This window comes from Centrocercus urophasianus, unplaced genomic scaffold (genome assembly GCF_019232065.1).
Source record: "Centrocercus urophasianus isolate 14NV4802_14NV808 unplaced genomic scaffold, USGS_Curo_1.0 seq_16, whole genome shotgun sequence".
Lineage (NCBI taxonomy): Eukaryota > Metazoa > Chordata > Aves > Galliformes > Phasianidae > Centrocercus > Centrocercus urophasianus.
The window spans coordinates 1,594,755-1,738,933 of NW_024884711.1; the positions used below are offsets into that span (position 1 = coordinate 1,594,755).

Sequence of the window (144,179 nt, forward strand, 5' to 3'; positions counted from 1 at the left end):
AGGTGTCTAAAATGATCATGCAAATCAATACTGTGCTTCCAGCTAGCGGTGTTGGTTTTGTGCCACTTTGTGTCATCATTTGCTCTTAATGAGGAGGTGAAGATTTCAGTGGGAGTTTTGTCATTGGCTCTGGTCAGTTAAACCGGTCAGGATTTCATCTATGGGCAGTAAATCTGGACAAATAATAGTGCCTGTTGTTCATTCAGAACACGAGTTGCAGAGCAGAGCAGATGACTTGTTTCCACAAACGTCCCACCTTCGGAATATTTTCTCACCGTGCGTTTCTTCATACTGAACCGATGCCCTTGGAAGTCAGTGGGGAGCATTTGCTGCAATCAGGACAGACACTAGAGGGAGCAGTGATAATGTTTTAACGCTGAAGGAGGTGAACAGATCGCATTAGTAGCATCCAGGTGAGCCTAGGGCACTGGGAAAGGGGAGGGCTCCTGGGGATCCAGAGGCTCTTGCCGCTGCTCAGTGCCCCAGTGCCCACTCAGTCACCCTTCGGATATCCCACAGGAGTGCTCTCAGTGCTCTGGAGACACTCTGGATAGGGAATTCCGAAGAAAGGCTGTGTGGAAGAGCACTTTGAATGATAAAAGGAGCTTCAGCTGCTCTTCCGAATAGCTAAGCGATAGACTAGAATTACTTTCCTTGATGGAAAAAAAAAAACCCCAAAAACCTGCATATAAATCTATTGTCCTTCTGGTCTTCACAAGCGGAGTTTGAAAGCTGAACTTTAAAATTATGTTGGCAGTTGTGTGGATATATATACACATATATTTTTTCTCCAGTGTTGAAAGAATCTGTAGACTGAAGAAAGGACATAGGTGTTACAATGCCAGAGTTGTTGTATGTGTGCCCAGCCCTGGGGTAAAATAGTGTCCACTGTGCAGTGCCTAAGCTCAGGGTAAGGAATGACCAAACAGGATCTGTAAAAGTGAGGACATTGAATAGGAACCACTCAGTAGAGACAGTCAGCTGGGCTGAGCTGGTGGATGAGTAGCTGTCACTGTGTTTCTTCTCTTTACGCTTTGTCATAAGCCACAGAGGCAGCAACTTCGAGAAGAGTTATTTTTGCATGCCACATTTTATTTTACTCCTCCACTTCTTTCCTCTCCTTCTATCTTCTGGTAGTTGTATGAAGTGTGAATCTTATAGACCCACAGCTATAACATCACTTTGGGTATATTCTGCTGTGTTTTTCTTTATAATTCCAACCCTCTGGAATACAATTTTATTAGTATAATACTGAGCCTGAGTAATAGCAATAAATTATTTCACAGGACAGGCATTTATACATTTTTTGGCCGTTCTTCTAAGCTAGCAGACAGAGGAACTGTATAAGCAGTGATTTAGTAATGTGGAACAATCTCTTTAACCTGTTTAAATCATTACTGTAGCATCTTGTCTTCTGATACCCTTCAGAAGGAGACAGACACTTCAAAGAGGTGGTCATTCCATAAAACACAGAGGAATATTAGGAATAAACACATAGCTGATATTATAGAAAAAAAAAAAATAGGAATTTGTTTTAGTAGTTGGTGACACAGGAAATGATCAAATCTTCAAAAGCCTTTAGATCGAACTGAAATGAGCTGCTAAAAATTTGAGCAATTTCCTCAGAATTTTTCGTCGTTTCTCCTTTTTCATTAGCTATCCCATTCTTCCTTGTCTTTTCTTAATTTGATGCCTTGCTGTGAATCCTGTTTCGTAATCCATTCAAAAACCAAAAGCTTTGCTTCCCTTTTTCCCTCACTTTTGTCAGGGCTGAATATGGACCAGCCAGAGGTCTGCATAGCACTGCTAAATGGTGCAAAAGGCCAGGAGGGCAGGGACCTCTGGGGACTGCATGGCACAAACTCCTGCTGTGTGCAGTGCCTTAAGTTGTGCTTTTCAGGGCCCTGTTCGGTCTTGTTATTTCCAGTCAGAGAGATCCCATAGGACAAATTGTTCCAACCCTTTTTTTGTGTTGGTTTTTTTTTTTTTCTGCCTGTACCATTCCTTTCCTTACCTAGATGGACTTTTAAAGCCGTTTGCACCCACTGCTGTTTTTCTGTCACCTCGTATCTTTGTGGAGGGAGTTCCTACATCTCTGCTACAATTATGTTTTGGGAAAAACTCTTGGATCCCCTTGAGCCATCTCTTCTCTAGGCTGCAAAAATCCAGTTCCTTTGACCTTTCGTCATCTGTGGATTTCTCCAAACCTCCCATAAACATCATTAATTCCAAAAGCTTTGAAAAGAAGAAGGAATGGATGCCACTTTCCAGGTGCCTTTATAAATGTACAAATATATAAATGTCCTTATGTCAATAACTTATAAAGGGAAAGAACGTGATAGATGGGGCAGACAGAACTTAGCACAGTTATAGTTCGAAGACACGCAAAGAAGTCACTGACATGCCTTGATTATGTGCCCAGAACAGGTCCTGATGAGTGCAAACTGAATTTAAAAAAGGATCTCATCACTGAACATATGTTTTTGCAACTAATTCTACATTTTCACTTAGAAAGTGAGGTGTTCTAAAATTAAATGGCATTATTGTGTTAAAAGAAAAGTATCACTTTTGGCACAGCTCTTAAAGGGGAACAAAAGAAATCGAATCTGTAACTCCAAGCCCGCTTGTGTCAGTAATTGTTCCCTGATTGTAAACCCAGTCTGAGTTGAAGGGACTGTAATTTGCGTGTCAGACCTGTATTTTGTCAGAATTGCTGTATATTTGTTCTCAGAAGTGGAATCCTTTTTGGAGTGTAGCTGGTGTGTCTTTACTGCAGCCTGAGCATACATTGTCAATCTGAATAAATGGTACATGTACCAAAAGTATAGGGTGCTGTTAACGTATGGCAGCTCGAAATATCTACCATTTAAATTTCAGCTAGATTGGCTGTCTGCTGTCATATTTCGTTTTGTCTGGATGATATGTGCAGGCAGCAAGCAGATTGGTATGGCCAGATGGCATCTGACTCCCTAGTTTGTTATCAGAAGAAGACTGTAACTTTGTTGGATGAAAGAAACTGAAAAGAGAGTTATTCTGTATTTGGAGAACTAAAACAAGGCGAAATACAATACAGCTATGCCATAATTATTGAACTAATGATGCTATAAAATCTCTCCAAGGTCTGTCTGTCGAGTCTTTGGAGTGGGAGAAGAGGGAGTTACTGGCAGGTCAGAATTTTCATACAGAATGAAAAGCGCTAATAGGTAGCAATCATTCTGCAGCCATCTGTGCATAAGCTGTATTTTAAAAAATGTATTTATTTGCTCTGGAACTAGTCATGCACAGAAGCACTCCCTCTCATCTATTTTCAGAACAAAACCAAGAGATTATCAAATGCCTAACGCTGGTGCTTTGTGCCCATACTCATAATTCCTGTTGTAGTTGCTTTCTTCTTTCCCAGCAGATTTAGTTGCTGTCTTCCAGTTCTCCTTCTGGAGAAGTGTTTAAAAGGATTGCTTTAGAAGGCTTGCTGTTCTAACAGTATGATTTGTTAGTCACGGTCTCCTCGAAGTTCAGAACAAAAATAAATCTGAAGCTGGTATGGGATGAAAAACTCCTGCTGAGCATAAGGATTTTGGTGAATAACAAGTGCAGTCTGGGTTGCTGAATGTATTAGTGAATGTTCAAATAATCCAGCAACTTGCAGAATTTTCTTCATCCTCACAGGCACACATGTGACCATTCTTTTATCTTCCTGTAGGCTTCACAGAATCACAGGATGGCCAGGGTTGGAAGGGACCTCAAGGATCATGAATCTCCAACCCCCTGCCACATGCAGGGCCACTAATCTCCCAGTTTAATTCTAGACCAGGCTGCCCAGGGCCCCATCCAACCTGGCCTTGAACACCTCCAGGGATGGGGCATCCACAGCCACTCTGGTCTTCTCTCCAGTCCTTCCTGATTCTTCTTTCCACTGACTGGGCCCTTGAGAAGACTTTTCAAATTGTTCTTCCCTGTGTGGCACAGACATGGCATGGATGGATCTCTGCCTGGAAATGCATGCAATGGGTTTGTCTTTATCATGAACATGTCTCTTTCCTTGCACTGCACTTTCTTTCAAGGACTTCAGAGCCTTGCTTCTCATCTAGTACAAGCTAATACAATTGAAATAAATCTTTAAAGGCCACAGGTATTTCTCTATTATGTCATGAGACTGGAATTTTGGGTTTATAAAATACGACAGTATTCAACCAAATACCAGTTGTCGTATGTCAGCTGTCTTAATTTCAGAATAAAACATAGTTTTTTAAAGCGTAGGAAATATGTCATGGCAGTAGTGAAAGGCATAAACTGCCCTAAGTGTGGTACTGTTGCAGAAGCTGTGTATAATGCAGTCCTTCATCAGCAGAGTATGCATCTAAGGCTTGATAATATGAAAAAGAAAGTCTTTAAATGTTCACATTCAGACGGTAAAGCATGTGGGCTGCAGCATATGCCTCATATGTGGCCATCTATCTTACATACATGATAGATTTTTGTCTCTTTTTGCCTCCAACATCCCTTAAATAATGATAACAAAGTGCTAAAAATGAAATTTCCCAGAGAAGCACAAAAATGTGCAAAATTGTCATGTTACCATTGCCGTTCATGCTGGAAGAAGAAGCTCCAATGATAGTAGAATTTGAGCTTTTACAGTCATTGGGAGGGAATATTTTCAATTCTGAAAACCCTCTTTGGTTTGAGAATTATGCTCTCCATTAGTTCTTATGCAAGAAGAAAAGGAAAAAATCTCTCAGGCTCTGGGGCACCTGAGGCCATCCCTGCAAGTGGTTTAACTCCTGGAGGACTTTTGCACTGTTTTTTGGATGCCCTTCCTCTGCCTAACCAGGCTGAACTGATTTGGTGAAAGGCTGGATGAGTCAGTGGCCATACAATGATACAGATCAGCTCAAGCAATATTCAGTAACTTCATGAGCAGCTGCCAAGCCCAGGCTTAGGGCTCTGGATTTATGTAGCTTTTGCATAACATCTCTTGCCTGACTTTGTCTCTAAGAAGATAACTATAAGGATATGAAAAGGTAAGCTGAAGGAGCATGTTTCTCAAGCACTTATTCACGCTGTTTTTCATGCAGTTTCAGGTTGTTTCCTCTTCTTTTTGATGGAGGACAAGGGTGGTATAAGTGTGCGATAAGTGCGCTGTAAGTCCTGCACAGTACTGCAACTTGCAAATGAGACTGGTATCTTTCACGTCCTTAGCAATGCTGGAAAAGGTATTGTTTCACAATGAGAGAAAAAAAAAATTCTCTAATCTCTCAGCCCTAATGCAAAGTTCATGCTGAAGAGTGGATTTTCTACCAGAATGACTTTAATGATCATGCTTTTATATTCTCAATTTCTAATCTCAAGAGGTTAAGTAATTACAATGTCATTTCTAATTGAGAGTTTTTTCTTTACTCGTAAATTTAAAAGCAGTGAGATGAGGATCACGAGTACTACAGTCTCTCTTTATCAGCTGATCCTCTTACAATGAATAATAATATATGGCACAGGGGGGGGGATCACAGAATCACAGAATCACAGAATCACCCGGGTTGGAAGGGACCTCAAGGATCATGTAGTTCCAACCCCCCTGCCTAGCAGGGCCACCAAACACACACATTCAGATCAGGTTGCCCAGGACCCCGTCCAACCTGGCCTTGAACACGTCCAAGGACGGGGCATCCACAACCTCCCTGGGCAGCCCGTTCCAGGGCCTAACCACTCTCCTTGTAAAGAACTTCCCCCTAACATCCCTTGACCACCACCCTCTGTCTGCGGCCTTTCAACCAGTTTCTTACCCATCGGGTCGTCCACCCATCAAATCCACTTCCCTCCAATTTGGAGATGAGGATGTGGTGGGGGACCATGTCAAAGGCCTTGCTCAGGTCCAGGTAAATGACATCGGTCGCCTTCCCTTCGTCCACCAATGCCGTCACTCCATCATAGAAGGCCACAAGATTAGTTAGGCATGACCTTCCTTTGGTGAAGCCGTGCTGGCTGTCTCGGATCACATGCTCATTCTTTATGTGATCGAGCATGTTGTCCAGGAGGATCTGTTCCATGATCTTCCCAGGCACGGAGGTGAGACTCACCGGCCTGCAGTTCCCCGGGTCCTCCCTGCTCCCCTTCTTGTATATGGGAGTGACGTGACCCTTCCTCCAGTCATCCGGGACCTCACCTGACAGCCACGACTTCTCAAATATGATGGAGAGCGGCTCGGCAACCACCTCAGCCAGCTCCTTCAGGACCCTGGGATGCACGCCATCCGGCCCCATAGACTTGTATTCATTCAGTCTAAGGAGGCACTCTCGGACTTGCTCTGCCCTTACAGTGGGGAGGGATGTAGCTTTCTTCTTAATTTACTGGCAGTAGTTCAGTTTTCCTGCTGCTTAATAGAGCAACATTTACCAGAGTAAATGCCTTACAAATTGGCTGTATATATGACCAGGTCTATGTGTTTGTTGTTTGTTTGTTTTTTTTGTTCTAGAGAGAGTAACAGGCTGACGGAGCTTACTAAAAAAAATAGAAATAGCCATGCTCAAAGAAAGACAGCAGGTTTTTATGTTGACAAAGAGAACTGTAATACACGATGTTGCAGGCCACAGGATCTGTGATACCTCAACTGGAGTATTGTGTCCAGATGTGGAGAGCTCAGTACAAGGGAGACATGGACCTTTTGGAGCATTTCCAGAGAGCCATAAAAATGATCCAAGGGATGGAACACCTCTACTACAAGGACAGGCTGAGAGAACTGGGGCTTTTTAGCCTGGAGAAGAGAGGGCTCCGAGGTGACCTGATAGTGGCCTTTCAGTACCTAAAGGGGGGCTGTAAGAAGGAAGAGGGCAGACTCTTTAGCAGGGTCTGTTGCAACAGGATAAGAGGAAATGATTTCAAACTAAAAGAGGAGAAACTTAGGTTTGATATAAGGAAAAAGGTCTTTACAGTAAGGGTGATGGGATACTGGAACGGATTGCCCAGGGAGGTGGTGGATGCTCCATTCCTGGAGATATTCAAGGTCAGGATGGATGGGGCTCTGAGCAACCTGAGCTAGCTATAGGTGTTCCTGTTCATTGCAGGGAAGCTAGACTAGATAACCTTTGAGGGTCCTTTCCAACTCAAGTGATTCAATGATTCTATTTTGTGTATGCTCCACAAATTGATGTCTCCATGAAATTTCAAAAGCTAAACAAGAACACTTACCTTGCCTAACACGAAGTTTACGGATGTGCAACTTAAGTGGACTTGGTGGTTGCTCTTGACACACATGGCTATTAATTACAGGATAGTTAATATAATTGTTCTTTCTCAAGTGTTTCCTTGAGCTAATAATATAAACTTGTATAGAATTAGAGAGAAGCAAGTGGAAACAGACTGTTTGGCTTTCAGCATTGTACTTGAAAAGGGATTTGAGCCAGCATGTCTGCCTCAAGCTTGCTGCATGCGAATACTTGGAGTACCATTAAGACTGATAGCATAAGAAAGCACAGCTGAGTTTTGCTGCACAGCCACCCCCAGCTTCACACGTATAGTTTGTGATTGATAACTTGGCTGCAAAAACAAATTTGGTTATCCAGGAGTTTACTGTCTGTATTCATGTCTGGATCAGGTTATGCCAAATCCAAAGAGTTTGTGGTTTATTTTTTTGTTAGGACTGTGCTGTTGGAGGGGAGATAGCTCAATACTACAAGGTCATTAGTGAGTTCAGATTGGCAGGGTTTGAAAGTGAAAAACTTCTGAGTTTGTGCAGATTTAGATATTAAGTGAAGATAAACTCTGAAGACTGTCTGGAAGATGAAATGTCTTAACAGAGACTAAGCCACCTACAGTAAAACAGAAATGTTGCCATGTACTGATTAGGAGCATAAAAATCTTGTCTGTGTTTACTGAAGTCTTCTATTCTTGTCAACTTCCACTAATAGTGACTTGAATAAGAAAAAGCACTATTAAAAAAGGAAAAAAACAATATTGCCACATTTCCTGTTTTCTATTAAAGTCATTTGAAGAAGTGGGGAAGATGTTAGCAGTTAAGCAGATCATTACATGATTTATTTTAGTATGGACCTTCGGCAATTGAAGGTGGTGGTGTATCTCCTTTCATAGAAAGTGAAGAGTGCCACAGACTTATTCCCCTCTCTGCTCTGAGCTGACATTGAGGTTACCAGTATATGGTGGCAGTGATTATTCCTAGACACTGTAAATGCACTGTGATATTATTAAATTCTTAGGAAGATCTATTATGGACTTCTGAGTCTTTGCTGACTTGGAAGAAATAAGTGTCTATTTTGAAAAAGTGTTGGAGCAATGAAATATGTGTTCACACTCATCTCAGAGAACATTTCTATTATTGCTATCATTAAGTAACATAAATAGGCCATAATATACATTCTTATTAAACTATAATTCCTTAAAGTTCTTCTACGCTTGAGAAATACTTCAAATGCTTTTGAATCGTTCTTTTCCTTATTTATTTGTTTTATCATTACAACTGGACTGCAGCCTTTGGGGAATTGACTTCCCTATTGAAATGGTACATTGTGACTTCCCAAATATGGCAGTAATTGGGTAAATTGCAGTTTATCAGAAAATCATTTTCCTACCAGAATGTTGCAGAGGCTAGTTGTCCAATTCACTGACAGCTGGTTTGACAGGATTAAGGATTAGCATCTCAGCATGAAGAGTATTGATTTTTTTTTGTTTGTTACAGCAGTTGTGCACGTGATTTAACGCACAAAAATTCTTAAGAAAAGTGAAGACTTTGACTGCTTTTGCCCTCAATCTTTTTCACTATTTTTTTTTTCCATTGCTTTCAGCGGCGAAGCATTGTTTGATGCCTCTGCAGAAGAGACATGTAAATCAAGTGCTCTTCTTGTATCCTTGTAAATTGCTGTACTATATACTTTTTCTCCCGTTTCTCATTCATCAGATAAAAAGAGGTTTTAGAAGAGGATTTCTAAATGTTTGGAAATTTCAATCAATTTACTATCTTTCAGCTATTAAAAGTTTATGTACGAATTGCTGACCTTTCAGTAGCCTAACTGTAATGCACCAGCATTGTATGTACAGAAATCAATATAACAGAGGCTACTTCAATGCTGCGTAGATTTCTCCCTGACTTTCGAATTACTTCTTTGTTCTTCTTGAAATTTCCTTAGTCTTTAACCAAGCATTTTCTTGTGTTTCTTTTTTCTCTGATGTTTGTGAGTATCAGATAGATTGTAGCATGCCTTCACAACAGAAGCCTCATGCAGTTGATTTTTAACTGGGACTTAAGGTGATGACAATTTTGTAGCTAGATGTGCGTGCCTAACTGATGTTCCTTGGTGCAACACACTAAGTGAAATCTTGTCCACATCTTTTCCATATCTTTTTGTTTTGCACAACTTGGACGTTAGCAGAAACAATAATAATATCCAGGCAAGAAGGACACACACACTGAATTAATAGATAATATGATAATTTTAGGTAAGAAAATACTGCTTAAAAGAGCTAATAATACTTTTTACAGCAAGTTTCTGCTTGTTTCTGCCCACTTACATGGTAAATGTTGAGTCACAGCCTGAACCACTGATTGAGCACCTGTGAAAAGGACCGTAAGCCCTGGGAGCACAGGTGAAGGCAATTCAGCAGTGTGATCGAAGGGGTGGAGACTGGCTGCACTCTCTTAAACCTCATTTAAGGGCTGGCTGTTACTGGGAAAGGCTCTCTGGAGATTCCTCCTTTATGGAGCCTTTTTCTGCAAGCCTAGATCTTCAGGGATGGGTGAGCACTTTTTGTTTGAAACACTCTTCCATCCCCGCTGGTCCCCTTGCTGTTACACTCCTGTATCACCTTTCCTCTGCACTAATCTTTCTGATTGTAACACCCCTGTTCTTCTTCTCAGAGTTTTGTAAAATAATAATAATAATAATAATAATAATAATTCATTTTCGTGTTTTCCTCTCATCTGTGGTTTCCACTGACTTCTTATGCTTCTCTCTGTTAGTCCTGGAACATAGAAAAGAAACCTCTGTCGTATCTGTAATACCATGCCAAAAGACTTGCTCAGGCTAATGAGAGGTTTCTGTGATAGAGATGATAAGCCAGGTTGTTTTGTTGTGTTTTTGCAAATACCTTAACCCTTTTTGCATAGACCATGTGGGCAACTGCTTCCAGGCATCTCCTCAACAGCAGGAGCAGCAAGCCCAGCATTATCTAGCTCATCTAGGACTAGTATCCTTCAATCAGTTATTTGAGTGTTTTATATTATTATACGTGAAGTGAGTGGTCAGCACATATAAGTGTGTACTCTGAGTAGCAAAACTGTAGCAATGATTATTGCTTTCATAGGCTTGTGATTTTTGTAATCATGAAGTAGGAGAAACCCTAAAGTGTGGGAAGGCTTCCCCCACTGGAGAGGTGGGCACTGGGGAAAGGAGGAAAGATACTGTAGCTGTCAAACTATAGCTTTTCTTTCTATCCTATCCACTACTATTGTAGCTTTTATTTAATAAAAAACATAAATTTTGAAATAGGGAGGGAAAAAAAACCAATGATGTTGGTTGCATTTCTCACAACTGACAAGAAAATTTTGGCAGTTGACAGCATGCAGGCATTTTTAATTGATCTCTCAGCACCAGGTGCACAACCTCCAGTTGACAAGCGGAATGGTTGCCAAGATCGACAGCTGGAATATACCTGTGTTACAGTGCTCAAGTGCAGAAGCAGATGGAGATGTGTTTTTAGAAATGAGTGCCTCTGAGCCCACTCACTGTACGCTACTAGCCACCACAGACTTCATCTGGGTGGTATCTCCCTGTTTGCAAGTCTGGCTACTGCCATTTTCACTGTTTTCTTCTCTGTGGTGCTGTCTTGATTGTCTATTCCCTGTCAAATTTATTCAGGAGTTAAGCTCATCTTTCTTAAGGCTCAGGTTCTTGGCAGAATGGGACAGTTCTGAGAGGGACAGCTCATCTGTCTGTATTTTGCTATCATCTGACTTTTCTAGAAAGCCCAAAGGCATTTCTGTTCATCACTTGCAAAATCCTTGTTATAAAGCTTTTAATGCTCAGTGAATATTCTAACACTGCACGCGTTCACCAAGCATGTAGTTAGAACTGTTTTGTGTAAATGCTTCGTTTATAAAAAGAATTCTAGTGATCCTTGCAAATATTTAAAGGAAAAAAAAAAAGAAAAAAAAGCCACCCACAACCTGTTATGCACAGCAACATTATTGAAGTCCTTTCTGGAAATGCAGTGGAAAAGGCCTCCATAGGTTTTTATTATGGTATATAAATTTTATCATATAGTATTGTTTTATTATCAGATTCTAACTTAAGAAACTGTTAATAAAATGGAGTTTTGCATAATGTTAATTCTGGATGCTGCCAAGCCTTGAAAGCAATTATGTGGAGTGCTTTAGATTTTTTTCCATTCTACTGATCTCAAAACACATCCAAAACATTTTAGAGACTGCAGTCACGTTCTGTGCACTTTGCATCATTAATACCTCTCTTGTATTTGCTATGTTAAAGTGCCTGACGTGAGGAATGGTTGCATTATTTTGGGAGATGGATGGGGAAACTCTTTGACCTCCATGAAATAACTCTGAGATGCTACTGTTAAGCAGCACAAAGTGATGCTGTGTAGCAGTTCAACAAGTAGATCTGGAATGACGTTATTCAGCATTTCTGCAATTTGAACAGAATGTGCCAGTTTGCTTGAGCTTCTGTTTCATTTTGTATAGCTGTACCATTTTAATTGTCCTAATGGTCTAGTACAACATTCTGGATGTTCGTTGGATCTGTAGGTTTGAGAAAGCTTGAATTTAACTATTTATGATCAAATATAATCAAACTTCAATCAGTCTTTTGTATTAGCTTTTTACATTTTCCTCAGCTAGGAAACCATGGCAAATGCCTGCAGATGAAAGTGTTAATAAATAACTGTTACTCCATTATGCAGTTTAACTGGGATTTGGGTTTGATTTTCAGACTTTCAGGGTTTAATCCATTTTGAAGGGTAAATACTGCTGTCTATGCGTATCTATACATATTTGTGTCTATATAAGCATACATACAGATGTCTCAGTACCTTCTCTTGATATTAAGTCTTGTGTTTCTACTGTGATGGTGTGAAATACTTCTCTATTCCTTGTTAGCATGGGCCCAGCACCATTTTAGCTCCAGATGGCATGCTGTCCCACTGGACTGCTCCACAGAGAGGACTCCTCTAAGAGTAAACCCACAAGGCAATGTCTCCCTCTATCCCACAGATGGAGAAAGAGGAGACAAAAAGACATGGTGTGAGGAAGGATTGGCTTATGAGGGAGGCTGTGATACAGGTTTAGTTTTGAACTCAGGCCTGGTACCTTTTATTTTCCTTTTCAGAAGATGAGGTTGTATTCTTCTCTAGCTTCTGTTCTTTTATGTGCTTGTTTTAAGGGGATTTATAAATCCTTACAGAAGGATGTGCTTGTTTATTATCTGAGAAACACTCAACTACCTCCCTAGCATCTAGTTGAGCAGTATGACTCACAAGTCCCTGTCCAGGACTTTGCTGTTCCATGACTGCATTATATCTCACTGCCTAGAACTGGAACATTCAAACGCATGACTAATGGCCCTAGAATCTTCCGTGCTTTTTAATGTGGCTTCTGCAAGGCCTGTGGCAAATGGTCCATCTGGGATGAAAGGAAACAGGCAACCTGTTATCTCCAGCATCTCCTCAGACAGGGGCTGTGCAATCCTCTGGCAGTTCATTGCTGTGGTTCTGTGAGGCTGATGGGCACTGGGAACATGGGGAGATGAGTGGCATTGAGTCAGATCCTCTTCACGAAGCATATAGAAAGGATGCCAGCCCACCACAGGCTCCGTTCACATAATCCCCAGCTTTAATTGCTGCAGATGCAGACCTGAATGATGTGGCTTTTTTCCCCACTTTTAATTTCTTTCCAATTTTCAATTTCAATTGAACAATGAGCGCTCTAGGAGAAGGTCCAAGTTTCTCATGCCTTTGACACTGGCGCAGTAAGTTGGCTTAGGAATTGAGTCCTGTGAAGTGTTCTGAAGGAAGTTTCAGGCTGATGCACTGCCAAAGGAGGAACAGACTCACAGTATGTGGGCATAGTTTTTGTACAGCGTGAGTCAAAACGCTACTGTTCAGAAGTAAAGCAGTGATGTTATTACTAGGGACTGTGATAATCATACTTACCTGGTGGTTTGCATCTGAACATTTGAATTTGGATGAAATTTGTGGGGACCCTACCTTGTTGTTAACAGTGTCTTAAAATGTTCATTTTAAGTCCTTCCCTGAGCCTAGTTCATATAGCATCAGAGTTTGCACAAAGATATATGGGGTTGAAATAAGTGGTATATGTTGGTGGCACTGTGATTGTGCCTGACATCTTACTGGCACAAAGTAAGAGTGGCACAGTGATCCCTGCTGCTTATATGTTCCAAAGTCTGCAGTATGTCAGCCAGTTCTTAGTGTTTGTAAGTGTGTGGGAAGGGGCTTCAGAGTTTGAGCCACTGCTAGGGCTGTAGGAGGGCCGAAGAGGGAATTGGATGGTATTTACAGCAGTGGTTGGTCTCTAAGAGCATTCATTCTGCCAGTGGCCTGGAGCTTTCCCCAAATTCACCATGTCTCAAAGTGTATAATTAGCTTAAATAAAGTAGATCTGCAACAACTCTGAGCTCAGCTCCAGTGAGTGTCGGAGTCATTCTCTGTCATCCATATGAGGAATATATGTCCCTGATTCCTAATATGTGTATACACGAGTGTAGACATCTGTCAACTGTGTATTGATTATCTCACAGTATCACATCTGTCAGGCAGATTCAATTGAATGAACACCCTTCTAATTCCAGGATGACTTTCCATGCATGCAAAATGCATCAAAACTCGAGTAAAAGGGGACTTGGTAGTCAGAGAGATGAGCAGAATGAACTAAGGGGAAGGCTTTCAGTTAAATAGTGTTTTCACATTTGCTATTCTAGTGAGTGCAGTTCCATGTGTTTGGAAGTGCTTATAAATATCAGGTTGTACAATGTTGGGCAAGGAGAGGATGCTGGAGTGGGACAGTTGGAAACATTTCTCTGTTTATTATCTGTTATTTCCTTCTTTTTGGAGTTCTTTAAAGAAACGTAGTTTAATCTTAGAAGTTTCCTTTTAATCATTAAACATTCCATCTTTTTAATGACTGAAGTGCAAGGCGTGGTATTGCGTGCATGTGGGTGTTTTTGCACTGCATAGTTCAGTGTTCTGATAAACCACCATTAATTCACAAGGTCATGCTCAGTCTCCAAAAGCCTTTTCCAGATGGCATGAAAGAGGAAACAGCCTTTGCTACGTCACAGGGAAAGGCACTGTAGCAATGAGACCTCTTCCTCTTGACTCAACTTTGAAGATATGGCACTGAATGCTTTAGCAGCTTCGTGAGCCATAGTCATCTGAGAATCACTCAGAGACCACAATGTTATCACATGCATTCCATGTGATGGAATGTCTGTGGCATGCTTTTAGTGACCTCAGCCAGCTCCCTGCTGCTCCAGGTGGCCCCTGTGAAGGCCAGTACAGCCTGGTACTCCTCTAGCTTCCAGCAGGTAGACACTCTCATCTCATGCCTTCACTTCTTACCAAGTTAACTTCTGCTTGTACACTGAAAAGAAGGAAACACAGCCCTGAACGATGAGGTGAGAGCTTAAGGTTCAGCTCCTCAGTGGGTTTTTGCCTGCTTCGAACATCTGCCTCCATTCAGCGTTATTGCTTTGGACCTTGAATCCTGCCAGTAGAGCAATTCGTGGCAACAATCTCTGATAAGGAACAACCCAGACCTGCACAAATGGGGAGGCAGTCTCTATATTTGCAGCTTCTGCAAGGGAATTTGATTCTTCATTGTATTATGTCATTGGCTAATTTAACTCTGCTGAACTCCAACTGTTTGCACGGGTGCAAAAATAATGTAATGGGAAATAATGATCCTAAGTAGGCTTGTATTCATGCTGATTGACATACCTTCTTTGACTTGGTTTCTGTATGATGAGATAAAAGTGCCAGATTTCATTAATTTTTATATTTAATTCATTTACATGGGCAGTAGTAGATTTTCTTTGAACAGTAACTCAAATGTGGATGTTCTGAAGCTCTTCCGTAAAATTAGATTTATAATCTAAAACTGCCAGGTTATTCTGAGTTCAGGAAAAAAAAATTGTGACATCTTGTTGTAATAAGATATAATATCGTTCCTGGACTAGATAGCAGTTCAGAGTTTGGCACAGGAACTTAATTAAGCACTTTCCTGGTGGATCAGTCGTGGAAAAGTTGCAGATATTCAGCACAGGCATCTCTCTTAAAGAGGAACTTTTGTCTGGCATATTCTTACTAAGGAATATTCTTACTAAGGAACTTCCTCAGAGATGGGAACTGTGGAGCAGAGGGATTTCCTGACAGCATACAGTGCTATGGCTACAGTCTGACCAGAGTAAGTGTGAACGGATTTGGGGGACCCTATTTTAGACCGTTAGTATTCTGGTGTCAGGTGTAGTATTTCATTATGTTATTTCTAAAGTTCTAGCAGGTGGATTCATACTGCAACATTAAAATCATAATTACAGATTAATTAAAATTGCAATTTTATTTTTAAAGTTATAATTATGCTTACTGTCTAAAAATGGGATCGCAACTTAAAATCATCACCTGAACCACAAGGCTGAACTCCTTTCCTCAATTATACCATTTCCAAATATTCCCTCTTTCCAGAACTCTGGGAAGTTTTATGTCAGAAAAAAATTGCTTCATGACTCTTTAAAAATGATCCAGAGAGTTCAGCAGCGCTTCTGATTTTGTCTCACCAGAATCACAGTGGGCAGTTTTTATCCATACCCTTACCTCTGTCCAATTATCATGGCACAAAGATATTTTCATTAAAATGTCCCCATAACAAAAAGCTCAGATGCATCACACATTCACAAAGGAACAAAGCCATCAGGCAAGCCTTTTGGTGCCCAGCTGAGTTCTCCCTTGCTCTTCTCTGCCCTTTCTTGCCACAGGGCTCTTCCAAAAACCCATGGAGGCTTTTAAAAACAGTGCAATGCCCTCACGTGTTTCCATGTACACCAGGAGAAGTGACCCACCTTCAGCTGTGATTTTTAAGTATGCAATATGTTAGGTAATTTCAGAGCAAATCTTGCAATCAGTTTAAGTAGCTGTAATAATTTGAGCTATTGAAAGTGTTATGATGCTGCTTGCGTGTCTTGATGAGGTTCAAAGGCTTAAAATAGGAAACCCAAGTGTTTGTTTGTTTGTAGGAGAAAGCATGTGTTGTGCATACGCTGGTGCTTTTATGTTTACAGCTGCAGCCCTGAGTAAATTGCTGTTTCTTGAAGTCTCCCATTCATGGCTGTGGCGGTAGATTACACATTTCCTTTCTGAAGGGCTAATTAATGTCATCCAAATTTTGAACAGTTAATTTCTAGGTAGTCTCGAGGCAGCTGCAATGTCTCTAACCAAGGAAACACTTCTTACTTGCATAAATGGCCCGTACACTCATGTTTTACCAAGGTAACCTGGGAAACACAGATGTTCAAGATTCAGATGCTATTCTCTTGAATGGGGTTCATCTGCTACCTGCTTAAATCGAGGGGATTATGCTTAATTTGCCAAAATGTGATATTAAATTCAATGATGCAGTAGGTAAAAGCCAGTTATCTTCATATTTTTCTGGTAGAACTGCTCTCTGATGTTCTCACAGTCAGTGCAGAGGGAAAGGAGCCATGTTCTGATAGCATTCATGTGTTTTTCACTTGCATCTCCAAGGCCTTTGCAGGCTAAAGAAGCAGGCGCCTAATTAGAGATTTCAGTTGGACATCAGCCATTTTCTTCTGATTCTAAACCTGTGTTTTGGGAAGGAGATTATGCAGTCCATTTCCTTTGGCAGATGGTTTGCTTTGGTAAAACAGCTGCATCACTGCAGGACGAAGCAAAGATTAACAGAAATGTGCACTTACTTTGTATTTAGACTGAACATGAAAATTTAAAAGAAAATATCTATTTTTGTATGAATCCTATGGCCTTCCATTCTTTATTTACTTCAGCACCCTCCTTTCAACAATGGTGAAGCATCTGCTCCTTCTCTCTTATAGCAGGCCTCAGTATTTTTCTTCTGTCTTTCCATCAATATTGCCATGGCATAGACAGGAAACAAGAAAGTAGACCAAGCTGGTAAGGGTCTTTCTTTCCAGCAGTTAGCTTCTCTTCTGTTTTTCCCAGCCTTTCAGCTGAGAGAGATGCCTGGCTATTGCTTTCCTGTGCTGTCCTGACAAAAATGAGTTGCTGTGATTCCAAGGAAAAGCCTTCCTTGTGTTAGTTATGCATCCACTTTGAACTGTCATCAAGGTTCTTTCTTTTGACTTGAGAGAAAAGCAGTTTTGAAGGTGATCCAATGCATTCTGGAAGAGATAGAGAAAAGTTCACAGCAAATTTTTCTTTTGTTTCTGAAAGCCATGACTGTCTTAATCTAGAGAATGAAACATAATGAATGTCCTGCTCAGAGGCACTATCTTCTGAAGGTGGATGTATAAGCCTGTTTGGTTCCTTCAGCCCTTCAATGAATCCCAGGGAATGCAGCTTTTTGGGTGAGATTTGTCCTAGCTGAAACTGAAGGTGTTGATCTCATTAGTGGAAGAATAAACATTACATTAAGAACAATAAAGCAAGGGAATCTCTATGATTTTCAATTCAAGTTTCTCTTGCGCTTGCACCACAACTTTCATCAGTGCAGTTAAAATAGGGATTTATTTAAACTCATCAACAAGCATATCACAAAGTCCCTTCAGCACAGCACTCTTACCCTTGCTCTCTCCTCATGCAAAAGCAGCTTTTAGTGATCAAATATTACTACTGTATTTTTCAGTTGTATCAGTACCTGCACTCCCAAAGTAAAGCTATTAGAGTTGAGGAATCCGTTGGGCAGTATTTTGTTCTTTTTCAAAACCTTCTGCACCGTATATTAACAACAATTGTAGATGTAGATTTTAACACTGCTGTGTTAAAAAGCTAAAATGATATACAGAGTAAGAACTGAATTTCCTGACCGGTATTCACGCAAGTAGATAATTTGAAGCTGAGAAAATACTGCAAAACCATATGAAAGATGACAATAGGAAGTCTGATAGGCTGCTTCACACAACTGTAGAGATGACTTCATAGTGAAATGCAGAGATTTTGGCAGAGAATATACTAAAAAAATACAAAAAAAGAGTTAAGTCAATTCAGCAGTCTTCTATCGGATGATACAGGGCTGTGAGAGAGAAAAGCAGGCGTGCATTTAAAGTGAAACCTGGTGTATAGAATGCTTATTCAGCCCTCATCTCTCTGGCAACTGTGCGTTAGTCTGTTGTACATAAACTGTGTTGATGGAGGTTTGGGCTCAGGCTGCCTCAGAGGTGAGGGAGCCTAGAACTTCTTCCTGCAGTCTGCTGTATGAATCTCAACATTTGCTTTCAACTCTACCTTTTTCTCCTAGTAGAGGACGCTGTAGGGATTAGTAGTTATGTTGTAGTAATGAAGGATGTGGTTTAGTGGGTACTGGTGGTAGGTGGATGGTTGGACTTGGATGATCTTGGAGGTCTCTTCCAACCTTGGTAATTCTGTGATTAGCAAGAGATCAGGTGTGCCATTGCTTAGTGAGTAGTTGTGTAATTATTTTAAGATCTGCATTTGGTACCCTAGCACGTTACTGACTTCTTTGCAGCAGAAGAATGTCTCTTTATGTTGGTCTGCTCCTGACAAAATAGGGGCAGTTTATTCAGCCCTCTGAGAGGTGGGAATTTGGATACACTACAGGCTGTGAGTTATGTGCACTGGAATGTCTTCGGTGGATGTTTTTTAAAACCCAGAATAGAGGCAGAAGTAATGAAGTGAGCCGCAAGGTCTCTGAGCAGAAACATATGTTCATTTTATGTACTTGTTTTTCAGAATATGGAGAATTAATGCTTTGTTTTGCATTTCTTCTTGCACTGTGGTATATGCCTTACTGATCATAGGAAGTAGAGCATCCAGAATTCATTAGGTAGCCGGGGAAGGATATCTGAAATGCAGGTAAGAGGACTGGCATTGATATCAGCTTAGTTTAAAATGTATCTGTCTCACTACTAGAGTATTAATATGATTGGGAAATTCGAGGAACAAATCTGAACTTAGTTCTCAGCAAATCCACTTCTATAGGCTGAAATAGATGGTTTTTTTTTTTTTAAGAGTCCAGTCTAAAAGCCCTTTGGTAGTTAGTAGGGATATACAAATGTTGGAGATGCGCTGCTTCTAGGCAGAACTGACAGAGCTAGTCCTTCATCAGCCAGACTGTTCTGAACAGCTGTGCAGTGAGAAAGCAAGTTTTAACTGGGATATATGCATCTAACCACTTCATCAACGTATTTGTAACTTCTGAAATAAAAAAATTGTGGTAATTTGTCCGTGCTCTTCTTGCATTTCCAAGGCTTTGAAGCACGTGGAATTGTTTGGTGTTGAATACTTCGCTTATGAAAAAAAAATGTAGTATTTTCTTGATGTTGGGAACAGGGAGGAGTGGAGACAGGATTTTGCCAAGAACTCAGAAAGGCAATCTGATGTTTTTCCAAGACCAACTCTCTTAAAAATAAATAAATAATGCTAGTGCCTATAGGTTATTATGGCATAGCTGGAGATGCCTGTTGTCTCTGACAGAGCATGCTGTACTGCCTCTGTACAGCATCTGTAAAGTGACTCTTTGCCTCCTTCTTAAAGAGAGGTTAACCTCTTTTTCTATTCTAAGCAATGAGATTAGCATATTAGCATAATGCAATCTATTAACCTTCATTTTGAAGAATTTGTATTTAAGATCATTTAAAATAAACTAATGTAAGTACTGTGCTCTATTTACATGCTTCTGGATCAGCCTAGATGCATGGACCTCTAGATTTTAGTATAGTCTCAGAACAAGGTGTGCTGCCAATACAGCTCTTACAAACAACTTCACTGAAACCTTCTTGCATCAAGAAGTCTATTTGTTAAAAATAAATGCAATTCTGCCTTCTGAAAAAGATCTCGGTCATACTCTGTCAAGGTTGCGTGCTGGTGGAGTTGAGCATAAGAAAATTAGAAGTAAACCACCTTTCTCAAATGATCCTTCTGTAATGCAATCCAAAAACCTGAAGGTATGCATCTGTGCCATTAATAAGATACATGGGCACAACTAACGTGACTACCAGTGAAGACCAGGCAATCTGCCCTACTTCTGACACCAGCAGGCTTGAAGACTCTGGTCAAGGTTCGTGTGATATCCCAGCACATTGCAGGGCTGCATCAGATAGGGTAACAAGGCAGGGGCATCTCTACCTTCTTCTATGTTTGCAACATGCCCTGATGGCATTGAGCCAGGACAGGCTGTCATTAGGCAAGTTTTTGGTGATGCTCCATCCAACCTTCACAGCCCTAATTCAGAACCTATTATTTTTGGCATTTGATCACCAGAATGACTGGAGGGATCAACAAAGATAGCGTTTCGTTGTCACTTTAATTCAGAATAAAAACAGTGATTGACAGAAAATGTGGACAAATTGTGTTCATTGCAACCCATATTTTAAAAGTGTTTAGGTACTTAAAGATACAAGCAAGTACTTAAAAGATATTTTCAGAGTAGCAGTATGCTCAACTCCAATTATTTTTAATAAGACATATGTACCTTCTTATTTCAAAGAAGACTGATAGGAACATATGTGATGTTTTAAGCACGGAAGGACAAATCTGAGATGATGTCACTGCTGAAAATGAGACTTCATTATTTAAACATTACAAGACTGCTTTGACATTAAAATGATCTGTGGATTATATGAGTGGTGTTGACCTTTAGGAAGTCGTATAGCATTCATTTTGAGTAGTCAGTCTGGAAAAAAGGATTATTTTCTGGTTGATCAGAAGGATAATTACACGTTACAGAGATTGATTGGAGTTCTGTGCCTGTATGTGTGTGAGGGATAGGAAAGGAAATGCATGTTGTATTATTTGAAAGAAAACACCTGAATTTGTTTTGAGAACACAATGAAGAGTACCACTGGGTTAAATGCTATTGCCAGAGGAGCTGTGAACCTCAGGTTTGAAGACTCTCCCAGTGGCCTGAAGCTAACGCTGAGTGACATGACCCAGCGCTTGGGGCATGGAAGTGGGCACCAGAAGAGCCAAGGCTTTACCCTAGCACTTGGCAAAGACCACAGGTACCCTACTGCTCCTTGTTGGCACAGCATCTCCCCTGGAAGGTATTTGGAGATGTCCCACTGCAAGAGGCTAGAAGAAAAGTTGTCTTAGCGTGACCGGCCATAATGTGTGTGCCCAGCCTTGTAAGCTGTGTGTATATCATGACAAATGTGATTGTGTAGTTAACTACAGGGAATAGGCAGGTCATCCACCAGAGTGGTCAGAAAGTTCTGCGTGTACCCTGGACAGAGGATTGTGAGAAGTCTGCCTGTGCAAATGCATCCACACAGGTGCACTCATTCTTTTCTCTCCCCCAGGAGCTGCCTTACATATGGTATTTCTGCTACCGCAGGGAGTGAAACAAATGTTGGGCTGTAAATACAAATGTAAATGCTAGACAGAAAGCTGTGCTGTTAACGGTGCCAGTGAACTCAATAGCTACTCAAAAGCATAAGTAGTTTTACGAATGATAGATGACAAGCAGTTATGGAAGTGGGGAGAAAGGGTAGTTAAAAGCAAACTGTACTGTAAGTAGGTGAGTGTGAGCATATCTGAATATATTGCATATATATTGCATATATATTGCATATCTGCAATCTGAAACAAGCAAAGTTATCACAATTCAGCTAACTAATAACACAAATGGACACAGGGTGTTGATGAAGCTAATGAATGAAATCATAGTTATGATGATAATTATTTATCCAATGAATTATGTTGTTCTGATGTGACTGAAGCCATCTGCCAGGTTTTCAACCTCAAATCTTTTTTTCCCCAAAACAGAGAGAAGGAAAGGGACTGAAATATCACCATAGCTAATTGATTATTTGCTACAGATTGCCAAGGATGCAAGATGTGCTCTCAAAGGAATGGTAAAATCTGTAAAAACCAAGTTTGTGAGAAGCACTGGATGTGTCCATATAGAGTTTGAGGATTTTATTTTGGTACAAATACCTTTATTCATTTTTTTCTAAAGTCTATTTTCAGTCTGCTTGAAAGAATTTCTGAGGAAGCCAACGATAAGTATTAGCTGCACAGATTTAAAAAAAAGAATCAGAAGAAGTGTGAATCTTTTTAAATCAAATCATTGCAATACTTCATCTCAAAACAGCATTCTTCTGCACTGAGTGGGCACCTTGAAACAGTAACAGGCATCTCTCATTATTATTAAAAAGCTTATTTTTGTATGAAGGAAAGTGAGTAATATTAATATATTTTCATTTTTGGGGGGGCTTGGCCGGAACATGAAATTCAGGTCTTATGTGCTCTAAACATGTGTATGCAATAGCTGAATTAAACAAAGATGACAATGAAAGGGGGCAGTTTTGAAAAGAAAGGTAGCAAAGTAGATGCTCCTGATGGTTTAACTGATAACTTTTGTGGTTTGATTCCTTTCTGACATTTACTGTGGGCCCACCCTAGCAATTAGCTGTTCCTGGTTTGCTCTCTGTTATCTCACAGGGACTGTCAGTGTAGCCCTTTGATACGTTATAATGCAGAAAATCATTTTCTAGTCTTTTCAGCTTTCTTTTTGTTTTCATATAACTGGCTTTTACAAGGGTAAAACATTTCCATAACAACAGTCCAGTGCATATTTTTAATGCAGTGAAGTAGATCTTTCATTTCCAAAGCACTTTGGAACAAATCCTTGATGAAAGATTGTTTATCTCTCTGTATATGCACACACAAACCTACTACATGCACTATAAAACCACTATATGCAATAATTAATAGTTTTCCATATAGTTAAAAACAGAATCTCAACATTTGAAGGCTCAATAACATATTGGGAATGAAGTAACTTCAGGCAATATTGCCTTGAAGGCACTATGAATGCAGGTAGTACTGGAGGTCACTGCTCTGGTATGCACTCACTATTCCAAACCAGCACTAGGTGTGTTAGAATGCACAGTTTATAAGGCCAAGCATTTGCATGTTTACTGAAATGCATCCTTCCCAAAGATAGAAATCTCTTCTGCTTGGCAAATTGGAGCACAATGCTGTGTAGGTAAAAGATCTGTGATGTCTAAAATTAGATAGATGATCGTGGGCTCAACTCTATATGCTAAAGGCAGGGTCTGGCAGTGGCTTTTGATGTGTGGAGACTGATTTCTGTCTAATACTGCTGCTCTGACTATCCCTAGCATTCATCCAGAGATAATACAAACCCAGTATCGTTCTGCTGTGAGAGCAGGAGGTTAACTTCTGTGGCACTGGGGTGAATGATGTTTATGGCCCTCCTCAATGTTGAGATTTGATGTAGTCCTTATGGAATGGGGAGGGAGATTTTTGAATGTAGTCTGCCATGGTAGGCAGATATTTCTAGCAACTTCCTCTAGAAAATGATTGAGTTCCATCTGAAAATCTGTCTCTTGTGTTCTGCTGCAAAGTAGTTGCACCGTCCAAACATATTGATGGTTATAATTCTCTTTTTCCACGTTCTGCTTACTTATGACCATTTTGTATCTTTTTGCTCTTATTCCTGTTTCATTTTTCATTTAAAATTTCTTCTTTCTGGTGGGGAGTTATGCATGTCTTTCATCTAGTGAGATTACTGAAAGTAATCTTATTCCCTCACAGATGCGCCCTATAACCTTCAACTGCTTGAAATCAGGTGTGATTTTCTATATAAAGCACAACTGATAGGCCATGTAATAAATGAGAAGAACAAAAATATTGGGCAGCTCAGTACAAGAAAAGATATATGGTACCATTACTACTTAGCTGATTAGTTCTTCAGTTCCTGGCAAAAAGATTTTGAATTTGGCCAGACTTCTGAGTGGATTCCTCTTTTCCATTGTCTCTCTCCTCTCTCCTCACTCCCCCAGTAGCAGTGTGCATCAGGGACTAAAATTGCATTTTTGATATCATCAATTAATCACTGAAGGTGCGCATACATTAATGTTTTGCTTGGTTTAGAGTGCAGTTCTGAAGTGAATACCTGCATTTATTGTGATTCCTTTTGTACTGTGGAGTGGTCTCAGAGCTCATGAACCAGGCTGTTTTAAGAGGAAAATGAAGTTGGAAGATGTGCTCTAGTGCAGCACTTCAGCTGCAAATGGCAATCCAGACTGGGAGGCCAGAGTGTATTTAGTCTGAAAACAAAAACAAACACAGCATGGTCTGGAAACTAGGTCCTCAGCACAAAGTGTTTCATCCTGCAGGTCTGCCCCTGTGGGACACCTGGTTTGCTGTTGTGGACATGAAGTTTTCCTTTGCCCTTACAGTACCTTTGCATCCACTTGTCACATTTGCTCTTCTACAAAGTGTTTATCCTACATCTAGAAAAGCAGAAAGAGCTACCCAGGAAAGACCAGACTGTTCCTCCTGTGTATGAATGTGGTCTCACAGAGGGACCTTGCTGGTAGTCAAGATTAGGAATTAGCAATGCATTTACCTCCTTCAGACAGATTCACTTGAGTGGTATCCCTTGGTTACCTCCTGACTCATACCAATCTGCATATAAAAAAGATTATTGTATTAGGAAACTCTATGCGGAGATAGGTAGATTAGCATTTAAAGATTTGAGTTAATATGACAGATTTAGACCCTGTATTTCCACATATTGACTTTTATTTCCTTGGTTCCCAAAGATTTCTGCTTTTAAATCTTGCTTATTAACCCATAAATGCTCTCTTTTAGCATAAAGATTACCATGCAAACTGGTTATCTGCCTTTATTTAGGTACAGCTACCAGAGCCTGGAGTAGGAATGAATAAACTTTTTTATGATAACTCAACTTATTCAGAGTAAATTTTGGTTGTAATCCCTTTTGTTTGGAAAAAGTATAGAACAAGGCTCATCTGTGATATTCAGTACTAAACCTGGCAAGAAGAGTCACAGTCAGAGGTCAACAAAGATGGCTGTTCAAGCTGTTGCTTTAGATTCATGTACTTGAGGCGTTCTGACTTGAGAAGGAAGGGCTACATTCTGGAAGGATATTTGAAAGATAGATTATCTATTAGATTATCACTAGTAGCACTTGAATTAGACTAATGGAAGCTGTGGTCTGTGCCACTAGCACTGCATGTTTATCAGATTGCTTTTCCTGTTTGATCTGGTATCCTGTGCTGCAATGGGCATAAAGTTCTTTACTATGAGAGTGGTGAGGTGCTGGAACAGGCTGCCCAGATAGGTTGTGGATGCCCCATCCCTGGAGGTGTTCAAGACCAGATTGGATGGGGCCCTGGGCAGCCTGGGCTGGTATTAAATGAGCAGGTTGGTGGCCCTGCCTGTGGCGCGGCATGTGAGTGATGTCCTGGGGATCAGGCCCAGCCAGCACAGGTTCATGAAAGGCAGGTTGTGCTTGACCAACCTAATTTCCTTCTACGACTGGGTGACCTGTCTGGTAGATGAGGGACGGGCTGTTAATATAGTCTTCCTAGACTTCAGCAAAGCCTTTGACACGGTCTCTCACTGTGTTCTTCCAGGGAAACTGGCTGCCTGTGGCCTGGGCAGATCTACCCTTCTTTGGGTAAAGAACTGGCTATAGGGCTGTGCCCAGCAGGTCGTGGTGAATGGAGTCAGGTCTAGGTGGCGTCCTACTTCAATTGGTGTCCCCCAGGGGTCGGTACTGGGGCCCATCTTGTTTAATATCTTTCTTGATGCCCTAGATGAGGGGATTGAGTGCACCCTCAGTAAGTTTGCAGGTGACACCAAGTTGGGAGGTGGTGTTGATCTGCCTGAGGGTAGGGAGGCCCTTCAGAGGGATCTGGATAAGCTGGATCGCTGGGCTGAGGTGAATGGGATGAGGTTCAACAAGGCCAAGTGCCGGGTCCTGCACTTTGGACAGCTGGGGGAGCTGGGATTGTTCAGTCTGGAGAAGATGAGGCTCAGGGGAGACCTCACTGCACTCTACAACTGCCTGAAAGGGAGGTTGTGATGAGGAGGGGCTTGGCCTCTTCTCAGAGGCAGCGAACGGGACCCAAGGAAATGGCCACAAGTTGTACCAGAGGAGGTTTAGGTTGGACATCAGGAAGAACTTTTTCTCTCAGAGGGTGGTCAGGCACTGGAATGGCTGCCCAGGGAAGTGGTGGAGTTGCCGTCCCTGGCAGTGTTCAAGAGGAATCTGGATGAGAAGCTGCGAGATCTGGTTTAGTGCTTGTGGTGGCAATGGTGATGGAAGGACGGTTGGACTAGATGATCTTATAGGTTGTTTCCAACCTTGTGATTCTATGATTCTGTGACAGGCTCCCCAGAGGCTGTGGAGTCTCCTCCTTGAAGATCTTATAGGCTGTCTGGACACGGTCATGGGCAAGCAGCTCTGGATTGTCTTCCTTGGGGATCTCCAGAGGCACCTTCTAACCTCACCTGCTCTGTCATTTTGTGATTTTTTTTTTAATTTTTTTTTTTTTTGAGGCAGAATTTACATGTAGAGCTGAGATCTTGATTCATGATCAGGAGCTGGAGTTACTGTAGTAGTAATGGCAGTATTGTTTCTGGTGTTAATACAACAGTATGTACAAGCCTGAAGCAATAGCAAATTATATTTTGCTCAATCTAATGTCATTACTGAATGAAGCCCATCACTTCCAAAGAAAATGAGTCCCAAATGCAGTACGTTGTTAGCTGGCTGCTAACCCAATCCTTCTTTCTTTCCTTTTATTTAATTCATGGACTTAATTACGAGAAGAGAATAAGTGGTTATGGAGAATACGAGCAAGGAAGGTGTATTACCTCCATGTATCTCTTTTCATGTAACTCCTGCAAATGTAATTCATCTTTGTATGAAGAGAATACACGCTGGATAATCTTATAGCTGCCTGAAAAGTATCTTGGTTGTTGTTATTGCCCAGGGTAACTTCACAGGTAACTCTTAGATGTATTCAATTCTGTTATCAGATAGACTATGTTGTGTTTGGCATGTTGAATCTTAGCAGGCTTTACTTCAATGTTAAGGACACTGTATAGGATGAGATCTCATTTTCTTCCCATGTTCACAGTGGGGCTTACAGTAAATTTTTCAAGTGGTCTCCTCAAAGTGAAGCTTAAAAAATAGCAACTCTTAACACTGAGAGAGTTTAATCAGTAATCCCTGAGAAACTACTTCATTCCACGAATGAATTATATGAATCTTAGGACTGTGGTCAGTGATACCCTGTCTTGGGTGAATGACTTCACCTTCTGTAAATCCTAAAGTGTTTCTGAACATGGATGTGAATGGACCAAATGCCATGCAGACAGTATTTTAACTTGGCTGGTGTTTTGCTGCTTGACTTCATGTGCATCAGTGGTACTATGCATACTGAAGAAAAAGATGAGAGACTTATACTCTGACTTGACTTTGCAGCCTTGTTGGATGTGGATTTACTAGAGAAGTTACGTGCCTTCCCATGGGCTACCTTCAAGTTGTTGCATTTCCTTCTGGTTGGCATGCTCAGGTCTGCCAAAGCGCTTCTCGGTCACGCTGTCAAACACAACTGCACAGCAAGGGCAGTGCTGCTGGCATCAAGCTTTGAAAGTATCTCACCCAGTCAGCTACCAAGCATGCAAAGCATCAGCACTCAGTGCTAAGGGAAAGACAAAGTGAAAAGGAGATATTGTACATGTTGTAGAGTCCTCTCTTCACTCTCTCAGATTTCATGGAAGCTGGGCAGATTGCTCCAAAGTTATTTACCTTTTGTTTGATCCTTATCTGGCTGGGAATAGCTTCACAGGAGCTGCACAGCGTTGTTCAAGCTGATACCAGCATGCTTTTTCCCACTATGCAGTTCTGGTTTCAACTAACTTTCTTTCCTGTACGCTTTTTGGTGCAGGCATTATTAATTTGGAAACAAGTCCACGAGAAGTTTCTCTTGTATTCTGTTTAAAAACTCTTTTTCAGTTACTATTATCATGTCAGAGACAGTTTAAAGGACAGCTTATTTTCTTGCCTGCAGAATGCGCTGATAGATATTTCTTCCTTAGATGCTGCTAGGAATTCCCTGAGAAAAGCAGGAAGCAGGAGTTGGGTGGGAAGAAAGAACATGTCAAAAACAGCATCTGCAGCAGAGCCTGACTGTCTGTAGGGATTCAGCTGGTTCCAGACTGAGGTTAGGGACCTTGAGTGGGGAAAAGCCCGCTCTTTCACCCAGCTACAGTTGCTTTGATAAGTGGCTGATCTACTTATGACATATATTTTCTTTTGATTCTGTGATTCTTTCTAATTAGAAAAACTAATTATGACATCAGAACAATGGAGATCATTGGAAAAATTTAAATTTTTGAGAGGAAATCAGCTAACTGGTCTTTGATTCCTCTCAAGCCTTTTAATGCATTCATCTGTTTCACCACTTACCAAGTGTGATTACTTATAGCCTTGGTATTATGTTTTCTAGGAGCGCATCATCCTGCAGATTTTGTAGAAAGCTTTTCTTTGTGGAAAAACTCACATGCAGCATTCTGAGAGGAATACTTTGTTTCATCCATATTATATGCAAACAGACAACGTTCATGGAGCTGCCATTCTTGTTGACCCTACCTGTGTTTCAACAAGTGCTGTAACTACAGCTTGCTGGAAGCTGGAGGAGCACAGTGATTGAATATTGTTCTGTGCTTGCCACTCTCAGGAGTCTATGAGGCCAGGCAGAGCTGAAGGCCACTCTTATACATTATTAGCTGATAGAAGATTACGCATCCATACAAATTTTACTAAATTAGTGGTTCTACCATTCAGAGAGTAAATTTGCTTGCATCCTGTCATTAGGGTGATATTTTAAGACGACCCACTCTCATAGAACTTCTTGGAGAGCTTCTTGAACTGTGTAAAAGGGAGAAACTACAGCAGACTTGATCACACTAGGTTTGCTTTTCTATTCTGTTGGGTCACCATCTCAGTGAACAGCAACTACCCCATGCTTTGTGGTCACTTATAAAGCATTACCCTTCTGATTACATAGGACTTAGCATTTACAGAAGTTTCCATGCAGTCCTTGTCATTTATCAAATCCCAAACAAATTACTTCACAGAATGTTCCATTTAAAGACTTCACAGTATGTGATTTCTTAACTAAATTGAACTGTCTCTAAGTCTACTTCTTATGTAAGCACACCTGAAAATGTTAATTCTTTATAATTTGTCTGTCTTTCTAGTGATTAGTTTAACTCGGTTTTAACCAGCCAAGGAAAGGGCTACACAGGGCAACAGAGCTGAGAACTTCTGCTTCAGCTTATTCTGCAACAACATAAACCACAAAATCATATGACTTAATTCAAAGAAGATACTTATTCTATTACAGACTGCTTCCAGGTAGCTCAGGCTGAGAAGAGGAAACAGAAGTATTCGTTTTCCTCCAGGTTCCTTGAACTGACATCCAAATTTCATCTGTGGAAAGCTTTCCTTTCTCCCTTGTCATTGTACAGTGGCTTCTGAGATGTGAAAGAGTTGCTTTTATTTTTTTCAATAGTTCCAATATTTATTTCATCTGGTTGATATTTGGTTGGACCCAGAGCCTTGAATTTGACTTCAGTTTGTGTTTGCCTTTTCAGTGTTTTGCAAATAAACCCGTGCATTTGTTTTTAACATAGCTATTTTAAGAAAGTTTGTCATATGCTGCTTAGAGGAACACATGGCCCTGCTGTGTAAATCATCTTGCAAAAATGTCCTAGCAAATGCATTTATGGCAGCAATATTCATGGAGGAGCGCTGTGCCAAAGACCTGAAGCCATCTGAACTGTGGGCAGGAACAGAGACGTCCCCAGGAGAGGCCACCAAGGGCAGAAAGGGCTACTCATGCCCTTGGAGAGGCCTAGCACCAACTCTAATATTAGCAGCCCTCCCATAGCAATGAATAGTTTGGTATTTATGCGTGTATGTGGGTAACATACAGGAAGTAAACAAAGCTGAAAATTTATAGAGAAGTTGGGTACTATTAATACTTTCCCCAGATCTAATTAATGCATTGTAGGATGATAGCACATGATGATCTCTCCTTGGAGACTGCTCTTGGCAGGAATAGATGCATGTAGCCATAGCCTCTGTGTGTGAGACGGGACAGGATGAAATAATAGTGATGGGCTGCTTATGCGTGATGATATTTGTATTCCTTTGCCTCAATGTGTAAGCCCTTATTTTGAATTTGGCACATCAGTTGCATTAAAAATGTACTGTGCTGCTTCTCCCCATGCCTTGCTGTTCAAGCACTGACTCAGAACAATCCAAAAGTATGCTTAAAGAGCTTTGGCATGCGGAGATGGCATGAGGAAAGCCAGGGTGTGAATGGAATCAAACTTGGTGAGGAATGTGGAAAATAACAAGGGATTCTACATGTACATTGGTCAGAAGAGACAGACCATAAGGGCTGTACCCCCACTGATAAACAACAAGGCATGGAGAAGGCAAGGGTACTTAAAAATTTCTTTGCCTCAGTCTTCACTGGCAGTCAGGATTCCCATGTTTATTGCATCCTTGAATCTCTAGACAGGGGCTGGGGGAGCAAGATCCCCACCATTGTAAGAAAAGTGCAATTTTGAGACTACTTGATGAGGCTGAATGTATACAAGTCTGTGGGGATGGACAACATGCACCCTAGGGTCCTGAAGGAACTGGCTGATTAGTTACTGAGTCAGTACTTAAAGGCCTTTCAGTATTTAAGGTGAGATTTGAAACAGGAGGGCAACTGACTTTTTACAGTCTGGTGGTGATGGGACTAGGGAGAATGGTTTTAAACTAAAAGAGGGGAGATTTAAGTTAAGTATTGGGAAGAAACTTTTTACTCAAAGGGTGGTAAAGCACAGGAACAGGCTACACTGAGAATAGTTTATTTCTCATCTGGGGCCAGAACAAGAACAGGCTTATGCAATGAAACTACAGAGCCATATCATGATTCAGACTAAGAGTCACATTTTAGTTGAGTGGGGGATGTTAGCTGATTATTTCTTCTTCTGACTTTTTGTTTATTCCTTTTCACACTGGTTTGCAGCCAGGCATGGAAGAAGAATTGCTCAAACAGCAGAAAAGTCTGCGTTATGTTACCTCCAACAGATACACCACATTTCTGGCGAGTGAGTAAATGCATACAATATTTTTAGACCATTTTTTCTGCCTTAAGAAGCACAGATGTGTTTGAAGAAATATCCAAATTACTTGAGAAACAGCTGAATTCCAACTCTGAAACTCCTGGAATTTCACAGTGATGAAATGAAGCAAGAGGAGGAGGTGCCTGAGAAACAGGATGTTCTAGTTGATCTCAGCTGTCAGCGCTGTGGGCCAGTGGGAGTGGATTTGTACAGCAAAACAGTTGATCCTGAAGACCTTACATTCGTGATACGCTATTTCAGGAGGACGTTCAGTTTGTGCTCTCTGAGACTGCTCAGCTATATGAACCAGGTAAGGGGGTGTGACTGGGAGGTACACTTCAGAAGGACACTCTTGAACTAAAATGCTAACATAGAAGTGCCTGTAATCCTTCCAGTTCATCCTGGACCTGTAGTAAGTAGATTAGTGGGCTTCTCCATAAACCTGAAAGAAATAAGAAGTAAACATGAGATCTCTTTATCACAGCTCTGGCAAAGGTGACTTTTTCCCAAGCTAAATGTGCAGCCTTGGTTCAAGTAGTGTATTTTCTTGTAAGGGCATTAGTGACAGGATGAGGGGAAATGGCTTTAAACTGGAAGAGGATAGATCTAGACTAGATATTATGAAGAAATTCCTTACTGTGAGGGTGGTGAGGCACTGGAACAGGTTGTCCAGTGAGGTTGTGGATGCCTCCTCCCTGGAAGCATTCAAGACCAGACTGGATGGGGCTTTGAGCAAAGGTGTCCCTGCCTATAGCAGGGGGTTTGGAACTATATGAAAGATCCCTTCCACCCCAAACCTTTCTGTGATTCTATGATTTAACTGGTGATAAAAACCACTGCACATGCTGGGGTTTGTGAAAAGGCTGTTTTAATGCACTCTAGCAGCCCACACAGAAAAGTTGCTTGAAAGCAAACTTGCTTTTCTTTTTTTTTTTTTTTGGAGTATCATTATGGGCATATGAAAATAGAAGGAATATCTCAAGATATCCAGGAAGATCATCTGCATTGAACGCAATTTGCTTGAGGAAAAAAAAAACGGCTTATGTTTTCAGTAACGCTGTTTCTGCCATGAGGTTATTGAGAAGGTATGTGATACTGTGATCAAGAAGCAGATGGATCAGATTTAATTGGGTCTACCTGTAGGGCAGATGCAAAAGCTCAAATACTTACTAGCATTTCTTATTGAAGTTATTCAATAAAATCCATCTGTTTTTTGTTGTGCTTTTTCTCTTTTTTTGATATCTTTTTCAACTGAAGGTGAGCAAGTGTGAAGTATGGCCTCCTGAACACGTAAGAGATGAGCTTGCCGGAGTTTTGAACATGATTGCAGAAGTTGTTTCTTGTGTGTTGTAGCCTGAGTTAAGGAAGGAAGCTGAAGGCAACCTCTGGGAATTAAGAATGTGAAATTCTTTCCCTATTTGCAGTTCAGTGGGGTTTTGGAAATTTCATCAGTAAAGACAGAGATGTAGCTTGGGTCATTGAACAAGACATAGTAAAGGCTTATCAGGAGAACTGTGCAAACTTCCAGTCTTCTCTTGAAAGATGAACTCAGACTGGGACAGTCATAGAAGTATGATGGGAGTAACAGAGATCCTAATCTTGTAAGAGAGATTAAAAGAGCATGGTTTGGTTACTCAAATCAAGTACTAACTTCATGGAATTTTATGGCTGGAAATACTTGTGAAATCTCCCTTCTCATTCAGAACGATAGATCCACTTAAAAGTGGAATGACTGGAGTGACACATAAAGAAAAAAAAGTTAAACCATGAGGTTTAAAAATATTCCCTAGAAATTAGATTCCTAGCTATCAGAGCTGCGAGGTCCTGGACCAGCCTTCTAATGGCAGTGCGGGCAAAAAGCATGTCTAAGACAGAAGTGGATAAAATTTCATTAGGAGTAGTATGACTTTCAGCCTGAAAGAGGAGCGGACATGGATTAATAACACTTCAAGATGTCCCTTCAGTTTCTGTGCTATGACACTGAGCTGCTGGAACGCATTTAAAAAAAAAAAAAAAAAAAAATTGCAACTTGTGTAAAAGTGAATATTTTTATAAATAAATAACTTTGGATTATTCCTCAGGAGGATGTTGTAAAAATATCATCAACATAAAGCATAGAGGCAGTATTGTAATCTTTACTGATAGAAGTACATTTTCCAATATAGAGGCCAAATGATGATTATGTTTTTGCATGTGCTTTAGATTGGGATATATTTCATTCATCTTCACTTGCCTGGAATTTTGCTTGAAGTATATACATCTTGTAGCAATGTTATCTGTGCCTGCAAGCAGGAGGTCTAAATATTATAGCAGCGTGGATGAGGTAATGAAGGCGTGAAATTGGTGAGCAGGCAGATAAAAGATTAACAACCAGGATTTTGTAGCTAAGTACAAATCCAAGAAAATGCTAGCTGGAAATGTCCAAGTATAGCAATAGGAGATAGAAGGTTTGAGTTGGATACATGCTGCTCGTAATGACTGAGACTCAATTGTGTGCTTAAAGAAATTAAACATTCTAATGAAAGGGAAAGTACAGGATGTGCATTTATTGAAGACTTGATTAAATATTTGCAAACAAGACTATAATCTGATTTTTTTTTTTTTTTTTCTCTTGGATAGCTACAGCTGGCTCCAGCTAGATGCTCTTTGATCAACAGAACATGCTAGATGTTGTCCAGACAAGGGCTTTCACTGTTTCACAGTCATCCACAATGACTGGATATAGGAAACAAGGCAGTGTGGATGGTCTTGAGAGAAGACTGTGCCTAAAGCAGACCAAGAGTATGGGATCGGTTGTCAGTGGAAAAGGCAGATAATTAGTTTAATTGTGGCTAGTGTGTAGATAATTGTGGGTGGGTAGACAGCCTCTGTTACACAGCTTTTGTGGCTTGAAGGATTCCAGAGCATCAAGAGACGTTGTGGGAAAGATTTACACTAAAAAGGAGAATTTAATAATAAGGATTTGATTAAAAATTGGTAATCATTTGATAACACAAAGTCAGTTTATTAAGAGCGGATTACACTACAAGATGGCTTTTCCTGCTCCCTGTGATACCTGTGGGATCTCACATTAGCCTGCAGCAGAAGGGAATTAAGATGGATCACAGAGCATAAACATTCACTCTACTTTTGGAAAGATTTTGCTAAATTTTGTAGCATGGGTTAGCACACTGTGGCATGCCACGTTAACAGCTGTGTATTATATAGCAAACTGAGAGGATTCTTGCTTGCATGTTATTTAGAGGTAACCTGTGGTTGTGTCTTTACCAGGAAGTGTTCCTTCAGAAGAAGGAGAAATAGTCTACTGACTTAAGAGTGAGAAACGAACAGCTGGTTGAACTGTACTTACCCAATGTTCTTTCTGAGCAGCTGGAACCAGAAACTGGAATCAAAAAACACACTGTCCACACCTGCTACACTGGGGACTGAAATCAGTGCATCCGTACTGCTGCTGAGAATGCAGATAAAGAGAACAGCGCAGCCTAGCATGAGAAAGGTATTTGGGGTTCTTGCACCCATGGAAAAAGATGGGGCTTAGGATCCTGCATAGCTTCTACGTGCATCTTGGGTGTTCATCAGTGCTATAAAATATTTCTTGCATTCTCTTCCAGTCATATGTTCTCAGAATCTTCTATCAACTCTTAGTGTCTCAAGGGAAGAATAACTCAAAACACGTGCAGTGCAGGGAGGATTGTACAGTGCTGATCCATGTTGAGGAGATATTTCACAACATACCATGAAAGGAGTTCAGAAATACCAATTTGAAGAGGATAATAGCTGTTACCTCTGACACTAAAGGAAATACAGTCTAGCATGTTGCATTTTTCACAGATAAGACTTGAGTAATTTGAGAACAACATAAACCAATCCAGTAAACATGTTAATGAAAGCACCCCTCTGATTAAAATAGCTTAGTAGGGTGATCATGTGGAAATTTTAACACAGCTTATAAAAAGCAAATAAATGACACGACACTTCTATATTGGTTTCAGATGAGCACTGTGCTGGATCTCGAGATGGAAGTTTGAACTTGGTGGCAGTGTCCCAATAGGCCCAGTGCAGCTGTTGGACTTTGACAATATCAATATTTTATTGCAGCCATCTTCCATCTGAAGGATGTTTCCTGGGACAGGGACCCTAAGGGACTGTGTTGCCAGAAAGCTGCTGGAGGAGTTGGAGAGTGGAGGAAGCAGCTGGAAAATAATCCAGATGATGAAAAGGCTGGGCTGTGCCAAGAGCTGCTGAGGCAGAAGGAACACTACAACAGAGCTGCCAAGTGCATTAACCGGGTAAGGCTTCTGCAAGCTGCAAGGCGTGGATTGGTGAAAGGTGAATTCCTCATTGAAGAAAAAGCTCTCAGTGATGTGCACTGCCTTTTGGGATAGGAAAGGGGTGACCCTTCTGGATTTCCTAGAACTCAGACCACCACCACCAAGTCTGAACGCTACGTTGCGATGCTCATTAAGTTGAAAACTTGAACTTTCAGAAGCAGACCAGAAAAGAAGACAATCTTTCTCTTGCAAAATGACAATGCCCTGCACCTGTTTGAATACCATAGATCACACTGCCCATCTTGTCTGGACCATCCTAGCACATCCACCATGTAGTCTGGATTTGGCACCTTCTGATTTCTGTGTTTGGGCCACTGAAAGATGGGCTGCATGGGCAAAATTTTCCTAGCAACAATGCCACTATAGCAGCTGTGAAATTCTGTTACCTCCACCGGTACGGATTTTTAATGAACACAGCATTCAGGCTCCTGTTCATTGCTGGTGAAAATACACAGCTAATGGTGACAGCTATGTTGAAAAAATATAATTTTGTAGCTGATATTTTATTCTATCAAGTGGTGTTATTGTGCTCTTTGGATCTGTTCCAGTTTCTGTTTAAATAAATAGGAGGCGTTACTTTTGGAGCAACCTACTTGTATCTTATGCTTGAAAATATATCTTTCTTCTAAAAGCAACAGTAAAGATGAGTGCCTTATACAGCTATTTTAGGAATGACAGATGGAATGGGGGATATATGGAAAAAACATGGCCCGCCTTTTGCCATTTTGGGAAGGGAAAATTTTTTTCTCTCAGTCCTCCTCCTTGGCCATGCAAAGATAGCAGAAATCTTGTATACAGCACTGGAGTTCAAAGTATAATGGCCATGCATGGATCACTAGTGTCTCAAGACCATTGAGTAGCATTTCAGACCTCCCATGCTTTTCAAAAATTCTCACATTTCTGGGACTATGTAAGCAGGCATTTCTTCTTGTCTCTGATTAATTCATTAAATGATACTTGCAATGTATATTACAGCAACAGTTAATTTGGAAAGAGCTCTGCAGTCCAGGAAGGCATCTTTTCTTCTTCTTCCAACTTCGTTGTATATTATGGAGCATCATGACTTCTGAACAAAACTTGCACAAACTCTGGGTCATGTGAGCAAGAGTGGCTTGGTAAACCACAGCAGGAGTGAGAATGAAACTCTTGGAAGTCCTGACTTTGGGTATGTTGGGCTGATTAGGGAGCGAAACTGAACTGAGAGCAGTAGCTGTTGACTTCATAATGGGTATTAAATAAATGCTGGTCACAGACCAGTGTACATTTTTGTTATCTTTAGTCCATAGTGGGCTGGGAGGAGAAAGAAACGGAGAGGAGAAAGCAAGGTGGAAAAAAACAATATTCCTTTGTATAGAAATGATGAAACAGTTACGTTTGCATCTCAAGAACTTACTCCAAGATTGATGACTAGCTGGAGGAGAGCTGATGACTTATGGCAGTATTTGAATGTTGCACTGAATTTATGTTACTTGGCAACGGTAACATGCATTAACAGAGCAGCATGCCTCCTGGCTGGTCCAGCCTGTGTCCCTTCAATCAAGCATACCAATGTGCCAGATCTTATATCTGAGGCCTCTATTAAATTCCTTGTAAAATTTCAGTGCAGCTGCTTCTCACAAAGTTGAAGGCTATTTTAACCATATTTCTTTTCAGAAATACTCATCATAACTCAGGAAGGACCCTTGCTTTTCTCCTGCAGGGCCACAAAAGGCTTAGCACATCTGGTGTTATTATACCTCCCTGCAGGGTCCGAAGCACTGTGTTATGCACACCATGCCAGAATGGAAGTGAAGTGCTTTTGTTGCATCCCAGGAATTTCTCCTTTCCATCATAGGTGGGGGACAACTGTTTCTCAAAGTGTTAAAGGGACATACAACAGAAAAAATCACAAAAAAGAACAGTGCTAACTAGGAGTAGCTGATCTTCAACAACTTGTTCAAAAGGCTTTTCCCATTAACTTGCCTGTCTTTCTGTCAAGCCAATTTGCTTAGGTTGTATTTTCTTTAACTGTAAGAAATCTAAACAAATGAAGCAAGCAACCAAAGACCCAGCATTACCTTTGCAGTTGCACCGGGGACTGCTCAGAACAATGATAATCAAAGCGGCTCCAGGCTTCTCCTGGATGAAGATGAAGAGACATCTTCAGGTAAATCATAATCCCTCCACCCCTCACTCTCTGTGGTGTGATGAAGGAAGGATTTGTGTAATGATCATCCCTGACCAGGTGCTGGGGGGCTGGAGGGAAAAAGGGAGTTGCTGCAGAGCTTGGATGTAGCTCAGTCCTGGAGAACGCACCCATTTCATCATGTTCACATGCTTCTCTCTCTGAGCAGAGTATTAGAAACAGTCTGTGAGAGATGTTGGAAAGTTGTGCACTTCTGTTACTTTCCTGCTGGTGGGAATGTGCTGCTTGAAAGGACAAATGTGTTACATGTGCCACTGCAGATTGGTTCAGCGTGGCATTTGGAGCCAGGTTAAAACAAGTACCCTTGAAAAAAAGAGGCCATTAAACTCGGGAGCTTTACGTGGTGGCAATTTTAGAAGCTGATGGTGTCCGCATCAGAGGAAGTAAATGCCCCAAGAACTTCCACAACAGAAGGGTTACCCTGAAACAAACAGTGCTCGTCTGAAAACTTTTGAAAACTGTATTTTCTAAAATCTGTTTGATAGTGTTGTGAGCTGAAAGAGGAGAACAACTCTGTTGAAACGTAGAACAACTCTGTTGAAACATCCCTTGCTCTCATGCCATCACGAATTACCTACTGACTGATTAACTCTTATTTGTGAATTTTGAGGAAATAAAAAAAACAAAGTAGGGAGTAATAATGAAACAATTACTTTGATTTTGGTTGCAAAAAGAAAAAAACAAACCAGTAGTTTACTAAAGATTGTTTCAGTCATAATCAACCTCAGATAAACTTGCATGACAATACAGCACAACTAGAATGCTCTGCGTTCACCTTAAATATATCTTGAGAAGATTAATTTTGAGACAGCTGCAGTCTGAAACTCTGCAGTTACACAGAGTCGTAGTTCCCAGACCAAGGCAGTTCAGCTGAAGACTTCTGAATGTCATTCCCATTGCTCCTTCACTGAGAAACCCATGCCTCTCGTTAGAAACTGGACTGAGCAAATCACTTAAAGAGATCAGAAGTCTGGTGACTCTGAAAGGCTGATTTTAGAGATTCCTGAGTTTGGCTTTGTTTACCCCAAGATGAATTGGGTATGTCAGTTTAACTTAGAAATTGAACAGTTTTTGCTTTTACAGAGAATAAATGACTATTGGCTGCTTGAGGTTTTTGAAGACTTTTAGTAAATAAATGACAAGAGTTGCAAAGCTGTAGTTTGAAACAATGTGTTTTCTTCTCTTTTGTTTCTCCCTAACTGAACCAGCAGTACAGTGGGAAGAGAATGGAAAAGCAAATGCCTCCAAACCTGATGTGGCAACAAAAACATGGAAATAAGAAGCTTCTTGAATGTGTTCTTAACACAGCATGCCTGGTATAACAAGTGTTTGTTTGAAGAAACACCAAAAATACGTTTGGACAGAAGACAGGTAGGTGTTCGTTGTTTTTTTGTTGTTGTTGATGTTGCAGGAGAGCATTGCACTTACCTTAAAGTTTCCTTCCACTTCTAAGCTACTGAAGAATCATATTGAAAGGAACTGGTCAAGAAAATAACTAAAAATACGACACTGAAGAGCTAAGATGTAGATTAAGTTTTAAAATTATGACGAGGTAGGTTTTAAATTAGTGACAGAAATGCAATTTACTTTAAAAATAAAATGCCTTTCTGTCGGTCTGTTTTTTGCTCTGCTCTTTCACTTACTTTCTGACTTTTCAGAAAGGAAAGGAGGACAAAATAGGCAAATGGAAGGTAAATAACAGTGTATCTTTGAGAAAGGTATGTGTGGGAAGCTGTATTCTGTCTTGGAAGATCAGCTGAGAATGGTTGTCAGGAATGTGCAAAAATGCATTGCAAAATCAAAACAATTCAAGAAGTGCCATAGAAATACTCAAATATATATCTTTTGCTGGCAAGTGATACTTTGTATATGGGTGACTGCTTATTCTGATGGCAGCTTGCACAGACAGAGATCTGCACAGAACAGGATCGCTGTCTTTCATGGCAAATGAAAGGTCTCTGATGAAGAGCACTGCAGCTCTTGCAATCCGTGTAAGTTCAGGGAAAATTGAAATGCTACCTGAGCTGTCTTCCCCAGTCAGTAACCTGCACCTGCCAACTTGTATGACTCTCATGGAAAACCCTGGCCCCTAGCTAGTGTGAATATATGTCATAATATACAGTGATAATAATGAGGAACTGGCAAGAATGAGGTTAGAAATTAGAACTTTCTGATGTTTATGCCAAGATTTTGGTGTGGGAGATGCACACACAAAGGATATTGAATGCCAGTGCAGCAGTAGATGTATGTAAAGGTCTTTAAGGGTGATCACTCTTACCAGACAGAGTGAGGCAGTGGGTCATTCAATAAAAATGCCTTTTACATCTAAGTGCATGAAGAAGGGATTCTTTGTGCCATCAGAGAATGCAATATCTTATTAGTGTGCAGTGATATAAATCACTAGTAACACAACTGCTGTTCTCCTCAAAAATGACCTTGTCATTGTGCTGAAACTGACGAGAGGTTTTCTATAAATTCCAAAACAGCCTTTACATTTTGTTTGGTATTAGAAGAGAATTTTGTGTTTCTAGGTCTTCCAGAAAATGTTGATAATGAAAAGCATGCCAAAACAATCCCCAAACCTCATAGATGAAAAGAGTCAGAAGATAAGTGGGGAGTTTGCTTAAAAATAAAGGATCTAGCTGGTGCCATGGATTAAATTAGCTTTTTTTGAATTGGAGGAAAGGAAGTGGTTGTTAAAAGTTATTTGCTGGAGGATAAAAACATATGGAAAGATGGAGAATTTAAGAGTAGAATTTATGCCTTGGATGTGAAGCTGGAAGTTGGTTCCATTTAGACCTGACCCAGAAAGTGAATGGAAAAGCTCTAAATTAAATACATTTGAATTGAATGCCTGAAGTGAGGAGAGGAGGATTGGGAAATCACATCATCTCAGTTCAAGACAGAAATTTGATATGGAAGGATCAGTATCCTAGCATGTTGCTATCAACAATGCTGCTACTAAAAATGCAGCACTTCTGTAATTATCTCAAATATTTCTGTGCTGCTTCTGGGTGAAAAGTCTCAAGTATCTGCGTAGGCTGCGACACTTAAATAGGATGGAACCACATATAAAATGTATCTAAAGATGCAGCTGGAGAGAATTATGTGCTTCCAACTGGAAAATAAAATACAATTTATTGTGTTTTATTAGTCAGGATGCATCAGGTATGCTCCACTTGCAGGAAGGTCAACTGCTGAGCACAGTGTCACTTCATCTAGATGATTTCAGTGCTGTTAGGCCTGCCAAGAACAGCTCACTTTTACATATTGGTGTAAATAATGAGTGGTTAAAAGCTTCAGATGAAGGCTAGGCAAATCTCGTTGTCTTCTCTTTGCAGAATGTTGTTTTGTGCAGCTGTTCAAAGCATGTAAAAATAGCTATCATGTAGTCCTTGCTGTGTTTCACATTGCTTCTGTAATGGCCTGAACAAAGCTCCAACTGGTGGAAGGATAAGGGCTGATGCTCAAAGAGGTGGGTTTCTGTTCATTGCAGAAGGCCTTCTGCAATCCTGTACTGGCTTAGTTCCGAAGTTGCATACAATGTTCCAGGTATTGACAGCCAAAATCTTATGTGTTTCTATGAAGAATTAAACAAAGTTAAGAGAAATAATTTTAAGATCAGGCTAGGTCTTGCTGCAGCTGGAATAATATCTGTGTAAGTACCTTGCATAGAGTAAATGTGCAAAGGTGTCCAGTGTTTTTTGTCATTAGTTACTTGTTCACAGAAAACTGGAAACGTGCTGGAACTGCAGTGCATGAGGTCTTCATTCCTCATTAATTACAATTAATGTAATGAATTAATTAATTTAAGTAAATTAATTAATTACTTTTACTAAATTAAAAAATTACTTAATTAATTTAAGTAAACCAATGTTATTGACTTCAGTGGGTGTTGGAACGGTAGCCTAAAAGTCTTCTGAAATTAATTTAGGGTGAAGACATTAGAAAAGGGATCAGCAGACACCTTAGACACCTTATATATATATGCCCTTATCTGCTGTGAGATACATATTTTGAAACACTTTGAGGGCAGAAATTTGTTCATTTTAGGTTGTTTACAGAAAGCAGATTGGACTTTCCTTAACTGCAACCAGAATAGCTGGGTAATTATGAATGTTTTCAGGCATGCTTGCAAAGAACGCCATTTTTCTTCCCTTGTAAATTTCACTGGATTCAGTGAGTTCACATGTCTGTATTTTTCAACATCTAAGGGATCAGTAGGAGTACTGAGCAAGGAAAAGCTATCAGCAAAGGCTTAAATTCACTGAGGAGGATATAAAGCTTCAATGGAAAACTTTTATGGGGTCTTCAAAATGAAAAAGACCAGTGACTTACATCAAAGGATAGAAAACTGTTTTCACCTTCTGGGCATTTTTCATTCCTTTCATAAGGTTCTGCTTTATTTCTGAGCAGAGGAGAATATATGCTTGCATTCATTACATAACAGAGTTTGAAACTCACTTTATGACTCATTGCTTTGATGGCGACCTTTGTGGCCACTCGGATTCTCTTTATTTAAGGAGAGTATGAGTCAAATGCCTTTCATTCCAAAAACACTGCCATATTATAATAAACTGAAGCTGCAACTAATTTAGTGATTGAGGATGTTCTCTGTATCAAAGATTGCTTCTCACAGTCAGATACATTACTTTGCACTGTCAAACACCGATAACACTGGCTAGTTCTGCATATTGAGCGTGTATGTATATGAATATGAGAATGAAGCCAATGATCCTCTTTTACAAAAAATAAAATTCCACTGAGAGAGAGCAGGTGCGTTTGTGTTTGCATTTGTCTTAATAGATGGAATTACCTAGTGCTATTAGAATTCCATTCTAATGTAATCTGTGAAAACTGCTTCAACCTATGGCAGCCCCATGGGGTATTTTGTAGACTTGAGGGCATGTGGGCAGTTGTTTCTTACTGCTGAGGTGATAGAATCATAGAATCACAGAATGACGTAGGATGGAAGGGATCTTGAAGCCCATCTTGCTTCAGTGTCCTGCCACAGGCAGGGTTGTCAACCACTAGATCAGGCTTTCTCCTCCATTCCTCTTTTCTCAAATACTTTCTACTTAGATTTTACCCTACAAGCAGAAGAAACACATGTGAATGACATTTCGAGAGACCTGTCTCCTATTTCTTTGACAAGACAAATTTATTCCTAAACCTTTTCTGGTGGATGTTTTCTTTTTATTAACCAAATAAGAACCCCTGGAATGGGCTTCCATTACCTCTGCAGGCAGTTGATCTCAGAGCTTTCCTTTGCCTTGTAATTATAATTTTTTTTTTAGTTCCTAATGTGCATGTTAAAATCCTTGCTGCAGCATATGTCTGTTATGTCTTGCCCATCTTATGCTGATGGATTTGAAGACTGTTTCTATGTCTTTCTTCATTCAATTCCTCTCACGATTAAACAGTTTTTCTGTGTTTTTGCATGGACCGTATATCCTGAGCTTTTGATTATTTTTATTATAAAGGTTTTAAAATTTATTTTAAATCAGTTAAAAATTAATTATTTGAATAAAATAATCATGCTAAATACAGAAAATACCAATTCTTAATGGCTTAAAGAACAGTGCTTCTGCAAGGAAAGGGATAAATATGGAGATATCTTTATTGAATGTTTATACTGTCATTATTTAAGATAATAAGCACACACTTAAATTTGAAGGCTGCTCTGAAAATAATGCCTCCTATTTTATTTTGGCAGCCCAAAAGATCTTAGATGGGTGCTGGTGGTATTGCAGTAGAGTTTGAGCCTTGTTGCTAATATTCCATTACGTTTTGTTGCCATCTGACAGATGGCAGCAGAGTGGCAGTCTGACCAAATGGCACCTAACATGGAAGTGCATCTGAAACAAAGACGTGTCAGTGAATTTCTCCATGCATAAAAAAACTGCACCCACTGACAATCATCAACACTTGCAGAACATTTATGGAGACCAAGCAGTGGATATGAGCTCAGTGAGGTGGTAGGTGGTGCTTTCAGCAATGGTAGCAGCAAAAGTGGGTCACCTCCATTTGTGCAGATTTTTGAGTGCAGCATGCAGGCTTTTCCTCACTGTGGCCAAAATGCACGGCTGCTGGTGATGGCTGTGCTGAAAATCTTTTTGTAACTGAGAATTTGCTCTATCAAATGGTGCTATTGCATTCTTCTTATCTGTTGTGGTTTCCATGGAAATAAACAAGAGGCATTACTTTTGGAGTGACCTATGTACAAACTAAAGCATCCCACACATATGAAAATCATAGGAAGTCCTCAAAGATAGAGACCAAAGATGTGAATTTGATGTTTAATTCCTGACTTTCTTGAATTTCTGCCCCGGTGCTGCATGAGAATAATGGGTAAGGGAGGGAATTTTAGCTGTAGCAGAACCTGGAGCCTCCTAAAGCAGATTTTCATGAGACTGAGCACTTTAGTGAGAATTGAAAAATGAATGTTTACAGGAATGCTACTGATTCTATCTGGATTGAATGATAATAGGATTTATTCTGTCGGTGATATTCATTGTTATCAACTGAGATGTTCTTGAAAACATTGTCTATCATATAATCTTGGATGGAAATCTTCGTGTCTCATCCTCTTTTAGTTCTAACTGATTTGCTGAATCAGGAACACACCTAATTCTGAATAAAAGTTTAAATTTCACTGACTTCAGTAAGAAACAAGTATGTGCTTTGTATTATGCACTTTTTAAAGGCTTTTTTTGCTAATGTTTCTTTCAACTGGATTTTTTTCTTCAGTGTTTGGCAGTCCAGTGCTGTCTAATTTATTGCTTGTCATACAACACATCTTTCATAACTACCTTTCATGTTCCTTTGTTCAGATGTGTACTGGTGCTATAAATAATGCTGCTGTGTGAGTTTTAAAGAACAGTTGCCTGTAGCAAATACCACTGTGTGTTGTCAGTACATCTGTGAAGGTTAAAGATTAATAGTTAAATGAGGTGCTAACTAATGTTCACATTATGTGTAATATGTCTTCTATTCACTTGCATTATTTTTTCTTTTGCTAAGGAAAAAATGTTATTGAAGGAGTAACTGCATCAGCTATTCAGAAACACAGAAGAGGGTTTTTGCTTTAGAGCTGCAAAGGCTCCAGGCTTTTAAAGCTGTGGCTGTTTCCTGAACAGAGGCAACGCTCTTCTCTTGTTTTTTCTCTTGCCTATTGCAAAGTCCCTCTGGGTGGAGAGCTCAGGTGGTTATGTGGAATTGCTGTGATGCTCTCCTACAATTGCAGGAGGGACTGTGACTTTCAGGCTGCTGGCAGCTGAAAACAGCATCCTTGTAAACAGGGCTTTAGACAGCATTGCAATTGCTCTTCATTAGCTCGTGTTCTCTCATTCTTCCTGTTGACTTGCAGAATCTGTGCTGTAAGCACCTGACTCTTCCAGCACAGTGCATGTGGAGCCCACCTGCTGAATCAGTGCTCTCTGCTGCATTAGCTGCTGTCGTACTGGTGACGGAGGACAGAGATGCAAAAGCTAAGTCCTGGTGAATTCATAATTGTCCCAGTAAGGTTGCTTTTATCACTGTGATGGGTACAATATATAAATGACCAGATGATCCCGGTAAAACCCCTCATTTAGGAGGCACTGCAATTTATGGTATGGACAAATTATAGGCAGTAAAAAGGATCGTTAGTGACTGAGAGACAGAACTTGAGAAAACAGCTGCTAGTGAAGTAGAAAGCAGGATTCTTTTTTATCAAAAGACAAGGATTTATTTGAAGTACTGGATCTAATACACCTCAGGCTTGGTGTGTTTCTTGTGAATCCCAAGCAGTTTCTGCAGAAACACACCAGAGCTCACAGAGTCTCTGAATTTAGTAAGCCAAAGGCTCATGAATTTTTGGTCCTTGACAGACAGTTGCTCTCTTTGGGCTATTTATCAATTTGTGCAAAAGTTTGGAAAGGCGAATTGGAGGACTGGGGACTGCGGGAGTGAGGAGAAATAAGTCTCCATGAGCTAGGAGCCTTTCTTCTTAGCTTTCTCCACTTTAAGTTAGGATACTGAAATATGTCTGTGTAGCAGCTGGGAACACCTGAAGGTGCCACAATGTTCCTGGATATGAGACAGCAGAAAATTCAGTGATACAGATGAACCATGCAGCAGTGTGACTAATACCATATTGAGCTTTATGTGATTTGTTGTTGGTTTCATCCTTCCTGCAAGACTTTACTGAAACTATAAGGGCAGGACTAGTATGTTAGACACCTGTAATCACCTCAAGAGAACCTTCCTGCAGCCTCTGACCTCTGTGGGGGATTTCCTTCTCATTCCTGTGGATAACATACGGAGCTCTTGGCCCCAGAGGGCTTTGATAAAGCTTCACTGTTCTGTGAGAAATGCCAGCAAAGCCAGTCTTGCTATTTACACAGGATAGAAGGGGTTTACAAGCTGAGTATGCTTAGAGAAGAACCCAAATGCAATAGTGACAGATGTTTTTAAAGCTTTTATTTGAAGATGGCTTTTGAAGATGAATAACGTTAAATAATGTAGGAGATTCCTCGTGTGTGAGCATCAGTAAAAAGTTCTGTTGCATTTCACTGTAAAAGACAGTTACTGCTTTTTTTTGCTTAAGAATGACTGGCAGCCAGCCTAAACTTGAGACATCTAGCCATATTTTCTGTGGAATACTGAGCCTGTGGAGACTACAAGTGGATGTATTAAAGATGGCAGGGAATGATGTGGTCCAGTGACAAGGAGCAGGGTGTGAAAGGGCAGGGAGGTACCTGAGATACCCACCAGTAAAAAGAATACAGGGTAATGGCAGTGGAGGAGCTGTGTTGCACACCAAGGTCTGCATTTTCTCCTATGCTGAAGTGAAGTGCGAGGAGGGCAGCTTGGTTTTCCTAGGTGTGTGGGAAATACCCCAAGCCTTCTGAGTGATGTTAACAGGGTAAGTACTTAATAGAGAAAGGGAAGGAGAGAGATGATGACAGAAAAAATTCATTTTAGTTAAATCCTAACATCATGCTCAGCAGACTCCTCTTACGTTTTGGATGGGCCATACTAGCCCTGGCTCTCAAGGGCCCAAGTCCTTTGAAAAAGCCCAGAGCTCATTGCACCAGACCAATGTCATAGACACAGGATGGCATGTAGATGAAGACTGGAACAGTAGGGTTGAGGGGCAAGAAACGCTTTATGGGGTCCTTCACGTGGCAGTTCTCAAAAACTAACCAGGGATTTCTCCACGGGCCAAATCCCTCAGAATGTGAAATTTGAAAGGTTGCACAGTGGCCACAGGTTTGGATGGATGGATGGGTGCCGTTGCTGATTTTGAACATCAACATTGTTCATTATCACTTATTTTTCACTTGTTCCTGCACTGAAAGTGATGGAGAAGCAGTCTTCCACAAGGCTTCCACAAAACCATCAGTGATGCTCTGTGAAGAAAAAGGTGAATCTTGCATAGAGTGACATGGTTTAGGGGCATAGTAGTGATGAGCTGATGGTTGGACTAGATGATCTGTGGTATTTTCCTACCTTGACAATTGTATCATTCTGAGTCTCTGTGCCACTGGTGAACTTCTCTGTAAAAACAGCTAAGGAGTCAAGTCCAGGTAAGAAATTATTTACTGTGAGGGTGGTGAGACACTGGAACAGGCTGCCCAGTGAAGCAGTGAATGCCCCCACCCAGGCTGGATGGGGCTTTGAGCAGCCTGGTCTAGTGGGAGGTGTTCCTGCCTGTAGCAGGAGGTTTGGAACCAGGTGTTTTTTAAGGTCCTTTCCAATTTAAACCATTCTATGATTCTTCTTCTTTTCTGAGCAGCAGGTTCATGCTTTTTAATGATGCCACACAGCACAGACCTCAGCCTGAATGTAGGGAAACCAGTATGAACCAGTAAGAAGCCAGTGCTGTAAAGCCTTATGGCCACTTGGCTTCACAGATAGCATTCAACATCTCAGCAAAGTTTTAGCTAAAATAAAAGGTTAGATAAGTTAGAACTTCAGCACTAATTCTGTGGAATACTAGATTCTCTTCATTTTGGAAATCTTGAAATACTATAGATCTATCTATGTCTAATTCAATTTAAAAAAATGATTACCTGGCCTGAAGCAAGAAAGCTGAATTTTTGTTTTCATTTTGCTGTACTGGTTAGCTGATGCCTCCTCACCTCATTATTACGTATCAGAGCTCCAAAAACTGATGTAGAAGGCTATGTGCATACAGCGTGTCAGCTAGGCTGAGCTACAGATATGCTATGATGTGGAATCATAGAATCGTTGAGGATGGAAAAGACCTTCAAGATCACAAAGTCCAACCATCCACCTAATACTACAAACCCACCTCTAGACTGTGTCTCCTTGTACCACATCCACACATCCCTTAAACACCTCCAGGGATGGGGTCTTCCTTGGGCAGGCTGTTCTAATGCATGACCACCATGAAGAAAATTCTTCATGACATTCTTCATGAGATTTAGCCAGTCTAAATCCCCTCTGGTGCAACTTGGGGCTGTTGTGTTCTATCACTTGTCATCCACCTCACCACAGCCTCCTGTTGGATAACTACAGAGAGCTATGAGGTCTCCCCTGAGCCTGCTCTGCTCCAGACTGGACAGTCCCCATTCCCCCAGCCTCTCCTCATAGGTCTTGTTTTCCTGATCATTCATGTCAATTCAAACTATTCTTGCAGTGAGGGGCCGAAACTGTGCTCAAGGTGCAGCCTCACTGGAGCTGAGTACAGAGAGACAAAATCTTCCCTGTTTTTTTTGTTTTGTTTTTTTTTTGGTCATTCTATTTCCAATACAGTCCAGGTTGCTCTTGGTCACCTGGGCATACTGCTGGCTCACATTCAGCTAGTTGTTGACCAGCACCTCCAATCCCAATTTAATTCTGTACAGGCACCCCAAAGGCTTCGTTACAGCTTATTTGATGTAGTTGCTGACCTACAACCTAATATCATGAAAGTCTCAGATGAATTAATGTAACATATATAATTTTATTCAATTACAAAAATGGAATGAGAAATCGTACATGTATATTTTATGTATGTATAATTTACTGATCAGCCTTTGAACTCTTATCTGTTTGACAGCCTGGAACAGTGATTTTAAATTCACCTACGCCTAATTATTTGATCTGCTCCCTTGACTATCTTAACCTTCTTCAAACAGAAGACATTTATCTTCAGAGCATGTTAGGATTTGAACAGAACAAATTAGATGCTGACATGACATTTTTTGAAGCATAATTAAAATACATGACAAAGTCACACTTCCATACCTGTAAAAAATGATTTAATTGCATTGAGTGTTGAATCCAGGACAGTTAATCAATATTTACCTTACAAGACCATGACAGAGACTGTAAAACTTCTGGCATCGATCCTTTCTTCAGCACTGGGAAATACCTGTGCTAAAATGATGGGATCGGATTGCTTATAAAGTTCAAGCTGATGTTTCTTGCAGTTCAGTGGTGAGACATTCCCTGGAATGCAAACAACATGGTAGCTGCTTGGGTTGCTCATCTGCATAAAGATATCCTCCTTTTCTCTTCTGACCTGTGCTGTGCTGTGGGACAAAGATTGTGCCTTCCAGGGTGAGGGAGAGTAGTGCTTCTTCTGGTGCTCATCATCAAGCAGCAAGGTCTACAAGCTTTGACCAGCTTGCATCTGGGGCATGAAAATCCATACACAGTCCGGGTCTTTTACAGGAGAGCAGCTGTATGTGAAAGGTTGTGAAGTTACTTGTTTGAGCCTGTATTCTCAAATATAGTTTAGAGCCTACTCTCTCTTTGCCATTCATCGTCTCTTCCCCATATCCCGTACGGGATTTGCATTGATGTCACAGGTGTCCTTCTGGTTTTGGTAAATTAACTTAGCTTTCACATTTCTTGGGCTTCATAAGAATATGCAGCTCTGAAATTTAGTCTAACAGAACAGTGGTCCACCAAACGTGTTTATACTTAACACAAAATTATGTATAAAAATTGCCAGATACATTGTCAGAAAAATAGCCAACAAAAAAGTATATTTTAAGAATTGCTAGTGTTGAACTCCTCATATCAGGATATTAAAAGTTATCCTTGTGAAATAACTTTCACAGAAATGCTTGTCAGGGTTGAGTAAAATTAATTGGTTTGACAGCAAATCGTTCTGACAAAAAAGTTATTCATAAGAAATTTTGTCTCTTTAATGATTTTGCTCTCTTTACTGATCTATTTTTTTTTCACAACTGCCTTAAATTTCTGTTTTGTGGAGGGAGAGAAGAAAGGGGCCGGGCACAAACAGATTTCCTTTGAGATGCTCTGATGACACAGTGATGAAAGTCATTCCAGATTTTCAGACCCTAAGGTAGGCCAGATTAATTGCATTTTCATTTGAGTTCCTTAGATCAACAGTTGTAAGGCCTGCAAATATATTTTCTTTTCTTTCTTTCCTGTGAGTTAGTGTAATGTCTCATACAGACATTCTCTTGTAAGTTGGAGAGAGGTTGGCAAAAGGCATTGTGCCCGAAGTTCACATGGGATTGATAGTGTGGGCTGCTAGCTGTTAGGTAGCAGTAAGTATGGTAATGGAAAGGGCATCTTAGAAAACCTTGGATAAAGATCTTTGGAATGGAAGACTCAGAGTAAAGAGAAGGTTTTCCTTAGTATGTCTCTAATTTTAATAAAAGCGCTGATCTTTCATAATTGGGATCATTTACACAATTAAACAGCAGCAGCGTGTACTGCTGAAACTGCAGATTGACAGTGAGTCAGCACAGAAAGCCTTGCTTTTTCCTTCCATGAGTGTTGCTTCTCTCAGCAGCCTATCACTGTCTTTTCTTCCTTTTTTTTTTTCTCATTCCCTTGAATTTTATGTATTTCAGGATAAGCATCCTTTGCACCTGCTCTTGGTTAACTGAGTGAAATATGTTAGATGCTTTGACACCAAATTGTGTTCAGTGCAGCCACGGCATTTCTTCTCATTAGTGACGCCTATAAAGGATTTCTAATTAACCTGCAAGTAGTGACTTGGCTACAGAGAATGTGTAAACAGTACTTTGCTAACACAAATCCTACTGTGAGAATAGGAAGTTGGATGCCATTCTTGTAATAGCTCAGGGCTTTGGCTGATGAGGGAATGCATTATCCTCATACTTATATATCTATGTACAGATTAAATCTGAGCTCTAGAAAATGAACCCCACCTGTCTACAGTATCTGACTTTTGATGATCTTTCCAGTATCTTTACTTAAGTTTTTGCATTTTCTTATTGAGTTATTCAAGAAGGGAGTCATTAATTATCCTATGAGCTGTGCTTTAATCCAGGCATGAATAGTGTAGATGCATTTGAATGAAAGTTTCATTATTTTTTGGCAAGTGTTTCGGACCAAATATCACAGGTTTCTGTTGTCTTCAATTTGCTGACAGGACAATGCAGGAGCAGGGCACATAAATGAGTTATAGACTGTTAGGTACCGCTGTTCTTCCATAGTATATTGAATATAGGGGATCATGAATCCCACTGGTAGTTCCAGGTTAAATGAAATCACAGCCATGTCTTTAAGCACAGTATCACTTTTTCATCATTATTCTTATCAGATTCTGCAAATATTGTGAGCTGATAATAAGCAGTTCTGCATTAGTGATGTAGAAGTCCAAATTGTACCAGAGTTTTAAAGAACCTAGGGGCAAATTCCTAAACCTAGAAGGAACAATGGGAGGAAAAAAAAAAAAAAGAGAGAGAAACCTGCTGAAAATTATGCAGAAGTAGATGAAACTTTTTTAAATGTATTTTTCATGGTAGAGGTTGCCTTCACATTTCTGTTGACAAAAAAAAAAAAAAAAAAAAAAAAAAAAACAACAAAAAAAAACATAGAAGTTGAAAACTGGAAATCTTTGCCAGCATAAAAATGATTTTCTTCTTTTTCATGCTTCAGCTTTTGATTAAAATGGAGGTCTTTTATGAAAAGAATAACAAAACTTTTCGTGAGATGTTCATAGTACTGCAAAATACAGGGAGGGCTGTCAACAAAACGAGGCTTCCCAATCAATTCCACTTAAGGATGTGAAAAATGAAACAAAAGGACAGATCCCCAGTGAAGCTTAAGCAGTATTTCCTTAGCTTGTAACAACAGATTGTCAGAGTTTTCTAAAGGAGACCCAATGGTTCAGTTTTAGCTGACACTTTGAAAGCATGTTAAAATCCCTTAAGCAACTCCTATGCCAGATAAATTTCTGAAACGATTCCTTTTTTAAAGAAAATGAAATGAAAAATCATCATGCACATTTTATTTCTGTAGAGAAATAAATCAAAAGCTCAATGTATTGTTTTGCTCATCACCTTCCCAAAGAGGAGACACTTTAATTAATCCTTTCTTTGAGAAAGATATTAAATCCTCCTCTAATCCCCAAGCAGCAGTTCATATAAAGACTAGAATCGTTTTGCATCTTCATAACCACAGAAAACATCATATTCTCCTAAATCAAATTGCGTTACAAAGAATGATGAATGCTTTAAGTGCAGAGTTAGTTTGCTTTTCCTTCATTTAATCTCTCCCTAATTTGGTATGTATTTGGATGCATAGCAAAGAAAATTCTTTTTCAAAACTTCTTGTTGTTCCAAAGAGAGAAACCAAAGAACTCTTGAACAGTTTTAGCTCTTTTAGAAATGCTGAAAACATGGTTTTGGGCAACAGGAAGCAACACATCCCATGATGATCCCATGTTTGTTTCTGATGACAAACAAATCATGTTTTGTATGTGCCATTTTGCTCATTCCACTATTAAGCACTGAACGTTTTTTCATTCCATGTGGATACTTAGCATTTTACTCTATCTAGCTTTATTACAAGAACAATACAGCCTTATTCAGGGGTATGTTTGGACACAGACTTGCAATTTTTTATCTGACTATATAAACAGAAAATCAGCTCTGCTTATACATATAAGAATTCCATCGTGAACATATGAAGAAATCAATAGCTTACCCCCAGGCAGCACCGGAAAGCCAGATCAGCAGCTCACACACTTGTGCGCAATCTGTGAGCTGAGAAGTGTTGACCCCATTCATTTCCATGAGGACCTGGCACAGCCTGCCCATAACTCACTGCAGGTCGAGCAATGTGGTTAGATGAGTGATTGTGCCCATTCTGACATCTGTTGAACATTTGTGTTGTGATATACTTACAGTGGTGAATGAAGAGTCACTAGCATAAAATATACAAGACTGTGTGCATCTTTTTGAAATGCCAGTAAGGTTAATGAGTTATGGAAGTCTCTTTAAATGTAGGGACAAAGATAATGGGCTGAGTTGATTGACCCAGTCACAACTTGCTGAATGTCCGGTCACCAGGGAGTGTGAGTACTTACATCAAGTATTTCCAACATCTTCTGACAGTTGCTGAATTTTGTATATTTCTTTGGTTTGGCTTCTCTGAACATCCTTTCTGTCTTCAAAGTACTGTGGTGAGCTGTTCTGTTTTGCTCCTCTTTCTTCATTGGATCAGAACCAGGAGATTGGATTTGGGGAACAACTTCTTCTCAGAGTGGTGAGAAATTGAAATAATTTTCCTATGTAGTGGTAGAGTCACCATCCCTGGAGCTGTTCAAGAAAAGTGTAGGTATGGCACTGAGGGACATGTTTAGTGTAAATGACAGTGGTGGGCTGATGGTTGGACTAGATGATATAGTGGTCTTTTTGCAGCCTTTATGATTCTATGACAATCAAATGGCTTTATTTGTTCAGTGTGTTGTATATTGTGGCCAGTACCGTGCAGGTCTGCTGTGGGACAGATTCCATTTGTGATCAAATTTCGTTCTGTCTGCATGCTCCTTTTGGAGTGGAGAGCCATGGGTGAAGTACTTCTCAGGAGAGCCTTCAACTCTGAGATTTGGTGATCAAGGAACTTATGCAGCTCAAATTTTCCCCCACAAGCCTGTTAGTGCCAGCAATAAGTTTAGTTTAGTGCACCTTGGGCATTATTAAAGGGAAATAGAGCATAGCCCATTCCCTCTCCGAAGTGTGGTCTACTTTCTTACTCTCCATGTGTGTTCATGTGTGCAGACTTGAAGGCCATGAGAGAAATGCTTGCTATGACAAAGGATTTTTTCTCTAGCTCTACATAATTTCTTCAGCTGTTTTATAAGTGGAATTAAGCTTAGGAGCAGTTAGAATTCAGCTGACTGCTTCTATATTTAATAAATAATAACCCTGCCATGAAATCGTAATTGGCAATAAAACGTCCTGCAATGCTTCTAACAGCTTTCCACCTCCATTGTAAATCTGCACTTCCAGGCTGCTGCTCATCGCCAGAAGACAGAGTGTATTCATTACTTCAGACACAACTGCTACCACAGAAATGAGAACTGGAATGCAGGCATTTAAAATTCTTTTATCCTCCTCCTCCTGGGCACAAAGGTTCCCCAGTTTTTTGCCCTTCATTGAGGTTTTTGCCAGACTTTTTCCAAGCTTGCAGCATTGATAGATTAGTCTGATTTTCCTTGGTGTCCCATTCCTCTCTTTGTAGCCTCTATTTGAGCTGAGAATTATGTTGGTGATGTAGTCTGAAACTTTGTTCTAATGTTTCGGGTTTTTTTTGTTGCTTTTTGCCAAGTTTTAAACTTTCATTTTAAACTTCATCTAGAACTGTTTTTCTTTAAATCTGCTATCCAACAGAAATTCAGTGCAGATCTGCAGTTTGCTCTGAAATGAACAACTCAGATACAGTGATGGGTTTGCTTGCTCCTGCTTTGGAGTTTGAGCTTGGTTCTGATTTCACTGGTTCGGATTGGGCACTCAAGGACCGTGGTGGTGCAAGGGCTCAGTCCTCTTTAGCAGAGGGTTAGCTCCCTGTTTGCAGAGGCTCTGTCAAAAACAATAGTTAAGCACATAGCTGGATTCTTCAAGTTCTTTGTGTGAGTATGTTCCACCACCTGCATTCCACGGACAGAGCCCATAGCTATGGGGAAGGGATTGCTTAGTCAAAGGCAGGTGGGAACTTGCAGAGGAGCAAGGAGCATATCTTCTCTGAACTGCAAGCCTGTGGCTTAGCCATTAGATTATTCTCCATCCCCTGCAGAGGAAGAAAGAGGTTTATCAGCTCCAGGCAGCCTCTGCCTTCCAATGGGGGAGCAGCTCTTAAATCAGGGCAGGATTTAGTGACAGTTAGCCGCTCAGCTCCTAAAATGCAGGAGTGTTCCTCTGTTGTACAGTGAATGATAGGATGCTGACTGCCTCAATGTTCTATAGGAATGCACATTTATTGGGCTACTGTTTCAGACCAGGGAACTTGGCTGTTCTTGGTTAAAGCTACCTGTGGTTCTGTCCCTGAACAGCAATCTTAATGCACAGCAGAAGGAGAGAGTGGAGAATCAAGACCTTGCAAAATGCATGGTTATCTTGGTGGTTATGTTGAGGGGAAGAGAATGAAGAGATTTTAAATTCCATGGTGCTGACAGTTCTACTAACGTAGTCTGCAGATTTAATAGCATTTTTCTATGCACTTTCTTCATCCACTTGCTTCTTCTCAAAGACATTTCCTTAGGAATTGCTTATTCTTCTGCAAGAGTGTATTTGCAAATACAGATAAATGGCTAAGTATCTTTTTTCGTAAAATGGACCACCTTGAATTTAGATCACAAACAGCAATGGAGATGAGAAAAAAAGTCCTTTTAAAGCTCATTTATCTATAGAAAAGGAGTAAAGTGTTCATCATTGTGATTTCTGTGATTTCATCACTGTGATTTTTGTGCCCTTATTTCTTTACTGAGGGTGAAGTTCAGATTTTTGCAAAAGATTCCATCCAAAAGTGCAACTGGTAGAAAGAACCCACATGCTGACAGTCTGGAGATTTAATCCAAAGCTCAATAGTTGCTGACTGGTCAGAGATCAGGCTGGGCCCAGGCAGACAGAGATCTGGCATCTCATTCCATGAAGTCTTTGAATGTATCAAAATTGAGTCTGCACAGATTCTGAAGGAAAGTCAAACAAATTTTTCTGTATAAAAGAAAGTCTCTTCTACTTCAGCTGCCAGCCTCTAACTTCAGAATTCACAAGTTAAATCCTAAAAGATCATTTTCACTTCTTCATGTCTTAAAAGATATAGAAACTTGATGTTGTCTCTATCTGGAGTGGCTAAAAAAGGTGGCTGCAAATGCTGGGGAAGCTCCAGATAAACAGGCTGACCTTCCTCTTCCAACGACACTAGATACAGATTTGGGTAATATTTTGGCACTTTTCTCTTGATGCTGAATAAAAGCAGAAAAGTCAACTCCAAAGTAAATTCTCAGTAAAAAATTATACATACACACATACATAGAGAGCTTTAAGTAAATATGTGTTCAGATGTACCTGTTTCTTTTAAACAAGATAAAAAAATCAGAAGATTCATATCAGCCAAATCTGGGGAAATTATCAACATGGTGCACAGCAGTGAAGTGATTTTGTTTTCTGTCTCACAGCACAGCTGTGGGGTCAAGATGTGCTGCATGTTTCCCCACTGTGTGCTCTCAAGTTCTCTTGTCCTCTGATTCAAAGCTAGATTTGAGAAACGTAATTTTGTGTGGCTTCTGAGTCCGAGGTAAAGAGAATGGCCAATGAAGCGGCTTCTTAAAGAAGCCCTCCCTGTTCTTCTTGCATATAATCCATTTCCTTTGCTTAAGGATTATCTCAAAGTTGTTTGATCTTTCCTATTTGAGAAGCATGCTTATACTGTGGTGTGCTACCAAAGTGAGACTTAAAAGAAACAGCTTGGTTAAGAAAGCGCTATCGCGTTTTGTTATGCATTAGAAAAAATATGTGTTAGAATAATAATTTGAGAGTATTTTATGTTAAAACAGTGGGGAAACTTAACTTCTCCCTTTGTAAAGCTACCTAAATCTCTTCAAGCTGAAATTCTTAGAGATTTCTGAAAGTCCTGACGGGGGAAAACAAAGTCAGCTGTAGGAATCAATTCTGCACAGAGGAATTGCTGGGATTTGATCTTGCCTGCTACAGGCTTTTGAGATTCAATCAGAAAAGTCTGCTGTTTCACCATTCATTCCAGAGGTATTCAAATAGCTTGCTTAATACTGGCAAGGGGAGAAGGAGAAAACCCAAAAGGAAATTTCAGAGAGCAAGCACGCCTTTGTAGAGGATTAAAAAATAAGTATTTTTTTCCTAAATAATTAGTTTAATTTTAGACATCTAATTATAGACATATAGGTATCACAGACTGCCCATAGCCTAAGATTCTGAGAATAAATACAAGATAAACAAACAACAAAAAACATTTATAGCAAAGCAGCCAACAACAAAGAAGAGCAGTGACAGCAACAAAGAAATATTCAGAGGCAGGAGTGTAAGAACTACTGAGAAGCCTCTTGGCACCTGTGATATGCTCATGGGGGAAAAAAAGACAAAAAAAAACCCCAACCAGTCAATGCAAGAAGTTTTAGCTTATTCCACAAATAGGAGAGAACAAGGTGAGAGGAGAAAAGAGACAGTGAGATGGGATGCTTTCAGGAAGCTTGGTTGCTGCCTGAATGCCTCAGAGCAGAGGTTCTGAGCCAACCTGAGCAGTCATTCAGGACGGGCTTCAAAGAGATGTCCTCCTCTCTTTCAGATAATCAATATGTAAGTTACTGTTTTCCCTGTTGATTTCAGCTCAACATGGTTATTCTGGAAAACTGTGTTTTATCTGATTGTATTCCAATGGATGCACAATTTTCTGTTGTTTAAATAGCTATTACTGATGCATATGGGTTAGCACTGATTCTTTCTCATTGTGAATGGTACCAGTTACCTTTATGGGCCAGAAACAGAATCTTCCCCTGGCTGGCCCAGGCCAAGGGCTGGACATTCTGTGACACCCAGAGGTCTCTCTAATCCCCACAGGCTCCATCCCTGAAGGTAATGCTGACTGCCTCAGTGTTTTATAAGAATGTACATTTATTGGGCTTCTGCTTCAGATCAGGGAACTTGGCTCTACTTGGTTAAATCTACCTACACCTGTGGTTCAGGTAGCATAGCAGCACAGGGCATAGCTGTGAAAACAGATCGAGTTCTGCTTAGGAGTGTATTGCTGTTGGGGCAGAGCAGCCCATGAGGCTGGACAAGTTCTGGATGCGCTAAATGCATGCTTGCTCTTCAGGTCTATGCTTTTACAGCAGTGGCAGCTGTGGATGCCTGGCAGGCTGAAATGCGCATGGACACCTCTGTATGTGCTGACTTCTTACCAGCTGCTGGTCTTGCTGCTGAAAGAGCATGCGGATGGCTGTTGTCAAAGTTGTACTGAAGGAGAGCTTAAAGGGACGACTCCAGCTTGTTGGTTTTTGGGTTGGTTTTTTTTTTCCTTCGCTTTGCTTTTTTTCTTATCACTCAGCTGCACTGACGCCTGATGCCTCTGGTAGCCAGTGGTGGAGCAGTGAGAAGCTGGTATTGCTGCTGTGCTTTTACAGGAGAGGCTTGGCTGCATTAACTCCTAGGAAAACAAGAGCCCAGGCAGCTGGAGCAGAGCCTGGCAATGGAGGTTGGCCCTACAGCAGCCAGCAGCAGCTCCCCGGCTGGCACCGGCTGGCTGGATGTCACTTTTGTCACCTGCACTGACACCGTGACTTTCACCGAAGTGCTGGAGGAAGAGGAGTGGAAATCCTTTTACTACTCCTTTAAGGTACAGCTGGTGCATTGCTTTTCTCACAAGCTTTAGTGCATCTCAGTGCCTCTGCAAGCAGGCAGCTGGGATTATTAATGTTTTATCCCAGATATAGGTGGCATTTGCCCTGCGAAGACACCTGACAGTATATGCGAGGCATTTAACTGGAAAACGACGAGTTGCAGGTTTTGGAGTTCAGACTTGCAGATCTTAGCAATCGTATTCCCTTACAAGAGGGGGTGGTAATATTTTTCTAAAGTGGCATTGCACATATACGTGCATCTTTTATCAAAAGTGTGCTGTAGTTTAACACATCTTTTGTGCGATTTCTTATTAGCCATCTCTTGACGCAAAGAATTTCTTTTCAATTTCCCAGCTGCAACAAACATTGCACACAAGCAAGAAGGTTTTGTGTGTGTGTGTGTTGTGTGTGTGTTGTGTGTGTGTTGTGTGTGTGTTGTGTGTGTGTTGTGTGTGTGTTGTGTGTGTGTTGTGTGTGTTGTGTGTGTGTGTGTGTGTGTGTGTGTGTGTGTGTGTGTGTGTGTTTAACCAACAAAAACAGGGATTAGCTCTAATTAGTTAATTGGCTTGGTTTTCTTTTAAATTTGTGAGGAGGATGCAGGATCATTGTTAGAATGTAGCAGGCAAACGATTCAGGATTGAAAGCCGCTGAATGATGTGAGAAGTGTATTCATTCATCTCCCCAAAACAAACATCACCCTCACAGTATGTGATGGTAGAGAACAGATGAAAGAGGTGCTGAGTTACATCTTTGCTTCAGCTCTCCGTGTCTGTTGTCACTGCTCAGCTTTATGCTGCGTGCCATGTGTTATGATGCTGTAGTGGCACACTGTACAAGTTGTGCTCAAGTTACTAAAAGGAGCTACTACAAGAAGTACCCCGCCTTCCCTCCGGAGCTCAGAACCAAGCAGATCACTTCCAGATGGAAAGATGCAGGCACTCGCATCGTATGGCAATCTGTTGGAAATCAGGGGATGTATTCAGATGCACTTTTGACTTCCAGGAGGTTGTTAGTACTCTGATACATTGCCCCTGGAATCAGTGGAATTATAACAGGGATTCACCTCTTCTATGGAAAAAGTTGATCTGTAGTCCTACAATTCATTAACTGGAGTTTCTTTTAACACAATAGTCCTTTCTTTTTTTTTTTTCCCCCTCTCTCTCTCCGTGTTAGACGCTTAAAAGGCTCTTCAGAAAGCATAGAAGTAAGGAGCAAAACCTTTTTTCACAATTTTCTTCTTATCTCCTCTCTTCTCTCCACACTTAGGGCTGTAAATCTGAACAATGTCATGGGAGCAATATTTTATAATGGTAAAAATGACAAATTAATTCCATGATTAGAAAGTCCCCAGGCAGAAAAATGCTTCTTAATAGGGCAGATTGAGTAAATTACAATAATTAGGATACTATGGATAGTCATGCGTGCTCATCCATTGCTGAAGGAAACTTGATTTTATTAGCTGAGAGCTTCTCATTAGACTTGCACTCTGCTGCCTGATGTCTAGCTTTAGCAAATATAGGACGAACTTTGCAAGGAGGTTCACTGATTTCACATCAATTACTGGCTACTGATAGGCATGGAAATATTTTGACTCGGGAGACAAGTGACAGCTGGTGTTGCTGTTGTAGGGAAGGAGGAATAATGGACCTGCTGACACCTACTATGCAAGGCATGGCTCTCTGCCAGCCATTTCAGCTCTCAATGAGAGCTTCACGTGTGGAAGGTGCTGACAGAGCTGCCTGTGCTTCACCATCCACACTCTGTGTGGTGACCATGTCCATGTCTGTTCCAGCAAGGTGCCCAGGATCTCCTTTCTTTTCACAAGGCTTTGGTTTGGCAGCTAGAGAAATATAAGGTCAGCTTGGAACAGGCTGCGTGGTTTAAAAACCCATGTCATTTGGAATTGGTGCTCAAAATACAGCTGCAAATGGGCTTTGGCCATTAACTGGGATTTTCAAACATGCTATAGCTGTTGCTGACTAAAGAAGATTGACAAAAGGCCACCATGCAGGTGCAGGTTGACCCCTGCGTGGCCGTGAAGCTGAAGTCTCAGGGTGGCTGTGGGGCTGTGTCTGTGGCGTGGGGGGGATTGCCACATTGTTGTACATACAGCACAAAACAAGCAAGTGTTGCTATTTCTCTTTGGGAAATATGGAGTTGTGTTATCTACTTTAAGAGATTTAATAGGAAAACATAATCTAAACCAATAAATGGGGACCAAGGAGTGATGCTCATGCAGTAAATGGAGCAGTTCCAACACAAATGACTTCTAACAGTTTTATCCACTGGCAGCTCTGTAGGGTGTCTCAAACTATGGGATGAGAGGAGAATACTGTATTCTTCTTTTCCTCCCATGCTTCAGAAGTACTACCTGTACCAACCCCCAGGTAATATCTGGGTTATATTGTGGTGGCAATGTGACAAAAGTAAAATAATGCCACTCAGAGCGTTTCAGTGCCAAAAAAAAAGGTCCCATTATGGCCTGAGTTGTGAATGCTTCCCTGCTCCCCCTTTCAGAACAATTTGAATTTCTTTCCTTTCCAGTCCTCTTCAGAACATAATAACTGAATCACATGCTGATTCAGATTAAAAAACATTTTGCCAGTTCAGTTAATTTTTTTTTTTTTCTTCCCTCCTTTTATTTTTTTGAGCTGGGAAAAGGAGCATTTCATCCACTTGGAGGAACATGCTCTTCCCTTCTGTTAGACGTTTTGATAGCTGCCTGGCCAGCTGCTATGCGAGCCTTTGCCCCCCAGGTCTGCTGTAAGGCTGCTTCCATGTGCAATGGGCTCAAAGCTGCTGTCACATCTTTTTGGCAGGACCAGGTGTGTCATGTAGTTCATGAGATGAGCCAGAGCTTTCTGTGGTAAAGAGAGCAGCTCGTCCCTGCCTGCAGGTTCTGTGATCATAGAATGGCTTGCATTGAAGGGGACGCTATAGATCTTCTAGTTCCAACCTCCACATGGCAAACTATTGCTGAAAGCTGAGCCCATGTCTCTGCCTTTGTATGAGGCATGCTGGTAGCTCGCCGTCTGGAACCACAAATGCAAGGAATTCTATTGTCTGTGCTGGCATCAAATTCATAACAGATGTGCAAATTGGTATTAATCACAGCTCCAACCTCCCAGGCCAATGGAAATCTCATTACATCCCTTTACAATCTCCTCCACGTGCATTTAGTCTCTGTGTAAGAAGACTCTGTGTGTCAAATGCCCTTTGCTGAATACAGTGAGCTGCAGAAAACATTATCAGAATGCCTGTTACTTTTCTCTACTTTCAGAGTCCCTCAGTTCTGCCTACCTGACTCATGGGGGCCTAAGACATAAGGTGCTATCCACAAGCCTTCCTAGAGAGCCTGGGGAGAAGCCAAAATCTCAGAATAGGTTCATCAAGCTGAGTAAGAAGTCCCTGTGGCCAACAAGGCTGGAATCTTTGTGAAGGCTGGAAGATGGACCTCCCTTTGCGCAGCCCCAGCTGCTCCAAAGCTTAGAAAAACTCCAGTGGGGGTCGATTCTTATGTATGACATGGCTGTTGGACAATAGGATGCTCTACTCTGATGCAGTAGTGTAAAGGTAAGAGCACTCAAATACTGAAAAGTCCCAGGCATTCTTCCTTCTTTGGCAGGAATGACAGGTGGTGTTCCCTGCCTTAGAATCATGGAATCATAGAATTGCTCAGGTTGGAAAAGACCTCAAAGATCAAGTCCAACCCCAACCTAACCATCCTACCCTAACTCTAACAACCATCTGCTAAATCACGTCCCTGAGCACCAGATCCAAACAGTTTTAAACACATGCAGGGATGGTGACTCAACCACCTCCCTTCCACCATCTAGTTGCACTTTCTTGTTTTGTTTTCTTTATGCGTGCAGCAGCACAGAATTTTGTCGCTCTCCCCCAAGAGTTTTTGGGAACCGCTGTCCCATGCTGCAAGGTGGAAGCCTCAACAACAGGTCTATATGTTGATGTCTTCCTTACTCCAGCTCCATCAGTCGTGGTCCCTGTGCTGTGCAGCGTCACCCCAGCAGTGGTAGTGAAGGATAAGAGCTGTTTGGAAAAATACTGTGCACATTAAATCCACTACAAATGATTATTCATGAATAGTTAAGATTCCCAGTTTGTTTGGTTTTGTGTTTTTTCCAGGAAGAACTGTGTACCTGCAGCTATTATGTCCTCCAACACCATAGCATTGCCAGTACCTGCGTCTTGTAGCCTAGCTAGTTCAGATAATAAATGGGACTGTAGAACCATGCTAGTGTAACCACAAATATAAAACCATGTGCTTCTCCTCCATAGAATATAATCTTCATTGCAAAGGTCAGGGCCTATCACTTCCACCAAAGTACTGAGAAGATCAATGCAAGGAGAGCAGGTTTCCACAGATGAGCTTTGCATAACTAACAACTAACAAGGATTTGTCTCCAGGTGTCCTCAGAGCCTATTTAAGTCAGTATCTGTGTCCCTATCATTTCAGCCAAATGCAGGAGTCTCTTTATCTCCTGAAAAGCATTTGCCTTTATTATTGCTCATTCTGATTTTCAGGCAGACCGCATAGAGCATTCCATCCCTGAATACATAACAGAAAAATATTAATGGGTGCTGTCAAATTTCTGGAGTAATCTCTGTAAATGCAATTGTATGTTTTAGGAAAATGAGCAAACCAAATAATTCATAAGTGACTTTGCTATCTTTCATTGGAGTGAGAGGAGGAGAATTAAGTCTACACAAATACAGTGTCAAGAACTCCTGAACATGGGCACTGCTGTAAGGCACATGGGTATGCTGTAAGGAGTGCTGCTAGAGCTGAGCTGCCATGCTGAGGAGGCAATAGCTGCCCACCTCGTGAAACAAAGCTGTTCTTGGATGAGCTGGCTTCATCTACTAGCTTAAATGCAGCACAGAAGGGAGCTAGCTTGGTAACAGCCCAGCATGCAGAAGCTGTGAGCCAACCAATTCAGGCAGTTTTACACCAGCGTTCCTCACACCTCTGACTGTTGTCCATGTGACCCACAGGTAGGGTTTGGATCTGTCTGAATCTCTAGTATAAATATGCTTAAAATGTCTCTAGTCTATGAACTGTTTTAATTTCACAGATTAGGCACATTTAATCATCTTGCCCTTTTCTGTGATTAAGAAGGAACAGTTTCACAGCTTTTAATAGGCCTTTCAAAATCATGCAATTATGGATGGGCTATTGAGTGACCTAATGTTATCTCTTCCTGTTGAAATTATTCTAGGAAAAATAGATACATAATGAAAAATACATCGTTCTTGATGACATCAAAATTAGGGAAATCTGTTTAACTCCTTCCTTGGAATCTTCTATGATACATTTATTGAAAGAAAACCAACCCTGAAATAACTCAATAGAATCATAGAATTATAGAATGGCTTGGGTTGAAAGGGACCTCAAGGATCGCCAGGTTCCAGCCCTCCTGCTGCAGGCAGGGTTGCCAACTGCTAGATCAAAAACTAGATCAGGTTGCCCGTGGCTCCATCCAATCTAGTCTTGTTCAGCTCCAGAAACAGGGCATACACAACTTTTCTGGGCAACCCTGTTTCAGCACCTCACCATCCTCTCTGTGAATTGCTTCCCCAAGACATCTGATCCAAACTTTCCCTCCTTTGGTTTAAAAGCATTTGCCCCTGTCCTATACGTCCCAGTTGGTCACTCTCTGAATAGAACTGTCCCTGTTTATTATCCATTTACCAAAACACAACAAGATGGTGAATGTGAACTATCAGCCAGTAAAACTGAATTCTTACCATTTGTTATTAACTTTCAATCTTTTTGATCCCCATCTACCCCAGTCACATCTACATTTATTAAATGCTGCCCATTGAAGTGACCCTGCCTCAGCCGTGATGGTGAAGTGAGAGCTAAGAAATATATTTTTAAAAACTGAGGATTCACAGAAAAAGGTCAACAGAGCATGGCTATATTTTTAGAAGTGAAAATAACATTAGTAACATAATTACTCCTTTCTATGGGAAAGTATTCTGATCTAGTGAATAGTTTTCCTTGCACCAAAAAAGTAGAAAATATTTTAGATTTTCCTCTGTAGAACACATTAGCATTCACAGACTATAAGTACAATTCCATCCAGATACAAACTCATACAAAACTACTTCCTAAGTTTGGCAGAATAGAAAACGTGGTCTTAGGTCTCCTTCCAGCCATGCTGGAATGAAGATGCATGTAGATGTGACTGTTGCCAGAATCTCTGACATGTGTTGAAGGCCTCATGTGACAACAGATGCCAGAATATCCCACAGCCATGTGCTGGAAGGCTAACACAGTCATCCTGCGAGAAATCATCACAGTAAAGCAGCCACTGTGCAGAAGATGGGAAAACTATTGGACATGACAAATGCATCTGCTGAATTCGAAGCTTGTGCTTGACTCAGAGAGGGGTGAGAAGCTTTCTTTGTTAAGCTTGCTTGGGGATATTGGTGTTTGAAGAGTAACCGCCTAATTAATAGTCAAGGTCCATAGCAGTCAGAGCTGTGTTTTAGCCCCAGGGCTTAAATGGGAAATCAGTGGTTCAAGAGAGACCTGAAGCTGAGCTAGTATTCATGCAGTGTGAATTGGGCTCAATTCCAGGCCAAGTTACCAAAAAATTCAACTCTAAAGGGCTTTGCTGCCTTCCTCTCAAATTCATCTGCAATGGAAGAGCCTTTAAATAAAAAGATACAAAACTTAGCTTTGAAATAATTCATTTCTCAGTTTTTGCTACCTCATCACAAGTTTTCTTAGAGTTTTCTGATGTCAATCAAATTGCATTCCAAAAACTTTCAGGAGCATCGTGTGTATAATAACAACTTCTCATTTTTGCCTTGCTAGATGGAAAACATTTAAGAAGCAGAGTGGCGCAGCGGGAGCGTGCTGGGCCCATAACCCAGAGGTCGATGGATCGAAACCATCCTCTGCTAGTAGCTTTTTTTTGGAATGGGAGGTTTAAGTTGGATATCAGGAAACACTTCTTTACTGAAAGGGTTGTTAAGCCCTGGAACAGGCTCCCCAGGGAGGTGGTTGAGTCACCATCCCTGGATGTGTTTAAAAACTGTTTGGATGTGGTGCTCAGGGACATGAGTTAGCAGTGGGCTGTAAGGGTTGTATGGATAGGTCATGGTTGGACTTGATGATCTTCAAGGTCTTTTCCAACTTGAGGAATTCTATGATTCCAAGGCATAATTTTGTTATACAAATTGTCACTTGTGACAACTAGGTCATAAGATATATCAGTGATCTTTCAGTTCTTTAACGTGCTTCTTCTGAGACATAGTTCATCTGCAAATGAATCAAGATTGATCCAACTATATTTTTGTGACTTTTCCCCTCCCCACATATTCATTTGAAGAAGGAGGTAGCTTGTATTAATCATCTGAACTTTCGCATTCAGATGCTTAACATCTAATGTATGAAGCTTACTTCTAGCCTAAAAATCTTTAAAATTATTGGTGCCTTTTATTTTGTCCTCTGACAGTGAGACCTGCTAGCTACTACTAAACTGTGTATAACGCACCTATGGCTTATCATCAAACAGATTTCTGTGATGTTTTTTTTCTCAATCCAAATCGTGGTGGAAGATGCATGGATGTTTCCTATTGGCACTTCAACCAAGTTTGTTATTTTTTATACTATAAATCACAGGATCAGAGAATCAGAGAATGCCTTTGATGAAGATCATGTAGTTCCAACCCCTCACCATAGGCAAGGTTACCACCACTAGATCAGTCTGCCAAAGGCCCCATCCAACCTGGCTTCAAATGCATCCAAGAATGGAGATACTTTATACCATATGTATGTAATCACAATAGATATAAATCTTTCACTTCCATTGCACATTACTTCTGATAGGTTGCTTAACCTATCACACCCTGGCAGAAATACTTCATCTCAAACTTCTGCACACGCTTTAGCTGAACACCACCTATGACTTTTTAAGTTACTTAAAATTGATATGTTTGTGCCATTCCCATCAGCATTTACACCTGATTTGCAGGGTGATGTAAATTGTAATTCCCCAAAGATCTGAGTTGTTTTTGTTTCTGTGGTACAATAAATAATATATGTCTTGTGCAAAGCTCCCATCTGAATACATATCTGCATGAGTACAATTTAGTTTTTAGTATGTAAGTTTTTAAGAAAATAGGTATTATGAGTATTATGCACGCTCTCGTGTATACGGTTCAGGCTCGGGGACTTCTGAAGGTCACTTGATCTGACCACTCAAAAGCATGCTCAAGGCAGTGCCCAAACAAGTTCTGAACATCTTCAGAGACAGAGATCCTGCATCTTCTCTGCACTCCAATTCCAGTGTTTAACTATCCTCATAGTGATTTTGTTTCCCTAATATATAATCAAAATGTCCTGAGTTGCTTCCATTTGGTGCTTCTCATCCTTTCATTGTGAACTGCATTATGGAATTATAGAATATCCCAAACAGGAAGGCACACACAAGGATCATTGAGTCCAACACCTGGCTCCATGCAGTACCACCAAACCCTATGTTTGAAAACATTTTTCAAATGCTTCTTGAACTCTGGTAGCTTGGGGCTGCCTGTTCCAGTGCCTGAACACTCTCTGGTGAAGAATCTTTTCCTAATACTCAACCTGATCCTTTTCTGATGCAGTTTCTTAAGTAAACTGCTCCAACGGGTGTCTTCTTATTATTTCTTTAAATACTGCGGTCCAGTAGAAGCAAACTGACTGTAAATTAGTTTAAATTAGTTTAGCATTAAACGTGGAGGTTGGTGGCCCTGCATGTGGCAGGGGGTTGGAGATTCATGATCCTTGAGGTCCCTTCCAACCCTGGCCATTCTGTGATTCTGTAAAGCCCCAGCTGGAATCAGTGAAGTTGCATGGCACTCAACTGCCTCAGAAAAATTTACCCTTGTCTTTTTCTTCCCCCTTTCCTTTCCCTTTCCTCTTCTGTTCCACCCTACATGGAATCAGCTAAAATAACATACCTCTCTTACGTATTTTCAGTAGTCAAAATTCAGGACTCCATGTCTCTATAACAGGGTCAAAATAATGCAAAACCTGGGGACCTCCATTTGCTTGCATGGTCTGCAGTTGAAGTGTTTATTTCAGGAGATGAGAAAAAGTTTTCCCTCTCTCTATTTTTTTCTTTAAAACTTCCTTTAGAACAGAGCAATACAATTTACTAGTGGTGAACATGATCTTCAGTATGTCAGTTTCCCAATTTAGCAAGCAATTTTATGTGTCCTTTTTACATGTTAAGAGGAACTTACTTGTGAATTTGCTTACTTTACTCCATGAGTACATCTCAGTGATTGCAATAGGTTACAATTCTTACATCATTTTTAAAATGAACAAAATGCAAGCAGTCAGACTATCCCCAGATAATTCACGTATTCCCAGAACTTAATCACCTAGTAAGAAGAAGCTGCTCAGAGACTTACATCACTACCAGCCTGTGATAGTAGGGATGCATAGAATAGTAGTGTCTTCATCACTCAACAGACCAAGAGCATGAAGCAGGAAAGCACCAGGTCAGTGACAACTTGAATTCGCTATAAGCCTCCTAACGACATGTTAAGACACCAGCCAGCAACATTAGGGAAGATAGTAAACTTTTTCCACTACTATTCCCCACACTGCAATAACTCATAGACACAGAACTTGAGACCCTGAAAGAGCTCAGGAGTGAATTTTGTCATTGATACAAGATAAATACAAATCACATCATGATAGCACAGATGCCTAGAATCCATAAGGATCCCTTCTGCCTTTGATGGTGAGTGAGTGGTACACCAGGCTTACAGGGATGCACTTCGTTTCAAACATAAAGCACAGTACACCTCATGCTAGACTTATTGCAGCCTGTGAATTCTGAAATTTTGTTAGAGAGACAAAATAACAAAACACTTCTGGAAGCAAAAGAAAACGTATGCACTTTTCAGACAGCTTTCTTGTCTTACATTTCACCCATGAGGCGACTTGCTTCATTGGCTAAAGCTGGATTTAATCTTAAAGCAAATTAGCAAAACATGAATATGTGCTCCAGATGCCAAGCACTTCCATGCTTCAAACAGCAGTCTTGTGGAATAGAAGCATAAGCAACGGTAATCGTCAATCCAAGGAAATCCTCTTGATTTAATTTGTCCTATAACCTTATTTAGGTCACTAGCATTTTTAATTTTTCTAATCTACAAGAACTGCTGTATGACACTGGTCTCACTCATGATGTTCTTATGTATTGTAGTTAGTACACCCACTACAAAAGCAGCCCTTGAAGAAAGCTTCTACACAAGGAGATGTTATTATCTTTTTATCCAGTTTTCTGTGTAAGATGTTATTAAACAGTGGTTCTCTTTTCTTCTTGCAAATCACCTTGCTGAAGGTTGCTACAAAAAGACGATTTCTGCTGGATGAACATGACATGAAGTGAAACACATTCATTTTTAAGCAAAATTTCACCTCACTGTGAAGTATAAAACAGAATTCTGGACAATGCAGCTGAAGTGAAGTTCAGGGATCAATCAGCTGTATCTCAAATCTAAGACTTATTTTCATAGATGGAGATTTCATTGACTCAATCAATCTATACAGGTATTTTGTAAATGAAAATTTGTAAATAACCATCCTGAATTCTATGCTGTAATTTTGGTTCATTGATTTTGGGCCAATCTGCAGTGGACCAGAAGAATATTTTGTTCCTTTTTTTTATTATTATTCCTACAGCCTTATCATGTCTTCAAAGATATGCTCATTTATTCCTGGAGTCTGTTGTTTGCTAGGTCAAGCAATTTAAATAATTCCCTCTTCTTGCTCAGGTGTATTCTCTGAACTGCTGTCAACTCCTTACCCTATGCCTCTCTTGAAATGCAGTGTCCCAAAGTGGACATAGTGGGTTCAGTGGAGCAGAGACATGCAACGCGTGTTGGTCTCATGGCAATTGTCATTGTTTTCAATGTAGAACTAGAGAATATCTCAAGTTAAAGGGATCTGTAAGAATCATCAAGTCCAACCCTTGACTCCAGAGAGGACCACCCAAAAATTCAAACCTTATGTCTGGCAGTGTTGTCCCCATGCTTCTTGCCTGTAGATCCTTCCCCGTCTTTGTAGGCCCCCTTAGATTGCAGTGCCCAAACATGCACCCAGTGCTGGAGGTGAGGCCAAGTATTCCACCTGCAGAGAACCTTCACCTGCTGTGTGTTGGGGGTGATGTTTGGAAGGCTCACCCAGCCTGGAATCATTACAGCTACTGCGCCGTAGTGTCCTGTGCTGCTCCTTTATTTAATGGAATCCTGTTTTTAAAAGTGTGTGTTTCCAGTTCATCAAGAACATTTTGAATTCCAGCCATAGCTTCTATGAAGGCCTTTATCATGATGAGCATCCCATTAATACCTACAGAAGTTTTCATTCCGCAAGCTAATTCAGACTGATAGAGGCTGCAGTGATTTAAGCTGCCTATTAATGTAGTTCCTTAATCCCCAAGAATGAGATCTTTCTCTCTGCTCTCTGTTCAGCAGCTACCACAAATAGATGAATAGAAACTTTGTCTATATGCTTTTGTCTACAGTCTTTCAAATTTAGCTCTCCTTACTCAACTTTTGCACCTTTTTTGTCATTTTTGTAGATTGGTTTAATTGTACGTTTCTGTAGAGCTTAAAGCACTCATTAAAAGTTGGCAAGACGACTGACAATGTGTGCTTACCCCTATGTGGGGATGAAGCACCCCTCTAACACAGGCTTGGCTGACACTGAGGATTTTCTTATGCAGGAACTGCAAAAAGATTTGTGTCAGAGCCTTGTTCTGTTGTTAGCCTTATCATTACAATACAGGAATGCAGAATTTCTTTTTAAAAAATGCTCTCCCAATTTTATATCAGAGAAAATGGGAGCACGTCTTGTCCCTTATTTTTTTAACATATGAAAGATCTTTTCTGAAATGAAAAAGACAAGCCAATCCCTTAGGAGAACCAATTGATTTCAAGGACAAATGTGATATGAAATCTTACTTCTTTTTTTCCCTCCCGTTTTATTTATCATCCAAAAAGATGTCTCCTTCCAATCCCTGTACAAAAAAAGTGTCCCCGTAAGCATAGTTTTACCACGGCTCTGCTAAGTGTTGCAAAGGGAATTTGCTTCCAAGAGATTGCTAGATTTTAAAACATGTTTGTTTGTTCTTTGTTTGCTTGTTTTGTTTTTTTGTTTGCTTGTTTTGTTTTGTTTTCTTCTAAAATTTAAGCACACAGCCCACACTGGTTGTCTTGTATAGGTGATTCTATAATCAGTGGAGACAGCTATCCCAGGGTGGGTGAGATGAATGATGACTCATGTCTGAGATATTACCATTATCTAGACTACAAAGACCATTTAGAGTAGCTGTCTCTCTTTAGAGCTTTAAAGTTAGATGAGGTGACCCAAATGACAGATTAAACTAACAGAAGTTATCGTGCTGGGAAAAATGAAACCATCTAAACACAGCATTCATTGTGTGCTTAAACTAATCCCTGGGCTCAGGCATGGAGCACAGCCTGGAATTGCTCATACAGCAAGTGGGTCCTGCCTCTTCTGCACAGCCACATAGGTCATGAAGTCCCATTGCTACCAGACTGAAGCAGAGCTGGTTCTGTTCCTCAGTAGAAAAGGAACTATGCATGCTGGCTGCTGAGCCACGTGTGTATTTTTTTTCTCCCCTTGGCTGTAATAACAACGTGTGTATTATCACAGAATCACAGAATCATGGAATCACAGAATGGCCAGGGTTGAAAGGGACCCCAGGGATCATGAATCTCCAACCCCCCTGCCATATGCAGGGCCACCGACCTCCCCATTTAATACTAGTGATACTTATCACTGCTGGATACTTCAGCACTTCTTAATTCTGCCTTTCCTTGTTTCTCTGTCCTATGCCCTTCAAAGTCTTGCTGTGAAAAATGCTGTCTGTTCTGCTTGTCTTTGCAGAAGAGCTGCAGAATTGTTTTCTTTCTTGCCATACATGCCTTATGCAAGTTAGGTTTTCTAAGCTTGCAGGAATGCTGAATATTTTCTCCAGGCTGACTCCATGCTCTGCAGACTCAGTGCTTCTCAGGCATTAAAACTGGTTGGCTTGCTGTAGACAAACTGAATTTTGCAGTCCCACGTGGCTAGGAGAAACCTACAGAATAGCACTGAAAAATAACTCACCTGCATTTAGAGGAGACCAACAACGTTTCAGTAGGCCATAAAGGAGGGAGCAAATTGTGTGCTCATGCACATGAAGCAAACAAATGTGTGTGTGTATGCCCTTAGTGTTGCAGTCAGAGGATCATAATGCTTCCAGAGTGCTTCTTATTTTTCTTTTCTTTGTACACAGTACCACTAGGGGACGTTTTGTCATCATGTATTGCATGCTGCACAATTTTACTTTTTCTTACAGTGGGTCATGCTTACTTTTCAATCTTGCTATACATCTAGATCATGGAGTGGGTGTCTGAATTTCATAGGGCTTATGGGTGACCCATACTCAATGGGCCTGGGAAGGAGAGAAGCATTTATTTCCCCCATTGCTCCAAAGAAGCATGTCTATCAGTATTCCAAAGCGTGGCAGTTGGTTATTTCACAGCTTGTTGGAGCAACAAGAGCAAGCTGATGGCTGCCTCTCATTTTAGTGTCCAGTGCTGAACACAGGCATCGATAGCAGTTTTGTGAATATAGCAGTAATATACAGGCACTGCAAATCAATCTGGGAGGGACATCACTGGTGATGATGCATGTGAGGTATTTTCTGAAAGAACAAGAATATCTTTTAGTCTATATAATTAAAAATCAATTGTCAAAACTTACATTCCACTCCTTTTTGCATTCTCGTCTCATTTGTCCTATGTTAACTGATTGGCTTAACCCAAGTCACTATCCACTCACCTGCCTACATCATTTTTTTGTCTTTCTGATGCAGACAGAGCAGCTGGTGACTCTTTGGATCCTCTTTATTGTTACTATTGCTGGAAATGCCATCGTGCTCTTCTCTACATGGAGAAGGAAGCGGAAATCTCGAATGACCTTCTTTGTTACACAGCTGGCAATCACAGGTAGTGTCTGGGAGGGAAAGGGCCACTTAAGCTTTACAGAAATCAGTATGAAAATGACAAGAAGTTTTTGCATAAACAAGGAAATGCAAGTTGAATGGTGAAGAATTTGGTTGCCACCCAACTTGCAGCTGCAGCTTGTCATAAGACAGATGGATGGGTGCTTATCTTAGGGCTCAGTCTGCCTTTGATCTCAAAAGATGTTGTTAGATGTAGTAGTGTCTGTGTCAGTTGCAGCAGCTGCAACTCATTGTTTTCACTGAATCTTATCTCCCAGTCTGAATTAGCATCCACATTTCCCAAAAGTTATGTTCCCAGCTGTTGTCATAGAACTGTTTAGATTAAAATAGTTCAAGATGTATTTTAGCAGAATCAAGGATTCTGCTAAAATCCTTTCTAAAGTACTTCATTAAAGTGTTGCTTCATCAATTGCACGCTTGCATTGAAGAGTGAAAATAACTTCCTGTGGTCTGATTTAACCAAGAAAGGGAAGTATAAAGATGTAAATGTAGAGAGGAATATATTTGGGTTTTGTGTCTGTGGGGAGGGGACTAAGAATTATACGGGAGAACGTACAGAAACCTGGCTTGTAAAATGTCACAATGGCAAGGAATGGGAACAAGAGCATAGTCAGTACTTCATTTCTCTGTGGCCTTAAATTGCCTGAATTTATGGAGTTTTAAGTTTCCCAAGGGAAAAAGTGTACAGTTCCTATGACAATGTCCTGCTACTAATCCCTGTTTACAAGGCATCTGTGTTGTATTGCTTGTGTATATAGGATACATTGATTCTTTTTCTGTTCCTTTTTTTTTCTTTTTCCTTTTTTGTAAGAAACAGTAGTAATTACAAGAATTTTCTACTAAACAGCTATTTAATACGTGTTTTCCCAGCAATTTTGAGTCCTCCTTTGACGTCTGTTGTATCTGTTTAAGCTGGAAAATCAAAAGAAATAGCAGGATAGTATTGGTCAGAACTAGTTGAGAGACATCTAGTCCGTATGAGGTACACCAGGAGGAAACTACTATTGGTGTTGTGCTGGGTAGTTCTGTTATTTTTGCATAGGAAAGGCTGTTTTACTGGACAAATATAGAGTTGGATGGAGAGCTATTTGCTGGGAATTTGAACACAGTCTATATGATGAGAGGAGAAGGGACTGCAAACACAGTTTTGAAGAAGCTGCAATAGTCAGTGACAAAAACAAGGAGACATCCCATTAGATGTGGGCAGCACATAATGTTCTACAGCTGATATTAACATATTGGCTAAGGTCAATGTGTTAAACTTGCTAGCTCTTTCGATCTCCTCTTTCCTAAAATTATCCCCAACTTTCAAAATCAGACCTTGAAAGTGCCTCAGTTCAGCAGTGTGTTCCATTTCATATTAAATGAATTCACACAGGCAACTCACCCACATCTGCAATGTTAGAAGAGTTAACACCACTTTGAACAGCAAGGCTCCTTTCAAGCAGTGTGGATTTCTTTCTTATGATGCAGGAGTCAGACCTGTAATTTATCTTCCCTCACCAAGAGTTCCTGTCAGCATTTTGGCACAAAGAAATGACTTAATTCCTGAAATGGAGCCATTTCACTTCCTTATCTTCAAAAATATTAATAAGAACAAAGCAAGCTGGCAACAGTCATCAGCCTTTCACAACAAGTTATGAGGTAGACACAGAACATTATGAAAACACTGGCTTGTCACATTGCTTTGACACGCCAGGCATATTTAAATCCTACTAACTAAAGCCTAATCTCCTGACAATCAGTTTCTGCTTACTCAATCTTACTACTTCCATCTATTTTTGAATTCTTAAAATATTAATTATTTCTGCCAAGGAGCAAGAGAGAAGAATAATGAATACAGTTTCATCAATGCAGGCATTTCTAAGCAGTCATTTCTAAGCCATTTAAAAACTTCTTCTTTACAGATATGTTTCATCAGTTGAGTAGCATCCTCAATTCTCACATCCTCCTACTAACATAGCACTAATATAAAATGAAAGTCTAGTTTTTGCGTTACAATAGAAAAGGCATTCAAAGCAAATTGTGCATAATACACGAATAGGAAATGAGCACTGATATTCTCCTTGATTCATTGCCAAGCCAGATGGAGAAGAGAAGTAACAAACTGGTTGAGGCTCCTTTCAACATGACTAAAATTCAGTGGTCTTACTCACTTGGCAGATTCACAGATAAGACTCATACGTATCCCTCACTACATCATAATTTGTCATGGTGCTGGAGGATGCAGGAATATGTAGATATGTGAAGATCTTGCTAACGCTTAATTCAGAGAGTATTTCTTACTAAGTATGTGCCCATAGAATGTCTGTATCAATACTGCATTTATGCCTATGTTTAACTCTTAGCTCATGCATAAATTGCTTTGAAATTAGCTAGGAATTAAGCGCTAGGAAATCAGCTAAAAGTTAACAGCTGAGTTGAACAATAGTACTAATCACTCGTCAGCTAATTTAACAAAGAGTAATATTGCTAAGTTTGTCTAGTGCTCACTTTGCTTTTGGGCATATGCTTTTTTTTCACCACCGACAAGAAACAAGCTCTTCTGTGAAGACTGAAACTAAAGGTAGGTTTCCTACAGATTTCTATCTCCAAGGCAATTTAGTTTCTCAGAAAGTGTAAGCTTTGAAGATTACCCTGTGGGGGGAGTATTTCTAAACACTTTTTCCCAAATGGATTTCTTTTGAGTTTAACACAACTTATCCTTGTGGCATAGCTATCTCTACTGGCAGGAAACCTCTCACATCTCCCTCTATCTGATGCCATTTCAGAGCCTTGCAGAGCCTTACAGTCTTTAACATTTTTGCCTCTGACTGAATTCCCCAAGTTGTTCAAGAAGAGAGTGGGGGTCTGACAGTCTGGTAAGTTCACAGACACTGTGATCATGCTGGAAATTTTCAAGTGAAATATGGTTGCACTCAGAAAATATTTCTACTTACTCAGACACTTTACCCAGCTCTACCAAAGAAAGGCCACCTTACCCCTACTTTCAAAATGTAAAAGCAGCTGACAATCATACATTTTTTTTTTCTATTAATACCTCAGGTATTTGAACGTCTCATCCCACTCCATGGGTTTCAAGGGAGATGAATCTTTTTCTGTCTCCTGAGCTGCACCTCCTCTAGTTAGCAGGGGTTGCTGCAGTGATGGAGTCATCCAAGGATCAGAGGAATAATACATATCAATTTACTGAGAGCTTTCTTAACACCAATTAATGCTTTACTTGAAGGTAAAATTGGCTAATTGGCTAATTATGGTTAAAAATCATTACAGTTAAGACAATGTTAGGCAATGGCTACTACAGAAGCAGAAGTATAAAAGAAGAAAATGAGAAAATACAGAAAATCGGGAGAGGCAGACATACAGACATACAGACGTACAGACATACAGACATACAGATATACAGATATACAGATATATGGATGTACAGATATACAGATATACAGATATACAGATACAGCAAAGCAAAGAGGTTCACCGCTCCTCAACCTAGCAATGTCTTGGTGTCAGGTGCTGATCTTTGGTAGTGGTGGGTCATCCAAGGTTGAGGTGGTCAGTTGACTGCTTACAGTGACAGTACTTACTCTTATAGTCCAGAGTGGTCAAGCCTGCTCTTTTGGAGCGACAGTTTCTGACTTCTGAGATCTGAGCAGGAACTCCTTTGTTCCCATTTTCCAGGCCTTGTGAACTTAAATCAGCAGGTAAGAGCACACAGGGATACTCCAGCTTGTATATGCCTTCACAGGATATAGTGGCATCATCTCCCAGTCTCCTTTATTAAGCTGGAAACACCTGTTCTCAGGCAAGTCTTCAGACAGGAAACATTCTTGGGCCCTTCCATTCAAAGGCAAACAACTCCAAAGAAATGCTTTCAACTGCAAAACTGTCCACAAAGTGTTGGTGATTGCCTCGTGTTCATTTGAGATATTCCTTACCAGTCTCATACATTGAGTATCATTGGATAAGAAGCATTATATATTACCTAAACAGTCCATTCAACAAAAATTATTGTAATTTGACCAATTCAAAAGTGGATCAAGAAACATAAGATCAATTTTGATAAACTTCTATCAAAGTTTACTTCACTCAACTTCAAGCACTACTGTCTGGAGAATGTATTTAAGTTCCTTTTTATGATTTAATGACTACAGACATGTGTGTATGTATATGTTTTTGTGTTCTACATTTGTTGGTTTGAGGTTATTTTTGGTTTGTTTCTTGCTATTTCCTTCCCAAGTAAATATCTAAAAAGTGGGATTTGAAAATGTTAAGGTGATTTCTCACAGAAGACTCTGAGATTTCTCTTTCTGTCCTAACATTAAGCAGAAATCAGAATCTGAAGAATGTTGGATTCTGTTTGTTGCTGGGGTTAGATATAAAGTGGCAACTTCACCACATGCCTTATTATAAGTCTTAGGCCAACAGAGCTGAAAGGAATACATGCTTATTTAGGTATTGCTGCGGTTGTAGTGAAGAAAAAAACTAAAAAGAATGCCAGCTAACTTCTGTATGGTAGAATACATACAAAAAGAAAAGCAGAAGAGAAAGATGTGAAAAAAATATTCAGCTACAGTCTAACTTGCGAAAGAAATACCAAAATCTAAGTAATGACAAGAAATTTACACTGGAAAGACAAGGATGTATTTTTTAAAGTGTTTCTGTGCATCACTTGCAGCTTTCTCACTTGCTCCCAGGAAATTGGACCATGGAAAATGACATTAGTCCACAAGCTAGTATACTCATTTTTAGTGTTTAGTAAAATAGCAGTACACAAAGAGCAAACCATAGGAGTGTTATGTGAACAAATAGGTGGAGACAGGCTGTGCTGATGCAAGAATTATTTCATTTCTGTGCTGCTTAGCCTCAGACTTCTGAGATGACTTTGGCTATAATGACTAAAGGCAGAGTCTGAGAGTTTCCCTATATAAAACTTGTGCATCTAACTCAACAACTGCAATGGCTAAACATGAACAAACACATTAGAAGCTCCCATTTTTTCTGCTTCTTTTTTACTAAGTAGTTCATCTGCCTACAATAACAGACTCATGGATGGTGGCAACTGCCTTATGAGATTGGTTACAGCAGTGGCAACAAAATAGCTGGCAAAGAAGGGGTAAACCTATTTGGGCTGCTGAGCTGTGGAAAGACATTGCTATTCAAATAAAGAATGTGTAAAGGTGCATCATGTAGATGCTCATGTGCCCAAGAGCAAGGCTACTGAAGAACAACAAAATAACCACCAAGGACATCAAGCTGCCACAACTGAGGTGGCTCAAATGGAGTTGGACTGGCAAAACAAGGGTGAATTATTTCTGTCTCGATGGGCTCATGAAACTTAAGGCCGTGAAGGAAGAGATGCAACATGTAAGTGGGCTAGAGACCAAGGGGTGGACATAACTATGGGCACTATTGCACAGCTTATTCATGACTGTGCTACACGTACCACAATTAAACAAGCCAAGAGGTGAAAGCTCTGTGGGGGGAAGGACGATGGCAAAAGTACAAATATGAGGAGGTTGATGAAATCACCTTGCCACAAACACACGATGGTAAGCGTTATGTGCTCACCATGGTGGAGGCAATCACTGGGTTGCTTGAAACGTACACAGTACCCCATGCTACCACCCGAAACACCATACTGGGTCTGGAGAAACAAGTCCTGTGGTGACATGGCACTCCAGAAAGAATTGAGTCAGATGGTGGGACACATTTTGAAAATTCCCTTGCAAATACTTGGGCCAAACATCTTGGCATTGAGTGGACTTATCTCATATTCCCTTGCATGCACCAGCTTCTGGTAAAATCAAATACAGTGGGTTGTTGAAAACTACATTGAAGGCAATCATAGGGAAGGGAATCGTAGACCTGTTTGAGTCAGAAGGGACCTGACTCAACTCCCCTGCAGTGAACAGGGACACCTATGGCCAGATCAGGTTGCTCAGTTATGGCAAAGCATTCAGGCCAGCAGCTCCTGCTGTTTTCTACTAGGTGCACAGAAAAGTGAACGTATGGGGGCATTCTTACATTCCCCTCGAGTTTGGTATTCACTGAGTCAAGAGTGGCCACCTGAAGAACAGTAACCACTCCTACTCTGAACTTGTCCACACCAAAGGTCAACTGTTTTGAATACTTACGTAGTATCCAGTGCTCTCCTTTGCACTGCAGTTATAATACCCCAGGCGCAGCTTCTCAGGGGAGATCTCTGGAAAGCCTTCAGGCAGGCAAACAATCAATATACTCCAAAGGAAATACAACAAAAATATAAAATTGCCCTCTAGAGTTACACAAGAAACTGCCCTTGCTACACCACGTGGGACAAGCCAGTTCTACTTGGAGACACAAAAAGGACTCCTGGTGCAACTTCAGGGGTGCAAACACACCAAAGAAATACCGTAATCCAATGCCCCTGTTGCATCACAAGGCAAGACATCACCTTGCAAGTGCTTCCATTGAGGCACAGCAGTGTGGACAAGTATAGAAATGCAGCCTGACAGTAGCAGCATGCAGCATTCAGCAAGGCTAAAAACAGTACTGACCTGAAATATTAGGCTTGCCCATCACAGGAGAGTAACAGGAAAACGTCCAGAAGATTCCCAGGTTGCCATGTCTTCTGCTATACAGTCACTAGAAAACAGAACATGACAGCAAAAGAAATTACACAGTCAGAAGCCAAACGGCAAAAATCAGTCAAATTCAAATAGCCAAAGCCATGCCAATTAATTCCATAGGATGCTGCTCAGAGGGAACAACTGAAGAATACTACAACCATCTTGAAAGACACAGCAGTCACTCTGCTGGACACACAGATATCCAACAAAGCATTTTACCGTATCATCGAACCGCAAGTAAATCACATCAGCTCTGTAAGAGAAACAAAACCTCAGTGCTTCCTATGGTTCTCCCCACACATCCCAGCTTCCATCCCCCAGAACACATCCTCTCCATTATCCAGAGGAAGCCAGTAAGCACTTAAGCAGCTCATTGCGAGTGCTTCCCAGGGGACAGGGTCATCACTTACAAAAGTCTCTGCTGTCCATCTCTGTGCTCATCACCTGGGTTTCACTGCTTAACGCAGAGAGTGCATTCTGCGAGGAGACTGCACTTTTCTTGCCTGCTGCTCCAAAACTGGAGGCACCAGAGAGTCCTTCTCCATCACCTCCCATGTGCTGGATCATGGGTGGCTGGCTAAGGTTTGTGTTTCCCTGGGAAGCAGCACCCAATCCTTTCACAGCTCCTTCTGTGTGCTGGAATACAGTGGGTTGGCTAAGAACTTTGGTTGTCTGTGTTGTGGTACCCCGTGCTGCCACAGCTCCTCCCATGTACTGGCTCATGGAGGGCTGGCTAAGGACTGTGGTTGTCTGGGTTGTGATATTCCATCCTCCTACAGGCCCTCCCGAGTGCTGGATCATCAGGGGCTAGCTAAGGATTGTAGTTGTCTGGGTTGTGCTACCCCATCTTCCTCCATGTCTTCTCAAGCACTGGAGCACGGATGCTCTGACAGCATTTTTGTATCTCTGGATTGTTGCACGCCATCGTCCTCTGGCTCCTCTGACGAGACCTGCTAATGAAGAAGAAAGGATGCAAAGCATTGCAGATGGCATGCGATTCACACAACGCCGACCAAGCCAGCAAAGTGTCGGAAGCAAAACGCACTCCCGACGAGTCAGCCTGTCACTTGCACTTGAAGGACTGAAGAGGACTTGTTAGTCGTTAATATAATAAAACCATTACCAAAATTAACACGTAGAACAATATTAACAGATAATTATAATCCAGCTAGTCATCTGGAAAATTGAATTTGTTGTATTTCCCCACTTCAGAGAAATCATAAGTACAAATTCATCAGTTTTACAAGTACCTTAAATATCAAAGTGATAATGAGCATTGGAAGTTAATTGCATAGAGTCAATTAGCTTCTAATTCAGTAAGTCACCTTACTGGAGGTGGATTTGGCAGCCAAAGAGCCAATGCAGTTCCTGGCCATACTTGAAAACTTGCACTTTGCCAGCTGGGTCTTGCCTAGAACTTGCCACTGATTTACTCCCAAGATACAGAAACGTAATGTAGAATGCTGAACTCAAGTAGAGTTTATTCCAGCAATCCCCAGAAATCCTTGACTTTCTCTTATTTTTACACTTTTATTTGCTTTTTACTTTTAGAAAAGGAAAACAAAACAAAACAAAAAAAAAGCCTAAGAAAAAGGGAGAGGCTTTTTTTTTTCTTTTTTTCTTTTAAGAATCCTTCCTGCAGTAAAGACTTGGGAGAAGTCTTTGCACAGCTCTCTGATAAATTGAAAGGAAGATGTCTACATTTTTTATCTTCATTATTTCCTAGAACTTCTCAAAAAATGTAATTAACATATGGTAATGAAACACTTCCTGGTAATGGAGTGCCTGTGCTCTACACTTCATGTTCCTGTGACTACTGAAAAGTGTATGTCAAAATCAGGAAGGAAGAAGAGCATCTGTAAATATTGCCACAGGCACAGACATTGAAATTTGCTGGAGAATGCAAAAGCAGCTGCATTCCACCATTTCAGAAGCAGATTGTTTATCAGACACCCAGTTTGAAGTCCAATGACTCTGCAAATCATCTGTGTGTGTCTTGGAAAACAGGGAAAAAATAGATGACACCAACCTTGTCTCTGCAGATTAGAGCAACTGTGAGGTTTGACAAAACCACTCATTTTGTATTCACAGAGTAAATGAGAATCAATTAACCAAGAGCAAAAATGATCTCAGGGAGTAAGAACAGCAATATTAATATTATTTATTCAGTGTATCCTGTGGAACTATGTTGACTTTTCTGGACTGGGAGTGAATAAGAAAATTCATTGCATGGTTGCATTAGATGCCTGGAGAAGAAGCAGTCATTTTCCATCCTGATGCTGCCCAGAAGACTAATTCAGTAAGTGGAAAGCTGCAGGAGACTTCCTTAGAGTAAATCCCCCAGGCTGAGACATAAGTCAGGACAAGACAAATGCAGTGATGTCACTGCCTGCATTACCTCATGGTAGCTCATGGCAGCCACATTTGATACTCATTGCCATTCCTGGCAATTTAATGCCACCTTGTAAAAACCGAAATTCTCCTTTGAACTCTTACATCCAAGATGAGTCGTAGTGCCCTAAATCAAAATAAATCACTCAGGCACTGATGTGATATAATTCCAGTTTTACTGTACTATCGGCTCTTTCGTGGACAGCCAGCAACATTTCTGCTGTGTATCTATTCTGATGTCTCCAAGCCTGATTTAGATGAGGTAAAAAGTGGAATACATGTAGAAGCTGGGAGAGGAAACCAAGTGATCTTTAACACCTATAGTGAGAGACAGAAAGCAGTTTTGTGTGAAGGAGGAACATTATATCTTGGGGGGGATATGGACCTGCATTCCACAGTGTTTGGTCATACAGCCAAAGGAAAATAGTCAAGGAAAATCAAGATGATTTCATGTTTCACAGGTGAAATTGTGACACTAGAGATGTAACGGAGAGAACCTGGCATCCTGAAAACTTGTAGCCCCAATCTAGTATCACAAAAGCAATGAAATGGAGAAATGCACATGAACAGTCTAGTTACACAGCTTCCTTGCAGCTGTAAAGAAACTGCCTTTGATGCAGAAGGAAAACTTTTCCCCCTGAAAAGGTAAAGCTGTGCTCCCACAAGACTGGGGCTGTAGGAGAAAATGTGGCTTTGGAGAACTGACAGTAATCCTGATGTGCAAGACAGCTGGATTGCTTTTGCCTTCTGCATACATGGGCAAGGAATTACACAGGGAAAGATAGATATGGATATAAATCTAGATATAGATATAGATAGGGAACATTCATTCAGTTTCAGTTTCCAGTGCTGAACCAAATACTAAGTATTTTCAACCACCCTGGACCCAGACATTTAGACTTCAAATTTTGCCTAATTCTCGCTGATTGCATTTTCAGATACCTTCTTAGAGGCTCACTGGAGAGTTAGGTCTGGAAACAATATGCCCATTTGCTATTACTTCATCTGTTGTAGCCCATTGCAGCAGGAAAAAGTAACACTGCTACAGAAGCAAAAATAACTGAGGTGTTATGTTTCTAGCAGTAGAAAGAAATGTCCCTACTATTAGTGGAAATATAAAGATAATGAGCTCTCCAAATTTGCTACCAGAAGCAAGAATGGTTATCCACTTAAAAACTCTGTAATGATTGTTATTTATATAGCCTACTTTAATCTTACAAATGCAGGAACAAAATGTCCGTGATTCATGGTTTGTAATTAATGCAATCACAACCCACTAAGCAGGCATCCTTAAACCAGCATTTTTCAGGCTCTTGTGTCTGAGCAGTGGTCCTCAGATCCATTGCAGGTAGCAAAAACCACACTGCAGCATAGCCTGCGTGAGGCATAGTGCCCTTCAGACAAGGATCAGCCCTGAACAAAACAACTTCTTCCCCATTTGTTCAATGTACAGCATCTATACCCTGTGCTAAACTGCTCTGGCAGGGGGTAGTTCATGTCAGCCAGAGGTGCTCAGAGTGGTATTTTTGCAGTGCCTGCTGATATAAACTGCATCCAGTTTGAGTATGTCAAGGTGGCTTTTTTCCTGTCACACAGGACTAGTTGGAACCCTGAGAATCTGGTAACGAAAAGGAGCTGTCTGTGTCTCATCTGTGTATCAGTCACTGTAACACTCTCAAGTCAGAGAAGACATTTTTAATTTCTACTTAGTGGAGCCACACCACATTTTCAGTACAGGCTGGGATTCCTTTATAAAGAATTTAAGCCTTTCCATAAACAAACTTTTCCTGCTTAATAGTCTTTAGCCCACAAATCCCCCTGCCTCTGAAGCACAGAGAAAAACAGACACCAGTATGCCTGTAGCTATTCAGTGCCATGCACAGTGACTGTTCCTTTGTATATGTATGCTTAAATCATAGCAGGCACCAGACTTCTCTTTCTAAGTCACCCAGTATTGCCTTTAAATACCATCCCAAAGGCCTGGGCCCTTGGGCACTACCACAGGGAAAAGATAAAATTACTGGAACACCTGGTGATAATCCAGCTTCCCCAAATTCACCTCAGATCGTGTTTAATCTGTGGTGCCACTGGTCACTCCCTTGCTTTGCCTGGGTAATAGGTCATTTCTGAAAGGATTAAAAAATGATGAATGAACCTCAGGTGCCCTATCTTTATTCAAAGGCACCGTCTGCTCGTTTCGACAGATATACAAAGCTGAAACTTGATTCCACTTCCCACCTGCAGATTTCCACGCAGGAGAGCCACATTTACCATTTATATTATTTAAAATGAGCTGTCATTTATTCAGAACCTTGCATACAAATACAGTTCCTGACTACGTGCTTGTGTGACTAAAATGAAAGCATTTCCTTCCAGCCAGCTTTTGCTAGTGGCATCTTTTTCTCTTTCACCATCAATGTGATTTCTCTAACCCTGTGCTGAAACCTGCACTATGCATCTAAATTGCTGTGCCATCACAGCTCTGCTGATACGGTAGGAGTGCCTGGAGATCATAAAGGTTTGCCTGGCCAACTACAGCACTTTTGAGGGCTGGAGAGCAAAAAGTGGGCTGGGTGTGTATGCTGGAGCAGCCACACCATATTTGAAACAATTTCTGATCCTAGGAGCTTTGTTATTTAGTCAAGTGAAATGTGACTTAAGCAAATATCTCCAGATACATCCTTTCTCTTATAATTGGGCAGTGTAATATCATTCTTTCTCTTACAATTGGGCAGCATAATATTTTGGTGATAATACATGTTTGCAAGTCTATGAGCCAAAGAGAGTTTAATCTGTGACCTTTTTCACCTGAGGGAGTTACTGTTACTGGGGACATCACATCTTCAGCTTTATTAGGCATCATTATCACGAGGAAGAAGGGAAATACGAGATATGGTTTAGTGCTACGAGATATGGTTTAGTGCTTGTGGTACTAATAGGAATGGGAGGGTGGTTGGACTAGATGATCTTGCAGGTCATTTCCAACCTTGTGATTCTGTGATTCTGTGATAAAATGATCTCTTAGCTTCTTTTCACATATAGCAAACTAGGGCCAGAGGAAAGCATGAGGCTGAACTTCAGTCCTGAGAAACACACTGGGCTGTAACCATCCTAGAGATAGCTGGATTAATTTTCATTACTGCATTCTTTCACGCGGATTTTCATAGTAGGGATTATTCATGCCATCTATTTTAGGCGCCTCGCTGCAGGTATGTAAGATAGGAAGTTGCTTTTGCTATGATCTGTCTGTAGCCAACAGAGGAAAGCTCTCTGAGCTGCCTTTAGGTTTCTCTGGCTGTACAGAAGGATTCAGTTCCTAATTTAGACCCTTGAAGTTGACGATATAAATCCCTCTGCCATTCATACATCATCAAATATGTCAAGATTAATGTTCCTCTCTGACAACTAAGAACCTAATCCTCTACTGCAAGACTAAGGCCTCCAAAGGCTCTGAATCAAACGCCATCAGCAAATATAAAGCTTTCAAGAGAAAGTATTTTTGTCTTTTTTTTTTTTTTTTTTTAATGCACAGCAATGCATATCAACATGTTATCTGAAGGAAAACACATCATTTTCAGCTGATCTATATTTCTAAATAGCCACCTGGAACGTCTCCAGACTTTTTTGGCCTCTTACCAACAGGCAATTAATTCAAGAAGAATCAAGGAAAAAAAATAGTGTATCTGAAACATTAGATGTTATTCCAAACCTGTGCAGTGACGTTGTGGCTGCACAACTAACCTGAGTGGAACCTCTGCAGACAGATAGATGCAGAAAATAGCTGCTGTGCTCTGGTGCGCTAAGCAGTAAGAACAGCATGAAATTACTGAAGGCTGTGATGTGGATATGGGCATATTTTAGCAGCTCACCTTATTTCTGCACACATTAATGCACACCAAGAGGAAAACAAACGAACAAACAAACTTTACAGTGCTGAAATGAGGTTCACAGTACAACATTCGAAATGTAGAAGAAACTTGCAAGTAGGTCATGTATTTATCCACATCTACTTGACTTATTCAGCATGAGGGCATAAATAGCAGGTTGTAGCTAGAGAGGGAAAAGGATGAAGACCTGCTTAACAAGAACAGGGGTGTTCAGAACTGGATGGAAATTACACCTGGACAAACCCCCAAGCTTTTCACTTCCACGACAGAATTTTTGCTGCTTCTTAAGAAAGGAGGCTAACAACAATAAGAAGCAGAAGTAATTGGTTGATCATACTGATTTCTTAGCTGAGGAGGTTACTGATGATGATGCACATTTTCCTTCAAAGATATTTGTACTTTTTTTGTAAATTAGCAAAAGAGAACAATGGGCAAACTATTATCCAAGCATGACCAAAGCCTGAAGACTAGAATGATTTACTAGGAGGGGATCAACACATGGGAATTGCTTTGTAGCTCTATGAACCTGAAGAAACATGACAAAAGTATAAATATATACATATATATTTAAAATCATTATATTGAAAGTGTGTGAAAGTATCTTTATGAAGCCATTAATGAATTAATTGCCATTAATGAATTAGGAAATAAATTTAAAAGCAAAAATTAGAAGCCATTCACTGGATGTGCTAGGACAGCTTATTATCCTCTGGGTTTTTAATGTAACCTTAATTCAGGAGACAAATACCACATGCCTACATTTTAGGATGATACTGTTCTACGAAAGGTGTTCTAGCCTTGAGTGAAGGGGCTGATTTCTACCCACTTCCACATTTAGCTCACAGATGCAGAAATAAAAACTGGAACTGGTGCTGTGAGTGAGCTGGAGATCCTAGAATATGTCTTTCCCACGCTCAGAGATAGTGATCAAATAAACCCTGCTATTCTAAAGTATTGTGGAGTTACTCCTATGTTACTGCTAAGCCCACAAAACAGGTTACACTGTCTTAAATAGTGTTGTTTCATACTGCTCCTTAAGAACTTACCTCTCCAGTGATGTGCACTAAGTCTAATTCAGTACAAGAAATGTCAGTTCCTGCCCAGCCTTTTTTGTTTTGTGAAACATGTGAAGTACTTAAAAATCAAGGAGTCATTCTCTGTTGTTTAAATGACAGTGCTCAACATGTAATGAAGTGCAAGCCCATGGACCTTTACTCATGGAAATCAGTTTCAGGTCCCCCTTAAAACATGAAAAGCAAAACAAGCATTTTCTTTCAGCCCCAGCCTGGGATCTAAAGAGCATCACCAATTCTGAGGCCAGCTTTGTACATAACCTTGAAAGCATGAGACTTCTTTGGTGTTTTGATTCTCTTCTCTTACAAAAAGTAGTATAGCATGTCCCTCTTCCATCTTTCATTTTCACAATCAATTCACATTTGAATATGTGGATTTCCCTGGCAGAAGTGCACATGGGCAGACAAGAAGTCTGACACATTAAAATACTGGGCTGGCATGATGGCACCCATTTGAAGTAAGCCTTACAGTGCTGACTGCATCAAGAGTGAGAGCCCTCAACTCTGCACAGCAGCACTGATGCACTCGTATGCAGCACATGCATTTTCATGCTGATCTTCTGATGAATTTTTACAGCTCTGCAGTACTAAAACTCAACACATCAAATGTGTTTCTTTTTATCAAAGCATTTTTAGTGACAAATCTCATTGCTCTGTGTCAGAAATTCTCATGAAATGTTAATGCACCACAGGCAACACGGCTAAGAAAGCTACCCACTTGAAATCTTTGCAAAGCAAAATATCTGATCTAATATTAATACTTAAGGACCAACTGCATCAGCTGCACATCAAACTAGTTCCCCTGAAGGTCCTCTCATAATATTATGCTACACAAGCATACCCCTCAAACACAGAAGTTTCTAAAATGAACAAAACAGTGGTAAGTGCTGCACCATTGTCAAGTTAACTGGAATAGCATCCACTCACCACACACAAGGTTTTCATCAAGTACCTCCCAAATACCCATTTTCTTTCAAGGCACTAAATTAACAAAAAATTTCTGATTAAAAAGTGGCATCTTTTACACTCAGGTATTTCCCAAAGTGCTTTTTGTTGTTGTTGTTGTTGTTGTTGTTGTTTTTAATATCTATCCTGCAGTGAACACTTGTTAGAACAGAAGTTTTGAGTAGTGTGGGCACGTAGCACATTATGTACCAAGGATCTGGATGTGGAGTGCGGGGGACAGTGTCACCAGTCATCTTCTGAGGCCTTGGAGTACATGGGTGGTTGACAGTAACCAACATGAAAGTGTTCTGCACTGTGGCTAGGGTGCAGTACAAGAGCATGCTACTTCAAATATGGATTTTCTGTCAGCAGTAGTATTACAAACACGTATTGCTCTCAGGGACTAGTTTACTGTAAGTGCATACCATATCTAAAGGCAGGTAAAATTTACTCATTGCAAAAGGGGAAGTGCTTTCCACTAAAGGACCAAAAGAAAAAGAAAAAAAAAATGATTTGCCAGTAAGGGGAAATCATATGTAAATACAGAAATTATTATTTGGGATGAAGCTCTTGAGGCTAAATGAAAAAAAAAAAAGTTGACAATTTGATACTAGCTAGATTAGTCCTTGTAGTCTTAGATCTTCACCATTTTCTGAATCAAAGAATCATAGAATTGTTCAGATTGGAAAAGATCATCGAGTCCAATCATAACCTAACCATCCTACCCTACCTCTAACAACCCACTGCTAAGTCGTGCCCCTGAGCACCGCAAATGGTTTGTAAACACATTAAGGAATGGTGACTCAGCCACCTCCCTGGGAGCCTATTCCAGTGCTTAACAACCCTTTGTGTAAAGAAGTTTTTCCTGATATCCAGCCTAAACTAGGATGTCTTCTGCATCCTTTACAAACGCAAACTTCTTAGGCAACAAAACCTGCACCCTATAGACAGTATAAAACTTTTCTTAGCTTTGAAAAGGTAGGCAAGATAGAAAAAAGAAGGGAATAAGGGTTGTTACTGAAATTTCCAGCATCCTTTCATTCAGTGCTGTGACCTTCCAGATAAAAAGCTGCTTGCTTTGGACAGCTGTGTGGTTTAAGAAATGAGCTCAGCTATTTCACATAGGTATTGACAGCCCTCTTGGACATCAGCCTGGAAAATGATGTAAATTTCATATTCTGAAGAAGCACCAGCAAGCAGGATCTTTAGGGAAAGAAATATGAAGTCCTTCATACAAGGAGAAGCTTCCTCACTCCCTACAAGCACAAAAAAGGAAACAACTATACTGAACCCACTGCAGATGGAAAGTCTTAAGCATGCTATGATGTCTGGCAATGCTCATTCAGACAACAAGCTATGGCAATAAATTATTGCTGCTCTCCTTTACTTGGGGAAAGCTACAGGCCGCCCACACAGGGTCTCGTCTGGGGAGAATATGAGTCCTCAGACCTACTCCCAGTACTTCAGGTAAAGGATTAAGCTCACACAAGGTTTGAACACTGTGTTTGTGGATACTGCTGAACAAACTAACCCTGGGAGGTGGGAGAATGGCTCTTCAACACATCCAGAAATGAAAGAGATGTGGCCAGATGTTGGGTGAGACTCTATGTGCCACCTGCCTAGCACCAAAGTCCCCAGCAAACCATGCTCAGACATCTGACTGTGAACTGCAGTGAGAGTCAGATTGAGCTGTGACTGACAGGTGGAGATGAGCGGTCAGCTGGAAAGCAGTGATGCTGACTCCAGCAGAGCACGTCTCAATACACTGCAGTGCGTGAGATGCATTAGAGCACCTCAGTGTGCGTAGTTTAGGAGCACAAAGGGCATTTGCCTTTTAATAATGTTTTTATGAGCTGGCTGAGTGATTTGCAAGCAGTTCAATATCCACCGCTGCATACCAGTACTGCTGCATTTCTTAGAAGGCTGCTTGGATAACGCAAGGGAGAAAATGACTGTGATCAAAGTGAAATTACAATACACAATTGCATTTCTGTGAACAATTTGCACAGCTAATACAAATAGACTGGAAAAAATCAATTCAACGGGATCCATCAAAACACAAATAAAACAAAAAAAGCCTCGCCTCAGAGCAGTGCTTCCAAAACAAGACCCCATGAAGGTATGCTAATAAATAACTCTTATTTGGTTTATAATGTCGCTGTAAATGTGAAAGGATCTGCAAAAGGAAACGTTTATGAGTTCTTTTATTGGACCTCATTATGTGCGAGCAACGTTAAAAACAAATTGTTTCGCTCTTGCTCAGGACTGACTTGATCATCCTGAAATGTCACAAACAAATGGACTGCCTGCTCTTGCAAGATAGCATTGTGTATTTTCAATCATATTTCCAAATCCTTAAACACTCACCTCATTAATACACTGTTGCATTTTGAAATAAGCACTTTGTCAGGTTAATGTCACTTTCAGCAGACGATGCATCCGCAACACTTTTTATACTTTGCAGAAAAGTTTTTCAAAAAGATAGTGACTTTGTACATTCACTGCCTTGCTGAATTGATATGGTCTGCTGCTTATGTTGTGTCTTTTCATTCTTAGTAGGTACCTAAAAACGTTCACATCTCTCGTGGGTTGACCAGTCTTTGCTCCACGGAAAGCCACTGTGATCTGCACAGAGCTTTTCCCACTGTTACATTTCTTGTGTGAATTGTAGCTAAATATGAAAGTTCAAATTATATTCACTACTTCAGAAATCATTCAGATTTCAGTGGACCTTTTCCAGGATGGCACTAGGAAGATGTGGAAAAGGCACAAGTAAATTGATTTTACTTTTTAATTGTGTTGTTGGTTTACATCGATCTCATTGAACAACCTGCAGGGAGAACCCAACTTTCTGGATATTCATCTCTATCACACTTTGGCCAGGAAGAGAAGCAGCACATTTGGAAAACACTATTACCTGTATGTTTGTAGCATGCTAGGGGGTCACTTTGAGCTGAGACTGTGAATTCACCTGCTGCTGGTGGGCCTAGCCCTCAAACAACAAATCACATCTCATCCAAAGGATCTCGATGCTGGTGGGAAACTGATTCTGTTTCAGCTTATTTCTGAATGTGTGTCAGAAGCATTCAGTTAGTTACAAGTTTGGGAAAAGGGAGCAGTAGCATCAGTAATCTCTATAACAAAATGTTGGTCCTGTTTACTGCATCTTTTCACAAATTACATTCTTCAAAACAGCCCAGCTTTTGGACAAGGAGACAAGGGCTGTTAAGGAGACAAGGGCTGTACAAGGAGAAGGGCTGTTTTTATATTCCTGCCACATGCAGTGCACGCAGTATGGAAACATGATGGGCAAGAGGTGGGCTTGGGCTTTTCTTTGGGTCCCCACAGCAAAACCAGGCATTAGGATGGCTGATACTTTGACAGTCTTTCAAAGGTCCCATTGGCAGTTCTGAGTGTGCCTTATAGATACACTCAGCTGCCAGCAGGCTGAACGATGTGTTTTTCACATTGGCAGCAATCTGCTTTCGCTGTGTCAATTTCTGTTGGTTTATCGGAAGACTTAATTCTGGTTTTGACAGCTCCAAAATTGTTCTGTGGGCCTGAAGGACTGATTAGGGTTTTCCTACCTTCAGCCTGTTTTAGACATTCAAATCCTAGTGACAGATGTGCTGCATTTGTTTTTGTTTGTAATGAAAGGTGCTCGCAGCCAAGGTGTGTAATCCTTTGGGTCCTGTGTTTCAGCATTAAGGAAGAAAGTGGATTTTTTTCTGAATTGCCTGGGAAAGGTTGACTCTAAATTATACAGATTCCTGTTTGACTCCCCACAGAAATAACAAGCAGGATTGTCACCTGACAGAGGGGATGCTAATTTTGCAGTTACTCTACATGAAGGTTTGGCTTCTGTTGCTAAAGGAAGATACGTGTGCAGATTTTTCTACCTGGCCTCTTTATATGCCAGCAGCAGACATTAGGAGAGATGACTGCAGAGCACAGGCTGCATTTCATGGTGCTGCCAGCAGTGTGGCTCTAACGAGTATGCTTTCCTAAGAATCATCATTTAGGTTCTCATTAGCTCTTGTTAACAGACATGACTTTCAACTTTTGCCATTAGACGTACAAATATATTATTAACACCTTTTAGTCCAACATCTCTACAGCAGCGTTTCTAACTGCAATCTAAAGAAACTATAATGGAAAGAACCTTTGCATGCACTAAAAAGCACGTAGAGCATAAAGCTACATTAAGAAAGCAGGGATTTTTACTGTTCCCCTCTTGCATATTAAAGCAGCGACATTTATTACTCTGAATCTGTCTTTAGACAGACTTTTCTCCATCTTGCTGCACACAAAGCACCCAGCATTTTCATGTTCCATGCTTCCTTACCTCTGATTCATGCTACTCTCTATCACGAGTGTTAAAGTTTTTTTTTTTTTCTGCAGTTACTTCCTTCAAATTCATTGCATAGCTGTGTATCAAATGTTTGCAAAGGTTTTAAAGGACTTTGGATTTTGCATGAAAGATATGAACATGACTGTGTCTGTATGTTCATGAGGTCCCATCTGCAGTACTACAGGTTAGATGGTAGGAGGAAAGTTTTCACTTGAAGGGTGATGCACTGGGACAGACTACCCAGAGAAGCTTTGGGTGCTCCATCCCTGGAGGCATTCAAGGCCAGGTTGGATGGGGCCCCGGGCAGCTGCATCTTGTACAGTGGTGTTTGAACTGGATGGGCTTTAAGGTCCCTTCCAACTGAAGGGACAACTTGCTATGGATGATATAACGTGCTATGATGGAAACCTAGATGATAAGATCAAAAGCTCAGAAATCAGTTATGGCAGTTTTAGGCGAAATCCAGATGCTAAATAATATTCAGTGCATTCTGGCATTGCAGTGTACTTCATGGAAAGAAGTTCAGCATGTATTTTCATGTATTGTATTTCCCACGTGACGATTTTACAAGGCATTCCTCCAGGGAATCTTACCAGTATATTTTATTTGTGTTATCTGCAAATACCAAGGGAGACCAAGCAGGTATGAAAATGAGAATGGATGCTGTCCTACTGCTGTGTAATTGCCAGCCTACAGTTAGACAAACACTGAGCTGCAGCTTGCAATATCATGGCTAGAACACCATGGCAATCTGCTTTACAGTTTGAAGTGAGGAAAAAAACTGTACTCTTACCTATCAACTTAAAGTAGCTACATCAACAATATCTGAAACAATAGGAAAGGATTATAAATGCTGGTGCTCAGTGACAGTAATAATGACCAGAATGTCTGAATTACTATAGAAACTTCTTACATGGATAGTGCACAATTTTTATATGAGAAAATTCATGCAGCTGCTGTTGTGACCAATATAAGGATAAGCAGATCTTAAAATGCTTGAGATAAAGTGTTGCCAAAAAGGATCAATAAGAAGGACCCAGAGGAAATAACAGAAGGATCTATGCAGAAAACACTGGGGAAGGACAGAATTAAAGTGGACTTGTTAGTAGTTGATATCCTACAAAATATATTTCTCCTGAAAAATATTAGAGACATAGGCATCACTTTATATAAATCAAGAAGCAATGGATTACAAACTGTGTAATTTTTTTGTCCTTTGAGGAGGCATGTCTCTGTTGATCTATAGAAGCTGCATTTACACTAAATGAGGCCAATTTCCTATGTGCTAGAATTTTCCTTCGTACTGCTTTCATTCTTCCTACCTGTTCTGCTTTGCCTGAAGGAGAGAAGGGGAGTTAATTAATGAGTTGCATTTGAGATATACTTTCCCAGCACCCAAAAAATAGTGATTATTGTTCTTTCTTAGTTTTGATTTAGATATTTAGGCATGCATAAGACTTAGGTTCATATACCTAGATTTGCTTGATTCCTATTTCAAAACCCACAGCCACCTCCAAAGCATCCAACACAACTTGTGGATGGTGTATGCAGTGTTTGCCTTTATCTGTTGCTTAAGCAGCTGCTGAAATGTTGTCTACTGTTCAAATCCCTGAGTGGAGCTACATTCCACAGAAGATTTCTCCTTGGAGCAGAAACTTCCCACTGAACAAAAAAATGCATAACCTCATAGGCCACACTCTCTTCTGTATGCAAGTAAAACGAGGGAAGTGGGGACACCCAGAACTGCCATCAACTCATCTCTCCACAGCATTTGTCCTCCACTCAGTTCTCCATTCAGCTCCTCACCCTTGTGGGAGGAACAGGGTTTTCTGGGAGCCTGAGACCACTGCTGATGTGGATGAACAATTCTATAAACTAAGTTCTCCTTCCTGTGTGCTCTCCAGTGTTTTAGCAGGTGCCCTACTCCACACAATCCCCTTGCAGCCCTTAGTCCAGCTCTCTGTGAGTATGGGGTAGTGGGGGGGGGAAGAGTGCTTAGGAAGAGATTTATTAACAAAGGCAGGTTACTCAAAGGCCTAATACCCCTTGCAGCTGCAACACATTGCATTTGAACTGTCAAGCATCTGATCTCTTGCTCCCTGGTAAGTGCTACATCTTTAGAGGTTGATGCTGTGTGGCATGAGGTTGTCTCAGCCCTTCATTATTTAAGCTAGAGAGCTCTGAGGTGAGGCTGGAGCCTCACTCAGACCATTCTGTTAGCATCTTGCCTGATTCATCTCAGGGGTGGGGGACCTGAGCACAGAAATGTAAGAAATTCAATAAATATATAAAATGCTCACCCACTGTAACAAGACTTCTCTCTTCCTATGAACCAGAAGAAGAAAGAGGGGGAAAAAAAAAAAGGAAAAACGTCACTTCTGACACTTAAAAAAGTCCGTATCGCCGTAACAGGAGAACTGAACAGGTTCCCTCTCAAAGGTTTTCAAGTGGGATTTGCTTCATCTCTTACATTTTGCATTCTGCTCCAGGCCTTAAGCAGAAAACACACAGCTGCAGAGCACAGCGTGTCAGCAGTGCATGTTGCAGAGCTGTGGCTGATTGCCTGCTCACAGTGCTGCCCAACCACAACTCCAGCCCTGCACCCAGATGATCTGCAGGGGCTGAGAGGGGCTGTGAGCAGCCACAACACTAGGAGAAGGGGCTGTGCCCAGCTTCCACCCTCATCTTTGGCACTACACTGTTCTGAGAGCTACAATGTTGGCACTTTAAATGGCATTTTTAGGTACGTAACTGGTGTCTTGTCTTTGACGTGCTGCTTCTGGTGCTCTTTGCACACAGCCAGGTGATGGGAACACCTGGTGATGTCCCCGAAACACAAGCTGGTGCTCAGCCCTGAGGAAGAACTTGCCTTACAAGCCTTGCCTCACATAGTCTGGTGCAGTCAACAAAACAAGACAAGGCATCCCACTTAACAATGAGAATGCTCAGTAAATTACGTGAACAGAGGCATGAAATTTCAGTAAGAGGCCCCAGCTACCAGCTTTGTCTGAGAGTCATGGATCACTACGTCCAGCTTAATAGGGCTGCTCTCATCGAGGGAAAAAAGACCAACCTGGGGATGAGATGACATGTGGAGCTTTTTAACCCATGGCAGCTTATCAGCAATCTGCTCCTTGCTTCCAACAGGAAAAACCTTCAGCATCTTTAGGGGAAATGACTTAAGGGAACATCAGTGTCAGCACTAATAATCAAATGATGGAGGGCTTTTTTCACAGCATCGCTAGCACAGAATTTTGTTTGAACCTCATTGGTCATAATGAAAGAAATATCCTGAAGTCTGCACAAGATACATCCCTTGGGAAATGCCATCAAGTCAATGAATTTCTATAAAAAGATTAACTGGGACAGTTGTAACATGTCCGTATTCCCATGCTAGATCACTAATTACCTCCATTTGTTTTCCATAATGGACTTCAATCTCAGTGGAGTTTTTTTTGCCATGAACATTTTTCTCACTTGCAGCAGTTACTGCACATTCACATTTGTCCCTCCAAGGGCAATGCTGTCTTTTTCCCATTTTTCCAGCCCTCAGCCTGTGAGGCAGTGTCTACCACACCAGCTCATGCAATCACTCCTGGAACCAAGTGGATCCTGTACTCAAACAAAACGAGTCAAGGTCTTGCACTCATTTATACCCCAAAAAGTCCAAAGGGATTTTAATGAGAGCAGTGGAGACTTGGTAAGTACTGTTTTTTTTTTAGGATTTTCACAGCTGCTTTCAGCACCTGCCAAATTACCCAGATGTTGCAGTGCTATACTCTGTGTGGTTCAGACTCCTTACAGAACAGGCTGCTTCTCAGTCCTTTTCTCACTCTTTTCAATAACTGCTGGTTTAAAAAAGCTGCATGTGTGATTTTGAAACAGTGGCAGATTCATAAGGCCAGGAACTTGCTGTGCCCTGGAAGACCTGTTGTTGCTGTGATGGGGATGAGAAGGGAGCAGAGGGGCTGCGGAGCTGCCTGGCTCATGCAGACTCCATCAGTTGTTTTTTCTCCCCATGCACCCCAGGCAAATCCACCTTTGCTCCCTACTTCCCTCTACTTTTTCTTATTATTGAAGTCTCGTGGATTTCTTCTTTTAAATTACATTTTTAGAAACTCCACCTCCTCTCAAAAGCAAACTGTCACTGCTCCTATCATATTAGTGTTTCTGTCTTCTCCTTAACCAAGAATCATTAATTTGTATCATTTTTGAGCACACTTTTGGATCATGCTATCACATGATTGCATTTATTTTTTTAATTTTCTGTCAGAAATGAATGTAAGTAATTAATTGATTTTTCCACTATTCTTTCGGAAGAATTAAATGAACCTGTAGTCACACAGTTGCCTAGCAATTCAGGCAAAGAAATGCAGCACATAAAATACATCCTGGTTAAAAAAGTATTAAAAAATCAATGGCAATGACAAGCTAGCATGTAGTTATGAACAAAGGTTGATAAGTGCTGTTTTCAGGAAAGCAGGTGGTGTCATTTGGCCTGGAAACAAAACATCGGTGAAAGAACACTGGTGCCTAACATGGTACCAACCCCCAGCTCAGTGGGGAGAACTGAAGACACTAGCATTAATCAGGATGCTGGGGTTTAGGGTAATGTATCAGCTGAGCTGATCCTCAATACCAACTTTTATCATAAGAGATATCAACGATATTTTCCAGTGACATGTCTCGTGTGTGGCACTGAAACTGCAGTGTGCAAAAGATGAGGGAGAAAACTGGCTGGTACATGATAGTGCAATGGACATGATGTTGTGTGGAGGAGTGTTTCCAGAATGAAAGGGAATTGAGAAATCTAATTTGTCTTTATCTGCTTTGGCACACAGAGCTGTGCTGTGCCTGGGGACACACTCTGCTGAGCACCTGCCCAGTGCTTCCAGAAACTCAGAAACCCAAATTTGCACCACCAGACAGGAGCAAGGGTTCCAGCTGCCAGCACAATGCAGCTGCAAAGTTTAAAACTTGTATAAAAAAGCCTCTGCACTCACCCAAAAACAGAAGGGCTTTAAAGGGAAGGAGAGCTTTGAGCTGACTGAAAGTACCTAAAGCTACAGCTATCCTGGCAGGTGTTGTAGTGCAGCTGGAGCAGAGTGGAGTGAAGAGTGAGGGATATGGAGCTGGCATTCACACCATGCATTCGAGGGGGTCGCATTAGATGAGTGACTGCCCCCATGGTGTCTCAGCACTGGCTGACAGCTGCAAGGCACATGAAGTGGAGAACAGTTCTGGGACGAGCATCATTTGAAGTGAAGGCTCATTCACTTGGCTTCGTGGCATGAGTCAGAGAAATGGAGACCAACTGCAGTTTTAAAATGCATTTGGAACACAAACCAAAAGTACTGAGATGGGCACAGACTGGAAGGGAGGTTTTGGGTGCACAGCCAGCATCCCAGATATGACTGACCCTTCACATATGTCCAAGGAATTTCCCAAGGGTATCAGGAAGGGATGACAAAATGCTGGTGTGAAGAGGAAGATGAGAAGATGGCATTACTTTCTGCCTCCCTTCTCCTTGGAGTGCGCTGAGATGGGTGGGTGGAAGAGCAGACTGTGCATCCTCCTCTTCCCCAGGGATCATGAGCCCCCACTTACTGCCTGCTTGGAGGATGCTAAGATTGTCAAAAGCTGGAAGATACCCCGAGCTGAAGCTCTATTGATGTGTATTACTTTGAATCAATGAATATTTCATTACTGGAGAGAGAGAATATGAATCAATAATTCAGGAGTAAGGAAAGGGAAAGAGCTGGGTTTGAGCCACTGTTAGACACATTTCACTTTAAAGCACTTAAACTCTATGGTTTCTTCAAAAACCACCTTAATTACAGGCACCTACAGTCTCTTCAATGAAGTCCTAAAGCCAGTAATACTCATCAGAGAATTAAAATCATCCTTTGCCCCCATTAGTCTAATCAACAAGCAAAATTTAATATATTGCTTCAAACCAGGATTTTCTGTTGCCTTGAGTGGCTGTGAAAATAGAAAACACAGAAATGCTGCTTAGAAGGACATTTTTGAGGCAGAGGAAGAGAGAAGAGAGAGAAAATTGTGTTGGGAAATACTGTGAGAGAAAAGTGCAAACTGGCAATAATTGAAAGATATTGAAATAATTGAAATAATGGCCATGAGATAAAGATGTAAGTAGGGAAGCATTGGGTGTACTTGTAGCAGGAATAACATTCCTGTTCTAATTTCATTTTGAACTGAACCTTGATGAAAAAAGGAGATAAAGGATTAGTGATACAGAAAAAAACCAAGCCTATTTTTCTAATGAAACAAAACTGGTTGATGCTTCCAAAGCATCAAATTCCATCTGGAAGTACCTGAAATGTCTGTAATGTGAAAGAAAGTGAAATAAACAAACGCTGCCAAAATCACAGTTATTTGCATGAAAGCACTGGTCACAATCATTTATTACTTGACAAAGAAAAAAAAAATAGTTTTCCAATTTTTCAAATGTCTTTTTTCCAAAAGCACACATTTTCAAACCAACACTTTCTGATACAGGAGTTATAATGCCTTTATCACAGAAAATATTACAGACAAATTTACAACGTGCAAAGTGGTGGCATCAGAATGAAGCATTTTATCTCACTGCTCTACATTTTTTTTTTTTAATTGAAGTTATTTTGCTTTTTGTCCTCAGAAATTGCACAAAACTCTTTCCCAGCCTGCTCCCTTCCCTTGTGGTAACCTGTACAAGAAGAGCAATGTGCTCTGTTAATCTCAACAGCAAAACACTACACTGATGGACATCGAAATAACTCTCCTATCCTACGGGGAAGAGCTTTCTTAATATTTTGATTTCAGGTACATGAATTAATATTGCCACACATGCACAGGAGCAATAACAGCTTTGGCAGTCTCTTTCTACAACTCGCATTGCTGTGAGTGCTCATTTGTTCAGTAAGTAGCAGAATGGAGACTGGAATATCTTCTCCAATCTCCTCAAAGAATAAAAGATGGCCTGAGGTCTGTTCACTTTGGTGTACAGGACTGACCAGGCATAAGTAGGTTAACTTCAAGCTGACAGGGTGGGTTTGCTTATTAAATAACTAAGCATGTGTATAAAATCCTGACAAAATTCCTGCTAACTTCAGCAGCATCTGGATTTCACCCCAGGTGCTTTCAAGGGATGTGCATTTCTTTTTGCAGTGAAACAAAAGGCAATGAAAACCAGACATTAGATATCTCAGTTTTTGGAGCAGATGTACCTGGGTGCTCACCTACTTCTTCTCCAGGATTATAATTTATCCATTCCTGGTGGGAAAACTGGGGGCCTTAACAGGAGGCAAGGAGTTGGAGGAGAAGCTGCAGGCGTGCTGAAGAACCAAATCTCATCTCTAAGGGGAGGCATGAAGGTGTACACAGGTGTACATTAAGTGTACATTCATCTCACCTTGCCTCTCCAAATGAACAAGATCAAAGAAGTCCAGCTATCCAGCACTCTCTGAGACTTTTCCAGTTCCTTCAGCATCCTATGCTACCAGCAACAGGGGCTGCCCCTGCAGGTGATGGGAGCGGTACATCCAAGGGCCCTGCCTGCCTCTGCAGCATAACTGCAGTTCTTCTCATGTACATTCGGCGGCTTTCCTTTGCAGATTCATTCACGGGACTCATAAACATAATGACTGATATCATCTGGCGCTACACAGGAGATTTCATGGCCCCTGACATCGTCTGCAGAGTCGTCCGCTACTTACAGGTACAGGACCACGGGCTCTCCTGCATGCCTGAGCTCACCCTAACAAAATGCTGCACAGATGCTTTGCTTCCACCAGGACTGCTAAATGCTGCCAGTAGTCATTTAACGTTTAAACACGTTTTATTTCAAACATATTAAGTCCTTTACCTTTTGCAGACCTGGAAAAGGAAAAAGGTCTGGGTGAAAATATAGGTCTAAACTGTAAGTCTTTCTTTATTTTAAAGTAGTCTAAGTTTTCATATATTCCTAGAACAGTGTTTTATCTGGCACTGATTTCTACAGTAAACATGCCTCAACTACTTCCTTCTGTATCTTCTGCTCTAGGTGGTCCTCCTCTATGCTTCAACCTATGTCCTCGTGTCACTGAGCATAGACCGGTATCATGCCATAGTTTACCCCATGAAGTTCATGCAAGGAGGTAGGAGCATTTGCATACCTTGCTACTGCCATGGATAGTATTGGCTAGCTTCATTTTGCTAAGAAAAGTTTCAAAATTATTCATCCTGTTCTGTGAATTATTAATTCCTGCTGGATTCTGTTACCATTCTCTGAATGGCAAAGGAGCTGTGATTTCCAGATTTATTAAACTGCACTTAGCCCTCAGCAGTTTTTATAAGCATTGTGTTTGCAAAGAATGAAACGACATTTTAAAAGCATGGAGGTTTTCATTATCTTCCAGCATTTTGAGAAAATTATTATGAGCAAAAGGTATCCCTTACAGCTATACTGACTCTAGGAGCAGCAACGGCTTTATTACCTGTATATTCACATGAAAAAATAATTTGGATCGAGTGCAGTATTGAGAATTGATAAGACAGTTTGATGCGAACTTCAAAGACTATAGCAACTAAGTTTGGACATTGATTCTATCTTAAAATTTCTTCAATTTGTCATTTTTGCAACACTCAAATACACCTTGTATGCTTAGCGACACAATTTAAAGAGCACGATTTCTTTCCTACGCAGCTTAAAGTCTGAGGTTATGTATGTTGCACAGGGGGAATAAATAGCAATAGCAGCAGGGGGGAAGGGGATCGGTTACAAAAGAGATGGCAGCTGAAAAATGCACTTCAGTCAGGGAGAAATATCGTTCTTACTTTGGACAAATGACGACTATTGACAGCCTGCTCTATTCAGGGGATCAGAATAGTGGTCCTCTTTGGACTCAGAAAGCTGTGAATCCATCACAACCCAGGCAGTGTTGCACCCTTGGCAGATGTTAAAGCCCGAAAGCTTCAAATGCTTATGTGAAGTTCAGCCCCAGCACGCAGGCTGGCTTTTGCAGAGTGGGAGGATTGCTACCAAACTTTTATGAGCAGGCTTTTGGGTGTGCAGCGCATGCTGCAGCTCCCACCAGCCTGGGGTTCCCAAATCACCTTGAGCCAAGCAGGCCAAATGACATTTCTTCCTTACAGTACCTACTGGGCTTAGCAAAGAGGTTGTAACAACAACAACAAAAATCTCTGTAAGTGCTTTTCTTTTTTTGTTGCTATGGAAAATTTGCTGGTTTAAAGAACAAATTGTACGCAATTTTTTTTTACTCTCACAGGAAGAGTGCTTTCTTTTATCTGATGCAGGCTCCTTTAAACTCTTCCTACACTTGTTGGGGTGCAGAATATCTCAGTCCTAAGAGATCTCAGTACTCATCCTTCTCCACCACAATGCATGTTACCCCTCATCTGTCCTACAGTGTGCAGAAGCACACCATTCCTCCACCACTTGACACAGGATGGCCAGAGGCTGAGCTGCAGTTCAATGTATAACACAGGGATAATGGGTCTAGGATGGCTGAAGGAGTACATCTGTTTCCCCTCATCACATTTACTGAAGCCCAAGTGGTTCAGGATGCTTTTCTAAGATCTGGCATGCTCATCATGATGAGCACCCTGATGAGCAGCACCTGCTTCCAGCAGGGCTGGTACCATGGAGAGATGTCTTTCATGGAGCCAGAATCGTACAACCAGCTGTGTATGTTCAAGTGGGAAAAAGGAAGCAGTGGTAAATTCATAAGAATGCCTAAGAAGGCATGTTCAACACTAAAACTTCCTGGAATACATACATGCATACATTAACCTTTTGCACTTAGCTGTCCCTGGCAGAGCTTTCCTGTGTGCAGCTCTCAGGAGTCTTGTAGAAGAACAAAATGATTTACAAAACTTTGTCACTGGTGATGACCCAGTACTGTCAAAACAGCCCTGAGAGAATCAGTGGCAAGTAGCACGTATTGTTTCTTTTCAGAATGAAATGCTCATCCCCCAAAACCCTTCAGTCAAGAAACACACAAGTCATTTACCAGAATCACCAAGGTTGGAAAAGACCCACAGGATCACCCAGTCCAACCATCCACCCATCACCAATAGTTCTCACTACACCACGTCCCTCAACACAACATCCAAACATTCCTCGAACACCCCCAGGGTCGGTGACTCCACCACCTCCCTAGGCAGCCCATTCCAGCACCTGACCACTCTTTCAGAAAAGCAGTATTTCCTAACATCCAGCCTAAATCTCCTCTGGTGAGTCTCAAGTTTCAAACATTACATTCCTTGAAAATATTATTTTGGAAAGAAAAAAAAAAAAAAATAAGGTCAATCATTTTCTTTAGAAAATGTCAATTTGTACTTTATTTTTTTAATTATATGTTTAATTCCTAAACACGAGTTATGTTGAAAAAAAAACATTTGAAGGAAGCTGCTTTCTTAAAGGCTTCTAAGAAGATAGACTTGGACAGTTAAATATTTCATACTCACTTTGCAAATACCTAATTGACCACAGAAATTGCAAGATGGAGAAGAACTTTATATGCTATATATACTTTTTAATGCCAGCACTTCTGCTCTATGAGGCACCAACCAACCAAATCATTAAAAAATGTGAAGATTGTAAGCTCAAAGAGAAACTGAGAAGTTACAACAGAACGCATTACATAAATATTTCACCATTTTGAGAAGATACGTATGACCACTGTGCAAACTGACCAGCAGCAGTCAACAGAACTGCTTAAATAAAAGACAAAATGTGAACAGATGGAAACTGTCCCTTTTGCTGTTTCGGGGTGCAAACACTGAGGTCCATTAGATCACTGAGATCCTGGAATGGTTCTCTCCAGATTTAAAAAGGCATTTTTTTGGAGGAAGGATTGCACAGCCATTCACAGTAGCATGGAGGTGCCTCCCCACCAGATGTGGCTGGGGGCAGGTAAAGGTACACAAAGCTGTTGTCACAGTGTGGATGAAGGAAGAGAAACAAAAGAGGCTGAGACTGCATCCAAAGAGAGTGGCCAACAGGGCAAGAGAATTGATTGTTTCCTTCTTTGCCTCTCCTATGAAGATGGGCAACAGGAGCTGAGCTTGTTCAGCCTGGAGAAGGCCCCTGGGAAACCCCACTGTAGCATTCCAGACCTTGAGGGGAGTTTTAAAAAGGAGAGGGACTGGCTTTTTACATGGCCTGCTAGAGATAGGCAAGGCTGAACAGTTGTGAACTAAAAGAGGGGAAGTCTAGGTTAGATGTCAGGAAGAAATTCTTTACACAGAGGGTAGTGAAGCACTGGCACAGTCTGCCCTGAAAAGCTGTGGTGCCCCATCTCTGGGGGCATTAAAGGCCAGGTTGAATGGAGCCCTGGGCAGCCTGAGCTGGTGGGTGGCAGCCCTGCTTATGGCTAGGAGTTGGAACTGGGTGAGCTATAAGGTCCCCTCCAACCCAGGCTATTCTGTGATTCTGTGAAAAGGACAGTTATGAGAGCCAATAACCAGAGCTGATGGCAGATTCCTGCTAATGCTGGGTGCTGGTTTTGAACATTCTAGTATGGAAAACTCCCAATTTAAAGTTCAGTATCATTTTGAAAGGAAAACACAGGGCAAATAGAATATTATACAGATTGTTATACAGAGTATTAGAAACGTGTTACTTATTTGATTCCATTTATAACATATATGGTCTAGTTATATCATTTGCCAGCATTTAGAGCATTTACAATGAATAAATACACTGCTTATGAGGCAGCCAATTAACATTAATCCATTAAGATAAAAATCTACCCAGATACTACCATTGCTCAGCAAAGCTCTTAGGACTAGCAAGGCCATGTTTTATCAAACACACGGAACATTTAAAAACCAAAATCAGTGAACATTGCAGTTAATATTTTATAAAACACAAAAATAAAACAACTCTATTGCCAAACCCAAGCTGCATACTTCTTGTCAAATTAAGGGTGTACGAAAAGTAAGGTATATTATCTAACAGTGACCTTTCCACCTTAGAAACAGACTTGTGGGTCCCATCGAGGCTTGTGTGCATGCTGTTCAAGTAGCTTGCTCACAATCTAAAGCCCTTTCTGTCAGGAAGTATTTTGTGAAACTCTAAATATTCCTTTTGCTAAGTTTATTCTGTTATGCTTTGTGAAACCTCATGGTTTTCCTCTTCTAGTGCAATATTTATAGACTTAATCTAACCCTCTCACTTATGTGGTTGTCATCAGAGCTCTCCTAAACCCAAGATTAGAAGGACTATATTTTGCTGAATGTGGGCAGCATTTAAAGATGAGCAGGATAAATGAATATTTGCAACTGATGTTTTATAAAGCATAAAATTACTTTTAAAATGCTTCTCCCACATGCTTTCATATTGCTCTTTGAGCTTCAAGGAAGAAAGTCATACTTTTTCATATTCATAATTTAAAGTGATTTTCTATTTCACTGCCACTGCAGGTATTTTGTAGGCAGGCTGGACAGTAAATAGTTTCAACGCTGAATCTTCTCAGATCTCTCAAAACTCTGTCCTCATCTGCTCCTCTAGCAATCTGGCTCAGAAGGCATAACTACTGCTGAGGATCACTTGTATAACACAGATCAGCTGCTCCTCCTCACACTTTTTAGCAAGAGCTACATGGATTTTAGTCAAAAGATATATATTTATGAAAACTAAAGCTTCAGGGCTGTTTGCTCCAACCAGTTGATTTTTATAGCATCCCATAGGTGCCACATGGCATCATTTGGTTATCTACCAGCTCTCCCTATCTGTCGAGGAGGCCATAAGCCAGGTGTAAGCAGTAACACGAATCTGCTTGAACTCCTATTCTTGATCCTTGAACTGCCATTCTTCACCAGGCAGCCTGGCAGAATCTCCTAGCTGCTGGCTGCTGCAGCAATTAAAACTGCTCAGCACTTTGAGCACAACCATAGGATTTCCTCACCCTCATTGATGCTCACCCTCAGCATCATTGAGCATGTGCCCATCAGCTGGAGATGAGGTTGGTCCCCACTGCATCACTGGGAATTGGCAAAGATGTCTGAGCATTCTGGGAGCACAAAGGTCTGCGTGGGATGCTGAGGAGTGCAGACAGGGCTAAAGGCAGATGAATGTGCAGTTCTGACTCAACACTGAGCTGATGAGTTTTTCCTAAGTCTTTTGTAAGTCTTCTCACTACAAGATGCAGCAAAATGTTGAACATCTAAGGAGGTCATTTCTCCTTTTCAGCACCTCCTACCCATTTATGTTTTACGTAACCCTTCCTGGTCTATCTGAAGCTATCTGCTATCTGAAGCACAAGGGCTCCTTCTTTTCCATCTGTTCCCATACCAGCTGATTTGTTGCTGTGCCCAGGTACAAATGTGCAGGACAGGTCTGTTGTCCCTTGCAAGAGGGACAAGAAAGAGATGAAATTCCCACACTCCTCTGCAGTCTTCTCAGCACTTACTATTCAGAGACCGTCCCCACCTCTCTCTCAGCTCTGCTACAAAGGGCCAATCCCACTGCCTACTCTGCTAACAATGTCTGTTTGAATCTGTTGAACAGAAAGACAGGCGAAAGTTCTTATTGGAGTGGCCTGGAGCCTCTCTTTCCTGTTTTCAATACCAACTCTGATAATTTTTGGGAAACGACAGCTCTCCAATGGGGAAGTGCAATGCTGGGCTCTGTGGCCAGATGATTCCTACTGGGTCCCCTACATGACGGTGGTTGCTTTCCTTGTGTACTTCATTCCTCTGATCATTATCAGGTAAGCCTGCCATTGGAAGTGCATGGTGAAAGCTGTCAAGCATGCAATCAGCTTAATGCTTTAATTTCAGTCACTCATTATGGTTTCATTTCCACACCTGTCTCACGGTGGCTTTGATTCATATTGCACAGCACACGGGTCGCTGTGCTTGCCTTGCAGTGCTCTCCACGCAGTAATAGCTAGGAATATTATTTCTGAACAAGGAGTGCATCTCTAAGTGTGTCCACTTATCTCTGCAGCTTCAGGCTTTAAATAGACCTTTATAAATGCAATATGAATGTTTAGCTTATACGATAAAACGTGAATTTAATAAAAGAACAGAAAATACACTTAGCGCTAATTAAACTAAAATTAATTTTAAGTGCTCTCAAGCTTCATAGTATTTGAGGAGTGCTACTTCATCAGGGTCAAAAAGAAATTCCCAATTGTTTGAAGCTGTCAGGCACTTCCAAAATATGAAAAAAAGAAAAAAAAAAAAAAAACACTGCAAAGGAAAATTTGAACTGCAAGTATTTCAGATTGATTTGCCTGAGACCACAAAGGTGGTCCACAATAAAATCTGCTATTAAAAGGAGCTCAGCAGAAAGAATAAACATAAACAGACAAAATTAATTCACTGTGCAATAGAAATTATCTCAGAGAATACTGAGCCTGGCTACTGTTTCTGGGAGAGATTTGTTGTGAATTTTTTGAATAGTTAGCAATTAGGAAATTCTATCCAGCACCTTAAATGTTTCTGGGGAGAGGCCTGTATCCTGTCAACTTATCAATCACACAGGTGTGTAAAACCTTCCCTTCATACTCCAATTTACATGTCCACACATTTTCTAGGACAGCTCAGCCACTCCTTTTCGCATGGAATATGTATAGGTTTACAGACAACGGAAAAAAACACACAGAAAGTCTTTTCCAGTTTTCTGACATTATGTTTCCCCTCCTCCCTGTCAAAACTATGCGACTTGACTTACAGCAAATCCCCAGAAGCAAGAAGGCAATGAGAACAGGAGGGAATAGGGAAAGGCGGTGAAGGCAGCATTTCATGAGATTGCCCTGACAGCTGAGAGATGAATAAAACATCCTCAAATTTCCGTGGCTTTAACCTTAAGTGACTTTCACACAAAAAGCTTATGCCAGGGCAGGAACTTAAAACCGTGGCCAGTTTCTCATTTCAGGGTATGTAGTGCAAGTGCTCCCACCTCATCTTCTTCAAGACAAATTTTGGACAGGTCCAAAGTGGTGGCAGACACACGGAGGAGGGAGGTAGATGGATCATGGAAGGATGAGTAAGGGCCATTTCTTGGTTTATGGCCATTTATTAGCTGGCAGCCCTACCCATGGCAGGGGAGTTGGAGCTCAATGAGGTTTAAGGTCCCTTCCAACCAGAGCTACTCTATGATTCTATTTTCTTTATAACAGAGAGGAACGTCTACAGCCACAGAAGAAGATTACCATTAGAACAGAATCAGTAGACTCACTGAACAAATACCCCATGCTTTGGAAACAACTGTCTAGTTTTTGAACCATGTTTTCAAGTTTTAGATTGTCAAGTATACAGCTGAAGGTTGCAACATCCCATCTGACACATCTGCCAGACCTCTGTCGATGCAGCCTCAAGGCACAACACCTATTCCTTTAACACCTCTTGGCAGTCCAGGAGGTTGAATCTAACCTACCTCATGTGGCTGCAGCATATTAATAGGCAGTTTGCAGCTAAAGAGCACCAGGAATGGCCATTAATTCCTGCAGGGATTCTATTTCCTTTCAAAAGACACGTTCCACTAAGTCCCTTTGGACATTCTGCAGGACCGGTGAGACACTGTTGCAGAAGGGTGAGCGAGGACAGATGCAATGTCTAGATGTAACTGGTGTGTGACATTCAGTTGAAAGATTAATTACAAAAATGAGAGGTTTTATTTAATCAAGGAAGTAAGGTATTGTGTGGTTTCTGATTTTAGTGGCTTTTAGGTGAAGGTGTTCCAAAAAAAGACCATCACTTAACAATGGAGAGACAATACATAAATGTGCGACTGAAAACTCAAATAGTAGTATGGATGAAAAGGATTTATTTGTATTAAATTCCTATATGGAGTGAATTCTTGTATGAAATACAAATTTAATATGAATAAAGCAGCAGCTGGGGTGCATAACACGGTCACCAAAGCAGCCAAGCCTTACAGTGCAGGCAGCACATAGATTAAGACTAAGACCTTTTCTGCAATAACTCATTTTGCTTGTGCAGCTTCTTTATTTTGTCCTCTGAAGCACTCCAACCTAAGTGCATGGTGGGTGCCCAAAGCAATGTGGGATGCTGCCTGAATTAACTCTTGATTAGTTCTGCCACCTGCATCTGCAGGAAGCCTCACATCCAGAGCAAAGCACTTCACCTAGGAAAGCACTTTTTCTGGCACAGTTCATGCAAAGAGTAAAATCTTGCTTTTCCGGTGCAGAACTTAATTCTGCTCTGATCTGCCATTCTGGCTGCAAAGTTTTCAGTTGCTACAATCCACATACCGTCGTCTTTAAGTTTCTGTCATCCATCTTCCAGCACTCAGAGCTGATTTCATATGTTCCCAATACAGCCTACAAGTAACTCAGACGAGATGCATCGTCCATAGTACCACAGCACAAATGTTGTAATTCAGCTGATAACCCTCACAGTCAGCCTGGGAAGCCCTTCCGTTGGTGAGCAAACCCTCCAGACACAATGTGAGCAAATTCTCTGGAAACCAGGCAAAAACATGCAAATAACCTGGTCTTCAATTTTGTTAATGTCTACATAAAAAGGCAATCTATCTATAAAACCACAAAATACTTCAATGCCAGACAGATGTGTTTCCACTGCCACTTTGCACAAATGGTGATTTTTTTACCCAATTGTAATACAAATGAACAAGACCAAAATATCAGAAAGAGAATGAAGGCTCTTTAATCTAAGCCTGGTTATCTTTGAAAGCTGAGAAATGGAAAGAAGATTTGTTGTTTTCTTTTTAAAGATCCCCTCCTCTTTCTTCGTGCTGGTCAGGGAGATCTAAGTGTCCTGCATCACATCCCATTTTTCCTTGCAGCACTTGAAGGTTTGGCCTGTTCTTTCTTCTCATTTGGGCAGCACTACCACTTTTTCTGCAGCTGATATTGTTAACCTACCAAACACCAAAGAGCACAGAAAAAGGAAAAGGGAATCTTCCTGATTTGTTCTTCCAGGACGAGAATCCACAGCTACAACAAAAGCCATTTCAGCTACACTGAATAAAGCCAAGTGAATCTCTGAATGATACCTGTGATAGGTGAAGATACTTTGGGGCACTGCTAAACAGGGGCCAGATCGAGATTACAGTTGTTCCTCCTGCAAGCATTTGCACCTGACCTCTCAGGTCCTGTGATGGAGAGACATGAAAGTTGCTGGTTTTCTGTTCTGCATTGTTACTCTGTGCCACACCATAATTGAGTTCTGTCAGCTGGATATCAGAAATTTGGAATTTGTAAAGTTTTGTTCTTTTTAGCTGTTCTTCAAGATTGTCAGATGCATTTTCTCTGTTTTAACCTTTTGAATACAATATATAAACATTCATCTAATATAATTCCAAATACAAGTTAAAAAAAAAAAAGAATTCCTCTTGAGGTACAGAGGAAAAAAACAGTCCATCTGCTGTTTAAAATCAGAATTCCAAAGAGAACATTTGCTGTTGAGCAGCAAAAAACTGGTCAGAAGGGAAAAAAAAAACAATCACCTAACCTATAAGGAAAATGTATTGAATTGAAATACAAGCTCTATAATGAAATGGTGAGTAGATGAGTTATCAGAATTAAATCAAATAAAATGAAAAAAAAAGGTATTAATAAAAATTGCAAAGATCTGATTTTGAGTTTGATTCAAAGAGAACAGTCATTTTTGCCTGCAATTTCCATTTCAAAGGAAGAAATTCTAGACCTTGTATGTAAATTCTACTATCTGCCTGTCTATTCACTTGCTCATTATGTATGCCTGCAGTGATTCATCTGAATGAAGTTACATGCACATTTTGTCTTTGGATAAACAGTGCTGCAAATCAGCCACCACACGACATAGGACAGCTGCAGCCCTCTGCACAAATACAGTATGAGAAACAATAGACAATGCTGGAGGACAAATACAAGCAATTAACAGGGAGCTTCAGTATACCCTTTGCCATTGCAATGGCTCATTTTGTTAGTAAAGACTGTGCCCAGGTGAGATGCTAACATGATGTCATCATTTATTTTAAAACAAAAACATAATTCCCATTCTTGAAGAGCTGGCATCTTAGGGATGTTTTTATCAATACCTAGCTTTACCAGAAAGCATTTTGTTTTCCAAAACAAAAGTGAGGTAGGAAGCTACCACAAGTTGGTTATTCACAAGGACAAAGGCTGCCAAAATTACCAATGGAGTCAAATTAACCAACACCATTAACTAATGACATGCTACAATGAACGTGCATCTTAGTTCTTCAGAATCTGGATCAATCTAAATTGCTTTTGGAGGTGCAATGAATGTAATTTGCTGAGTTACATCCCTAGACTAAATTATGTTCTTGTAATTTCCTGACACTTCTACACGTATGCATCTCCTTGGGGCTATGAAAAAGAAGCACTGCATTTTCATATGAACAGCATATCCACTTTATCCTATGGTCTTCATCACAGTCTGAGTGACTCCTTCTGAAAAAAAAAGTTTTAATTCTTTTTCCATCTAGATTTTCCACTGCATCTGATCTCTTCTTCCCTTTCAATAAGTGCCCTCCTTGTAAATAATGAGCCACAACAACTCATATAATATTTCATTATGGTAGTATGTATTACTACCATAGCACATTTACATGGCATCCAAAAGTCACAGTCAGGGTTGCAAGACGAGTACACTAAGTACATTCAGGCAAAGAAACCCAACAACATCTGGACTTCCCAACCATCTGAACATCAGATCCTGTTTGTCCCTCTCTACTCTTTGCTCATCTGCCACCTTGTTTACCATCAAGTGTGAATCTATTCCCATCCTTTATGCCCTCAGCAGAAAGCAAGTGAAGAGCCTGGGTTCATAATTCAATAGCAGAAGCATTTGAATGGAAGGATGGAAACTGAGTATACGAAGCTCCTTCATCCTGATACTTGAGCAACTCTGCATGTGTTCTTCTGGGCACACAGAAAGATCTGCATCAAAGGGGGCACTGTTCTGATGGCAAATAAAGAAGGTCAGGCTAGAGACAGCAGGCTGGAGATAAAATAGAGACAAGTCTTGCAGGAGCTGGCTGAAGTTTTCTCATGATAACAACAGTCATCATCATAATACATTCTGATTCACTGAAACAATCAAAGGAGAAATGATGCATGAATTTTCGACTTTTATCAGAGCAAAGTACACAGAAACTCTCAAGTGAACCAGCTGATAAATAAACAGGCTCTTGAAAAGCCAGGAGATAAAAGGAAAATGTTTGAGTCAGCTGGGAGCCATGCTGGACCTTTGAAGGGATTAAGGAGGGCAAGCTGATGACTGTGGAAGAGGCGTGCAAAATCCTTGCTGGGTGAGAACTGTGCTGCTCTGCTGCACAACCTGATCTGTGTGTTGAATTTCCAGCTCTCACCTTCTAAGCCTGAGAACCAGAGCTCTCAAACCTGTACAGAAAATATACCTACAGGATGCACAAGTGCTGCCTTTGGAAGCATGGCTAGGAGCTGAGGTGCTATAGGAAAGGCTTGTGTATCAGTCTGAAAGCTCTGGTAATAATAATGTTATCCACTCTCTGGAGGAAGAGGAAGTCAGAGCAAGGCCTTGTGTGTTGTTTTTCTTTCAGTTGCTGCAAACATAATGAGTCCAGAGGAGGGCCACTAAGATGATCAGAGGGCTGGAGCACATCTCCTATGAAGAAAGGTTGAGGGAAGTGAGGGAATGGCTGTTTATGAGGATGGATAGTGATAGGACAAGGGGGAATGGTTTTAAACTGAGACAGGGGAGGTTTAGGTTGGATATTAGGAGGAAGTTTTTCCACCCAGAGGGTGGTGAGGCACTGGAACAGGTTGCCCAAGGAGGCTGTGGATGCCCCATCCCTGCAGGCATTCAAGGCCAGGCTGGATGTGGCTCTGGGCAGCCTGGTCTGCTGGTTGGCGACCCTGCACACAGCAGGGGGTTGAAACCAGATGATCTCTGTGATCCATTTTAACCCAGGCCATTCTATGATAACATCCTCATCCAAGACGTGTGTTCAAACATCTCTTCAGCTGAGAGGAATTATGTTCACCTATTCTATGTCAAATAAATAGAATCCCACAGTTTTTATCACCTAGGCAAAAGCTGTAACTACCCATGGTTACTGTGCACTAGAGCACTTTCTATCTTTACCATCAAAGATACAGGCATATTCCTTTCTAAATACGCAAACTGCAACAAATCTGGTTTTAAGTTACCTAATTCTTCCGATCTACCTGGCACTTCTGTGCTCCTTGATTAGATTCCCAGGACCTCAAGAGCTGAGTGAGCACTAAGGTACATTATGTTTTCATGGGTTGTGTCCCCATTCTCTTCCCTGAGTTACCATTTTATTCATCAGCTTCATATTCCCCAAGTAACACCAGAACAGAGCCAGACATACAGCTGAAACAATTCCTTCTTCTTGCTTCTCCCATTTCAGGACAAATTTCCTCCTTGCAGCTCCCACATTAAGCACTCACAAGCACATCCTAGTGCAGGATGAGGTGCCTCCTGCCAGGATCTGATAATCAGACAGTTTTGGCCTCAGACAGCTCAAAATCCCCAACAAGCTCTTGCCTAGGAGAGGTTGGCCAAAACCATGTCTCTGCTTTTGACTTCAAGGCTGACATCTGTGAAGCCTGGACAGTGGTAACAAACTTCAACGTGAAAATTCTTTGGGTTGCTCCTGGAAATATTTTGGTAGAGTCATATGTAATTTACTATTTCTATTATTATTGCTATAATTTTTATGAAGTTCTGCCATCTCCATGGGCTTCTTACATGTAGGCAAGTATATTCACAGAGAACGAATGACTGAGATGTCAGTTAAATTTACCATGCCTCACAGTATCAATGACTCTTTCCCTTCTGCAGTGTCATATACTCAATCGTGATTCGAACCATCTGGATGAAGAGCAAAGCTCAGGCTGCCATTATATCCAGCTGCACAGGTGAGTCTCAACACCCACGTGTCTCCAGACGCAGGATTCAGATTTGGGGAGCCACATCAAATCTGGGAATGCCCACATATGTGGTGTTGAGTTGGGACCCCATTACTGTGGTGGGATTGGGTTATCTGCCACTGCTCCTTCATACCTGTTCCATACTTCTTTCCTTTGACATTAAGTACCCTTTTGAGAAAGGATAGAAAACATCTATAAGAAAAGAATTAGAAGGTAATAATCCTTACTCTAGAACTCAGAGTCCTTAATCCAAGAATTTTGTCCATATGTAGAATGGTTTGTTTTCTAGCAGCCACTCAGATAAAAATTTCAGAATGTTTTCAAATGCCCTTGGGAAGTTTGAATTTTGGTAAGACCAGAAACCTTGCAAAAAAAAAAAAAAAAAAAAAAAAGTCATTCTTCTCACTCAAGAGATAGATTCTGCACTAAAAACCAAGGAATCTTCAGTACTATTATGTATGGACTGTTTTCAAGCTTCTCTATACAATATTTCACTGATAACAAGCTCTCATTAATTTTATTTATATTTTTTTCCTCACAGATTACATAGCCTGGATATGTTGTTTTTCTAAGAGGTGCAAAAAGTCATGTACACATAGTTATTTCCAATGACATTCATTAAAATTCAATTTCTCAGCTCGGATTTCAAGAGTTGAAAGATGTTTTGATAAAAAATGACCTTCTTGTGTGTTCACTACGATGAACCTAATTATTCTCACAGGGCAACGTGAACAGCAAATTGTCATGAATAATGAAATCAAGCATATTATTACAATCATGCTGGTACTGCCATTGAAATGTGGAGATTGGTTCTCAGAGACATTAGCGTGACTTCAGAGGAAATGAGATCAACCAGGCTTAGTGTGAAACTGAATAGACTTCGCTTCACAATTCAAGCCACATTTTACTTCTGAAAAGCAAATCTAACAGCATTTCTTCTTTTCTTCTTTTATTACTGAGTCCAACAGAAGAGCAAAATGCATGACTGTATCTAAAGCATCAAAAAGAGGTTAAGGGAATGGAGTATGTAGCTTTCAAAACCCATCTAATCGAAATGCAGATAAAAACTGAACAGGTAGTCTGTTTTGCCAGATTATATCCTATGTTGTTTTTTTTTAATTACAGTTGCCAGATCCTTTCAGAAAACATCTCTTCTAACACCACTCCAGTTGTGTTTTTGAAGTTGTGATGACCAGAGGTTTTTGCTAAACTGATATTGTTGGGTTTATCTACAATGTTTCTCCTGCCTACAATTCCAAGTGTGGAGACCCAGGGATATGCAGCTGCTACAGTGCTTCAGAAACATCTCCTATACATATATTTCCACTTTTGATTTTAGAGGGCTCAGGTTTTTTGTGCCTAATGGGAGAAGACTTGCTAATATATGAATTGCAGGAAATGCATACACGAGCCCTGCTCTTTCACTGGTTCTACTCTTCTGTCCCCAGATGGCAGAACCTCTGCTGGCTACACCAGTCGTGGGTTCATATCCAGAGCAAAAGTGAAAGCCATCAAGTACAGCATTGTAATTGTTCTTGGTAAGTATGAAAAAAAAAGCCTGCAGCTGGGGCAGATGCTGAAATTAGGGATCTCCCTCCATCACCAGCAAATAAAGTGCATGAAGTGGTTCAGCAAAGGAGTTTTACTTAGACCTCTGACTTGCCTTCTGACCTTGTCCTCTGCCCTCCTATGACTGACAGGATCCTATTTTAGGCACCTTATGTATGCAGTGATACACACAGCCAAGCTGCTAAAAGACCTGGCAAACGAGTTGTCTTTTAGGTCTAGAGAATACAGGCTGCTTCATTAGGGCAGGAACAGGAAGGAGAGGCAAGGGAAGCAGAGCAATTAAATTTGATGTCAGAAGCACGTTGCCTGCAGAGGTGGGGAGAACAAGCTCTCCTCGCCCAGCCAGGATGCAGATGACTCAGTGCAGGTGTCCTCCGTCTCCCAGGGAGATGACATTATCCTGATGGAATTAGGAGGCTGACATTTAATCTCGATAAATAAAGGCAACATCACACAGCACTTGTGATTAGCTGATGGAGACAGACAGGGAGATATCAGAAGCTATTTACTCCCCAGGGCACTGCAGGAAAGATCGCTCCTCTTCCCAGTCCTACACAAAACTCAGATTGATTGATACTGTGATAATAGCTACTACTAGAGGTGCTTAGTTCACTGGTTAGCTGTAGTGTCCTTGGACATGAGAGATGCTGCTGTGATTCACGGCTCTCAGAAATCCAAGGACACCTTCTCTGCATCTGAACTTATCTGTGTGGCCATCAGAGAAAGACTGTGCAAGAAACACAGAAACAGTCACTACCACAATGCCTCCAGATGGCAAGAGCTCACCTAGGTGCTCAGTATTTCAGAGGACCTTGATAATATCAGGCACCCAGCATCTCTCACTGTGCGAGAAAGTGAAGGCACATAATGCTCATGGATTTCCATAAATCCACCTATAGTGGGGGATCTGTAGCCAGTGCTATGATCCACGCACTGACAGGGCACACTGTTGTTACTATGGCCTCTGTGTGTGCACACTATTCGGTTGGTTACTCCAGAAAACAGGAGAGCTTACTTCTTTCTTGCACATTCGCTGAGCACCCAGCTCCGTGCCCAGCACATTGGCAATCCAGGTGCCTATAACTTAGCTGAGTGAACTGCCTGCCCCAGCATGCTCAACACTCTTTGTGAGAGCAGTTGACGTAGGCATTTATGAGACAAATTATTCCTGAATGCCTGCAAAAAAAGCAAAACCCATGGCCTCTTTTTCTACCACCTCCTAACAAAAGCTACGAATGACGCAGCCCTCTCAGACTTGTTTCTCCAATAGCAGTAGGGGAATCGTAGAGTCTTCCTACATTCCCTTACTACAGGGCACCTCCAACCAGCGTGCAAAACGGTATGTCAGCCTGCTGTAATTCAGAGTGAAAGTGTCATTCCTTGCTTCTGGGTGCCTAAGAGCCTTTTCTTAATAGGTGGCTGTGATAGGCAGGGCTGTCACAGAGCAGCACTTTGGTGCTGTCTGCGTTTAGACTGGCTGCTCACTCAGGGGACCATTAAAAGAGCGCTTTTCTGTAAGTGATGATGCTCTAACTGGCTACCTATTTACCCTTTATGTGTGTGCAGCGTACAGAAGTGCCTCAATACATCTAGAGGGAGCACTCTAAGCACTTAAAGCAGCACACGTAATGTATTTTATGGGCATTAAAATAAAAATGAAGACAAATAAAAACACAATTTAATAACTATCCTCTTAAATAAGACCCTGCGTAGGGAGCAATTTCTCTTGCATGAACAAATACTTATGTGCTATGACAGTCTCTATTTGTGCGTATGTGATTAACTCCCTAAATAACCATACTGTCTAATGTCAAGCTCTTCTGTCTCTCCTGCAGCATTCGCTCTCTGTTGGAGCCCCTACTTTCTGTTTGATATCCTGGACAACTTCAACATCCTCCCCGAGACCAAAGAGCGCTTCTATGCATCCGTGATAATTCAAAACCTGCCAGCCCTGAACAGTGCCATCAATCCCCTCATCTACTGCCTCTTCAGCAACCACCTCTGCACCCCCTTTGAGTACCGTCCCTTTACTCTCACCCTGACTATCCCAAACAGAGGGGAGAGATAAGCACAGCTGCTGAACTCATCCCCTATTTTCATCCATTTTAATCCTGACCATTCCTTATTTTCCTTAGGGAGAGAAGAACACGAAGGTTGGAGGGGACTTTCCGGGACCGGAGTGATGGAGGGCAGGAGATGCAGGTCCTGTCCAAACCAGAATACATCTAGCACAGGTAATGCCCTCAGAACCACAGCAGGACCCATGCTGAGGAGAGCAGAGGTTTCCCCGAAGAACAGACAGACACCAAGCATGAACTGACTGGACTGAACCTGTGCCTTGCTGCTGTTGAACAGCACGAGCACTTGGGACCAGCACTGCATCTTCAGCTATCACACTCTGCCAGGACCAAGCCAGCCACAAGGGCTTTGCATGCTACTTTTGTGATGGCTCATTTTAGCCATCTGTTTTCAAGCAAGATGTAACATATCCATACTCCAAATGGCAAAAAGCAATGTAAACAGTGTCTAATCAAAGCCTTCTCTCTGTTCTTCAAGAGTCTCTTGCAGCCATCCAGTACCATGCAGCTCATAGAATTGGTGAAGTGTTCACAAGTAGTTACAGGAGGGTACCCTGCTTAAAATGAACCCAGGAACTTTTCAAATGAGAATACACCACTGTCACTCTAAGTTTATGTCTTGGCTTCACGTGCAACCACTGACAATGCCCTACCAGAAAGGAGGGGACTGCAGGGATGGATGGTTGCCTCCCTCCCACCTTGCCATCCTCCCATCCCCTTGCAGAACTTCCCTGCTATTTTATCTTGGCTCCCCTACCTTTACTTGCCATGACAAATATGGGTGATAAGTTTCTTCTGGGCTACTGTATAATAAGATGTGAGCCCAAATCCTATTGTTCCTCAACTGCTCTGTTGCTCACAACCCTGTGACAAAAACCCAAGCAGCCTTTGGGGGATTCTATGCTCATGCCACATAAGTACACTTGCCATACAGGACACTCCAGCAGCGCAGATCAATCTTGCCACAACATAAAGGTATTTCTCCCTGTCTACATAAGAGATGATATATAGCTCTAGATTCTCTACGTAAGAGATATATCTACAGGTATTTCCCTCCCTACAAAATTTTTTAATGCCCCTTAAATCATAGAGGGAACCATATACATCTTTAGAGCAGCTCAAAGCTGGAGAAAAGCATGGGTTAAATTGTAAAACTCAAATTATATTTTTAAAAATTACTGGCTGATGTTCCAGTCTTATAAATTCATTGTGGGGTTCACAGAGCACCAGGCAGCGCTCTGGGGCACAGTATCCTGAGCTGCTGGACATCCCCTCCCTCAAACCCTTGGGTTTGAATACAAATGTTCTCAATGTTCTAGCAACTGGGTGAAGGATATGAACGTCAATGCTTATTTTACTGTCGGTCAGCTTAAATTGTTTGCATGATGATGTGCTCTAACCAGCTGCACAGCATAGTTTTGCTTTTCCCTGTGCAAAATTTGCATCCTTACATGAGTCTGTTTAAACAGGTTTGTTTTGTTATTTTATGATGCTGCTGCTTCACGCTGAGTTTATTCCCTGCAAAACAAGAACTGAATAAAATTTACTTCATTACCTATGTTACGAAAACGTTTTTTCCTAAGCAGAGGATATATAAAATCATGTGGCTTTATGTTCTTAGGAAAATGAGTAGAGTTTCTCTTTTTATTGTTATGAAGTTCTGTCGCATATAAATGTTGGTGTTAAAACCAGCTTAATTAAAACTATGAATCCACACCACCCTTTGCAGCCCCTACCTATGTATACAGACTGTCTATAAGAACCAGAAAACTTTCTTTTTGTAGGCATCTCATAACATTTCCGTAAGTGGACTGCTTGGTTTAATCTTCATAATGATGTTGGGATTTCCCCCCCCCCCCCTACTATTTTTCATCTGACACAATTACACCAGTTGCCTACTTTTGAGCATTCAATGCAGTTTGCAGACTTAATACCTGGAAATCAGATACATTTTTTTATTAGTACTTTGGTTTGCAAACTTACATGCCTCAGTCATCGTCCACACCTCCCTCCCCCCCACCCCAAATGTATATATTTGGTCAGCATATGGATTAGCCCACCAAAATTAAACATATTCATAAATAAATGCAGGAATCCAGCCTTGAATGGAGTCATTACTCACTTATTTTTCAAAGAGATGGTATCTCTCAAGCATTACTGTGTCAGGTGCCATTTATATGTTGTTCCTGTCACTTTGCCTGGGGCCCTGACTGCAATTCCCTTCTCCATTAGGAGACATTTCTCTTTAAATACCCTCCTGTGTTTCACTTGTCTGCACCCCTTCCGAGCATGTATTCAGAAATAATTTTTCTCATTTTCTTCCTGCTTCCTTCCTGTGTAGCACAGGCAAGTTTGCTAAGCTATTATGCTTTGTTGTTGTTGTTGTTGTTGGAAGATAGTGTGCATTATACTTAAAAACTAAAAAAAAGAACTGATTTTTGCCATTAGCCCACAAAATACATTCACAGTCCTTTGTCTCATGAGTGAATAACTCGGGGGCTTTCATTTAACTCTGGCGGATTTCTCATTTCATGTCCACAACCCACTCTTCACCTGTTGATTTAATTGCGATGCAATTGTTAAGAAAGATCCCAGAGTAACCAGGAGAGGTAATAAATGGCAACCCCAGGGTCCAGATGCCAAGAGACAGAGTCTGGAACACAAGAATGTGGCACTCAGTCGGGTTGTTGCCTGTGACAGTCTGCGAGTTGTGTGTTGCATCTTCTCTGACACTTCAAGACCCAGCTGAGAGATCCTTCCGACATGCCCACAGTAACTATAGATGTCAACAGGCATGCCTGCTGGGATGTAGAATACCTTCTGTTTATAAAGTCCTTTCTGATCATAGATTCCTAGGAATCGTGAAAATGAGATATTCAGCCCTCAGACAAGTCACACCAAACAGCCTAAAACTAGTATAGCTTTCAAACTAATAAGTAATTCAAGCAAATAAGAAATACGTCTTTCCCATGACAGGCACAAAGAAAATATGAATGAGAAGGCCATTCAGCTTTCATTCATTTCTGGATGCAGTTTAAAATTAAATTCCCAGTCCAGATTTCCATCTGTTGCGAAAAAGTGTAAAGTGGTATTTTGTCCATATTGTTGTTTTAGTCCTTGAAAGCTCCATTCACATTTTAATTTGAACAAAAGCTAATGCAGACAAGAAAATTTAAGATCCAAACCACTGGGTAGGTATAGTCTAGTAATGGAGTACAGTACTCCACAATGAAATTGTGGAAGAATAACAAAGTGAAAGCCTACCCTGAGGCATTTTGCATCCTCCTGCATACTTCTGGCTGAGATCTTAGAGGCACAGATGTTATCAGCCAAGAAAAATGGTGGGCTAGTCAAGAAAAATGATATCCACTGTAGCTGATGGAGCCAAATTCTGTGCAGATCTCAAGAATCTGAACACATAAGGTCCACACACTCCTTTCACTGAATCAACCCATGCACCCCACAACCACAGGCCATGCTCTCACCTCTGCAACAATTTATGCCCTTGGGAAAAGAGATGACAGGTACCCCCTATCCCTATTCCTGCCTGCTTTCAGGATAGGAGACACAGAACATTTGATGGTGCTTGCCTTGCAGGGTTCCCAGGAGAGCTAACATTTCTCTTTTGTGTAATGCCACAGCGCTCCATTTTTGTAGCAGCAAATGGATTCTGTAGTACCTGCAGTTAAGCAGACGTCAACCTTAAGTTTCTGGAACAGATTACCTTTGGGAAGGAGTAGGTGCACACAGGGTACCATGCACAACAGCTGCTCAGTGCATTTCTTTAGGAAAGAGATGTTTTCTAGAATAAAATTCCATTCCAAATCTCTGCCTCTGAGATCCGTTTATTTTCTATATGCTTGTCTTTTTCTTTACAGCTATATTTCACAGAAAAAAAAACTTGTCCTATGACACAGAATGATCTGTCTCCCACAGAACAAAAACAAGATTTACATGGAAAGCATAAATGAGTGAAGGTCCCTGTTCTACAAGTCACCTAGACACCTAAATATGAATAGTTTTAATGGAAATCAGGCTATAGAAACAGGCTTACATGGTTTTACAGTCCTGGATATTGCAAGCATCAGACCCATATGGGTTGAAGTCCCTAAGGTCACATAAGCAGAAGTACACATGAAACTAGTACTTATTTTAGTTCAAACTCTGGTACTTCAATACAGGAAGGTTTTATGGTTGTTAGGACCTTATGTTTTCACGACACTACAAGACACCATAGGAAAACAGCAAAATCCTTTCTAAACCAAAGGCCTCTGTTTCAAGTGTAGGAACAAATGGCTCAATAAAAGATCATTTTAAACACAACTTCAGCAGAGAATTTCTGAGGAGGAGAGCTTTAGGGCAACACCAACTGGAGATTCCTGAGAACAGTCTCTTGGCATTCTCTGAACAGGGAAGACACTTCTTGGCAAGATACCTCAAGTTATGAGCACCTTCAGTAATTCCTACCTGTGCTGTTTGTACAGGTTTGTTTCACACGATAACCCAGAAGGCATAACACTACCTGCCACTTCACCTTACCCTGCATGTACTCTTCAGAATCACTTGATGAAAACAGAAGAACTACAACAGGAATTGCAGAAAGCACAGAAAAAAAGGATGTATGTATGTATTGTTGGGGTGTCTTTTTTTCCCCAGTGAGAAATAATTCCACGATAAAAATAAACTACAGTAGAATCTATCAGATTTCATCTTCCAACCAAGAGCCCAGTGTTTACAGAGTTTTCCATTTATTCATCAACCTTCAGAAAAATGATTGATTTGGGGAGTAGATGCAATTTTTACTGTAAGGTAACGAGTGCTTCATTTTCTTTTAGCAAACTGCAATTTATTTTGCACAGCATTCAATTTAGATAAGCATTAGAGCTGAATGGTTCATCAGATAATCTTTTGTCACATTTGATGGCATCTTATTCTGAGTACGCATAACATATGGAGTAGAGGGTTAGACGTACAAACACAGGCATGGGTTTACAAATAGGCACTGCTGGATTCTCATACTGAGTTGCTTATAGTGGTACATAATTACAAGCCTAACTCTTAATTTAAACTCAAGTGAGACAAATGCAAATGGACTAAAATTCAGCATCTTTAATGAAATCAGTAAAAAAAAAAAAAAAAAAAAAGGACAGTTGAACATTTCTCATAAAGAGCTGAATGATCTTTAGAACTATATTAGCAGAAACATGACATTATGTACAATACTGTGTGCTAATAATCAGTTACTTCAATCATGAGAAATTCTACTATAAACTGGGAGCTCATCAGCTGGAAATGTCTGAGGAGGAGAAAGTGCTGAGAGTATCCAGAGGTCAGATTATGCCCAGTCATTGACAACAACACAGGGTGAGGGGCTAATATAATCCAATGTGCATCTGCTGATGCATTTATTAGAAGACCCAAGGCTCCAATAGCATTATTGTGAGCCTTCATTAAGAACATTCTACATAAGGAAAAAGAAGAGACATGGAACAAAGAAACCTGAGGTTATAGTTTTTTGGGGCTAGTAAAATGAGAAGTTAGCATATCAGGAACATTGAATGGGGAAAGGACAGAGAGGAGACAACTAAAAATGCATAACGATTGTGCAACAAATGCCACCCCCTGGAATAATCTTACTGTGAATAAATTTGAATATATTTTAGAGACACAAATCAGCTTACTCAGCAATATTGCATGGATCAGCAACAAGATTTTGGGAGTAAGAGATGTATCCTATTTTGTGTTACAGCCATTTACCAAGATTTAACAAGGTAAGGCACAATTCTCTGTGCTTTACGGAGAAGGGAAAGGGAGGAAGTAGCTGATTCCTTTAGTTTTGCATCAAGTTAATGGCCCTACCTTTGCAGTGGTACAGTGAGGAGGTTTTCTGTGAACACTACTGTGGGTGACATTTATTCTGAGACCTCACGTCTTCTGCAGTTAAACTGGTGGAGTTGGGAAAGCATACAAACCTCCAGACACGTGCATGCCCTCCCAGATCACATCACAGGTTTGAGAAAAGCACAAGGTGGCAGCTGACCTTTTAGCTGATGCTCAGGCTTTCAGGTTGGGCCTCACACGGGCGATAGCACAGTTATACAAGCATTACTTTCGGAACCTTAATCCCTCTCCTCTTCACCCAAGACACCGAGATTCACACAGTCCAACTTCACACAGCAGCCCACAGCCATGCTGGAGGCTTTCACACTACTTGGCTCCATGGCTCCCAGCAGCTGTGTTGCCATTCAGCTAACTTCACATGTGCTCATGGTTCTACAAAGAAGCAATTAAGAGCATATAAACTGGCATGCAGTTACACACGAAATGACTGGAAAACTGTACTTCCTGGGCAGTACAGAGTAATGCCAAAGGGAAAAATCCACGTAGCTGTAAATTAACAAAGTCTCCTTGACTTAAAGGATTTGGGTCCCTTAAATGCATTACACAGAAAGTTAAAGTGAAATCAGGCTCCCTTGGTCATGCTAAAAGCTAAGAGGTACATTATGAAGCTATCATAGAGCGAGAAAAGGCTTTAAAGTGATCAAATGGGAAAATATCACTAACTCCCATTTGGAGCCCATAGCTTAATCTCCTTATTTGGGAAAGAAGGATTACTCCAAGAGTCTTTTTAAAAATCTAGATAGGGGAATTAGTGATATGCACTGACATCAAGTAGGTGAAAGACACGTTCACACAGCACCAAAATAATAATTTAAAGGCGACTTTGTTTTGCAGTGTTTATAAAATGACATGAATGTAGGATAATTTGTAGAGGAAAGATAAATGCACTCGCTCTTTTGGGAATACTTGGCAATTCCCCTGAGTGTCCTTCAGAGAATGGGCTGTTAATGTGGTTATTGCTAAGGGGTAGGGTGTAGAGTCATCTGGGAACATTTACTGTCAAATGAACTCCTGCAGGAAATCGCTGTTTTTGAGATAACTTTGATTCTGAAGGTTTTTCCCTGCAGAGAACATCTCTGGGACCAAACAGAAGGGGGAGGCATCTCAGCAAGTCCATGGCCCGTGAGGTAGTGAGAGCTCCAGGCTCAGCTTGCGACTCCACATTCAAGGGAGTGGACCCACTCCTGAGCCTGCCTTTGCTTTCTCATCCTTTTTTGGTTTCTCCCCTCTTTCTCAGCCTACCTTCCTTTCCACAGGATTTTCGTGTGCCTTGGGCCTTCTCATTGAGGATGGAAAACTGAATTCTTAAAAAATAACTCAAAGTATTCACAGAAATTGTTTGACCCAGGAGTTATTGTGTCTTAGCACAGCTTTATAACTTTCAGTTGAAGCTATGTTTGTTTGTTTGTTTTTTTTTAATGAGGCCTACATTCATGCATCAAGGAACATACAAGAGAATCATTCTGAGCTATCAGCAACCATACAAAACCAGGTATAATTGTCAATTCATAAGAATAATTGTAAAAGGTCATTATTCTACCCAGTTGGATATTTGCAGAAGCCTGAAGGCAAATAGGTTGCTATATTTTGAAAGTTATTTAATCAGTTTAATTTGCTTAGATAAAGCAACATGAACTTTAGTTCACATGCTAGAGGGTGCCTGTTAGGGGACAAGTGAATATCAGTGATAGACTGACCCATACTTAGCAAGGGTCAGGGAGATTCTTTTTCTGCTTCTAGTAGGAGTTGATGGGGCTTTGTTCAAGAACACAAGACCCCTTTAACATGTTTGCTCTTACTATTTCAGTACTGAACTAATTGAACTGGCATCTCAATTCAAACTGACATTTTAAAAACAGGTCACAGAGATTTTTCAGGTCAGCCAAGCAAAACACAGAGGAAATACTGCACACTAACACAGAATCATTTAAGAAAACCTAATAAATAGGTTGGGAGATATCACTTCAATATTGAGATAAGTGAAAAAGTAACACATTTCCTAGAAGCACAAATCATTCCTGTTTCTTGAAAGATTGCCCTGATACTAAGAAAGCATTTGGAAGATTCAAGTGACGCTACAAGCAGGAAATCAAAAAACACTAGCAGCCTGGAAACAAGTACTCAGTGGCACTATGGGGACATACGGTACTACAAGACTACTGCATCAACTTCCTGAATGCTCTTGGTTTCATTATAGTCACAGCAGTGAAATAACATAATTCCTGGTTCACTGAGTATGCTTGGAATTAAATCTATAAGGACTACAGATTCCTATAAGCAATCTAAAGGACAGGGTAAGCCTTCCTAGTCAAGATAAGATTTCCAATGAATTTTGCTTCTTCTCACTCTTAACTGGGACTGAGCAGCACAAACACCATGGGATCTGTTTCAAAGATCCTAACAGACAGAAAGTCTTAGAGTCAGTAAAATTCACTACCTTGGTCTCAGGCCGTGACCAAAACCATCTGACTTTGGAGTATTCCACAGTGCCAGTGCCTTGATGAAGAGTTCAAGGAGTCACTGTTGCATTCTTTCATTGCACCAAGGGAAACTGCAGCCTACATCCCAGCCTGGGAAAGATTTACTCACAAGTGAAAATCCATACCCAAGCCTATCAGTTATGAAACCATCTATATAGCAGCCTTGTGCGCATGTAGGGTTGTGGAAACAGACAGGAAGACAGGGGCCACAGTATCCTGACAACTCTGCTTTGGATTTAGAGCTGGTCTAGACAGCTCTGCATGCTCCCACACCCCGCGGCATTCTTGGACACTTCCTCTGCATGCGTGCCACGCTTATGGTCAGGCCACAGTCAAATCAAGGCTGATGTCTATCTTTTTAACAAAGTGAAGGCTTTTGGATAAAAGACCTGTCATGCCCGATTGTCTTGCTGGTTGTCCAAGAGACACAAGCAAAAGGCCAGCTGCAAAATGAAAGCACTTCCCCTGCCAAGACATTGTTTTTTTGAGATTAGTGATACTGCAATCTTATTTTAGTATTTCTACGGCATACAAAAGCCACTCACCTCTCATCACTGCCTCACAAAGAAAACGTAGCTCAGATGATTAACTCAAGCACAAGTAATTATCAAGCTATAGGACTTTCATGAGCAGAGTCATTAATCCCTTTAAACATATTACCATTGCTCTATTGACTGACACCCCTTACGCGATCAGCTGAATTCAGTTCATAATCTTTTCAATCAGAAAAAGCATGACTGCAATCCTCCTCCTCTGAATTGCTACATTAGCTTCCTCTGAAGTTTGAATCACGTGGATTTGTGAAGTTGCTGCTGCTATCTATTAAAGTAATCTATGGCTCATACTATTCTAGGTGGGATATCTGCAAACAGAGGCAAAGGTGGCACTTCTGTTCTAAAGAGCCTTTAACTCATTTCATGCATTACAGAACAGGAGAGGGGAAGAAAAAAGATGTTTCTTATGTAGAGTGGACCCCAAGGAAAGTTTGTTTACAGAGCACTTCAGATACCAACAGGTCTTAGCATGACATTTAGACATATTAAGCCCCTTTTTCTCTCACATGCAGGCCTTTCTTATGCCACTCTATTACAGACCTTAGAAACCCCTTAGGGCACATCAGAAATTTCCCACCACCTCCTTGTAAGATGTTGTACACCTGGAGCATAGTATCCTGACAGTCATCCAGTCCTTTCCACGCAGTCCTCTGCTCCACTTGCTAAGTAGACAAGGGGACAGACATCTCAGGAGGGAACAAGGGGACTAAGAAAGGACACACAGGCTCTGGGCAATTCCTCCTCAGCAAGAGCCCCTTCACCAGCAGTCACATTGCCACCAAACATTAGGTAGCCTGAGGCCTGTAGAGAGGCCAAAAAGGGCACGTAGAAGTGCTGTATTTCACTGTCTTTTCATGTTTCATGGTAGTCAAATAATTCTGTACACTTACCACTCATTTGGAAATACAAATGAAATCTCTTCTGCTAAGTTGTGCTAACACCAAACAAATAAATGCAGAAGAGGGCTGAATCTTCACAAGATCAGGAGATGTGTGTTCCATAACTTAGCCTTATACTGACAAAATGCATTTCAGTAAAGTCAAATACCAACCTATGCATCAAGGGGAAAATATCCCCCCTTTATCTAGGGATAGTGGCTCCGCAGCTGGAAAACCCAATCTAGAAAGGAACTAGAGAGTATAACAACAAATTAGCAACATAGCATGAGCTCTCAGTGTGATTGGAGGCTTAGATGAGATCAGGAAAAGAAAAAAGCTGTTTGATACCCTTCCATATGCAATGGGAAGAACAGATGTGGATATAATATCTTTTTCAAACACAATTGCAAAACTTACGCAGTTTCTCAGCAAAGAGACATTAATAAAAAAGTCTGAGGATGGAAGAAAATCAGCTGCAGTAAGAATCTTCAGAATCAATCTATTTTGCTTAGAAAGAGATTACCAGTGGCAACATCTAAGAACTATCACAGGGAGAAAAACAAAGTGCCAAAAAATTGAGTGGAGCAAGGCAGGATGTATCAGTAATATAAAGCTGAAACCTACAAATCAAACCAGACATAAGGATCTCACTTTAATAGGGAAAATGTTTAACTAGTGGAAGGAATCACCATGAGAAATACTGGATTGCTAATCTTCAATGCCTTTTAATCAAAGCTGACTTGCTTATATTTCATGAACAGAAATTAACTACCCTTCCACATTTTGAAATATTTAAACATCAAAGTTACTTTCTGCATGGCTTTGCATGAACTCTTCCAGCAATAGTTATCTGCATTGAGTAGTGTAAGAACCAAAGATAAAAAAAAAAGCTGACTAGTTTCTAGAAGCCCCCAAACCTGATTTTTGATATTTTTGGGTAGAAACAAACTCAAAGCACTGATTTATTATTATTATTATTTATATCTAGTGAAAATGAGTAAAATGTCCAGGTATCTTTTAGGTAACGTTGTGGTGGCACAGAAAAACCAGCATATGGTACTTGCAGCGTGGATAAAGCCAATTCTTGACCTCATCCCAGGAGAGCACAGTAAAAACAGGGCATGTTAAAAGATCGGGCAAACAAAGCAACAGCTGGGTAGCAGGGGGAAGCTTTGAGGCTATGAAGGAGCTCCAGCTTCCTGCTGTTAATTCTACCTTTGATTTCAAAAGGAACCAGGAATTCACACAGACACTGTTTTGCATCCCTGGGAAAAAGTCAGAATCTGGACAACAAAGTGATACCATTTATGTACTGCTGGGATAAATGACTTATAAGGAGAGCAATAAGGTACATAGAACAGAGAGACAGAGCAGGCTAGACTCTCCTATTTAGTTTGTCCCATAACCAAAGAAGAAATATCAATTACAGAGGCAATCAAACCTGCAAGCAATCATGGTAAATGTAATATTTTAATTAACATGCTGGTATTTGGAATTCAGTACTCTGTGCTAAAGCTTAATCAGTTTAAACCTTGTGTGAACTCTCCAATACTTTACTGCACAGGAGCAGCAGCTGCAGTTTTGGTCACTCTGGTTGAGTCTCAGTTAAAAAAAAAAAATCGTTTTATTTCCAGGCAAAAGTTACCACAATTCGGTAAGAAATAAAATCCCATTCCCTGCAACATCCAGCTGTGAATGAATGCCCTGTCATTTATTTGTTTTGGGTATATCTTCTTGTTTCTCTGCTGGTACACCCAGCCCAGACCACTGTACTATTACAGCAAGACACAGGTGAGAATGGTCTCTTAAATTATCAATGTCTCTTCCTCTCTTTCCTCTTCTAGAAACTGCTCTGGCTTGGTATAAAATTTTGCATATGGCACATTGCACAGAGCAAAGATGGAAGGAATCATTTCTCATTTTCATGTGTGCAGCAAAATGATATTACCTACCACAAATTTAATCTGCAATGCGAATTGCTTATAGCTGTACAGCTGAGTCACTACGATTGCTTGGGTCTGCTTTCATAATCTCAAGAAGATTTATTTATTAAAAAGAAAAAAAAAAAAAAAAAGAAGAAAAAGAAAAAAAACTGGCTCATAAATTCTTGGCAAACACCTGAGACTTTTCTGTCCTGAATGGAGGATTACTGAGTGTTAATCCCCCCTGAAGGCACTCTATTCAGTGTGTTCCCATGGTCCATTGTGATTATTGAGATGTGCTGCTTCAGAAACAAGTTGACAACTGCCTTTGTCTAAATGCCAGAACACCTGCAGCCAAGTAGCAATGGGTCAGGATGCCTCTTAGAAGGACCTCAGCACATGGCACACCACTGCCTTAAGCGAAAAGAGAAAAGCCTATCCATGAACTGGCCAGAGATGCTAGGACTTCAGTGTGCTTGAGCCATGCCCAAGGGAGAGCCTCTCTCTGAAAGCAAAATACATGCACCAGTATCTCACACGTGGGATTACCAACATGGCACCTATGAGCATAAAGTAGGCAAGCAACAGCCTCCACAACAGCTGACCTACAAACATTTCTCATGGCACTTTCATTTCACTATTTTAGAGTCCAAAATTTGAACCCCAAAAATGAACTGCAAAGTGGCACTATCAACAAAAATAAAGAACTGGGTTTTTCTTTTCCTCTTATTGAAACAGTGTTACAGCTGGAAAGATTATTAAGGTGAAAATGAGAAAAGAAACAAACAAAGGAATGCTCACCTATATCCAAAGATGGAGGTTCACAGGAAAGACCCCACAAAGGAAGGATCTCCAGCAAGAGACCCTTCCCCAGTGGCAGCCAGCCCTTAAATGGGTCTAGGAGAGGTGCAGCCAGGCTCCACCCTTCATCACACAGCTGAATCGCCTTCACCTGTGCTCCCATGGCTGACTCAGTGCTTGCCCCAGGTGAGCAATCAGTGGCTCAGGCCGTGATCTAACAGTTTCCATACACACGAAGGTAATACTATGAGAGTTCAGGGTGGGGGTTTGTTTGTTTTGTGTGTTTTTGTTTTTATAACCTCTCTGCATTAAGCTACATCGGGGCTAAATCTATATTGCTCCTTCTAAATATACTGCTACCTGGAATTTTTTGTTCAGTAAGAGAGATGCAGAAATTATTCATTACTTGATGAAACACCATTGGTGAGGAAATGCATTCATGAGTACTGAAGGGATTTTGTTTGCATGCATCTACTCATTGTCAATGTTAGCCAGATTGAATGTCTTTGTCTTTCTGTCTGACCATGCTCCCCTCTCCAAACAAGACATTTGGAGGCATTTTGAAGGTTAATTCAGCATTTCCCAAATGTCATTCAACTCTGAATGATAAAGTTTGTCTAGTCTTTTTTCATCCTCCATCACAACAAGCTGTTTCCAGTACTCTTACTTAACAACTCTTAGGACCATAGCGTGTACAAACCAAAGGCATCTAAATCATGAGCTGAGCTCTTGGTTATGAAAACAAACAAACACACGCACAAAAAAATCACACAATTTGTTGTTCTTTGGTTTCAACAGCTTCATTCCTTCCACAAGAAATGCAATATCTCTTCACTCTGCCCCCAAAGTAAGCTATCTCACTTTTAACGGCATGCATCTGTTACTGGACCAGAGTACACGACACCCAAATTTGGTGATGAGTTCACTGCATTGACCTAACATCCCACTGTCAATCCTGAAGAACAAATTCACTGCCACTGAGGATGGAGAATTTGGGTTTTGGAGATATATATGGGTATTCAAAGTTACTAGAACAAAAAATTGCCATCTTCCAATGAGCTCATGAATTGACTGGGAGATCCCAGTGAACTAAGCAGTGAACTCATCAGTTCATTGACAGTGCAACAATTGCACTGCAATTAGACCACAAACACTATTTTATCTAATTTTCTTATTAATCCAGGAAAAGCCTTCTTGTTCCCTCATCCTCCTGCTCTAGTGCTAACCAAACACACCCCACCTGCAGCCTCTGAGGACTTGCCACCCAAGAACAAGCATGCAGGTGATGCCTGCTCTGCTCTTCAAACTTATCAACAAAAATATGTTGGTGACAAAAGTGGCCTTAGGAGTATAATAGGTTTAGAGAAGCAGAGTTTGATATTGTCTCTATAACTATACTTAATAGGCACTAAAAGCAGCAGAATGATTATTCAGCCCTTAGATAACTGCGCCTCATAATTTCACAAATTGATAAAAAGACAATATGAAGCACAGGGTCAGAGCAACAGACAACACATTCCACACAACACAGTCCCTCGACATGCAATAGACCAGTGAAACAGACCAAGAGAGATGGAGACTTCGCCACCAGGAAGTTGAACTCCAGAGGAGAGGGGTCCACACCATAAGCACCCAGCTCACAGGCAGGGAACTCTTTGCTCCATTTGACACAAATGATGGTGATTGGGCATTTTTGTGCTTGCTTGCTTGCTCTTTTTGGCAGCAAGACAAGGACAAAGACAAGGGGGAAGAATCACAATTCTGGAGAAGGTTGTGCTTCTTCTTGCTGGCATTCTTGCATTCAAAGCAGGCCAGGTGCTGCCCCACTGTAGTTGTATCTTCATTGCCAGCAGGGCTCTGCTTCACAGAACTTCAAAATACCACTTTGGCCTGCTGACTGTGTTACTAAAGGTCATACTACAAGCCCTCAGGCCCCATCCTCACACTCTCACTTAGGAATTTGCTTCAGAAGAGCGTGGTTGAAGAGCTGGTATGTAGTGAAGCTATAGCATGCAATTAGCTGAGCTGTATGCAACAGCATCAACAGAGGAGTGACTCAAAGCACCTCACTAAGAGGCTTCGTGCAGGGCAGAAGAAAAAAAGTGCCAATTAGGTATCTATAGAAAATCCTGTAGACCTTCTCTGCTAGCTAGGGCAGACTCTTGCTTTACTACCTGGACTACAATCTATGCCAGATGTGCAGACATTCTCCCTTAGCCTTTCTTCTGTCAGTAACAGATTTTCCCAGATGCTTGCTGATTTTGGCTGAGCCAACACAATCATTTCTGCTAATGGCCATCCCAAAAAAGCCATCATTGAGGCTGGTGCACCTTAACCCACAGGGCAAGAGGGCAGGTCCCACTGCCCCACCATCAGCTGGCAGTGGGTCCCAGGTGGCACAGCAAAGGTGGCAGAAGGAAAAGGATTCCTTTAGTCAGCTTTGAATACTAGATACCTTTCTGAACCAATCTCTGACCTTTTAAAAATGTCATTGTTATTAATTCAAGCAACTTGCAATACTAAACTTTAAATATTATTCAGAGCAATTCTTTGTCCTTTTGTAAAATGCCATTCTATTCATCCAGCCACACACATTTTTTATTCATGTGCTTCTTTTTAATTCTCCTTTACTGTACTACTGAAAGAGAAGTGCGTAACCTTTGCCTACACTTTGAATTCCTCTTAAATTACATCACTTCAAGGCTTTACACTGCATTTAATTTACTGGGAAGATTCAAAATGGCTTCTTGACACTGTTCATAACACCCCATCTTGCAGTAGGGGTGCAAGCATGGCTGTGCCCACACATGCAAGGTGTCTCTTCATCTGACAGAGAAGGATCTCAAACTCACCACCACTCAGAGGCATAACTGCATGAATATTCAGGAGCAATCTTGCTGCGGTTACCTGCCGTTACCAATGGCTGCTTTTGCCATTGGGGCAGCTGGGATTAAAGCTTTGCTCCTTTGCTTTTATGTCAGCTATGATCTGTAACTCCCAGCCTGCTGAATCAGTGTATGCTTAACCCCCAACCAAGTCATCCTTCTTTGTACCCAGTTAACAGCATCACACCAAGGAGAACCACCCAGCTGCAGGTTTCAGGTTCACCCTCTTGTCCTCAGCAGCACTGGAGAAAAGAGTGGCTTTTCTAGACTACGGGTAAAAACTGTAGGCATGCCAGTTTTGCATTCAAAACACTGCGGGAATTATTTGTTTTCTTTGTTTTCCTAGAGAGAGCCCCTGTTTGGTGTCTTGCTTATATACCAGCATTCCTCCAAGTGAGGCAGTGACTCACTGTTGCTACACAAGCTCAACAATATGTGCAAAAGAGTGAACACAGGAAGAGCTGCTTAGTCACATCTACAGACAGCAGAAAGTTGTTTTCAGTTAGTTTACCTTGAGTATTTAAAAATCGGGGAGAAAGGAGAATTAAGATCAATCCAAATCCAAAGAAAAAACAAAAATGGACTATTTTTGGAAATGCAATATTCCATTATCTTTACCTTTCTGCTTAGAGTCAGAATTCAATTCAGGTTCATGTGTTAGCATTTCATTTAGTTATACAGCATACAAATGGCAGTACTTTGACGTAGGAAAGTACTTTTATGCTGGAAAGAGCAGAGTTTCTGAAGTTTCCTGAGGAAATATGATACAGATAATATGAAAAAGCACAAGAAGTTAAGCATAATTTTCAAGATCTATAGCAGGCACAATTTATATAGATTGCAACACATCAAACATTCTCCTGAAACCCGAGTCACTCGGAGCCATGGCTGACTACCTTTTGATTGAAGCTAAAGTTGTGCATGCAGCCAGCTCGGTGATTCTGGATTTTTGCTGCATGAAGTCTCATTCCCAGTGGATTTACAGATGCTATGCTGGGCTGTCAGGCAGCGCACTAATTTCAGCATCTACCCTTGCTCTCAACCAGGCCACTGTAATTCAGGGTTTCTAGGAGCTGAGTGACCTATGTGTACAAAACTCCAGCAACTCCTTCAGGCTCCAGAGTTCTCTCCGGTGAAACAGGAGGGTATGGATCCACCTACTCAATGTGGATTGCTCTTTCTTTTTTCTCAGCACAACTGCTAAAAGCCAACAGCTCTGGAATTATTGATTTTAAACCCTTTTGTCCCACGACAGGCTTTTCAGACTAAAGATGATGGTACTCAGTGGACTGGATCCAAAACCTGTCTTCTGTGACAGGGCTAGCACGTACCCACAGTGGAGCAAAACCTGCTTGCTTTTCTTATCAAATAAAACCAGGTACTGGGGTCAAAAGACTCGTGTTCATAATTCCTAGCAATTTCATTCCAAATTCCCTCCCATTCTTCACTGATTGTTCAAACTGAAGATGTGCAAACTCAGGAGAGCTTTGCTTCTCTTGGATCTGGCATAGTTCAATCACTTTGTTTTTCTTCCTGGCTCCTCAGTGTTGCTAGCATTAACTGTTAGCAGCACAGAAATCGTTCTCACTATTTTAAATTATTCATGCATTCTGAGATTTTCCTTAAAGAATCATACAAGAAAACCAAGGATTTCCACTTGTGCTATTCTCTTCATATCAAAGAAACATGGAAGGAGGCTTAAAAAACTACCGAGGCACAATACACAGGTATCTCAGACACTGTCATCTTCATGCTACAAAACAAGCTCATGTTATCATACAATCATAGAATGGCCTGGGTTGAAAAGGACCACAGTGAGCATTGAGTTTCAAGCCCCCAGCTGTGTGCAGGGTTGCCAACCAGCAGCCCAGGCTGCCCAGAGCCACATCCAGCCTTGAATGCCTGCAGGGATGGGGCATCCACAGCCTCCTTGGGCAACCTGTTCCAGTGCCTCACCAGCCTCTGTGTGAGAAACTTCCTCTTAATATCTAACCTAAACCTCCCCTGTCTCAATTTAAAACCATTCCCCCCCAAACAGTCCATCCTTCCACACCTCTCCAATCTACAGAGAAGGATGTGATCAGGGACCATGTCAAAGGCCTTGGCAGAAGTCGAGATAGATGACACCCGTCGCCCTTCCCCCATCCACCAATGCTGTCACTTCATCATAGAAGGTCACCAGATTGGTCAGGCAAGATCTGGCCTTGGTGAAGCCACGCTGGCTAGAATCACCTCTTTATCTCATATGTGCCTTAACATAGCTTCTAGGAGGATCTGCTCTTCTGCTTCCAGGTGAAGCTCACTGACCTGTAGTTCCCCAAGTCTTCCTTTCTCCCTTTCTTAAAACTGGGAGAAACATTTCCCTTTTTCCAGTCACTGGGGACTTCACCAGACAGCCACAATTTTTCAAATATGATGGAGAGCTGCTCAGCAATCACGTCAGCCATCTCTTTCAGAGCCCTAGGATGGATAACATCCAGCCCCATCTCCCCCCTGCTCTTTGCATGTCTATGCAAAACTGATGACTGCACAAGTGGTGCCCTGTATTTAATATTTACCATAATTACCAGGCACTTCTCCTTCTTCTCTTAATCCAAAACTCTGAATATGAGTGTGAACAGCTGTCATAAAATGCTCATCAACTTTTTATGATCATCACTTAATACATCAGGCTTCAGGGGTTCACTCTGGTTTGTTGGGGTGTCCAGTACTGGCCTCACTAAGATGTCCAGTACATAGTTCTCTCACCTCCTGCTCTCATCATTCACTCCTATGCTTGCATTGCACTTTAGAACAGCAAAGGCAGGGGCTGATACCAAAAAGTACCACTGTGTTCACCCTGGATAGCTTTAATTGCAGCAACAAGATCAGGTCCTGCATCAGTCCTAGTGTGGCTGTACAAACACCTAATCAAAAGAGAAGGCAGTAAAAGAGAAGAACCCACTCTTTTTGGTAGTAACACCAGCTCATGGAACTGCTTGTAGACAAGGCATTGGTTTTGTACCCAGAAAGCAGGAAAGCCAGTCAAATTGTCAAAATCTTCAAAAAAATGTGTTTAGCAAAGTATATTGAGGGGACAAAGTGCATAAGTGCACTGCAAATTAAAATCTTAAGCCAGGAGAAATGTCTAGAAGTGACACACTAGCCAGCTACATGCACAACACAGTGAATGCATATGAATGCAATCATATGTATGACCAGACGCTGGAAAAGCCCCAGATGTGTCAAACTTAATCCTTCCAAATCTAGAACAAGCCAAAATTAAGGTTGCATGTGCCAATTAATTTACTCTTTCTTCCTGCATGCAGATCTAATACGATGCAGATGTAATACGATAAAAACGTAATGAATTACTACCACAAACATGTTTATTTCACACAGTACACAGAATAGCCTGCCTTGATAAATTGTCATTATTTCATCTTCTCCTAAGTGTTCAGCATGCATCCACAGACCTCCTTCACTTGGTGTTGTTCAGATGTGCTGCCCTCAGTGTTCACTCAGCACTCTGCCACACGGCGAGTTTGCTTTAGGAGTGGCAATGAAATCATCTCCGTTACACCCTCCTGAGCCTTCATCCTCCTACTCCAGTCCTACAGGCTGCAGTTTTACATCATCTGTTTTAAATTAATCTTTACAAATCAGATCTCCAAACGGCTTCACTAGCAGTTATGTGTGCTCAGCACTCTATGGCAGATCCTTCTTGCCTCAGCAAAGAAGCTAAAGGCTGGAAAAGCTTTGCTTTCCCCTTGGTTTGGTTGACTCAAGTCAAGCTATCAGTCAGTAATAAAGGAGGTACTTATGGCTCCATTACCTTGCAGGAAATAAGCCTGCAGTGTTTCCCACACACATTTCTTCTGAGGAGAGCAAATCCATCATCTCCTCAGCCCTCAGCTTTTCACAGAAACTCTGTGACTGGTTGAAAGTGACCAATTTAAGACGATTTGGTGGGGTCACAGTGAAAACTGTGCTGTCATCAGTGGAGAAATGTTTAAGCCCCAAGTACTGGGAAGAAAAGGACTCGTGAGCTTTTCCGACTGAAACCATGAAAAGCCTCATTTGGCAATGCCAGTCTGTATGGATTCACCAAAATACAGTGCAACTGCAAAACATTTCTGTGAGTTTCTGAATTTCCAGCAGAGGAAGAAGCATTTGCTGCTCACAGGATGGTATATCAGTCGCTCCACACATAAACCAACTCTCACAGTATTCTGATGGGAGGGATGGAGGTTCCAAGGAAATAAGCCTTGGTGATAGAGGAGAAGAGGATGATTTCTTTTTCTGGCTGTTTCCTAGAATTTTAGAGATAGCATTGCACAGAGCAGTAGAAATATGGATTAAATAGATATGGGTTATATCCCACTTTGAACTCACAGAATGGAAAGATAAATAAATCAGGATACGATGAATCTATTTATTACAATACATTTGCAGCGTATCTTGTTTTAGCCAGCCTAAGCTGCAGGATTAAACTGATGAATTGAACTTTTTAATGCCCATGTTTGTCTAAGCAATTAGAAGTCTTACTTCTTGTATCTTGTTGCCTTTCAGTTCCAAACAGACAGCAATTCTTTTCCTTTGCATTTTTCAGACATTCTTCTACTCTCACCCATGCTTCATGAGAGATGATCCACAACTGCCTGAGTGCTGCTAGCAAGGGAGGAGAAGAGAGGTGGCTTCCCTTGCTCCAGCCCTACCATACCCTGCAGCAGCAGCACAGAGGGAAACATGCCAGCCTTCGGCCCCTTCTCTGCTTCCACCGAGCAACAGCCAGACCATGGCTCCCACCTCTGCACCTCCACCTCACACAGGACCCGGGTTTACAACCAATCCAGCACAGCAGGAGCTTCCCCAGCACTCACAGGCAGCAGGGAGGCAGCTCCTCCTCACCTCATCCCTTGTAGCTGCCATGCTGATTGCAGCCATGCTGGTGCCACCTGATGGGCAGCCCCATCCTGCCCCATCCAGCCCCAATTGCAGCTAGGCAGAGAGAGGAATTATTTCGTATCTTTCCCTAGAGTTAATCTTTAAAGAGGAAAAAAAAAAACAAACACCAAACAAAAACATACACACCAAAAATCCTCACATTTTAAAGTCCTTTACATCTCTGTCACCTTCTGCTCGTTGTGAGACCTCTGAATTTCTCAGCATACATCTCATGGAGAAATCTTTCCTATTTTTTTTCCTCACCCTCGTGGCAGCAGTGCTGGCATGTCAGCATCACAAGACAACGTGCCTCCTGGTGACAACCCTTAGTATCTGCTTTTTGCCAGCAGTAAACAACCTGCTCAGTTCTAGTATACCTTCTGGGTGGACCATACAGGTAGCTCACCCATCCTTTTCTCACAGATGTAATCACAAGGCAATCAGGGAATCACACAGAAATCAATGAAGTTCCTTTACAGGGCCTGCTTCCAAGAATACAAATAACATTCAGAATGATTTGCTGTAAGGGTCATATGCCACTGACCATGCAAAGGGAAAGGAAATATCACACAGGGTAGGAGAGCTTGGCTCCTTTGCCCCTTTACTGAAAGTGGTCTCACTGTCTGCCCACTCCTTGGTATCAGCTCAGCTGGCAGTAGTGAAGTCTGGCTTGCACTTGAAGGAAGAAAATACAAAAGGGTGTCAGGACACTGGAAGCAGAGGAGAGTGATTGCACATTTCACCTCTAGGTGTGAGTGCATTGGCTTTCTGAACCTATCTAGCTCATCCACACTGCACATTCACTGTGATGGCTGAGGGAATACTTCGATCTGACTATACAGAGTATAAACTCAAGCCCATCAGAAAAGAACCGTTTCCAAACTGTCTGCTTCCCTCATTCTTCATTCTTCCAGACTATAATCTGACCCATCAAAAACAGGTCAGGTGCAATTCTGCAACTGTCAGAAGGTACCTTTTGACTTTTTGGTTACTTTATCAAAGAAAATGATTGCGTCTAGCAAAGCTTTCAATAAAGCCTGCATGTGTCTTTTCTGTATTTATTTATCACAGATTTGCTGGAGCAAGTTCCAGAAGGAAAATTAGATATTTACCAAATGGCAAAAGCATCAGAAAGTACACCACTGTAGTTATTTATTTCCAAAATGTAAATAGAGGAGCACAGAGAGAACAGCTTTCCATCATGGTTTGCATGTATGGCATTGAAATCTCTTTAATCACCCAGACTGGAGCTTTCCATATCACATAAAGGTATTGGATGAAGCAAATGGTAATAAAATAATATAAAAGGAGTGAAACACTGCATGAGGTAACAGGGGAACAGTGAGATCCTCCTATACCTCACCACACTGACAAAAAACATTGCTGCACATGTACTACTTAGGAGAGTTGAAGTGATTTGGAACAAAAGTAAGTGACACAGCTAAGCTGAAAACAGCAATGACACAGAGCTGGCAACCACAAATAACTCAAATACTGTGTCTGCAAACCCCCCAGACATGTTATCTCTGAGTCCACAAGGGATGACTGCATAGGCTACACGTACATTAAGCATAGCTCTTCACTGAAGTTTGTCAGCTGAACTGCTTAGCACGGCAAAACAACATCCTTCTGTTTCTCCTTCAGTGACTTGTCTCAATTAGCTGTAACATCAATCTTGGAAAGGAAAAAACAGAGCCTCAGAGCAGGAATGTGTAATTCTTCATGGTGCAGCAAACAAACAATTAGCGCACTCTGGTCTTAAATTCAAAGCAAAAGTGAGAAAAGGGCAGCTGGAAAAAGAGCTCATCAGATGACTTTCTTTTTTAAGTAAAAATTTCTTTCTAGAAATGCTTCCTAGAACTAATGTAATTACTGTTATATAGCTGCTCTGAAGTAAGCTACTAGGACGTGAAATTTTCTCTTAAGCAAGACTGAGGGGTTAAAGTTTGGCTTTAAGCAGCCAATTCTGAGTGATTAGCTGGACAAATACTTCTTTCCAAAGCAGGGCCACAGCTTCATATGGAATCGTTCATTACTTTTGAAAAGCCAGTCCTTCATCAGTTTTGTGCTAGTTTTTCTCTTAGTGTGATTGATAATCCCATTATATTCTTGAAAATCATCCTAATTCTAAACTGTTTTTGATAAAGTTGGATCAAAATCAAGTAAATTAGAGTATTTTGAATGTAGCAGCTATGGCAGGAGGCTCTTTGATCTCCAGTGTGCCACGTCTATGTTCTTTTATTTGGTTACATATGGAAGTATGTAGCTGTACATGACATTTGTCTGAAGGGCCCTTAAGTTGCAGTCAAAGTACAGATAATTTGTTCACTTGTTCAAATTCAGACAGAACGCAGATGCCACTTTGATTCACAGTAGCTTGAATGAATTCTTCAGTAAAACACACTTTTGGACTTGCTAATTAGACAAGAAGTAACGCGTTTAGTCTTATCTGAAAATAAAGCAATCTCCTATGAGCTGTGCTTCAAGGCCACAAAGAGGGCAACGTGTTTTGATCATAACTACAATACGTTCACTTTGGTTCTCATCATTGCAGCACAGCAAAGTGCGTCTGCGGTAATTTATAGTAGTGAGCATCTGTTACAAAGCAATGGGTTGAGACGTGCTGCATGTGGAAGAAAGACATTTCCAGAGCAAATAAACAAACACGAATGAGACACGTGTTTTTTGTCCAAAAGTGCTTCTCACCTTTTCTGTAAGGTCTTGATGCTGGTGAGTACTCCAGGATTAACCTGGTATTAAGTATTTAAACTAAGGAATAAATGAATTGCAGAGTGAGGAAGAAAGTGACTATAGACTGCACTGGTGCAGGAAAAGCAGCTAACATGGGCAGCTCCTGTCATCCAGATCATTTGCATAAGCCAAACTATTTTGACAAGGTTTAGAAAAAACAGGTTATTCTTTGAAGAAACAGACACATTCGGGTAGATTTCAGCTATTCAGCTTTGCTCCATTCTATTCCATTCAATTTTATCACATTTCCAAGTATTAAAGGAGCGAAACAGAATCAGACGAAATAGAACACACACAGAAAACAGAAAAAGGTGCTCCAAACAAGGTCTGGGTTTATTGAAACCGTGTTTCCTTTTGGCAATGCTGCTGCACCTTGAAGCATCAAATACACTTTTCAATTTATTTCAATTGGAACTCTACTGCTTCACCGCTTCCTCAGGTGCGAGGATAACCTTATAAAACAAACCGTCAGTGCTGACAAGTTTCTAAATTCAATTATCAATTCAGTTGCACATTGAGAATTCAAAGGAACGCAACTCATGTAGCAGGCTCTTACTCTTTATAATCTCTATTTAGGCAAAATCCGAGTGGATGATAGAAAAATCCATCTAATAACCAAGACTTCATTAGTTTAAAAATGCTTTAAAAATGTCATCCACTTCAATTACATAAAAACACAAAAATGGCCAGATCAAAGACCCTGCATGAAGCAGCCAGTAGCATGATTACTGCAGCTAAATCCAGTGAGGATTGATGACAATGAAAACAAAGGCTAAGGAAAAGCATCTACTCGTCTTATTTTACACAGCTTGTGTTTCAAGTTGAGTGTTTTTTGAGGAATACGAGAATTTCTACTTACACAACTCACAAGCTTACTTCTAAAATTACCTACAACTGCTCATAAAAATAAGCTCAACTCCTCTAAGCATAGACATGTTTCCATAAGCAAAACTAAAGAAAAGCAAGGCAATTATTCAAGTGCCATCATAAAAACAATTATGGGAAAAACATAAGTTAACCTGTTTTGCAGTATTTTCACTTTCCTATCTTTCTTTTGCTAAGAAAAAACAAAACAAAAAGAAAAGCAAAACTTAGAGAAATAGCGTAACTAAAAGTTATTGTTTCAAAAATATGAATTTTTTCGGAACTCCTGCCACACAGGGAGGGGCTGTCATTAATTTAAACAGAAATGTTTTGCTCTAGTGATGCGTTTGTCCTGACAAGTGCTAATTTTTGTTCTCAGTTCAAGCATCTCTATTCATTAACCAGGTTAATTACTGAGAGGAAGTGAAATACTGTGAGCACTATGATTCTGTAGGACTACCTCTTCTACACAAAGGGCTCTTTTCTATTTATTTTTTTTTACGAGGTGCATGGGAAATATCCCCCACTCATGGCAGAGGGTGCTGAGACAGGGCTGGCAATGAGGGCAGCGTGTCCTGCTGCAGGCTACATTCTGTGTGCAGGAGGCAAGGAGGGCATGCAGGAGCCTACGTACAAACTCTAAGGTTCCTGAAGCAGAGAGACAATTATTGTTTTTCTTTTTATAAAAGAATCAATATTTATTTTCTTTTCTATTTTTTTTTAACTATTTTGTATTGTTATTTTAAATTCTTGATTGTCCAAGCAACAGGAAGGACAGGCTTATAGGAGCCTTGGCTGTGAAAAGAAGAATGAAGAAGAAATGCAGGCTGTGTGTGAGCTCACAGGATGGCCCTGAGCTGGGGCTCTCCCAGGTAAGGGCAGATTTATGGGCTGGGAGGATCAGCACCAGCATCAAGGCAGCCATTTGGATGGAGGTGGACAGGCCGTGGCACCCCTGGGGTGATCTCTGGGGCACAATCTCTTCTGGTCGGCCTGACAGCGATGGCATGGTGACCCATATACTCCGACGGAGGTGGATCTGCTTCTATCAGGTCACCCTCCAGAGGTGGATCCACCTCCATAGGCTCTCCATCACTGTCAAGCAGGTCCACCTCCATGGGCTCCATGTCATCACCCATCTTCACCAGCTGCCTCTTCTTGAAAGGTGGATGCTTCATCCTCACCCCAGGAAAGCCAAACTTCTTGTCTATCTCATTTGGAGACAAAATGTCACTGGCTGCTTCAGCTCAGCTACTGGGATCCTGGATGCAGAGTCCCCATATTTATAGGGCTCAGTGGCCATTCCGACAGGATTCTGAGTGCTACTTGCACTGGGACTGCAGGGGGTGCGTTGGAGGGCCTGTGAGCTCCTTGGGGCCTGGTGCTGGGGTTTTGCACCTGGGGGATGGAAGGCTGATTAGGGGCTGCTGTCCTCAGCCTGTTCTCTCCTTGGCCACAGAATGAGTGGTTGGAGGTGAAGCCAGGCCCTCCATGGCAGTGCACAAAGAACAGCTGGCTGTCAGTCGTGCCTCCACATATGCAGTTTGGATAGATTCAGTGCCTGCAATCTCTGTTATAGGGGTATTGAGAGTTCAGGGACACAGGTGTGTAGCTGTCCCCCATCAGTTGACCCCTACATGCCTCACACAGCATGGAAACGTTCAGATCTCAACAGCAGGTGAAGAGGGGGCTGGGCCTCATGTGGCCCACAGAGCATGGTTCAGACACACCTGCAGTGATTTATTTCACCTTCTGCCTTAGGCCAAAAGGTCAACTTCTTTCACAGTAATCAATCAGCATCTTCCCATATAATAAGAAAAAACATTATGAGACATGACTTCCCAAGCATTTCTACTGTTAATGCCTGATCCATAGACCAGGGAAGTCAAGCTAATCCCCTCTGAAAGTCTGGGCTGGCCTCAGCATGATCTCCATGCTACCGCCAATTTCTGCTGAAATGCTGGCAATCCTGCCAGAGTCATTAGCCAGATATAAACCCAATACTACTCAGTCACTGTGTGATTTCTAGCTATATCTCTTGATCTATTAGCCATAAATGTTGGCTACGCATGCTCTAAGAGGAAGCAATAAAATTGCCAAACTACTGCATGATGAACCCACTCTAACAACTGACAATTTCATAAAGTGTAAGAATTTCATTTGTAATAGAGAACAGAAGCACAAGATCAAGAAATAGAAGCCAACGTCTGAGAAGGCAAAGGTTCTGAAACGAGCAGATGGATTCCATAAAATCACCCAGAAAATGTAAGTTGTTCTTTCAAGGTTACAGAAATACTGTTTGACCTTATTTTTCTGCCACTCCACGTAAGAGCAGGGAAAATCAGGCTGTGAAACCAACAATGTTTGTTATTCAAGTAAATATCTGATTGCTCATCCCTTCTAGCTATGACATTTTAAGTAACTTAAAGTCTCTTTGAATAACTATATTGAAAACTGGAATTTATCGTGTCTTCATGTGGTGAGCAGATTATGTATGTGTTAATAGAAATGGCAGAAAAAAAACACATTTTAGTCATCATAAGCTGCAAAATAAACAGAAGAACTGATAGAGCTATCAGTAGACCCCGTACACTGAGACAAAGGTAAAGAACCTGAAGTTTGAAGAGCCTGTAAGAATAGTCATTGATTTCCTGAAGCAGAAGGAAAATCCTTTACTACTCAACACAGAAGTTTTTAGAGAACCCTTAAAAATGGCTCATCTTTCTTCCCTTGCATTGATCACTGAAGAGTACATGACTTAGTCCATGGAATTTCATTAGCAATTTCCAGTTGGTATCTGCTTAACATAGGAGCCTGTGTGACCAACCAGCTATGCTCTTGAGACAGCATAGGAGCTTTTATTATCGCCCATGTTCAGTTTCTCTATTTTGCATTGTTTCTGGCGGGTTGAGGAAAGTTTAATTCCATTGCTCTGCACAAACTTCTGATGCCCAATCACAACTTTCCATTACCAAGTAGCAAAACTAACTTTGCTCCACACAAGCTGGCTAAAAGCTGTTTCCATGCCACATCTCTAATCCCACTCTCTTCCTGGTACATTGATAAATCTCATGTGGAAAAGCACTAGCATTAATTCCTATTATTTTCGTTTGTCCTGAGATGACTCAGGAGCACCTTATTCTTTAAGGTTTAAAAACAGCGTATTGTTTCACTGCAGTCCTTCACATTTTCCAACTTAAATAACGGCATCTATAAAAACCATGCAACCATGCAATTGGAAAGCACAGGTCCCAAGCCATAATTAACAATTTGTGATCGCTTTCAACAGTGCTGTATGCTTTTACTGAAGGACTGTTATGGGGTGAGACTTATGCTGTAGGACTTATTGCCTTAATCATAACAATCCAAGATAGATTGACTGATTTAGTTTCACTGTTTGCTGGGAAAAGAAAGAAACAGCAAAGCCATTTTTTTAAATGGTAGATGAGAGTGAGGACATTCAAGGAGGTACTGAATAGGACTCAACATCTGTGCTTCATTAAGCTGCTTCATTTTGCCTCCTCACTAAATGTTTCAGTTTCCATAATTAACAAAAGTTTGAAACCTGACTGTAATTGTGCCCACTGCATAAAGAACTTCATACGTTCAAAGCCAGCAGATTTCAGATGCCAGTGGATAGACCTACATGATCAAATGGAAAGCATGTCAAGATTATTTTCAGGTACTGAAGTATTTCAGTTCTGCGCATAAATCATACCAAGGTCAGCACACACTTAAAAACTGAACTTGAATTACACATTTATTGCTCAGGATCTCGCAAACTTCAGTGAACAGTTAAGAAACTTCAAACTTCCCTTATCTGGTTCAATTTGCAGTGATAAGCGTAACATTAACGTGCAATCATAGAATATCCTATGTTGGAAGGGACCTACAAGGGCTTCTGGCCCCACACAGGATCACTTGTGTGTAAAATGCAGAATTATTTGAACTGAAATTCTTCCCCCTGGAACTGAGACAAAAGGAGTGAGATAGCACGAAATCTCTAACATGATGGATCCAATCAATTCATGCATGTTTCTTCCTCACATCATATATTGCATTTTACCCTTTTTCCTTTTAATTGTGTC

At 41.0% G+C, this 144,179-nt stretch overlaps 1 protein-coding gene and 1 non-coding gene across 2 annotated transcripts; both read left to right on the forward strand.

Annotated features, from left to right (window-relative positions):
• The first annotated feature begins 58,134 nt into the window (after positions 1 to 58,134).
• On the forward strand, positions 58,135 to 116,280 carry NPSR1 (neuropeptide S receptor 1). Its single transcript, XM_042816811.1, has 9 exons — positions 58,135 to 58,281; positions 72,199 to 72,331; positions 99,217 to 99,320; positions 99,645 to 99,738; positions 105,117 to 105,318; positions 112,394 to 112,470; positions 113,931 to 114,020; positions 115,887 to 116,067; positions 116,187 to 116,280. The coding sequence occupies exons 1-9, from the start codon at positions 58,135 to 58,137 to the stop codon at positions 116,278 to 116,280; spliced, it is 1,122 nt and encodes a 373-aa protein (XP_042672745.1).
• TRNAM-CAU lies at positions 65,147 to 65,218 on the forward strand. The gene has a single exon. It is a non-coding gene; the product is annotated as a tRNA-Met (tRNA).
• Positions 116,281 to 144,179: the final 27,899 nt, after the last annotated feature.

Bases quoted from the DNA above. Each gene is read 5' to 3' on its own strand.
- NPSR1 (XM_042816811.1), top strand. From the start codon at position 58,135: ATGGAGGTTGGCCCTACAGCAGCCAGCAGCAGCTCCCCGGCTGGCACC. The intron at 99,739-105,116 runs GTAGGAGCATTT...TCTGTTGAACAG, and splicing joins CATGAAGTTCATGCAAGGAG to AAAGACAGGCGAAAGTTCTT. The intron at 114,021-115,886 runs GTAAGTATGAAA...TCTCTCCTGCAG, and splicing joins CAGCATTGTAATTGTTCTTG to CATTCGCTCTCTGTTGGAGC.